The sequence below is a fragment of the Phyllobates terribilis genome, unplaced genomic scaffold, assembly GCF_046119375.1.
Source record: "Phyllobates terribilis strain yellow unplaced genomic scaffold, ASM4611937v1 Scaffold_4__5_contigs__length_816908805, whole genome shotgun sequence".
Lineage (NCBI taxonomy): Eukaryota > Metazoa > Chordata > Amphibia > Anura > Dendrobatidae > Phyllobates > Phyllobates terribilis.
In genome coordinates, this window is record NW_027362764.1 from 383,197,545 (window position 1) to 383,341,723 (window position 144,179).

General features: G+C 46.9%; 1 long non-coding RNA gene across 1 annotated transcript; it reads right to left on the minus strand.

Moving 5' to 3' along the window:
- Window positions 1–12,526: 12,526 nt before the first annotated feature.
- On the minus strand, window positions 12,527–12,941 carry LOC141264342 (uncharacterized). Its single transcript, XR_012319894.1, has 3 exons — window positions 12,835–12,941; window positions 12,660–12,748; window positions 12,527–12,586 (listed from the first exon to the last, which is right to left on the minus strand). It is a non-coding gene; the product is annotated as an uncharacterized lncRNA (long non-coding RNA).
- Window positions 12,942–144,179: the final 131,238 nt, after the last annotated feature.

Below are 144,179 nucleotides of genomic sequence, written 5' to 3' on the forward strand. Positions count from 1 at the left end.
CACTAAAGGAAATTTTTAATGGAGGCCAGAAATGGCAGTATATGTGATCCGTGTGACGGAGAAAATACAGTTTTAAATAGCTGGATTTCTAGCGCTGTAATATGGAAAGGACCTGGCTGTATTCTGCAGTGCCAACAAGCAAATGGTGCAGAAAAACAGTGTACTTTGGATTTCTTTTTAAGCAAATAATGAGGATTAAGATCCAAAGAAAAGTATTCCTGGCCCCTGAGACCTGGGCCTTTGTATAGAAATATCTAACAGCAGCAGAAGGCAGAATTGGAATGGAGCCTCTTGTGCTATATGCACTGCAGTCTGCTATATACCCTGCCTGACTATATACACTGCCTGCCTGATATCTCTGCAGATGGATTAGTTAGTCCTCAAAAGGACTGTTTGTTAAGATGGATATGTGTAATGTACGGTTTTTCTCCCTACACTACCTAATACACAAGCAAATCTCTCCCTGACACAGCAGCACCTCTCCCTACACTGTCTAATTCCGGAGTGACTGTGACGAACATGGCTGCGCCAGGTCTGATATAGACCTAATAACGCTATGCGGCCAGCCAATCACTGTAATGCCACAACCAACATGGCTATGGCATTACAGTGAGTGGCAGGCAATCCCTGCATGCTGATTGGCGCTCTTTAGAGCGCCAAACATGCAGGGAGGAGACCCGAGCTTCCACTGAACAACCCCGGAAATACTCGGCGAGCGCCGAGCATCTCGAGCAGTGAGATGCTTGGGCAAGCACCGAGCTGTAGCGAGCATGCTCGCTCATCACTACTAATAATCCATTAGCCTTAGCTATAAAAGTAAAATGGGGGAGTTTTTTAAGGCTTCAGAAAGGGAGCCTAAACTAGCTTACTATCAAGATAAGATATGTTACCTGCTCTACAAAGCTTTGGCTAAATTGATGCTTGCTACCTGTGCAATTGATCAGCAAATTCCTCTATGATCCCTCCAGGTGTAATGTTCCCTCACCTATGCTCATGCAATTACCCGAGGCAGCAGCTGCAGCATATTTGACATGATGTACAACCTTTTGGGATCTTCATTTAGAAAAGATCAAAGCTCTTGAAACAGGGATAATTTTTGCACTCCACTTCTTAAAAAGCCAAGCCTTTTTCTGTTTGCTCTTCCTGTGTATAAACACTAACAAGGCAGTCATCTGCCCGTAAAACGGGATAATTTTTGGGCTATTTATATGTGGTTAAATAGGCTGCTGGTGACCACCATTTATTGTTTACACTAAGCCAGATAGGTTTCTTGGATATTAATAAGGTTGGTTTAACATTACAGAATGCAAAACGGAAAAATTTCCCCAAATTGAAATCTTGGAAAAAAAATTAAAAAGCCAGCAAATTTGAATTTCAAACGATCCACTCATCCTTATTGACAATACACTGATTGTAGTGATTAAGTTGTACCAATTTAGCACAGGAAATAAAATACTTGATTTGCTAAATCAAAAGATGGTTAAATGGTATGTTACATCAGAATATTACTTATTGTTTAACCAGTTCAAAGAGCAGATCTAATTTGTCCTCAATGTCTATACATCTTTGCGTTTTTCATTATCATGTTCTACAAGCCATAACTTTATTATTTTTTTTATAGACATAGCCGTATTAGGGATCTTTTTTTGCAGTAAAAGTTGTAATTGTCAGTGACATCATTTTGGTGTATACAAATTTTAATTACTAACTTTTATTAACTCTTTATGGGGAAAAATGAAATAAAAACCCTCAATTCTTCTGGTGTTTTTTGACATTTTTTATTTGACACTTCTCATTTACTGCACAAAAAGTATTTATTTTTTTAGTAGTTTAGCACAATTAAGGCAATACTAAATTTATTTTGTTTTACTTATGTTTATCACTTTTATACAATAAATACTATTTGAAAATAAAATATTTCTTTTTATATCACTATATTCTGAGAGTCTTAACTTTAAGACTTTTTTTGTGTACCCACTCTCCCCTATTTATAAGACCCTGTATTGCATTATTTTCCCTCCCTAATTCATTATAAGTCCCTCTATTGTGTCCTCTCCCCCTCTCCTTTCCCCAATTCATTGAGTACCTGTATTGTACCCTCTCCCCCTTCTCTCTCCTCGATTTATTATAAATTACTGTATTGTGTCTTCTCTGCCACCTCTCACAAAGTCCCTTTATCCTGCTATTTCCCAAATGTGTTAAAAAAAATAGTAATTTTCCTATCCATCCTCTTTTGGCTGGGTATGTGCTAAATGATGCAGGCGGACTCTATTATAAGTCACAGTATAGTGTCTTCTCTCAAACCCCCAATTCATTATAATTTCCTGTATTGTGTTGTTTCCTCCTTCCCAATTCATTAGAAGTTTCCTTGTTGCGACCTCTCCCACCCGAATTCATTAAAAGTCCCTGTATTGTATCTTCTCTCCCTTCCCTCTCCCCAATTTACTGAGCTACTGTATTGTAACCTCTCTCCCACCTGTCCCCTCCTTTATTGTACATTCCCCACTGTTTTTAAAAAATCAAATAAAGAATGATCTCTCCAGACAATCTCCTGTGGCATCGCATCCATCCTCTTCTGGTCAGGTACATGCTAGATGATGCCGTCAGGGCGATAACGTCATCACTGAGCCTGATTTATAAAGGAAGCACAAGGCAGGCAGCTGAGGATAGCTTTTTTGCAGCTGCACTGCTACTTTCTATAGCTGGTTGAAGAAGCTACAGGAACACTTCCTGCTAGACATACCACTAAATGATGAAAAAGTGTATAATGAGGCAATTAGGTCATGGGATCTTTTGAGTTTTGGGACCCAGTCTGTAGGCCAGATTTCTCTCATTATAATGTGTCCCTGCACAGCCGGCATATGCCCTCCTCAACCTTTTTGCCTCTGTGCAACTGGATTTTCTACAGCAGCAGAATAATTAGAGACATTGATTTAGGCTATGTGCCCACGATGCAGAAATGCTCCGGATTTTTCCTGAGCGTTTCTGCATCTCCCCTGGCAGAAAAAACGCATGCAGATTGTACATGCGTTTTTCCTGCCAAGGACATGCGGATTTGAAGCGTTCTTCACATGCATTTCCGCATGCGGGTTGACAAGCACTTTCCAAGCGATTTTAGCATCACTTGGAAAGTGCTTGTCAACTTGGTCACACTATATAAATCCATGCAAAAGGCATGGATTTATATAGTGTGACCCCAAAGAATGGTTAAAAATAAAAAAATAAATCTATACTTACCTTCCAATGGCCCTGGAGTCTTGCTTCGCTCCGTCCTGGCTGCCGGCAGATCACGGTACACTGAAGGACCTGCCGACGTCAGCATCACGTGACCCGTCACATGACTATGACGTCAGCGCAGGTCCTTCAGTCCACCGCGATCTGCCGGCATGGGAGGAGGAGCGCAGCGGGGGCGTCAGAAGGTAAATATAACATTTATTTTTTATTTTATTCTTTTTTTTACAGGTATTACGGTACCCGGGTCTGGAGGAGAGTCTCCTGTCCTCCACACCCGGGTACTATCTGCACATTGGAACGCATGGAATGCGCATCTACATATACAGTGATGTGGATTCCATGCGTTCCAATGCAAGTCAATGGCGGCGAAAACGCAGCGCTTCCACAAAATAATTGGTAGTGCTGCATTTTTTTCCGCAATGACAATCCGCAGCAGAAATTTCCGCAGCATGTGCACAGCACATGTGGATTATTGGGGAACATGGCAAGCCTTCTACCATGCATTTTTTAAGTGTTTCTGCAGCGTTTTTGCCGCTGTGGAAACGCTTAAAAAATGCATCGTGGGCACACAGCCTAAGCAGAGAATAAATTTGCTGTGAATCAAATCTCCAGGTATATCTGTGCGATTTGGCGAATTCAAATCTAGTCAGATCCGCTCATCTCTAGTCACTACGTCACTAAATTTATCAAAGAGGAGGACAGTTCCAAATTATTTTTTTACTTAAAAAGGAAAAAATAAACACCATATTAATTTTAATCATGTGTCATAAAAAAGAAGATTTTATTTCATATTATGCCAACCGCATCAAAGTTTCTCTAGTTGTTCCAGGGTTCTTAGGCAAATTTGTGCATCCTTTTGGGCTCACTTCCTACTGTACTTGTTGACATAATGTTACATATTGATTGTAGGTGCAATACATTATCAATTAGTTTAATTTCTGCTTCAACCTTCTGTATTGACATAGAAACATAGAAACATAGAAAGGTAGAGTTGGAAGGGACCTCCAGGGTCATCCGGTCCAACCCCCTGCTCAATGCAGGATTCACTTAATCATCTCAGGCAGATGTCTGTCGAGCCTCTATTTGAAGACTTCCATTGAAGGAGAACTAACCACCTCTCATGGCCGCCTGTTCCACTCATTGGTCACCCTCACTGTCAAAAAGTTTTTTCTAATATCTAATCTGTATCTTCTCCCTTTCAGTTTTATTCCATTGCTTCTCGTGTTTCCATGTGTAAATGAGAACAAAGCTGTTCCCTCTACAGTGTGACATACCTTCAAATATTTGTAGACAGCTATTAAGTCTCTGTTTAGTCTTCTCTTTTGCAAGCTAAACATACCCAAATCCTCTTACTGTTCCACATAGGACATTGTTTGCAGACCGGTCATCATCTTGGTCGCTCTTCTCTAAACTTGCTCCAGTTTCTTCATGTCTTTTTTAAAATGTGGAGCCCACAACTAGACATAGTATTCCAGATGAGGTCTAACCAAGAGGAGTTGAGGGGGATAATTACTACACGTGAGCTAGACTCTGTGCTTCTCTTAATACATCCCAGAATTGTGTTTGCCTTTTTTGCTGCTGCATCACACTGTTGACTCATGTTCAGTCTGTGATCTATTAGTATACCCAAGTCTTTTTCTCATGTGCTGTTGCTTAGCCCTATTCCTCCCATTCTGTATATGCTTTTTTTCATTTTTCGTGCCCAGACGTAGGACTTTGCATTTCTTCCTGTTAAAAAAACATTCTGTTAGTTGCTGCCCACAGTTCCAATTTGTTTAGATATTTTTGAATCCTCTCTCTCTTCTCTAGTATTAGCTATCCCTCCTAGCTTTGTGTCATTAGCAAATTTAATCAGTTTACCCTTAATTCCTTCATGTAAATCATTGATAAAGTTGTTGAACAACACCGGGCCCAGGACAGAGCCTTGTGGTACCCCACTTGAGACATTCTTCCAACTGGATGTGCAATCATTTGTTACCACTCTTTGGGTCCGATCACTCAGCCAGTTATGAATCCACCTAACAGTTGCCTTCCATTCCAAAGTTGATCATTTTTTCAATAAGGATGGTATAAGATACTCTGTCAAATGCTTTGCTGAAGTCAAGATATACTATATCTACTGCATTTCCCTGATCCACCCAGTCAGTGATTCTTTCATAGAAGGAACGTATGTTCACATGGGAGGTATTTGTTGCAAACATTACAGTGCTTTCTGCTGCGCAATTGCTACGTACAGTATATATCACTGACTTCATAATTGAAGTCACTGCAGTGTTTCAGAGTAAAACGTACCTCGCTGAAATTATACAGTTAGCATTTGATATATGCTGACCATAGTTCCCTGCCGCCATTAACAATAAGGCAACAATTTGCACTTAATTTCTAGCTATATAGTGGAAAGATACTGCTGTTTTAAATGGCCATTGACTGCTCACAATCACCCCCTTGTATCAATAATCCCAGCGTAGTACAATAAGATATAATTTCCCCACATCATTTTAAACCTTCTCACAGTGATCACCCCTACAGTATAATTATTAATCCCCTAATGACCTCAGATTGTCACATATTCCCAGCAGTATTCAGCCCCCATGATTCCCTCAGATTATATCCCTTTCTTCTTCTAAGTGCCATAACTTTTTTATTCCATTGATATAGCTGTATGAAGGCTTGTTTATTTCGGGATGAGTTATAGTTTTGAATTATTCCATTCACTTTACCATTCAAAGTACTGAAATATCCCAATGAGGTAAACTGGTGAAAACATTCGATTTCAATGTCTCATATTTCCAGCACTATCTTCATCTCTTTCCAACCTGCACAAACTCCTCATCATACTGTCATCCCAATGCTGAGCTTGTTGCTGTCATATTTGTCATTATTACAGCATGATGTCTGGCATAGTAACAGTGCTCCTCTTAGTGCCCACATAATAATGTTCACTACTGTGTGCCTTACAAATTAGAATGCTGCCTTTGTGCCTTCTATATGGCAAAATTGCATATTAAAAATAATTAATTCTCTTTTTTAGGTGCCCTAGAAAGTAATAATGTCATATTTGTGCCATTTTGATGGTTACAATATATGTCCTTTAATGTAAAAATGGCTCTTAAGTGTCCACTTAACAGTTAATGTCCCTTGATTCCTCCCACAGTAATAATGGCTCTGGAGTTCCTAGACAAAAAATGTAATAATGCGGCAGAAAAAAAACATCATTAAGAAAATACATATTCACACAGTAACTTACACAATATGATGAGCCACAAAGCCACATACACATAGTATGATCCCAAACCCACAACTACCAAACACAGTGTGATCCCCCACACACAATATGATTCTAACAGCTGCCCACACAGTATTATTCCCCTACAGCCCCCAATACACAATATTATTCCCCACAGCCTCCGACACAGCATGATCCCTTGCACGCAATATGATTTGCCACAGTAGTGCCCACACACAGTATGATCCCTCACTTATACTATGATTCCCCACTACCCCCAATTAAAAAATCAAAACTTTATTATTACCTTAAATAAAAGGAAACTATTAATGTTCTTGGTCAAACACCAATAATCAAAGAATAGTGGCATCCACTTCTAAATAATCCTGTATACAATCAATATGCAACATAAAAACACAGGGATAAAAACAAGTTGGAGAGAAAGTGGAAAAATAAGCCTCAGTACTTTTCTTATGCTTCTTTCCCACCTCTACCTTACCGTCGAGGTTGGCACCCTAATAATTCAAGTAAGTTAGGCTAGGCATATGTGACATATTTTCATTGCAAATTGGAGTCCATTTCTTATGTGATAAATACAGTTAGGTCCATATATATTTGGACAGAGACAACATTTTTCTAATTTTGGTTCTAGACATTACCACAATGAATTTTAAACAAAACAATTCAGATGCAGTTGAAGTTCAGACTTTCAGATTTCATTTGAGGGTATCCACATTAAAATTGGATGAAGGGTTTAGGAGTTTCAGCTCCTTAACATGTGCCACCCTGTTTTTAAAGGGACCAAAAGTAATTGGGCAAGTTCCGGGGCCCTGGACCATCAGGGGGGGGGCACTCGCTGTCGGAGCCCGGGCCGCTTCCCTGGCATCTGTGCAGGACCGCTGGTGCTGTTTGAATGCTGTCACTTCTCAGACATGGCCACGTGCAGTGCGCTGTTCGGCTGTGTCTGCTAGTAATGACACGGCAGAGGTGACACTGTACCTTTAATTGTGCTTGTGTGTCGCCCCTGCCTCATCATTACTAGCAGACTGCCCGCGGCCATGTCTGGAAAGGGACACTCAAGCGCTCAATCAGTGCCGGCGGTCCTGCACATATGCCGAGGAAGCTGCGTGGACCCCCCTGATGGTCCAGGGCCATGTCTGTGACACGCCGGCGGCCCTGCACAGCTACGTGCCTGAGGAGCTGGACGGGACACAGGCCGGGGCAGGTGAGCGAGCTTCCCCAATCCCCTTATTAAAAATATTTCTAATGTGTGCGTGCATGTATAATGTGAATATTTATGTATGTCAGTGTGTATATATATATTTATGTCTGTTTTATGTGTTTTTAAGAATTTGTGTTCAAATATGTACATACAGTACAGACCAAAAGTTTGGACACACCTTCTCATTTAAAGATTTTTCTGTATTTTCATGTCTATGAAAATTGTACATTCACAGTGAAGGCATCAAAACTATGAATTAACACATGTGGAATTATATACTTAACAAAAAAGTGTGAAACAACTGAAAATATGTCTTATTTTCTAGGTTCTTCCAAGTAGCCACATTTTGCTTTGATGACTGCTTTGCACACTCTTGGCATTCTCTTGATGAGCTTCAAGAGGTAGTCACCGGAAATGGTTTTCACTTCACAGGTGTGCCCTGTCAGGTTTAATAAGTGGGATTACTTGCCTTATAAATGGGGTTGGGGTCATCAGTTGTATTGTGCAGAAGTCAGGTGGATATACAGCTGATAGTCCTACTAAATAGACTGTTAGAATTTGTATTATGGCAAAAAAAAGCAGCTATGTAAAGAAAAATGAGTGGCCATCATTACTTTATGAAATGAAGGTCAGTCAGTCCGAAAAATTGGGCAAACTTTGAAAGTGTCCCCAAGTGCAGTTGCAAAAACCATCAAGCACTACAAAGAAACTGGCTCACATGAGGACCATCCCAGGAAAGGAAGACCAAGAGTCACATCTGCTTCTGAGGATAAGTTTATCTGAGTCACCAGCCTCAGAAATCGCAGGTTAACAGCAGCTCAGATTAGAGACCAGGTCAATGCCACACAGAGTTCTAGCAGCAGACACATCTCTATAATAACTGTTAAGAGGAGACTTTGTGAAGCAGGCCTTCATGGTAAAATAGCTGCTAGAAAACCACTGCTAAGGACAGGCAACAAGCAGAAGAGTCTTGCTTGGGCTAAAGAACACAAGGAATATACATTAGACCAGTGGAAATCTGTGCTTTGGTCTGATGAGTCCAAATTTGAGATCTTTGGTTCCAACCACCGTGTCTTTGTGCGACGCAGAAAAGGTGAACGGATGGACTCTACATGCCTGGTTCCCACCGTGAAGCATGGAGGAGGAGGTCTGATGGTGTGGGTGTGCTTTGCTGGTGACACTGTTGGGGTTTATTCAAAATTGAAGGCATACTGAACCAGCATGGCTACCACAGCATCTTGCAGCGGCATGCTATTCCATCCGGTTTGCGTTTAGTTGGACCATCATTTATTTTTCAACAGGACAATGACCCCAAACACACCTCCAGGCTGTGTAAGGGCTATTTGACCAAGAAGGGGAGTGATGGGGTGCTACGTCAGATGACCTGGCCTCCACAGTCACCAGACCTGAACCCAATCGAGATGGTTTGGGGTGAGCTGGACCGCAGAGTGAAGGCAAAAGGGCCAACAAGTGCTAAGCATCTCTGGGAACTCCTTAAAGATTGTTGGAAGACCATTTCCGGTGACTACCTCTTGAAGCTCATCAAGAGAATGCCAAGAGTGTGCAAAGCAGTCATCAAAGCAAAAGGTGGCTACTTTGAAGAACCTAGAATATAAGACATATTTTCAGTTGTTTCACACTTTTTTGTTAAGTATATAATTCCACATGTGTTAATTCATAGTTTTGATGCCTTCAGTATGTACAATTTTCAAAGTCATGAAAATACAGAAAAATCTTTAAATGAGAAGGTGTGTCCAAACTTTTGGTCTGCACTGTATGTCTGTGTCTATGTGTGTATATGTTTGTGTATGTGCGTGTCGGCATATTGTATGTCTGCATATCTGTGTACAATGTGCATGTGTGTATGTGTGTGCATGCCTGCATGTGTGCGCATGTCTGCATACTCTGTGTGTGTGCGTGCATGTCTGCATACTGTGTGTGCGCGCATTTCTGTGTATCGTGTGTGTACATGTCTGCGTACTGTGTGTGTGTGACGCGCCCCCTGGGCCATGTTGTGAAGCGTTGCGCACGCGGGGAATACCCGGAGCCGGATCCGATAGGGGTAGTAGTCCTCGTGGCGGTGACCCGGTCCGTGCCCAGGGTGTCAAACTAAGTGGCGTTATTGGTATGATGGTATTAGTGTCCGACTACGCCACCCGTTGATTGCGGCTATGAAGCCGCCGCTGCAGGGCAGACCGCTGAGGCCGGTGGTACGGTGGTGCAGCGTGGATGGTATAACCCCCAACGGGAGGGGTATAGCCTCAGGGCAGCTAATGAGGCAGGGAGGAATGATAGTGGTAGTGGTGGTGTGACAAGGAATCACTGAGACGTGCGGTTGCAGTTTTCACAGCTTTACTCACAGTTCTTTATCAGGTCACTTGTGCGCAGTAAGGACCACCCGAGCCGTGCTGCGCCCACCAGGTGAGGGACTCGGTTAACTCCCAGGCAATTGCGGAGCGTGGTCCAGAGCTCCCTTCTCTTCCTTCCTACTGGCCGTCCCCACCAGGGACCCACCTTTGTCCGGCTCCCTCGGGCCTTCTGGTGGCGAAACCTTTCCCGGCTTCCCTGACCCTATACGTGGTATGCCTTCCTGGTGGATATGGTGAGGGGTCGCGCCAAGACTTGACCACGACCTCCGGTTCCTGGCTGAGGATAATTGGCCTCCACCAGTCTGGGATCCGGTACCCTGTTCTGCCAACCCTTCACCCGTTAACTCGTGGGATCTCAGGGTTCCCTCTCTTCTTGCGTCTCTGGGCCTTTCCTGGTGTTTCTGTTCCTCCTTCTTCTTCTTTCTCTCTCTCTCTCTCTGCCTCAGGCCTCCTCTCCAGGCCTGGCTCTGGAGCTGGGCCCGGACTGAGCCACAGCTCCCTGTCAGCCCTCTCTGACTGAGCTCCTCTCTGCTTCTCCTCCAGACTGCACTAACTCCCTACTAAGATGGTGCCCACCTCTTTATACTCCCTTCTGACACCCGAGCCCAGGTGACCAGCACCCAATGGGCTCCTACCTATGCCCAGAGTCCCTCCCCTCTCTGCTCCTACACCACTGGGATGTTCCTCCCCCCTCCCCACTCCAGCCAGGGACAGAAGCTGTCGTACCTGCACATCTATCTGGTGGGAGTACCGTTGGTCTGTCCCCCGGAAATGGGGTGAGTGTAGTGCATGCAGCTAACTGAGCTATGTTCCACACTCCATCCTTGGAATACCACACCTCTGGTTCGAGGTGCAATACCCCTGTAGCAACCGAGTCCTCAGGGTGCTACATGTGCGCATGTCTCCATACTGTGTGCGTTTGCATGGCTGCGCACTGTGTGTTTGTGTGTGTGCACATGTCTGCGTACTGTGTACGTGTGCATGTTTGCTTACTGTGTGTATGTGTGTGTACATGTGCATGTCTGCGTACTGTGTGTATGTGTGTGTGCGCATGTCTGCGTACTGTGTGTATGTATGAATGTGCATGTCTGTGTACTGTGTGTATGTGCATGTCTGCATATTGTGCGTTAGTGCATGTCTGCATATGCGAAGGATGAGGGGGCAGCCTGGGCCCTGTGTTGTATATCTATATTTCTCTGCCGTATCTGTGCATCATGAATCATGGTATGTGTTAAAGGGGCCCATTGAGACTCTTTCGCCCGGGGCCCACAAAAACCTGGAGCCGGTCTTGGTGTCCATCCTCCAGTGTTATGTCAAAGAGGGTATTAAATGCAGCCGATGGATTAGATCAAGTTATCTGCCACAAGCGTGGAAAACCTAACATTTGTCAAAATTAATCAGGCATAAATCAGTGCCAATCTGAAGGCCCAGGTTTAGCATCTATTTCCAGTCAATCATTTCATCTATTTTAGAGATGAGTGGATCTTTTGAAATTCGAATTTGCAAAATACATTTTCAAGCACCTTAATATTAGAAAACTTGTATGTGCTTGTAAAAGACATATGGGGGAAAGGAGAGAGAGAGAGAGAGAAGACCCTTGTTGACCATAAGAGATTACACTTTACTGGTGAAAGAGAGAACCCTGCTGACCATAAAAGCTTATGTAGCATCGGCGTCTCTGCCTCCAGCCGGGCAGAGACGCCGTTCCCCTCACCTCCGCGGTCCAGGTCGGGTGTCCTCCCGCTTCCCTGCTGCTGCACGCTCTGCATGCAGCTTGCCGGGCTCAGTGTTTAGGGCGTGCGCGTGCGCCCTCCCTCTTAAAGGGGCTGCTCGCGCCACCCTATAGAGTCCCCGGCCAATGGCCAGAGGACTTCGCCTGTATTAGGCACCTCCTCAAATATGGAGGTGCCTGTGCAAAGTTGTTGTTCCGTGTGCTAATACTTGCTTCAGCCCTCAGGTCCTGCTGCCTGTCTACAGTCCTGCCCACCAGTCTGTCTACAGTCCTGCTCGCCAGTCTGTCTACAGTCCTGCCCGCCAGTCTGTCTACAGTCCTGTCTGCTAGTCTATGGGGGTTATTAAGGGCGCTGGTGGGTATAGTTTAGTTTACCTGCAGCAAGTAGTAAGGGGCACCATATACCACATAAGAATAAAACCTAAATGTAAAAAAGATCTACTGCGCTGGTAAACTTACTCTAAAATGACACGAGAGGGTTAATGATAAAACGAAGAATTTATTTATACAAAGAATTGTTTAAAATATATAGTTAAAATTCAGGGTTAAAATTCACAGAAGAAGTAGGGGTTCCTTGGAGAAATATGATCGGGATACCAGGTTTTCCTAGTTGGTTATTCTCGGTGAATCCGGGACGTACGAGTACCTGTGAGGGGTATATATATACTATGGTAAGCTTAGGATAAGTTGGCGGATTACCTTTTTAGTATATGGAGGTTCTAATTACCTGGAGGGAAGTTAGGTGGTGGAAGAGTAATCACAGGAGTATGGACGCCTCTGGCTAGCGCTGTTGAAACGGTCAGCTGTGAGTAAAGAAGGGACTAATTATTAAAAGACAGGATGTTACCACGTTTAGAGATTAAGTTGGGTATTTACCTGTTATAGTTCGGATCTTAGATAGGTGGTAAAGCCTGTTTACATCTGTTTTGGACTGGAGAGTCCCTGTCCTGGGTTTGCTTGAAGGACTATAGGGTATTATAGAGTGGGAACTCAAGAAGATAAAACGTGTATAGATTTATAGTACACACTTTTACACAGTTGAGTATCTTACCCGTAAGGAGGTAGTTGTTTGGTAGTTGTATCCAATGGTGGTGGATGTAGTCACAATTTAGTCATCCAGGTCATCAAGATAATTTTTTCAACCTAGGGAAGCTATGTGTCAATAATAGTTAGTATAAAAAATCGGTACACATAGGGTTAAAAAGGAGGGTAAGATTTTCTATTATTATATGGTAAAGTTTCGTAGTACTACAGTAGGGTGAGAGGTCTTACCACTGCTGGCTCTGTATGATGGATAAAGTTCTGCTGTAGAGAAGGTCAGGTTATTGGTAAATATCCTTATCTGTAACAGGAGTTAAAAGCGCTTATAGCGCTTTGTGGCTGTTTCTTTAGGCAGTGGTGGTAGCAAGCATATGTTGCTGTAAGTAGCCCAGCTTCTTTGGGAAGAGAGAGTAGATTGTGCCTTTGGGAAGAGAGAGTAGTTCTTAAAGGGGCTGCTCGCGCCACCCTATAGAGTCCCTGGCCAATGGCCAGAGGACTTCCCCTGTACTAGGCACCTCCTCAAATATGGAGGTGCCTGTGCAAAGTTGTTGTTCTGTGTGCTAATACTTGCTTCAGCCCTCAGGTCCTGCTGCCTGTCTGCAGTCCTGCCCACCAGTCTGTCTACAGTCCTGCTCGCCAGTCTGTCTACAGTACTGCCCGCCAGTCTGTCTACAGTCCTGTCTGCTAGTCTGCCTACAGTCCTGCCCGCCAGCCTGCTTACCTGGAAGCACCTGCCAGTTACCTGCTGTGTCCGTCAGCTTGCTTACCTGGAGCACCTGTCTGTTACCTGTTGTGCCCACCAGCCTACCTGGAGCACCTGCCTGTAACCTGCCATGCCCGCCTGCCTGCCTGCCGGAGCACCCATCTGGCTATCTGCCAAACCAGCCTGCTTATCTACCCGGACCATCCGTCTGCCTTCCTACCGTGCTGTCAGTTCCTGCCATCTGACCCGTGGGAGTCACCTGCTCTCACACAAGGTAGGTTCCAGAGTGGCACCTGGTCCACCTGCCCGGTCCCTCCCTGGTTCATGGAGTCGATTGAGCCGCCGTGCGATCTTGGTCAGGCCGAGTAGGCACTTAGTCACGCCCCTCTGGTCCCTCCTTGCACAGAGGTTCCACCACCCGGACCCGTAACAGCTTACACTTTATAGGCAAGAGAGATAGTTTGGACACTGTTGACCATAATAACTTACACACAACAGAAGATAAAAAGAGTGAGGGGACCATACTGACCATAAGAGAATACCCTCTACAGAAGAAAGAGATTTACCGAATGACTCTGGAGATGGAAAACGACTCTATCATATAAACTGTGTTCCACTGGGAACTACTAATCTCAGATGTCCCAGATACTGAACACCACTGTACAAGGAATGATAATCAGCTAGATGTCATAGCTGCAGTGCATTATGGAGAAGGCCATGTGACAATGCAAAATAATGTTTGCCTGCTGTGGTTGAGGGCAAGTTTTTCAAATCAAATTTCAAAGTATTTAAGTTTGTAAATCCCTTTGTTAAAAACACTACAATCCGTTTGTACAGCCTGTGTATAAACATCAGCAAGGCAAGCATCTGCTCTCAAATAGGGATAATTTTTGGACTGTGTATACAGTTAAGTAGCCTAAAAAGTTTGATACTGGATTGTGTTGTTACAGTAAATGGCTGTTGGTTACCACCATTTACAATCCGGTTGCCTCTATCCAGATTAGTTGACATCACTTGAATATTACTAAGGCTGTGTTTGTACCCTAGCCAGATAAATCTATGTTAATTGGGCATTAATAAGGCTGTGTTTGTATTCGAGAGTTCAAAACAGCTTCAATGCAGTCCTAGGAGACCTCCAGATTTTATACATGTATTTTCTTGACAAATAGAAGCTTTACAGTATTTGCAGTGAACTTATATAAAGTGAATTACATTTTGGTGGAAAATTCTGCAAAGCTGGTGCTTTCAAATTTCACAAAATCTGCCTTACCTTTACAATTTTTGATCTGTCATCTTTCCCCTGCTGCCACTGTTCTTGTCCTCCTGCATCTCTCCTCACATGTCTAACATTGTATGTTGTTTATAGGAATGATATGCTACATGAATAGGCTGGTCAGTCATTGCTCATTGTAATGTCACTATATTTGACACATCATTGTTTCAGCTCATTAACAAGTGTGTAATGTAAAGATGTCCCACCAGCAGCAGAAAGGAATGGTGTAGAATTCTAAATGTAGGGTTTTTATTAGTGTTGAGTGTACATGCTCGACGCTGCTCGGTACTCGCCCGGGCATCACGCTACTCGGGATGTTCGGCGAGCACCGAGCATTTTCGGGTTACTCGGGCGGGAGCTCGGGTCTCCGCCCTGCATGTTTGGCGCTCTTTACAGAGCCAATGAACATGCAGGGATTGCCAGCCAGTCACTGTAATGCCGCAGCCATGTTGTTTGTGGGCATTACAGTGATTGGCTGGCCGCACAGCGTCACCTCAAGTATTTAAAACCGGGCGCCGCCATCTTGGACACAGTCGCTCCGGATCAGACAGTGTAGGGACAGCGCTGCTGATTTAGGGAGAGATATATCCTGCAAAATAGTTAGTGTAGGGTCTGTAAAGGCTGCCAGATCAAACAAACAGTCCTTTTCAGGACTAATATCCATCCCAGGTATATCAGGCAGGCAGGCAGGCTGTATAGGAGACGCAGTGGTTATACCAGCAAACGCTGCATTACAGTCCTGTGTGCTGCTCCTGTTGTTGAAATTGCTGGACTTAGCTCCAGGTTCCGGGGGCCAGGAAAAATCCTTTTTTTTATCTAAATCCTCTTTTTTTTTTCCTCCTTCACAATGTACAAATACCCATCTTATTAACCTTTTGGTGCCCCCACCCCCCCAAAAAAAAAAAAGTGTGCCTCTGATTTTTCAGACACAAATGTATCTGTTGAAAATAGTCTGGTGTAGGCCAGAGAAATAGAAGTGTGGTTTTGCAGTTCTATGGGCCATTTGTATCTAAAAAAAACAGTTTGAGTGTGTCGCTCACTGTTCAGCCGCAAATATATATATATTTTAAAAAGCCTGGTATACACCAGTAAATTATTACTGTGGTTTTGATGTTCCACGGTAAAACATCTCTATTATCCTGTTTTTGGCATTTTTTGCTGTATAAAAATAATAATAGTGTCTCCCTGATTTTTCAGACACAAATATATCTGTTGAAAATAGTCTGGTGTAGGCCAGAGAGACAGAAGTGTGCTTTTGCTGTTCCACGGTAAAAAATCTCTATTATCCTGCTTTTTGCATTTTTTTGCTGTAAAAAAAAAATAGTGTCTCCCTGATTTTTCAGACACCAATATATCTGTTGAAAATAGTCTGGTGTAGGCCCGAGAAATACAAGTGTGGTTTTGCAGTTCCACGGTACAAACCTCTGTATTATCCACTTTTGGGCCATTTGTATCTAAAAAAAACAGTTTGAGTGTGTCGCTCACTGTTCAGCCGCAAATATATATATATTTTAAAAAGCCTGGTATACACCAGTAAATTATTACTGTGGTTTTGATGTTCCACGGTAAAACATCTCTATTATCCTGTTTTTGGCATTTTTTGCTGTATAAAAATAATAATAGTGTCTCCCTGATTTTTCAGACACAAATATATCTGTTGAAAATAGTCTGGTGTAGGCCAGAGAGACAGAAGTGTGCTTTTGCTGTTCCACGGTAAAAAATCTCTATTATCCTGCTTTTTGCATTTTTTGCTGTAAAAAAAAAAAAAATAGTGTCTCCCTGATTTTTCAGACACAAATATATCTGTTGAAAATAGTCTGGTGTAGGCCAGAGAGACAGAAGTGTGCATTTGCTGTTCCACGGTAAAAAATTTCTATTATCCTGCTTTTTGCATTTTTTGCTGTAAAAAAAAAAAAATAGTGTCTCCCTGATTTTTCAGACACAAATATATCTGTTGAAAATAGTCTGGTGTAGGCCCGAGAAATACAAGTGTGGTTTTGCAGTTCCACGGTACAAAGCTCTGTATTATCCACTTTTGGGCCATTTGTATCTAAAAAAAACAGTTTGAGTGTGTCGCTCACTGTTCAGCCGCAAATATATATAAATTTTAAAAAGCCTGGCAAACACCAGTAAATTATAACTGTGGTTTTGCTGTTCCACGGTAAAAAATCTCTATTATTCAGGTTTTGGTAGTTTTTTCCGTAAAGAAAAACAGTAGTGTCTCCTGACTGTTGTGACACAAAAATATATCTGTTGAAAATAGTCTTGTGTAGGCCCGACATCCCAGTGTGGTTTCGCAGTTCCATGGGTCAAATCGCTGTACTATCCAGTTTTGGGCCTTTGGTATCTAAAAAAAAAGCAGTTTGAGTGTGTCGATCACTGTTCAGCCGCAAAAATATCTCTATTTAAAAAAGTGTGGTATACCCCAGTAAACAATAACTGTGGTTTTCCTCTTCCACGGTTCTAATCAACTCTTTATTACCCTTTTTCCATTGATAGTGCAAGTGTAAGCTATTTTACTTCATTTACAATGGGCAAGGCGCGTGGCAAGGGACGTGGAAGTGGACGTTCTGGTGATGGTTCGTGCAGAGGACGGGGCCGTGGCCAAGGTGAAAATGTGCCACAACCAACAGCCACATCTTCTCGCTCCCACTTCTTGACCGAATTACTAGGGAAGCACAGAACAACACCAGTATTGAGAACTGATCAGTGTGAACAGGATATTAATTGGATAGCAGACAATACTTCCAGTTACCTGGGCACCACCACCTCCGGTCTGTCTTGCACACAGTCAACTCTTAGTAGCCGTGAGTCTCGACCGCATATTCCTCCTCACCCTGATGCTCCTTCCTCCCACCATGCAGAGTGTCGTCAGACAGCAAGTGATCCCACACTTGGACACTCTGAAGAGCTGTTCACTGGTCCATTTCCATATTTGGGTCCCTTGCCTGATACGCTTGAAGTGGTGGAAGAGGAGATCCCATGTTGCGATGCCCAAATATTTGAACAGCCACGGCCACAGGAAGTCGACGTTGGCAATCTGTCACAAGAGGTTGACGATGACGAGACACAATTGCCAGGAAGTGAGGAGGAGGATCGTGGTGCGCAAGTGGAAGAGGAGGAGGTGGTGGATGATCTAGTTACTGACCCAACGTGGAAGGAGGACATGCAGAGTGAGACCAGCAGCACACAGGGGGAGGGAGGCAGAGTACCCCAACAGGCAGGAAGAAGCAGTGTGGTGGCCGCAGACAGAAGGCAGGCAACCGTTCCCTGTAACACCAACACGAGGGACGTTGCCAGTACAAGCGGTAGGTCTTCCAGAGTCTGGAATTTTTTTAAAGACTCTGCTGATAACCCCAAAAAGGCCATATGTTCCACCTGCCATGCCAGCATCAGCAGGGGTGACAAAACTACCAGCCTGACCACCACCAGCATGATCAGGCACATGTCAGCAAAGCACCCGACTTTGTGGGGCGAAACCCAGGGTCCACGACCAGTGTCAGCGGGTGTCACCACTGCTTCTTCCACTGTTGTGCGTGCAATAGAACCCCCTGTTGTGTGTGCAAGGCAATCCCCTGTCCATACTGCATGTAAAGATGCCCCCTCCTCTCAGTCTTCACTTGTTATGGCAGTTTCTCAAGAAACAGCATCAACGTCCACGTCCACATCCCACCGCAGCGTTCAATTGTCCATATCCCAGACCTTTGAACGAAAGCGGAAATTCGCAGCTAACGCCCCACAGGCCACAGTCCTAAATTCGCACATTTCACGACTGCTTGCATTGGAAATGCTACCTTTTAGGCTGGTGAAGACGGAATCCTTCCGCAATCTTATGGCGGTGGCCGTCCCTCGGTACTCGGTCCCCAACCGACACTATTTTGCCCAGTGTGCCATCCCCGCACTACACAAGCACGTGTCCCAAAGCATCTGCCGTGCCCTCAACAATGCAGTTACTGGGAGAGTCCACCTGACAAAGGACACGTGGACAAGTGCTTGTGGCCAGGGACGGTACATCTCTCTGACGGCACACTGGGTAAACATAGTGGAAGCCGGGACCCAGTCGGACCTTGGGACGGAACACATCCTCCCCACACCAAGGATTGCGGGCCCTATGTCAGTCAGAGTTGCCCCCACAGTGTACAGATCCTGCGCATCCTCCTCCTCCTCATGTTCAGCCTCCATCTCAGATATCACCACATCAGTTGCAAGCTGGAAGCATTGCAGTACTGCCTCCGCCAAGCGGCAACAGGCTGTGCTGAAACTCATAAGCCTTGGTGATAAACCACACACTGCTTGTGAGTTGTGGACAGCTGTGAAAGAGCAGGCAGATCTGTGGCTGAGACCGCTGAACCTACATCCCGGCAAGGTCGCGTGTGACAATGGCCGTAACCTGGTGGCGGCTCTGAGGCGAGGTGAGATCACACACGTACCATGCCTGGCTCATGTGCTTAACCTCGTGGTTCAGTGGTTTCTTAAATCGTACCCCGAGTTGCCAGATCTGCTCGTGAAAGTACGCCGCTTGTCAGCTCATTTTCGGAAGTCGGCTACAGCTTCCGCCGCCCTTGCTGTGTTGCAGCAGCGTTTGCAGCTTCCGGCACACCGACTGGTGTGTGATGTCCCCACACGTTGGAACTCTACCCTCCACATGTTGCAAAGGATTTGTGAGCAGAAGAGAGCAGTTGTGGAGTACCAGCTGCAACAAGGCCATCGATATTCAGGTCAGACTCCACACATAAGACCTCAGGAGTGGACCTGGATGTCTGACATATGTACCATCCAGCCAAACTTTGAGGAGGCCAACCAGATGGTGAGTGGCGATGACGCCATCATTAGTGTCAGCATCCCACTTGTCTGTCTTTTGCAACGCTCTCTGCAGAGAATTAAAGAGGAGGCATTGCAGCCAGAGTATGATGAGATGGATCAAGAAGCCGTAGCGGGCGATTACACACAGCCCAGCCTCATCTCATCCCAACGTGCATTGGGGGACAATGAGGGAGAGGAGGAGGAAGAACAGGAGCTGCTATCATGCGTTGTAGACGGTAGTACCTGTACAAGTGTCATACCGTCGATTCAGCGTGGGTGGCCTGAGGACAGGGGGGAGGAGGAAGAGGAGGAGGAGGAGGAGAGCATGGTCAGTCGTCATCTTAGTGAGGACACGGAAATCTTGCCCGTTACCAGTCTGGCACGCATGGCTGACTTTATGTTACGCTGCCTTAACCGTGACCCTCGCGTTGTCAAAATGTTGGGTGACAGTCATTACTGGTTGGTGACACTTGTAGACCCCCACTACAAGGAGAACTTTCACTCTCTTATTCCTGAGGTGGAGAGGTCTACAAAAATGGGGCAATACCAGAAGGCCCTTGCTGCAGAACTCTTAAAAAAATTCCCATCTGAACACGCTAGCGGCAGAGGTCACAGTTCGTTGCCCAACCAAGGCGTACAGGCGAGAGAGATGCAACTCCAATCCAGCAGAGGCAGGGGAACACTGTCAACGTTCTGGGACAGTTTTCTGACACCCGCCCAGCTTACAGGCCCTGAGGCGCGGGGTACTCTCACAAGGAGTGGAAAGTTTCAAAAGATGGTGAGGGAGTACCTTGCCGATCGTACCAGCGTCCTCCGTGATTCCTCTTTGCCTTTTAATTATTGGGTATCCAAGCTGGACACTTGGAATGAACTCGCTCTGTACGCCTTGGAGGTCCTGGCCTGCCCTGCCGCTAGCGTGCTATCGGAGCGTGTTTTTAGTGCCGCTGGAGGAATTATAACTGATAATCGCACTCGCCTGTCAACTGACAATGCTGACATGCTGACCCTTAATAAAATGAACAAGGGCTGGATTGGGCCAGACTTCTCATCACCACCAAATGACAGCAGAGTCACATAAAGTCAAATCCACTGTGTTATTTCGGGAGGTGTATTCCCATGCATCGCTTCACACCCACACATGGGTATACGCTTCCTCATTTCGGCTGTTTTTTGCTCTTCTCCTTATCCTCAGCCTCCACGACCACTATACCACCAGGGTGACCGTGGTCCATGTTGCCAGCATTGCAAGTTCCTCTGTCCTAATTTTTGGCAGCTTTTGCTTGGAAGGCATAGGCAAAGACTATAGGAGACCCACTCCCCAATAATGGGAATAATGTTTTTAATATGCTGTACTGCATGGCTCTTGTAAGGGACAGGAGACCCAGTTGCTATAAATGGAAAAAACGGTTTAGTTAAGGCCCTCTAACCTCCATGTCACTTCCAAGGGGCATTGGAGTGCCTCGAAATTTTTGGTAGGCATTGCATTCACTGTATGCCTTATAACTGTGTAGCTGAACCGCTCCTTTTGGTACAGAAACATATCCTACAAGACATGTGTGGTTGGCTGGCCTGATATTGATGTGAATGGTCCCTGTTCCTCCTGCTCTTTCTCCTTTGCCACCACCTCATCCATCATTCATCACCTGAAGCTTTGTTTTAACGGGAGTCATAGAACTGGGATAGTAGCAGGAAAACATCCAGCAATCCTCGGAGGAGGTAGAATATGCGCCAAAACGCTGACCACCTCAGGCCTAGCTGCTACTACATACATGCGCTTGCATTCCAAGGAACAGAAAGCTAAGGAGGTGGATGGCCTCATGATCATGAATAATTTACTCGTTGTGTAGGAGGCCGACCACTGCTGCTGTCTACCTTCTGAACTTTGTGTTGAAGCCTGATTGACCCAGGACCCGCAATCCTCTATGTCTGGAGGACGTGTTGCATCCCAGTGTCCAACTGTGTCCCGGCTTCCACAATATTAACCCAGTGTGAAGGCGTCAGTGAGATGGACCATTCCTGGCCACATTCACTTGTCCACGTGTTTGTGGTTAGGCTGTCCTTCCCACTAAATGCACTGGGGAGGGCACAGGTAATGTTTTGGTATGCGCGCTTGTGTATAAGGCGCACCGGGACAAATAGGGGCGGCTGGGGACCGTTTATGGACACCCGCCAACCCCACGCGGCTGGGGACTGTGTGTGGGCACCCGGCCGCGGGGCGGCTGGGGACTGAGTATGGACACCCGGCCGCCCCCTGGCGGCTGGGGACCAAGCGTGGACACCCGGCCTGCGGGCGGCTGGGGACTGAGTATGAATACCAGGCTACCGACGCAGCCATGACGTGGTGGCCAGATTCCACCTCCACATGCCTAAAAGGCCCAATTTCAAGTGCAAGCAAGCTAGCAGTATGGTATTGCAGCCTGGGGGGTGGGTGGGTGGCAGGCTGCATACTTGCGCTTGTATTGCAAGTTATGGGGGAGGTACAATTGAACACTGCCCTGGGACAAGGACTTGCACGGGGATAGTTGCAAGTCTGCATCTTCTGATGCGGCAAGGATCACTTCTGATGGGCACACTTTTAGGCAGTGACCTGGGTGTCAGAGATGCTTCCAGGGGTCTTCCCCATGCTGTTCCCATGTCTTTTTAGCACTGTATGCATGTGTCACACAGCACATGGCCAGATAAGGTTGTAAAATGTTAAAATGACATTTCCCGGTGAATGCATTTGTCACGGTTGAAAGCAATACAAACGTGCAAAAACGCATAAAAAATGCTACTTGTGAACATAGCCCAAGGTGTGGAGGAGTATTTTTGTTTTTGGTTATTTATTTTACCTTATACACAAGTCTTTACCCTGGAAAGGATGTTCCTTAACCCCTTTCCGACCTGGTCAGTAATAGTACGCACCAGGTCGGGAAGGCCGGTTCAACGGGGGCTCCGGCGGTGAGCCCGCACTGAAGCGAGCACATGTCAGCTGATTATTGGAATCGCAATCCACCCGCGGCTGTTAATATGTTAAATCTCTGACAGTGGCATTTAACTCGCGCTTCCGGGAGTCCTAAGCCCCGCCCATCAGTGACCCCGTCACGTGATCGCGGGTCACCAGTGGGTGGGCATGACAACTCAGGGTCTGCAGCAGACGCCTGTGGTTGTCATGTCTCAATTGCTATGAGCGCCACCTAGTGGTCAGCGCTCATAGCAAGTGAGCATTTCTCCTGCATACAAGCGATCTGCTCATCGCTTGTATGCAGTAGAAGCAATCAGACAACTGCTGCTTCTAGTCTCCTCTGGAGACTATAGAAGCAAGCAGAAAGTGTAAAAAAAAGTTTTTAAAAAAATAAAAAAAATAAAAAATATATAAAAGTTTAAGTCACCCCCCTTTCGCCCCATTCAAAATAAAATATATATATATCAAAAAAAAAACCACATACACATATTAGGTATCGCCGCGTTCAGAATCGCCCGATCTATCAATATAAAAGAAGAATTAATACAATCAGTAAACGGCGTAACGAGAAAAAAAATTTAAACGCCAGAATTAAGTTTTTTTGGTCGCTACAACTTTGCAATAAAATGCAATAACGATATTAATTAAATAATGATGGCAGGTCAGTTTTAGCAATCTGTGAACGTGGTAAAAAAAGGACCCAAAAAACAACTGTGGAATTGCATTTTTTTTGCAGTTTCACTGCACTTGGAATTTTTTTCCCATTTTCCAGCACACGATATGGTAAAACCAGTGATGGTGTTTAAAAGTACAACTCGTCCCGCAAAAAATAAGCCCTCACATGGCCATATTGAATGAAAATTAAAAAAGTTCTGGCTCTGGGAAGAAGGGGAGCAAAAAAGGAAAACACAAAAACAGAAAGACCCTTGGTCGTTAAGGGGTTAACATATTTCACAGGAAAGCACTTTCACTTTCGTTTTTGAACGTTTTATTGTGAGCCTGTAAAAGTGGCTTAATACCTCTGACCACGTTGTTGACAGCAGTGACCTGGGGGTCAGAAATGCTTCCAGAGGCGATCCCCATGCTGTCCCCATGTCATTTGAGCACTGTCACTATCGTTTTGGGCACTTTTTAGGCTGTCTACAGACTGCCGGGGGAGCCGCCGCAAAAATGTTCGGGTCTCCCATAGACTAACATTGGGCTCGTTGCTCGGGTCGAGCACCCGAGTATCACAGTGAGCTTGGCCCGAGCTTCGAGCACCCGAGCATTTTAGTGCTCGCTCAACACTAGTTTTTATTTTATAATTTATATCCTTATTTTTTATGTTTTATTTATTTTCTTTTAGTCTGTAGAAGATTTGCTACTCTTTGCCGTTGTTTGACCTACCTGCTACTTTGTTTTGGAGTTTTGTCTCTTCTTTTCATTCTTACGTGGTCAGCAGCTAAACAGGACTTTGCTGCTGATTTAGCTCATCAATCCATAAGGTCACTCAAGTTCTGCAGATTTTAAGATGTTGACGGCATGTTCAACAGACCCATTTATTTTATTGGCTTTTGAAAACAGCTCCTGTCTTTTTATTGTTTCTCGAAAGTTCTGGATCTTCCCTTTATGAAAACCTAACGCAATATTGATTTATTTCCGATGCTGTCAGCAATGGTGCCAACAGCAGCATCTAATTTAGCAGTGTGAAACTGTACAGGATGTTTTGCTGTTTGACTTGCTGAAGCCATATCTGGTTTAGATGTATTATTTAGATAGGAAGGTGCAGACACTGCAGATGATGGTCATTTTAAATATAGTCTTTTTCACTTTTCTTGCATTGGTTTTAATTTTTTTCTATGGTTTGTCAGTTTTCTTTAAATTTGTGATAGAATTGTGTAATTATGTTTAACTTGAATTGAAGGTTGAATTCTGGAAAGTAATAAGAGGACATTTTTTTTTGCTTTTTTTTCTGAAACTGCAGCTCAACTGGGTTCAGGCAGTGTCTGGTACTGCACTTCAGTTCCACTGACCTTAAAGGGGTTGTACGGGAAATTTTACATTTTATTAGTAGCTTGATATATTAAAAGATAGCAAACTAAGGGATATTCACCTACTGCCACCCACTTGGATCTAGCAAAGGCTGCTCCTTGGTCATGTATGTGTGATTGTAGCCTTAGTCTTACTGAGGCAAAAAGACTGCATCACAAACCATGCAGGTTATGTCGTTATGTTAAATTTGTCACTAACCTTGTGTTTCTGTTTATGTGATTATTTTCCCCATTCTATGTTATGCAATCGTCTTCAGAATTATTAGGCAAGTTGTATTTTAAAGGATTATTTTTATTATTGATCAACAACTATGTTCTCAATCAACCCAAAAGACTCATAAATATCCAAGCTTAATTTTTTTGGAAGTTGGAATGGTTTTTTTTTAGATTTGGCTATCTTAGGAGTATATCTGTTTGTGCAGGTAACTATTACTGTGCAGAATTATTAGGCAACTTAATAAAAACCAAATATAATCCCATCTCACTTGTTTATTTTCACCAGGTAAGCCAATATCAGTGCACAAAATTTAGAAATAAACATTTCTGACATGCAAAAACAAAAACCGAAAAAAGTAGTGATCAATATAGCCACCTTTCTTTATGATGACACTCAACAGCCTTCCATTCATAGATTCTGTCAGTTGCTTGATCTGTTTTCGTTCAACCACAGCCTTCCAGACACTATTCCAAGAGGTGTACTGTTTTCCCTCCTGTAGATCTCACATTTTATGATGGACCACAGGTTCTCTATGGGGTTCATATCAGGTGAACAAGGGGGTCATGTCATTATGTTTTCTTCTTTTAGACCTTTACTGGCCAGCCACGCTGTGGAGTAGTTGGATGCATGTGATGGAGCATTGTCCTGCATGAAAATCATGTTTTTCTTGAACGATACCGACTCCTTCCTGTACCACTGCTTGAAGAAATTGCCTTCCAGAAACTGGCAGTAGGTCTGGGAGTTGAGCTTCACTCCATCCTCAACCCGAAAAGGTCCCACAAGTTCATCTTTGACGATACCAGCCCATACCAGTACCCCACCTCCACCTTGCTGGCGTCTGAATCAGAGTGGAGCTCTTTGCCCTTTACTGAACCAGCCTCTGGTCCATCCATGTGGCCCATCAAGAGTCACTCTCATTTCATCAGTCCATAAAACCTTTGAAAAATTAGTCTTAAGATATTTCTTGGCTCATTCTTGACGTTTTATGTTATGTTTCTTGTTCAAAGGTGGTCGTTTTTCAGCCTTCCTTTCCTTGGCCATGTCCCTGAGTATCGCACACCTTGTGCTTTTTGATACTCCAGTAACGTTGCAGCTCTGAAATATGGCAAAACTGGTGGCGAATGGCATCTTGGCAGCTTCACGCTTGATTTTCCTCAATTCATGGGCAGTTATTTTGCGCCTTTTTTGGCCAACATGCTTCTTGCGACCCTGTTGGCTATTTGCCATGAAACGCTTGATTGTTCGGTGATCACGCTTCAAAAGTTTGGAAATTTCAAGACTGCTGCATCCCTCTGCAAGACATCTCACAATATTGGACTTTTCAGAGCCTATCAAAACTCTCTTCTGACCCATTTTGCCAAAGGAAAGGAAGTTGCCTAATAATTAAGCACACCTTATATAGGGTGTTGATGTCATTACTCAACACCCCTCCTCATTACAGAGATGCACATCACCAGATTTACTTAATTGGTAGTTGGCTCTGAAGCCTATGCAGCTTGGAGTAGGACAACATGTATAAAAAGTATCATGCGATCAAAATACTCATTTGCCTAATAATTCTGTACACAGTGTAGAACATGATAAATAGAAACTACTTACCATCCAAGCCTTTTAATAACACATCTACAAGCTGGGATTACAACTGTCAGAATTTACTCTGGTGCAGTGGGCTATGGGTCTCCCATGATGCAAGAGATCATGTAGCTAGACCAGAATGCCAGGCATTTCCTGGATTGCAAAAACATTGATTCCATTTTCTGGCCTTCACTTTCCCCAGAACTTAATCCAATTGAGAGCCTCAAAGATATTATGTATCAGTGCATCCACCATCACCAAGTAGCCCCAAAGGCTGACGATGAGTTGACTAATGCCCTTATCCAGGTCTGGTAGGTCAGGGAAGATATCCCCTGGACACCATCTGCTGTCTTATTAGAAATGTTACCAGCTATTGCTAAGGGTGTGAACAGGCATGTGGAGACCATATGCACTATTGAGTCACATTATGAGTTGCCTTGATGAAATTCACACAAATTGTATCAACCTGTGATTTCAATAACGCACTTTGGTATTCGGGATGATTTGAAATCCAGCCTTCAATTGAATGATGATTTTGGTGTCTATTTATCATACATTTTGTTTTCAACAAGTTACATGATTGATATTAGTAAAGATTAGCAGCATTAATTTTTTATCATGATCCAATGTGTCATGTAAGTGTTCCTTTAAAACATACCTGTATTTTTATTGAGTCCATACACCACTCTGTGCTTTCATGCAGGAGCAGAGCTACTCACATGTGACAAGAGACTATGAATGATCAGTAATAGTCTCAGGAACCCTGACCTCAAATAATCTGGAGGCATTTCAGCTTCTATCACATATTAAAAAAATAAAATGTAAGTGCACTTTAATTTTTTTGAGTGGTGTAGTATAAATGTTGTAAAATATTAGAGTTTTTTGAAATCTTGTAAGAAGTAGATTAAAGAAAATGAAGGGGACTAGTCTGATTAATTTCTGTTAATCACACTGTATTATGAAAAAAGAATTCTGTCAAGTATAATTATCTCATGTTCCAATCTTTATTGTAAAATGGGAGCTATGAAGGAAGATCACAAATTGCCTCATTATATAAGAGGCTCATTCCAAAAAAACATTAAAAAGAGGCTGAATAGGTATTTAAAAGCATCAACTGGACTCTGTAATATACTGACAATGAAAAGTAAGCCTTGTGAATTGAAAAGCTATGACAAAGAGATGCAATCAGAAAGTAGAAGCAAGAGATACTTCAATGAATGTCCCTGAGAAAAGGTCACAAATCAGAGGAGATGCACAAGCTTTTCTATTCATTTGCTTCCAGATTCCATTTATGTTTTTGGTTATAATCACTGATTTATTGCAATACTTTTTCTTATTTAGATCTTTAGCTATTTAGGTTATTTTGACATTTTAAACCTACAGTTTATACAGAACATTCTGCGTTCAACTAAAGCACCATTTATCCATAAAGCATGTATCTGTGTACAGGAATGGTAGACCTCTCTTATTACCTAAATAAAAAAAGCAAGTTCAATTAAATTTTTCTAAATTATTAGGAAGGACATTTTGCTGACTTGAAATCAGGCACGTATTGAAACGATACATGGCACAGAGGTAGTAGCTGTGTACTGGAGGTCCAATGGTTCTTCTGCTCTATATGAGGTCAGTCCTATAAACAAAACACTTGTATTTTTTTAAATTGCTATAAAAGTATTGCTATAGTTTTGTCACAAGGTAGCAGCTCTTCTACAATGAAAAAATTGGAATTGTAGTGGTTAGCAGAGTGGACCTATTAGTTGGCTGTACTGGAATAGTGGCAATAACAGCAGTCTCAGATGCCATTCTACATATAGGTTATCTTGGTACTCTGGGTTCACGTGGGGGAAACCAGAAGGCAAGTAGCTGTTCCCTCTGTGTGACAATGAAAAATGGAATGAGTCAGCTGGGAAAAGAGAGTGCCTGACTGAGCAGAATTAAGTGAACTCACAAGTGCAGTAAGCGGAGACATTGTGCAAGTAGAATTAACAGGGTATGAGTGTGCTGTGCGCGCCTGGACCCCAGACCCATGCGAGATAAAGAACTATCTCTCTTGATACTGACTAGGCCACCAGTGTTCACTGATGCCTTATTATCACAGTATTGTTAGAAGAAATGGTTTCCTTCGGCTATGTGCCCACGTAGCAGATTTGATGCAGAGCGTTTTTGCCTCTCTCTGGCAGAAAAAAACGCTGCACATTTACATGGGTATTTTCTGCCAGAGAGAAGCGTTTTTTCAAGCAGTTTTCCAAGCGATTTTGAGCATCACTTAGAAAAGTGCTTGACAAGTTGGTCACGCAATATAAATCCATGCAACCGGCATGGATTTATAATGTGTGAGCAACTGATGCTTTAAATGCAGCATCTATAGTAAAAAAAAGAGAATTAAAATGTTAAAAATAAAAAAAAGCCTGTATAGTCACCTCTCCGGTCTCCTCCAGTCTGCTCCTGGCCGCGTCTTCTCTCTTTAGCGTCCCGCAGTGTACTGTCAGGACCTGCGGTGACGTCATTTAGTCAGCTGATGGTCACGCGACCATCACCTGACCGCCGACGTCAGCAGTCGCGTGACCATCAGGTGACTAAATGACGTCAATGCAGGTCCTGACCGTACACTGCGGGACGCCAAGGAGGTAGGACGTGGCCGGGAGCAGACCAGGGGCCGCTGGAGAGGTGAATATACAGGTTTTGTTTATTTTTAACTTTTTTATTTCTTTTTTTCACCGCATGGTAGCCGGGATGAAGAGGAGAAGTAGTCTCCTCTTCATCCCGGGTACCACACGCACTGCGATTACGCTGAAAATTCGCGGCCATTGAATGTAATTGAAACGCAGCAAATCCACATACAGTGCCTACAAGTAGTATTCAACCCCCTGCAGATTTAGCTGGTTGACACATGCGGAATTAACTTGGCATTGTGACATTTGTACTGTAGATCAGCCTGGAAGTGGGAAATGCACTGCAGCAAATATTGTTTTTTTTTTTTTTTTTTAAAACGTTAAAAGTTAATTCAGAGTGTCATTTATTATTCAACCCCTCAAACCACAAGAATTCTGTTTGGTCCCCCTAAAGTTTTAAGAAGTAGTTCAGGCACCAAGAATAATGAGCTTCACATGTGTGTTAAAGATCTCTTTTGCCAACCTTTTCTGACTATTTAAGACCCTCCCCAAACTTGTGAACAGCACTCAGACATGGTCAACATGGGAAAGACAAAGGAGCATTCCAAGGCCATCAGAGACAAGATCGTGGAGGGTCACAAGGCTGGCAAGGGGTACAAAACCCTTTCCAAGGAGTTGGGCCTACCTGTCTCCACTGTTGGGAGCATCATCCGTAAGTGGAAGGCTTAGGGAACTACTGTTAGCCTTCCACGGCCTGGACAGCCTTTGAAAGTGTCCTCCCGTGCCGAGGCCAGGCTTGTCCGAAGAGTCAAGGCTAACCCAAGGACAACAAGGAAGGAGCTCCGGGAAGATCTCATGGCAGTGGGGACATTGGTTTCAGTCAATACCATAAGTAACGTACTCCACCGCAATGGTCTCCGTTCCAGACGAGCCCGTAAGGTACCTTTACTTTCCAAGCGTCATGTCAAGGCTCGTCTACAGTTTGCTCATGATCACTTGGAGGACTCTGAGACAGACTGGTTCAAGGTTCTATGGTCTGATGAGACCAAGATCGAGATCTTTGGTGCCAACCACACACGTGACGTTTGGAGACTGGATGGCACTGCATACGACCCCAAGAATACCATCCCTACAGTCAAGCATGGTGGTGGCAGCATCATGCTGTGGGGCTGTTTCTCAGCCAAGGGGCCTGGCCATCTGGTCCGCATCCATGGGAAGATGGAGAGCACGGCCTACCTGGAGATTTTGGCCAAGAACCTCCGCTCCTCCATCAAGGATCTTAAGGTGGGTCGTAATTTCATCTTCCAACAAGACAACGACCCAAAGCACACAGCCAAGAAAACCAAGGCCTGGTTCAAGAGGGAAAAAGTCAAGGTGTTGGAGTGGCCTAGTCAGTCTCCTGACCTTAACCCAATTGAAAATTTGTGGAAGGAGCTCAAGAATAAAGTCCACATGAGACACCCAAAGAACCTAGATAACTTGGAGAAGATCTGCATGGAGGAGTGGGCCAAGATAACTCCACAGACCTGTGCCGGCCTGATCAGGTCTTATAAAAGACGATTATTAGCTGTAATTGCAAACAAGGGTTATTCTACAAAATATTAAACATAGGGGTTGTATAATAATTGACCCACACTTTTATGTTTAAAATTTAATAAAATTCAACTGAGCAACATAACTTTTTGGTTTGTAAGATTTATGCTTCTGTTCATAAATCCTACTCTCGTTTGCAGTTTGAAGGCTCTAACTTATTTGCATCTTATCAAACCAGCTAAATCTGCAGGGGGTTGAATACTACTTGTAGGCACTGTATACCTGCGGGTTTGCTGTGTTTCAATGTTCCTCAATGGCGGCAAATTGGCAGCCTAATCGCGGTAGAAATGATCATGCTGCGTTTTGCAACGCAATGCAAATTCGGCGCACAAATTAGCACATCATGTGAACAGCACATCCGAATTCACATTGCTTTGCATGGCAGACTGTTTTACAAGCGTTTTCGCGGCATTTTCGCAGCCGTAAAAATGCCGCAAAAACGCTGCTTGGGCACTTAACTAGAGATGAGCGTTGTTCTACTCGAACTGATCGCCAATCTCAAATTCGAGCTGTTTTGGGCGGTGTTCGAGCCGGTCGGCGAACACGAACAATTTGAGAAAAATTCGGCTGTTCGAGGTTATGTTCGATAACTGTTCGTGCACCAAAATCATAACTGGATTTTTTCTCAGTAATGATGAAAATTAATGTTAATACGCAGTTTGAGTGTACAGCGGGGCGGGGGGAGGGGCAGGGGATGGATCTCTGCAGGAACAATGAAGATCTCCATTTTTTTTTCTCTTTCCCGCATTTGCAGTGGGGAGGTGCAATCTGTCAGCCTATCAGCAGCGCACACACGGAGCGAAGTGCTTTTTTTCACACAAGCAAGGGCATGTGTGATTGGCAGTGTATGTCACATGTCCTTGCCCTATAAGACCAAGCCATTTTCCCCGTCGCCACCATTTTCTCACTGCTGCAGCTGCGTGTTAGACGGCACCGCTGTTGCTGTGTGCGCTATACCTTGTTAATTTCAAGCCAATTTTCGCACAAATATACAGATAGCTTGGGAGTAGGGAATAGTTGTGATTGCAGTCCTTTTAAGGACTAGGTTACAGCATTTCCTACGACTTTTATCAAGCAGGTCTGTGCTCTTAAATAGGTAGATTGTGGGAGTAAAGACTAATTGTAATTGGAGTCCTTTTCAGGACTAGGTTACATCAGTTCCTATCAGTTTTTGCCAGGCAGGTCTGTGCCAGTGCTGTGCAAGTTTTTTTCACAGCATTTGGCTGAATCTAGCAAAGCTAATCCTTTTTGGCCTATTGCAGAGTGTGTTAGTCAGTGGAGTAGCCTATCTGTGTTGCAAGATATACCACCTGTGTATAGAATACCAATTTTTTTACTGCACCTAGTGAAGTAAAATCTTTTGGGCATAGCATCATTCTATTAGTCCATCTATACTGACCTCCATCAGGTTGCAAATTAAAAATAATTTTTTTCTTCATCTAGCTCTGAAAAAATATTTGGGCTTCTAGCAGTGTGTGGGACTTGGTCTATTAGTCCATCTATACTGACCTCCATCAGGTTGCAAATTAAAAATAATTTTTTTCTGCATCTAGCTCTGAAAAAATATTTGGGCTTCTAGCAGTGTGTGGGACTTGGTCTATTAGTCCATCTATACTGACCTCCATCAGGTTGCAAATTAAAAATAATTTTTTTCTTCATTTAGCTCTGAAAAAATATTTGGGCTTCTAGCAGTGTGTGGGACTTGTTCTATTAGTCCTTCTACACTGACCTCCAGCAGGTTGCAAATTGAATATAATTTTTTTCTGCATCTAGCTCTGAAAAAATATTTGGGCTTCTAGCGGTGTGTGGGACTTGGTCTATTAGTCCATCTATACTGACCTCCATCAGGTTGCAAATTAAAAATAATTTTTTTCTGCATCTAGCTCTGAAAAAATATTTGGGCTTCTAGCAGTGTGTGGGACTTGGTCTATTAGTCCATCTATACTGACCTCCATCAGGTTGCAAATTAAAAATAATTTTTTTCTTCATTTAGCTCTGAAAAAATATTTGGGCTTCTAGCAGTGTGTGGGACTTGTTCTATTAGTCCTTCTACACTGACCTCCAGCAGGTTGCAAATTGAATATAATTTTTTTCTGCATCTAGCTCTGAAAAAATATTTGGGCTTCTAGCGGTGTGTGGGACTTGGTCTATTAGTCCATCTATACTGACCTCCATCAGGTTGCAAATTAAAAATAATTTTTTTCTTCATTTAGCTCTGAAAAAATATTTGGGCTTCTAGCAGTGTGTGGGACTTGTTCTATTAGTCCTTCTATACTGACCTCCAGCAGGTTGCAAATTGAATATAATTTTTTTCTGCATCTAGCTCTGAAAAAATATTTGGGCTTCTAGCGGTGTGTGGGACTTGGTCTATTAGTCCATCTATACTGACCTCCATCAGGTTGCAAATTAAAAATAATTTTTTTCTGCATCTAGCTCTGAAAAAATATTTGGGCTTCTAGCAGTGTGTGGGACTTGGTCTATTAGTCCATCTATACTGACCTCCATCAGGTTGCAAATTAAAAATAATTTTTTTCTTCATTTAGCTCTGAAAAAATATTTGGGCTTCTAGCAGTGTGTGGGACTTGTTCTATTAGTCCTTCTATACTGACCTCCAGCAGGTTGCAAATTGAATATAATTTTTTTCTGCATCTAGCTCTGAAAAAATATTTGGGCTTCTAGCGGTGTGTGGGACTTGGTCTATTAGTCCATCTATACTGACCTCCATCAGGTTGCAAATTAAAAATATTTTTTTTCTGCATCTAGCTCTGAAAAAATATTTGGGCTTCTAGCAGTGTGTGGGACTTGGTCTATTAGTCCATCTATACTGACCTCCATCAGGTTGCAAATTGAATAAAAAAATTTTCTGCATCTAGCTCTGAAAAAATATTTGGGCTTCTAGCGGTGTGTGGGACTTGGTCTATTAGTCCATCTATACTGACCTCCATCAGGTTGCAAATTAAAAATAATTTTTTTCTGCATCTAACCCAGCCAATAGTTTTGGCCTAATACCACAGTTTGGCCACTCAGCTCTGCTCGGTTACCATCCATTGTTTTTTTGTGCAAACAACTCCAGAGTTGTGAATTAGTTAACCACCAAAATGAGTGGAAAAAGGCCTGCTGCTGGTGGAAAGGGGAATAGGCGTGTTGGGAAGGGGAAAAAAGGTTGTGTCCGTGGGGTAGGTGCAGAAGAAAGACCATCTTCCAGCCAAACTAAAATGTCTACTTCTTTTAGCGGACAATGTGATAAGATCCCTTTCTTACGGCCACGCCAATCGCTACAAATTCCAGATGAGGCACAAAAACAGCAGGTGCTTCAACGGATATCAAGTGCTCCTTTAAGTGGGCTCTCCTCCACATCAACTTCAACATCACAAATACTCCAGTCCTCAAAGGTGTCACCCAAATCGCACTTGCTTCCTCACAGCTCCCAAATCTCCAGCTGCCCGTCTGAGTATGAGGTAGAACAGATGGTTGAGTCTGCAGAGCTGTTTACTCATACTATAGCCTGGGAATCAGAGGTCGACTCCAGCGCTTCTGTGAATCCAGACGAGGAAATGATCTGCACTGATGCCCAGAATCTTTATGAGTCGGATCCAGGACCAGACGCAGAAGGTTCTGACCATAATGTAGACCCTCATTCCCAAACTGTAACTCCTGTTGGTGGAGACAATGAGGAAGACGATGATAAGACTCAAATACCTGATTGGAGCGACAACTTTAGTTTTTTGTCAGGGCAGGAACAGGTTGGCTCTGAGGACGACGGGTGTGATAACGCACAGGGTGATGATGATGAGGTCGGAGATCCCACTTACTGTCAACCCACAGTCAGCCAAGAGATGAGGTCAGCAGAGGAGGTGGAGGAAGATGCTAGTGACGACGAGGTCAGGTTGCGCCTTCCTGGACAGAGACGTAGTACTGGAAGCACGTCAACAACTGCATCCTCAAACACAACTCTGCCTCTCACCACAAGTCGTGGTGGCTCTTCAGGTCGCATGGGTGCTAAGCCTTGCATAGCCTGGGCATTTTTTCAGATCGATAAAGATGACCCAACTCGTGTTATCTGTAACATTTGTCAGCAAAAGCTAAGTAGAGGCCAAAAAATACATAGTTTGAGTACTTCATGCATGAACCGGCACATGGACATGAAGCATAAGTTGCAGTGGGAAGCTCAGTGTGCTACAATGCGGCCTAGCCGGCCGGGCCAACCACCGTCTGCCATATCTTGTGCATCCGCGGCCTCTTCATCCTCTGTGACTGGGGGGACAGCAGTCACACCTGTTTTGGGGCGCAGACCTGCCACCTCTTTACCCGCAACAGCCAGCGTGATTGGCAGGTCATCATTTTCTTTGGAGGTGGTAACACCAGCTGGTCTTGAGCGCTGTCCGACATCGATAGCACCACCTTTGGATCAAGGCAACCTAACATGTCCGCCTGCATCTTCCTCACAGACCGGCAGTTTGCCGGGGACACCCTTATCAACCCCGTCTAAGCACAATAGCCAGCCCTCGGTCCCTCAGATGTGGACAAGTAAAAGACCATTTCCTCCTAGCCATGAGAAAGCTAAGAGGTTGAATTTCACCATCTGCAAGCTCTTGGCTACAGAAATGCTGCCTTTCCGCCTGGTGGACACAGAGGATTTTCGAGACCTTATGTCCGTCGCAGTGCCCCAGTACCAGATGCCCAGTCGGCACTACTTCTCAAAGAAAGGTGTGCCTGCGCTCCACCAGCATGTCGCACACAACATCACCGCTTCTTTGAGAAACTCTGTGTGTGACAGGGTGCATTTCACCACAGACACTTGGACGAGTAGGCATGGACAGGGGCGTTACATGTCGCTGACTGGGCACTGGGTAACTATGGTGACAGCAGGACAAGGGGCTGCTGTCCAAGTCTTGCCGTCCCCACGAGTTGTGCGTCAGTCCTCTTTATGTCAAAGTTCCTCCACTGCTTCTGCCTCCTCAACCTCCTCTCGGTCTTCCACCTGCACCCAAAGCCTGTCTGGTCATGCCACAAGCTTTCTAACTGCGCAGAAGGGATCCTGCACACCTCCTTACTATGCTGGCAGAAGGGCTCAACGTCATCAGGCGGTTTTTACATTGAAATGTCTGGGAAATGTGAGTCACACAGCTGAGGAGTTGTGGTCAGCTCTGGAGAACCAATTTCATGAATGGTTGTCTCCACTGGACCTGAAACCAGGGAAGGCCGTGTGCGACAATGCTGCAAACCTGGGTGCGGCCCTTCGCCGGGGCAATGTCACACACGTGCCTTGTATGGCTCACGTGTTGAACCTGGTTGTCCAGCAATTTTTAGCCCACTATCCCAGACTAGATGGCCTTCTGCAGAGGGCACGGTCGCTGTGTGCTCACTTCCGCCGTTCGCATCCCGCAGCTCAGCGACTTACATCTCTACAGAAGTCGTTGGGCCTGCCACTTCACCGGCTAAAATGCGATGTGCCTACCAGGTGGAATTCAACTCTGCACATGTTGCAGCGACTGTGGCAGCACCGACAAGCCCTGGTGCAATACGTTCTGACGCATAGCCTGGGCCAACGAGATTCAGAGGTGGGGAAAATCACGCTGGAGGAGTGGTCTCAGATCAGGGACCTATGCACCCTTCTGCACAGTTTTGAAATGGCGACGAAGATGTTTAGTGCTGACGATGCCATTATCAGCATGACTATTCCGGTGATTTACATGCTGGAGCACATGTTAAACAGAATTCGGAGTCAGGTGGTGGCACAAGAGGAGGTGGAGGAAGTAGAGGAGGAGGAGTTGTATGCGGAAGGGCTAACATCTGCAAGGTCCAGACGGTCAGCAGCACCAAGGCGGCAGGCATGTGAGGGTGGGGGAGATGATTTTACCAGGGCGCATGGTAGCAGCCAAACTAGTGAGGAAGGTGCAGGAGCCCAGGAAGAAGTGGAGGACGAACTGATGGAAGACTCATCAGATGAGGGAGACCTTGATCACATTTCTGTTGTGCGAGGTTGGGGGGAGAGGACAGAGGAAGGAAGCATGATTGTTACTAGAGATGAGCGTTGTTCTACTCGAACTGTTCGCCAATCTCAAATTCGAGCTGTTTTGGGCGGTGTTCGAGCCGGTCGGCGAACACGAACAATTTGAGAAAAATTCGGCTGTTCGAGGTTATGTTCGATAACTGTTCGTGCACCAAAATCATAACTGGATTTTTTCTCAGTAATGATGAAAATTAATGTTAATACGCAGTTTGAGTGTACAGCGGGGCGGGGGGAGGGGCAGGGGATGGATCTCTGCAGGAACAATGAAGATCTCCATTTTTTTTTCTCTTTCCCGCATTTGCAGTGGGGAGGTGCAATCTGTCAGCCTATCAGCAGCGCACACACGGAGCGAAGTGCTTTTTTTCACACAAGCAAGGGCATGTGTGATTGGCAGTGTATGTCACATGTCCTTGCCCTATAAGACCAAGCCATTTTCCCCGTCGCCACCATTTTCTCACTGCTGCAGCTGCGTGTTAGACGGCACCGCTGTTGCTGTGTGTGCTATACCTTGTTAATTTCAAGCCAATTTTCGCACAAATATACAGATAGCTTGGGAGTAGGGAATAGTTGTGATTGCAGTCCTTTTAAGGACTAGGTTACAGCATTTCCTACGACTTTTATCAGGCAGGTCTGTGCTCTTAAATAGATAGATTGTGGGAGTAAAGACTAATTGTAATTGGAGTCCTTTTCAGGACTAGGTTACATGAGTTCCTATCAGTTTTTGCCAGGCAGGTCTGTGCCAGTGCTGTGCAAGTTTTTTTCACAGCATTTGGCTGAATCTAGCAAAGCTAATCCTTTTTGGCCTATTGCAGAGTGTGTTAGTCAGTGGAGTAGCCTATCTGTGTTGCAAGATATACCACCTGTGTATAGAATACCAATTTTTTTACTGCACCTAGTGAAGTAAAATCTTTTGGGCATAGCATCATTCTATTAGTCCATCTATACTGACCTCCATCAGGTTGCAAACTGAATATAATTTTTTTCTGCATCTAGCTCTGAAAAAATATTTGGGCTTCTAGCAGTGTGTGGGACTTGGTCTATTAGTCCATCTATACTGACCTCCATCAGGTTGCAAATTAAAAATAATTTTTTTCTTCATTTAGCTCTGAAAAAATATTTGGGCTTCTAGCAGTGTGTGGGACTTGTTCTATTAGTCCTTCTATACTGACCTCCAGCAGGTTGCAAATTGAATATAATTTTTTTCTGCATCTAGCTCTGAAAAAATATTTGGGCTTCTAGCGGTGTGTGGGACTTGGTCTATTAGTCCATCTATACTGACCTCCATCAGGTTGCAAATTAAAAATAATTTTTTTCTGCATCTAGCTCTGAAAAAATATTTGGGCTTCTAGCAGTGTGTGGGACTTGTTCTATTAGTCCTTCTATACTGACCTCCAGCAGGTTGCAAATTGAATATAATTTTTTTCTGCATCTAGCTCTGAAAAAATATTTGGGCTTCTAGCGGTGTGTGGGACTTGGTCTATTAGTCCATCTATACTGACCTCCATCAGGTTGCAAATTAAAAATAATTTTTTTTCTGCATCTAGCTCTGAAAAAATATTTGGGCTTCTAGCAGTGTGTGGGACTTGGTCTATTAGTCCATCTATACTGACCTCCATCAGGTTGCAAATTAAAAATAATTTTTTTCTTCATTTATCTCTGAAAAAATATTTGGGCTTCTAGCAGCGTGTGGGACTTGTTCTATTAGTCCATCTATACTGACCTCCATCAGGTTGCAAATTAAAAATAATTTTTTTCTGCATCTAGCTCTGAAAAAATATTTGGGCTTCTAGCAGTGTGTGGGACTTGGTCTATTAGTCCATCTATACTGACCTACATCAGGTTGCAAATTAAAAATAATTTTTTTCTTCATTTATCTCTGAAAAAATATTTGGGCTTCTAGCAGCGTGTGGGACTTGTTCTATTAGTCCATCTATACTGACCTCCATCAGGTTGCAAATTAAAAATAATTTTTTTCTGCATCTAGCTCTGAAAAAATATTTGGGCTTCTAGCAGTGTGTGGGACTTGGTCTATTAGTCCATCTATACTGACCTCCATCAGGTTGCAAATTAAAAATAATTTTTTTCTGCATCTAGCTCTGAAAAAATATTTGGGCTTCTAGCAGTGTGTGGGACTTGGTCTATTAGTCCATCTATACTGACCTCCATCAGGTTGCAAATTGAATAAAAAAAATTTCTGCATCTAGCTCTGAAAAAATATTTGGGCTTCTAGCGGTGTGTGGGACTTGGTCTATTAGTCCATCTATACTGACCTCCATCAGGTTGTAAATTAAAAATAATTTTTTTCTTCATTTAGCTCTGAAAAAATATTTGGGCTTCTAGCAGTGTGTGGGACTTGTTCTATTAGTCCTTCTATACTGACCTCCAGCAGGTTGCAAATTGAATATAATTTTTTTCTGCATCTAGCTCTGAAAAAATATTTGGGCTTCTAGCGGTGTGTGGGACTTGGTCTATTAGTCCATCTATACTGACCTCCATCAGGTTGCAAATTAAAAATAATTTTTTTCTGCATCTAGCTCTGAAAAAATATTTGGGCTTCTAGCAGTGTGTGGGACTTGGTCTATTAGTCCATCTATACTGACCTCCATCAGGTTGCAAATTAAAAATAATTTTTTTCTTCATTTATCTCTGAAAAAATATTTGGGCTTCTAGCAGCGTGTGGGACTTGTTCTATTAGTCCATCTATACTGACCTCCATCAGGTTGCAAATTAAAAATAATTTTTTTCTGCATCTAGCTCTGAAAAAATATTTGGGCTTCTAGCAGTGTGTGGGACTTGGTCTATTAGTCCATCTATACTGACCTCCATCAGGTTGCAAATTAAAAATAATTTTTTTCTGCATCTAGCTCTGAAAAAATATTTGGGCTTCTAGCAGTGTGTGGGACTTGGTCTATTAGTCCATCTATACTGACCTCCATCAGGTTGCAAATTGAATAAAAAAATTTTCTGCATCTAGCTCTGAAAAAATATTTGGGCTTCTAGCGGTGTGTGGGACTTGGTCTATTAGTCCATCTATACTGACCTCCATCAGGTTGCAAATTAAAAATAATTTTTTTCTGCATCTAACCCAGCCAATAGTTTTGGCCTAATACCACAGTTTGGCCACTCAGCTCTGCTCGGTTACCATCCATTGTTTTTTTGTGCAAACAACTCCAGAGTTGTGAATTAGTTAACCACCAAAATGAGTGGAAAAAGGCCTGCTGCTGGTGGAAAGGGGAATAGGCATGTTGGGAAGGGGAAAAAAGGTTGTGTCCGTGGGGTAGGTGCAGAAGAAAGACCATCTTCCAGCCAAACTAAAATGTCTACTTCTTTTAGCGGACAATGTGATAAGATCCCTTTCTTACGGCCACGCCAATCGCTACAAATTCCAGATGAGGCACAAAAACAGCAGGTGCTTCAACGGATATCAAGTGCTCCTTTAAGTGGGCTCTCCTCCACATCAACTTCAACATCACAAATACTCCAGTCCTCAAAGGTGTCACCCAAATCGCACTTGCTTCCTCACAGCTCCCAAATCTCCAGCTGCCCGTCTGAGTATGAGGTAGAACAGATGGTTGAGTCTGCAGAGCTGTTTACTCATACTATAGCCTGGGAATCAGAGGTCGACTCCAGCGCTTCTGTGAATCCAGACGAGGAAATGATCTGCACTGATGCCCAGAATCTTTATGAGTCGGATCCAGGACCAGACGCAGAAGGTTCTGACCATAATGTAGACCCTCATTCCCAAACTGTAACTCCTGTTGGTGGAGACAATGAGGAAGACGATGATAAGACTCAAATACCTGATTGGAGCGACAACTTTAGTTTTTTGTCAGGGCAGGAACAGGTTGGCTCTGAGGACGACGGGTGTGATAACGCACAGGGTGATGATGATGAGGTCGGAGATCCCACTTACTGTCAACCCACAGTCAGCCAAGAGATGAGGTCAGCAGAGGAGGTGGAGGAAGATGCTAGTGACGACGAGGTCAGGTTGCGCCTTCCTGGACAGAGACGTAGTACTGGAAGCACGTCAACAACTGCATCCTCAAACACAACTCTGCCTCTCACCACAAGTCGTGGTGGCTCTTCAGGTCGCATGGGTGCTAAGCCTTGCATAGCCTGGGCATTTTTTCAGATCGATAAAGATGACCCAACTCGTGTTATCTGTAACATTTGTCAGCAAAAGCTAAGTAGAGTCCAAAAAATACATAGTTTGAGAACTTCATGCATGAACCGGCACATGGACATGAAGCATAAGTTGCAGTGGGAAGCTCAGTGTGCTACAATGCGGTCTAGCCGGCCGGGCCAACCACCGTCTGCCATATCTTGTGCATCCGCGGCCTCTTCATCCTCTGTGACTGGGGGGACAGCAGTCACACCTGTTTTGGGGCGCAGACCTGCCACCTCTTTACCCGCAACAGCCAGCGTGATTGGCAGGTCATCATTTTCTTTGGAGGTGGTAACACCAGCTGGTCTTGAGCGCTGTCCGACATCGATAGCACCACCTTTGGATCAAGGCAACCTAACATGTCCGCCTGCATCTTCCTCACAGACCGGCAGTTTGCCGGGGACACCCTTATCAACCCCGTCTAAGCACAATAGCCAGCCCTCGGTCCCTCAGATGTGGACAAGTAAAAGACCATTTCCTCCTAGCCATGAGAAAGCTAAGAGGTTGAATTTCACCATCTGCAAGCTCTTGGCTACAGAAATGCTGCCTTTCCGCCTGGTGGACACAGAGGATTTTCGAGACCTTATGTCCGTCGCAGTGCCCCAGTACCAGATGCCCAGTCGGCACTACTTCTCAAAGAAAGGTGTGCCTGCGCTCCACCAGCATGTCGCACACAACATCACCGCTTCTTTGAGAAACTCTGTGTGTGACAGGGTGCATTTCACCACAGACACTTGGACGAGTAGGCATGGACAGGGGCGTTACATGTCGCTGACTGGGCACTGGGTAACTATGGTGACAGCAGGACAAGGGGCTGCTGTCCAAGTCTTGCCGTCCCCACGAGTTGTGCGTCAATCCTCTTTATGTCAAAGTTCCACCACTGCTTCTGCCTCCTCAACCTCCTCTCGGTCTTCCACCTGCACCCAAAGCCTGTCTGGTCATGCCACAAGCTTTCTAACTGCGCAGAAGGGATCCTGCACACCTCCTTACTATGCTGGCAGTAGGGCTCAACGTCATCAGGCGGTTTTTACATTGAAATGTCTGGGAAATGTGAGTCACACAGCTGAGGAGTTGTGGTCAGCTCTGGAGAACCAATTTCATGAATGGTTGTCTCCACTGGACCTGAAACCAGGGAAGGCCGTGTGCGACAATGCTGCAAACCTGGGTGCGGCCCTTCGCCGGGGCAATGTCACACACGTGCCTTGTATGGCTCACGTGTTGAACCTGGTTGTCCAGCAATTTTTAGCCCACTATCCCAGACTAGATGGCCTTCTGCAGAGGGCACGGTCGCTGTGTGCTCACTTCCGCCGTTCGCATCCCGCAGCTCAGCGACTTACATCTCTACAGAAGTCGTTGGGCCTGCCACTTCACCGGCTAAAATGCGATGTGCCTACCAGGTGGAATTCAACTCTGCACATGTTGCAGCGACTGTGGCAGCACCGACAAGCCCTGGTGCAATACGTTCTGACGTATAGCCTGGGCCAACGAGATTCAGAGGTGGGGAAAATCACGCTGGAGGAGTGGTCTCAGATCAGGGACCTATGCACCCTTCTGCACAGTTTTGAAATGGCGACGAAGATGTTTAGTGCTGACGATGCCATTATCAGCATGACTATTCCGGTGATTTACATGCTGGAGCACATGTTAAACAGAATTCGGAGTCAGGTGGTGGCACAAGAGGAGGTGGAGGAAGTAGAGGAGGAGGAGTTGTATGCGGAAGGGCTAACATCTGCAAGGTCCAGACGGTCGGCAGCACCAAGGCGGCAGGCATGTGAGGGTGGGGGAGATGGTTTTACCAGGGCGCATGGTAGCAGCCAAACTAGTGAGGAAGGTGCAGGAGCCCAGGAAGAAGTGGAGGACGAACTGATGGAAGACTCATCAGATGAGGGAGACCTTGATCACATTTCTGTTGTGCGAGGTTGGGGGGAGAGGACAGAGGAAGGAAGCATGATTGTTACCTCGCCACCAACACAACAGGGACTTGGTGCTCCTGGATGCGCAACACACATGAGTGCCTTCTTGCTGCACTACCTGCAACATGACCCTCGAATTGTGAGAATTAGAAATAATCCTGACTACTGGGTTGCCACACTGTTAGATCCCCGGTACAAAAGTAAATTTGCAGAAATTATTCCTGCCATAGAAAGGGATGCACGCATGCAGGAGTATCAGCAGAGACTGTTGCAGAATCTTACATGTGCTTTTCCACAAAATACCAGTGGTGCACGTAGTGAATCTCACAGTTCCAACTTGCCAACCGTGGGACCGTCAAGTGTTCAGCACTCAAACCGTGACAGAACCACAGTATCTGCTGGTAACATCAATTTTGCGGAATCATTTCACCACTTTTTTAGCCCATCCTTTGCAAGGCCACAGGAGACAAGAAGTCTGACACATAGTCAACGCCTAGAGACGATGGTACAGGAGTATCTCCAAGTAAACATTGAAGCCACGACTGTGTCACTGGACCCTTGCTCTTTTTGGGCTTCCAATCTGGATAAATGGCCGGAGCTAGCCACTTACGCCTTGGAGATCTTGTCATGCCCCGCAGCCAGCGTTCTGTCTGAACGTGTGTTCAGCGCTGCTGGTGGTGTGCTGACAGATAAGCGCACGCGGCTCTCCACTGATAATGTAGACAGACTCACGTTCATAAAGATGAACAAATCATGGATCCGAAACGACTTTTCTACCCCTGTGTCATCCTGGGGAGAGTAAAAGCTTGATGATTGGTTAAAATCACCCTACCAACCGTTTTAAGCTTTCAAATTACTAATCATGTTTATCTGTATCTTGACTGGAAAATAATTTGGGCTTTGTAGCAGTGTGCAGCACTGATCCTATTAGGCCATCTATACTAAAGCTTCACCAGATTTAAAATTAAAAATAATTTTTAGCTGCATCTAGCCCGGAAAATAATTTTGGGGCTCCGAGATGCGCAAGGCACATAAGTGCCTTCTTGCTGCACTACCTGCAGCATGACCCTCATATTGTCAGAATTCGAAGTAATCATGACTACTGGGTTGCCACACTCTTAGATCCCCCAAACTTTTCGATCAACCTTTTCATTTTAATAAAGACCAAAAAAATGGTCATTTTTGAAATTATAAGCATTAGCAGGTTGTTAGAAACTGAAATCAAACAGTTTTCAACTCAAAACTTTATTCTAGGTGATGTTACATTTTCACATAGGACCCCTTGTTCGAAAGGAGCTTCTGAACTCTCTCGTCCATTGAATTTGTCAGGTTTTGGATGGTTTCTGCTTCAATTGTTTTGCATGAGGACAGAATACCCTCCCAGAGCTGTTGCTTAGATGTGAACTGCCTCCCGCCATCATAGACACTCCTTTTAATGATGCTCCAAAGGTTCTGAATGGGGTAGAGGTCAGGGGAGCATGGGGGTCACACCATAAGTTTGTCCCCTTTTATGCCCATATCAGCCAGAGATGCAGATGTTTTATGTGCAGCATGAGATGGTGCATTATCATGCAGAAAAATGATCTTGCTGTGAAATACACGGTTCTTCTTCTTGAACCATGGCAGGAAGTGCTGTTTGAGAAAATCCACATACATTATGGAGTTCATCTTTAGCGCCTTCAGGGATCCTAAAGGGGCCGACAATCTCTCTCCCCATGATTCCAGCCCAAAACATTACTCCACCTCCTCCTTGTTGGCGCTGTAGCCGTGTTTGCGTGGGGTGTCCATCAACCAGCCATCCTCCACTCCATCCATCTGGACCATCGAGCGCTGCACGGCACTCATCCGTGAACAAAACAGTTTTGAAATCAGTCTTCATGTAATGTTTGGCCCACTGGAGCCGTTTCTGCTTGTGTGAAGTGGATAGAGGAGGTCGACAGGATGGCGCATGCACAGCTGCAAACCTCTGAAGGACCCTGCATCTTGTTGTTCGGGGGACATTGGAGGCACAAGCAGCTTCAAAAAATTGTCTGCTGCTATGACAAGGCTTTTTTGCCGCTGCTCTTTCAACCTGACGTAATTGCCTGTAGGAAAGAGTCCTCAATTTGCCCTTATCAGCACGCACACGTGTGTACTGTGAATCAGCTACATACTTCTTGATTGCCAAGACACTTCATCCTGATCATCGCACAATGTTGATTGTAGTCATGCCTTGACCTAAACACTCCACAATTTGTTGCTTCTCAGCAGCCGACACATCCTTTTTCTTTCCCATTTTGGCAGAAAATGTAGGCTGCTTAATAATGTGAGAGAGCCTTCTTAAGTAGTCTTGCCTTTCATTGGACACACCTGCCAAACTAATTAGCACAGGTGTCTGCAATTGCTTACAGTGATATAAAGAGCCCTGACACACATCACCATCAATGAGTTTAACTGACAAACAAACAAATTCTTCCCTTATCACTCCTAAACACTTTTTGTATAATAATTTGGAACGCAGTGTACATGTGCTTTTCCACAAAACACCAGTGGTTCACGTAGTGAATCTTACAGTTCTAACTTGCCAACCGTGGTCTGTATGGAGTTGTTCAATAAAGGGCCCAAAATTAAGATAACATAGATGGGAGAGGTCTCTATGAATAGGAATTCCTAAGTATTTGATACCCTGTGAGGGCCAGGCAAAGGGAAAGTTGGACTGGATGGAATCCTATATGGATTTGGGGAGGGAGACATCGAGGGCCTCAGACTTCGCTGCATTGATTTTAAAATTTTACCATGTAACAAAGTGATCTATTTCAGCCATAACAGCATGGATGGATATATGTGATTGAGTGATATATACTAGGACATCATCAGCAAATAGAGAGCACTTGTACTCGGTGCCTCCCACCTCAATCCACCTAATATTGGGGTTATGGCGAATTGATGAGAGCAGGTGCTCCGTCACTAGGATGTATAAGAGAGGGGACAGAGGACATCACTGCCTTGTCCCATTGGTGATTGTGAAAGGTGATGAAAATGTTCTGACGCACACCCTGGGCCTTGGGACACCCGGAGCCGGACCTTTTTTGGTGGATGCTGGTGGTTGTAGTCTTCGTGGCGGCGACTCAGTTCCGTGGCTCAGGGCGGTCAAACCAGTGGCGGAACTATTTATGTGGTTTTCATGTTTAAATGTCCGACTACGCCACCCGTGGATTGCGGTCAGAGTGAACCGCCGCTACAGGGCAGACCACTGAGGCTGGTGTTGTGGGTGCAGCAGAGCGTAGCATAACTCCCCACGGGAGGAGTATAGCCTCAGGGCAGTGTATGCGGAGGATGGGGGTGATGGTGCAGGGCAGCAGCAGTAACGACACGGAGTCAGTGATGCAGTTCAGGGCCTTTACTCACAGTTCTTATTATCCAGACCACGTCTGCAGGTAACGGCTGCCCACGTCGTACTGTGCTCACCAGGTGAGGGGCTCAGACAACTCCCAGATAACTTTGGAGCACTTCACAGGACCCCCTTTGTGTGTCCTTTGTCTGGCCTTTCTAACCAGCACTTCTGTCCGGCTGCCTCGGGCCTCCTCTTGGTAAACTTGGCGCCAGTTTCCCTGACCCTATGTGGTGCCTTCCTAGCGGGTGTAGCGAGGGGCTGCGCCACATAAAATGTCAGAGCCTCCGGTTTCTAGCTGAGGGTCGTTTCCTGCCTCCACTAGTTCGGGGACCGGTCTCCCCCTTTGGCCTGACCCCTCCACGCAGGTGGATTCGGGCGTGCGGTGGCGACTCGCCCGTCCGCACCCCTGGGATCCCTTCATTCCTCGTTCCTGGAGCCTTCTCCGCTCCTCTTCCTTCCTTCTCCCTCTTCCAGGCCTGGGCCTCTGTTACTAGGCCCGCCTCCGGAGCAGAGCTCATGCAGAGCCCCTGCTCCCTGCCACTTCTGCTCAGACTTCTCTGCACTGAACTAAGATGGTGCCCACCTTTTATACTCCCTTCTCAATGCACCCAGGAACTGCTTCCTCCCTGCTCCTGCACTACAGGGTTCCCCTTCCTCAGTGTTCCCTCCCCCCACTCCAGCCAGGGACAGGGACTGTCGTGCCCATCTCAGGGGCATATTGGTCGCCCTGCCCCACGGCAATGTGGTGTAATGCATGCAGGTGTCGGGTCCTGATCCACACTCCATCCTTACCTGAGAGTGAGATATCACACCTCTGGGTGAGGTGCAATACGTCTTTAGCAACCGAGCCCTCAGGGTGCTACAGTTCCATTTATCTTCAGCCTAGGTGACGTATTGCGATACAGGGCCGTGATTTTGGCTATAAAAGGGTCCCCTAGACCCCTACCCCAAGCTTTTTAAGAGAATCATATATGGCGTGCCAGGAGACTCTATGGAATGCTTTCTCAGCATCCAACGAGAGTATCTAATTACAAACTTTTAACTGCATCTAGCCCAGGAAATACTTTGTGCCTAGTAGCAGTGTCTGCTAGTAAGCGGATTATCCCGGCTGTTAAGCAAGCTGCACCACCTGTAGTTTAGACACTTAATTTTTTCAAAGGAAATGCTTCGGGACCATGGGATACTTAGTGAAGAGCATCAGGAGGCACCCCAAGGCATAGGGGCTGGGACTGGCAGTAGGATGCCTTGCGGTGGACAGCCGAGCTCGATCCTTATAAAAGCTTTTTAACTGCAGCAGCTTTAGTGGACGCTACTGGAGCTGGAATTACCGCGGCTGCTGGCATGAGACTTGCCCTCCAATAGATCCTTGTAAATGGATTTAAAGTGTATTCATTCAAATTAGAGAGACAATTTAAATTAAAAAGCTTAGAGCTGCCTCCACCACAGGGGGGCTCGCTCGACCCACCAGCGGACAGGCACCAGTATTGGGAGAGGGGGGCTGGCCGTCAGGGTTCACCGCGGCTCTGGCACAAACCCGGCGACACGGAGGTGGCACGGGCAGGAGCGGACTGGCCGTGTCGGCTTCTCACTTTTTGGATTTTAGAAGGGCATGACATGCCTATATCTGTGTCTCCCCCTCCTTTTACTCCTCCACCTCTTTTATTTTCGCATGACTATATGTACTTGTCACTTTTCCATGTGTTAGTTATGTCTTCTGAGCAGTTTGTCAGCTTTTGGACACCTTTGAAGGTGTTTTCTATGTGTTTCTATGTGTTTTTGTTTGCCTGCCATTGGTTTTAACGGTGTTCGAAGGTGTTCGACGAACAGTTCGATGAACAGTTCGGCGAACACACGGGTGTTCGACGAACCGAACCGAACTCGAACACTACGGGGGTGGCTCAACACTAATTGTTACCTCGCCACCAACACAACAGGGACTTGGTGCTCCTGGATGCGCAACACACATGAGTGCCTTCTTGCTGCACTACCTGCAACATGACCCTCGAATTGTGAGAATTAGAAATAATCCTGACTACTGGGTTGCCACACTGTTAGATCCCCGGTACAAAAGTAAATTTGCAGAAATTATTCCTGCCATAGAAAGGGATGCACGCATGCAGGAGTATCAGCAGAGACTGTTGCAGAATCTTACATGTGCTTTTCCACAAAATACCAGTGGTGCACGTAGTGAATCTCACAGTTCCAACTTGCCAACCGTGGGACCGTCAAGTGTTCAGCACTCAAACCGTAACAGAACCACAGTATCTGCTGGTAACATCAATTTTGCGGAATCATTTCACCACTTTTTTAGCCCATCCTTTGCAAGGCCACAGGAGACAAGAAGTCTGACACATAGTCAACGCCTAGAGACGATGGTACAGGAGTATCTCCAAGTAAACATTGAAGCCACGACTGTGTCACTGGACCCTTGCTCTTTTTGGGCTTCCAATCTGGATAAATGGCCGGAGCTAGCCACTTACGCCTTGGAGATCTTGTCATGCCCCGCAGCCAGCGTTCTGTCTGAACGTGTGTTCAGCGCTGCTGGTGGTGTGCTGACAGATAAGCGCACGCGGCTCTCCACTGATAATGTAGACAGACTCACGTTCATAAAGATGAACAAATCATGGATCCGAAACGACTTTTCTACCCCTGTGTCATCCTGGGGAGAGTAAAAGCTTGATGATTGGTTAAAATCACCCTACCAACCGTTTTAAGCTTTCAAATTACTAATCATGTTTATCTGTATCTTGACTGGAAAATAATTTGGGCTTTGTAGCAGTGTGCAGCACTGATCCTATTAGGCCATCTATAATAAGCTTCACCAGATTTAAAATTAAAAATAATTTTTAGCTGCATCTAGCCCGGAAAATAATTTTGGGGCTCCGAGATGCGCAAGACACATAAGTGCCTTCTTGCTGCACTGCCTGCAGCATGACCCTCATATTGTCAGAATTCGAAGTAATCATGACTACTGGGTTGCCACACTCTTAGATCCCCCAAACTTTTCGATCAACCTTTTCATTTTAATAAAGACCAAAAAAATGGTCATTTTTGAAATTATAAGCATTAGCAGGTTGTTAGAAACTGAAATCAAACAGTTTTCAACTCAAAACTTTATTCTAGGTGATGTTACATTTTCACATAGGACCCCTTGTTCGAAAGGAGCTTCTGAACTCTCTCGTCCATTGAATTTGTCAGGTTTTGGATGGTTTCTGCTTCAATTGTTTTGCATGAGGACAGAATACCCTCCCAGAGCTGTTGCTTAGATGTGAACTGCCTCCCGCCATCATAGACACTCCTTTTAATGATGCTCCAAAGGTTCTGAATGGGGTAGAGGTCAGGGGAGCATGGGGGTCACACCATAAGTTTGTCCCCTTTTATGCCCATATCAGCCAGAGATGCAGATGTTTTATGTGCAGCATGAGATGGTGCATTATCATGCAGAAAAATGATCTTGCTGTGAAATACACGGTTCTTCTTCTTGAACCATGGCAGGAAGTGCTGTTTGAGAAAATCCACATACATTATGGAGTTCATCTTTAGCGCCTTCAGGGATCCTAAAGGGGCCGACAATCTCTCTCCCCATGATTCCAGCCCAAAACATTACTCCACCTCCTCCTTGTTGGCGCTGTAGCCGTGTTTGCGTGGGGTGTCCATCAACCAGCCATCCTCCACTCCATTCATCTGGACCATCGAGCGCTGCACGGCACTCATCCGTGAACAAAACAGTTTTGAAATCAGTCTTCATGTAATGTTTGGCCCACTGGAGCCGTTTCTGCTTGTGTGAAGTGGATAGAGGAGGTCGACAGGATGGCGTATGCACAGCTGCAAACCTCTGAAGGACCCTGCATCTTGTTGTTCGGGGGACGTTGGAGGCACAAGCAGCTTCAAAAACTTGTCTGCTGCTATGACAAGGCTTTTTTGCCGCTGCTCTTTCAACCTGACGTAATTGCCTGTAGGAAAGAGTCCTCAATTTGCCCTTATCAGCACGCACACGTGTGTACTGTGAATCAGCTACATACTTCTTGATTGCCAAGACACTTCATCCTGATCATCGCACAATGTTGATTGTAGTCATGCCTTGACCTAAACACTCCACAATTTGTTGCTTCTCAGCAGCCGACACATCCTTTTTCTTTCCCATTTTGGCAGAAAATGTAGGCTGCTTAATAATGTGAGAGAGCCTTCTTAAGTAGTCTTGCCTTTCATTGGACACACCTGCCAAACTAATTAGCACAGGTGTCTGCAATTGCTTACAGTGATATAAAGAGCCCTGACACACATCACCATCAATGAGTTTAACTGACAAACAAACAAATTCTTCCCTTATCACTCCTAAACACTTTTTGCATAATAATTTGGAACGCGGTGTACATGTGCTTTTCCACAAAACACCAGTGGTTCACGTAGTGAATCTTACAGTTCTAACTTGCCAACCGTGGTCTGTATGGAATTGTTCAATAAAGGGTCCAAAATTAAGATAACATAGATGGGAGAGGTCTCTATGAATAGGAATTCCTAAGTATTTGATACCCTGTGAGGGCCAGGCAAAGGGAAAGTTGGACTGGATGGAATCCTATATGGATTTAGGGAGGGAGACATCGAGGGCCTCAGACTTCGCTGCATTGATTTTAAAATTTTACCATGTAACAAAGTGATCTATTTCAGCCATAACAGCAGGGATGGATATATGTGATTGAGTGATATATACTAGGACATCATCAGCAAATAGAGAGCACTTGTACTCGGTGCCTCCCACCTCAATCCACCTAATATTGGGGTTATGGCGAATTGATGAGAGCAGGTGCTCCGTCACTAGGATGTATAAGAGAGGGGACAGAGGACATCCCTGCCTTATCCCATTGGTGATTGTGAAAGGTGATGAAAATGTTCTGACGCACCCCCTGGGCCTTGGGACACCCGGAGCCGGACCCTTTTTGGTGGATGCTGGTGGTTGTAGTCTTCGTGACGGCGATCCGGTTCCGTGGCTCAGGGCGGTCAAACCAGTGGCGGAACTATTTATGTGGTTTTGATGTTTAAATGTCCGACTACGCCACCCGTGGATTGCGGTCAGAGTGAACTGCCGCTACAGGGCAGACCGCTAAGGCTGGTGTTGTGGGTGCAGCAGTGCGTAGCATAACTCCCCACGGGAGGAGTATAGCCTCAGGGCAGTGTATGCGGAGGATGGGGGTGATGGTGCAGGGCAGCAGCAGTAACGACACGGAGTCAGTGATGCAGTTCAGGGCCTTTACTCACAGTTCTTATTATCCAGACCACGTCTGCAGGTAACGGCTGCCCACGTCGTACTGTGCTCACCAGGTGAGGGGCTCAGACAACTCCCAGATAACTTTGGAGCGCTTCACAGGACCCCCTTTGTGTGTCCTTTGTCTGGCCTTTCTTACCAACACTTCTGTCCGGCTGCCTCGTGCCTCCTCTTGGTAAACTTGGCGCCAGTTTCCCTGACCCTATGTGGTGCCTTCCTAGCGGGTGGAGCAAGGGGCTGCGCCACATAAAATGTCAGAGCCTCCGGTTTCTAGCTGAGGGTCGTTTCCTGCCTCCACTAGTTCGGGGACCGGTCTCCCCCTTTGGCCTGACCCCTCCACGCAGGTGGATTCGGGCGTGCGGTGGCGACTCGCCCGTCCGCACCCCTGGGATCCCTTCATTCCTCGTTCCTGGAGCCTTCTCCGCTCCTCTTCCTTCCTTCTCCCTCTTGCAGGCCTGGGCCTCTGTTACTAGGCCCGCCTCCGGAGCAGAGCTCATGCAGAGCCCCTGCTCCCTGCCACTTCTGCTCAGACTTCTCTGCACTGAACTAAGATGGTGCCCACCTTTTATACTCCCTTCTCAATGCACCCAGGAACTGCTTCCTCCCTGCTCCTGCACTGCAGGGTTCCCCTTCCTCAGTGTTCCCTCCCCCCACTCCAGCCAGGGACAGGGACTGTCGTGCCCATCTCAGGGGCATATTGGTCGCCCTGCCCCACGGCAATGTGGTGTAATGCATGCAGGTGTCGGGTCCTGATCCACACTCCATCCTTATCTGAGAGTGAGATATCACACCTCTGGGTGAGGTGCAATACGTCTGTAGCAACCGAGCCCTCGGTGCTACAGTTCCATTTATCTTCAGCCTAGGTGACGTATTGTGATACAGGGCCGTGATTTTGGCTATAAAAGGGTCCCCTAGACCCCTACCCCAAGCTTTTTAAGAGAATCATATATGGCGTGCCAGGAGACTCTATGGAATGCTTTCTCAGCATCCAACGAGAGTATCTACTTACAAATTTTTAACTGCATCTAGCCCAGGAAATACTTTGTGCCTAGTAGCAGTGTCTGCTAGTCAGCGGATTATCCCGGCTGTTAAGCAAGCTACACCACCTGTAGTTTGGACACTTAATTTTTTCAAAGGAAATGCTTCGGGACCACGGGATACTTAGTGAAGAGCATCAGGAGGCACCCCAAGGCATAGGGGCTGGGACTGGCACTAGGATGCCTTGCGGTGGACAGCCGAGCTCGATCCTTATAAAAGCTTTTTAACTGCAGCAGCTTTAGTGGACGCTACTGGAGCTGGAATTACGCGGCTGCTGGCATGAGACTTGCCCTTCAATAGATCCTTGTAAATGGATTTAAAGTGTATTCATTCAAATTAGAGGGACAATTTAAATTAAAAAGCTTAGAGCTGCCTCCACCACAGGGGGGCTCTCTCGACCCACCAGCGGACAGGCACCAGTATTGGGAGAGGGGGGCTGGCCGTCAGGGTTCACCGCGGCTCTGGCACAAACCCGGCGACACGGAGGTGGCACGGGCAGGAGCGGACTGGCCGTCTCGGCTTCTCACTTTTTGGATTTTAGAAGGGCATGACATGCCTATATCTGTGTCTCCCCCTCCTTTTACTCCTCCACCTCTTTTCTTTTCGCATGACTATATGTACTTGTCACTTTTCCATGTGTTAGTTGTGTCTTCTGAGCAGTTTGTCAGCTTTTGGACACCTTTGAAGGTGTTTTCTATGTGTTTCTATGTGTATTTGTTTGCCTGCCATTGGTTTTAACGGTGTTCGAAGGTGTTCGACGAACAGTTCGGCGAACACACGGGTGTTCGACGAACCGAACCGAACTCGAACACTACGGGGGTGGCTCAACACTACACTTAACCTTACAATGGACTGAGGTTGTGGCTATGACTTGTCCTGGCAGCTGATCTAGATAGTCCTGACGAAGATAACAGATATAGCGACAGCAATAAATTATTACCAGTGGAACTTCTTAGGTAGATTAAATTCCCTCAACATAGACCCTAAAAGAGCCTTTAGACATTTTATTGTCAATGCACTAGAGAGATTTTGGTGAGCTGGGCTAAATATAAGGTTACTGTGACTGTAACCATTAAACTTTGTGTCTCTCTGAAGTAGTGAAATAGTAAAGTCTTAGAATTGCAATGTGCATTTGACCATTCCCATTGGGGTTCATCATCACCTGCCATTATAATTAATCTTTTTCTGAAATTTCCATTTGAAATTTCATTGCTGTGCACAAAAACTGGTGTTTTAAGCTGTGCTTGTTTTATTTGCATTTTATTCAGCATCTCTTTCCAGCCATCCATTTAAGCAGTCTAAAAACAAGAAGATGATGTAAGACATTTTTCTAATAAATTTACTTTTCAACTATGTATTAAATCAGAGGTGGGCAATTAATTTTCCCAAAGGGCCACATAAGAGACTGTGACTGTTCTGGAGGGTCAAACCAATAGGCTGAAATTAATTCTGCTCATTATTAATATTAACATACTAATTATTATTATTTTAAATTAATATTAACTGTATTGCTTAATATTAAGCAGAATTAAGTATGCTGACATTCCCATATATGTATGAGCTTGCATACAGTCCCCCTACATATCGAAAGACCCCATACACAGCCCCCTACATACAGTATAAACCCCCAATATATGCTCCTATATACAGTATGAGCCTCCATATAGCCTCCTATATACCGTAATTTCCTACACAGAGCCCCTATATACAGTATGAGCCTCCACATAGCTTCCCATATACAGTATGAGCCCCCTCATAGCCCCTATATACAGTATGAGCCCACACATAGCCTCCTATATACAGTATGAGTTCCCAAATAGTCTCCAATATACAGTATGAGCTCCACATAGCCTCTCTATATACAATATGAGCCCCCACATATCCCCTAAATACAGAATGAACCCCCACATGAACTTCCTTTTTGTATGCAAACATCCCATACTCATATGATAAAAAAAACAACTTATTCTCACCTCACTCCCTTTTCCCCGGCGATCTGCTTCTGCCCAAGGTGCACTGGCTCTCTGTACAGACGGAATGTAATGATGTCATTGTGTCTGCTGTCTCAGTCACACATACTTATTGGTGGGAGAAGATGCCAGTGGCTCCGTCCTCCACCAATGTATTCACCGCTGTCTGCATCCTCAGGATATGGATAGCAGTGGCAGCAGATGGTGGTGGACTGGTGGCAGGCGAGGGTATGGTGTGGCCCGTGGCCAGTGTTTCAGCCCTTTGGCTATTTCGGTCTGCGGACTGAACTGGAACAGCCAGACTGCCAGATGTGGCCTGCGAGCCACACATTGCCCAGCTCTGTAATAAATTATTTATTATTTTTTTGAGAAATGAAAGTCATTTTCAAATAACTTATGGCATACACAAGAATTTAGAGAGACCATTTTGATGGTGAGGTGCTAGGGTCTGATGAAGTAAATAAGCCCCAAGCTGATACATTTCCATCACTATGCTTTACAATTGTTATCAGATTTTTCTGTTTTATGACTTCTTGGTTTTCCCCCAAATACTGTATGCCCTTCAATATGTGGCAAAATGTTCCAGAAGTTCTTTTGGTCTCGATATTCACGGGTAAACTGGATTTGTCCTAAAGTTTTAATTAGAGAGCAAATATTTCCTCTTGACATATGCCAAAAATAAGTTTTTCAGGCACCAAAATTTCCCGCGCTTATAGAGATCCTATGCCTCCATATTAAAACACTTTGTTATGCACACGCCCGGGCTAGAGCGGCGTGTGCATGTGATTGGTAGTGATTCCACTGGACCGTGCCGGAGAGTGAATGCCTGGAGGGGCGTAACTAAGTATCGACCCGATCCGACCAAGGTGGCACGACGGCATACGACGCCAGAGCACCAAGGAGGAACCGAGCAGAGGGACCAGGTGCTACTCCAGGACAGACCCCGGACACGGCTGTTGACCCACACAGGGGAATACAGGAACTGACTGGTAGACTGGCAGGCAGGCGGGTATGCAGGCAGGCGGGTATGCAGGCAGGCGGGTATGCAGGCAGGCGGGTATGCAGGCAGGCGGGTAAAGGTAAGCACAGCTAGAGTGCAGACAGAAAGGCACTAGCAAGTAGGAACACAGGCGGGATAGGACCCAGTACACACCGGGATTCAGGAACAATACAGGCAGAGGGGTACAGGCAAGCACAACTAGAGTGCAGAAGACTGAGCAGGGAGGACAGGGCTCTGTTCACACTGAACAGACAGGAAGGGAAAGGCAGAGCCAGACACCCACAGGGTACTTGCAGTGAAGTAGCGAGTGGACCACAAACTCACAAACGGGAGTACAGAGACAACAGGCAGGAGTTAGGTACGAGTTCAGACTCTGCAGAAAAAGGAAGGGAACGGACTTAGAGGCAAAACAGGTAAAGGATAGGAGAGAGTTCAGACTGGAACTGAGTGTACGGAGGAGACCGACACTGCAGCGGAATACAGGAGCGGGTCTGGGAATACTGCCCCCAGAGAGGCGGAACGAACAGGCAAGGAGCGTGTTCAGACAGGACAGACTAGAGAACACAGAAAGGACTCAGTTCAGACTCGGGAACTAATACCGAAAAGCAGGAGACATACAGGACACAGTTCAGACACGGGAGCTGATACCGCAAAGCAGGAAACATACAGGACTTAGTTCAGACACGGGAACTAATACCGTAAAGCAGGAGACATACAGGACACAGTTCAGACACGGGAGCTGACACCGCAAGGCAGGAGAAATACAGGACTAGTTCAGACAGGCCTGGAAATACAGCCTCCAGGAAAGGCGGACAGGGAAACAGGAACGGACCTGGCACCTTCAGAGTGCAAGCACACACTGAAAGAAACACATATGCACAGGCCGGGATAGAAGGGAGCTGCTGACCTATATACCAAGAGACAGACAGCGATAGGCTGAGGACGCACAAGGGGTGTGACCCACAGCAGGTACAAAAGGCAGGAAGTGATCGGGCGCCGCCCTTAAGCAGCAGAAACAGACAAACACAAACAGACAGCATGGAGGGAAGCCAGAGAGACATTCTGGACAGGAGATCAAGTGCGCCCTCTTGCACAGTGGGAAATGGACCACCATGCAAGGACGCCGCCAGGTATGTTACAGTACCTCCCCCCTTACGCCCCCTCTTCTTCAGGCCTGCCAGAATCTTCCGCAGGGAATTCGAGGACCAGTCGTTCACTGGGTTGGAGGGGAACAGAGACTTGAGGGTAATCTCTGCTTCGAGGTACATCTTGTCAGGCTCACAGGAAGAAATAAACGGGTTATCAGGTACAGGAAATAGGAAAGTCTCTGTCCATTCACCACCAGGTGGCACCCCGAAGGGTTCTAAACACAACTGGAGGTCCTCCGCCTGGTCGGAGGGGTGTAGAGACTCGGGAGTAACTTCTGCTTCGGAGAACACTAGGTCGGACTCACTGGAGGAAGCAGGCGAGGTATCAGGTACAGGAAATAGGAAAGTCTCTGTCCATTCACCACCAGGTGGCACCCCGAAGGGTTCTAAACACAACTGGAGGTCCTCCGCCTGGTCGGAGGGGTGTAGAGACTCGGGAGTAACTTCTGCTTCGGAGAACACTAGGTCGGACTCACTGGAGGAAGCAGGCGAGGTATCGGGTACAGGAAATAGGAAAGTCTCTGTCCATTCACCACCAGGTGGCACCCCGAAGGGTTCTAAACACAACTGGAGGTCCTCCGCCTGGTCGGAGGGGTGTAGAGACTCGGGAGTAACTTCTGCTTCGGAGAACACTAGGTCGGACTCACTGGAGGAAGCAGGCGAGGTATCAGGTACAGGAAATAGGAAAGTCTCTGTCCATTCACCACCAGGTGGCACCCCGAAGGGTTCTAAACACAACTGGAGGTCCTCCGCCTGGTCGGAGGGGTGTAGAGACTCGGGAGAAACTTCTGCTTCGGAGAACACTAGGTCGGACTCACTGGAGGAAGCAGGCGAGGTATCGGGTACAGGAAATAGGAAAGTCTCTGTCCATTCACCACCAGGTGGCACCCCGAAGGGTTCTAAACACAACTGGAGGTCCTCCGCCTGGTCGGAGGGGTGTAGAGACTCGGGAGTAACTTCTGCTTCGGAGAACACAAGGTCGGACTCACTGGAGGAAGCAGGCGAGGTATCAGGTCCAGGATATAGGAAAGTCTCTGTCCATTCACCACCAGGTGGCACCCCGAAGGGTTCTAAACACAACTGGAGGTCCTCCGCCTGGTCGGAGGGGTGTAGAGACTCGGGAGTAACCTCTGCTTCGGAGTACACTAGGTTGGACTCACTGGACGAAGCGAGCGAGGTATCAGGTACAGAGTATAGGAGAGTCTCTGTCCTTTCGCTACCAGGTAGCACCCCGAAGGGTTTAGGAGGTCTCAGGGAGGACAGACCCAGGCGTGACTGCTTGCCTCTAAGTCTAGCACGTCTGGACTGCCTCTTGAGGTTGGGAGAAGTATTCCGGAAAGCATAGTCACCCTGTGAGGATTCTGGGTGGGCAGTAGTCTCATTGGGCTGGAGAACTATTACGCTACCCACACCCATTACCCATTGGGGCTGCTCCGGGATATTGGGAAGTGAAGCTTCAGCAGGAGCCTCCGGGTTAGGATCATCGAAGACCATTAGAAAGGCCACCAGGAAGGCCATTAGGTCCCGGAGGATCGGATCCTGTGTCTCATATAGGGGGTTGATCCATTCCAAGGCATCCCCCGCCAGGTAAGACATAATAAAGGCCACTTTAGCCCAATCGGAAGGAAAATAGAGAGGGTAGGCCTTAAAGTGTAGCATGCATTGCTCCACAAATGCACGACACTGTCTTGGATCCCCATAGTAACGTGGCGGATCCGCAGGAACGAGAGCTGATAGATCCATCTGGACGAGTGCGCAATTCGCCTGGAACTCAGCTAAAGGAAAAAAAATATATATTTATTTATTTTAATGCATGTATTCGCTGGAAAAAACTTCTCAGAGAGCGAAGGCCGTGGGGCTCAACGGGAACCATGGCCTGAGCATGCTGTTATGCACACGCCCGGGCTAGAGCGGCGTGTGCGTGTGATTGGTAGTGATTCCACTGGACCGTGCCGGAGAGTGAATGCCTGGAGGGGCGTAACTAAGTATCGACCCGATCCGACCAAGGTGGCACGACGGCATACGACGCCAGAGCACCAAGGAGGAACCGAGCAGAGGGACCAGGTGCTACTCCAGGACAGACCCCGGACACGGCTGTTGACCCACACAGGGGAATACAGGAACTGACTGGTAGACTGGCAGGCAGGCGGGTATGCAGGCAGGCGGGTATGCAGGCAGGCGGGTATGCAGGCAGGCGGGTATGCAGGCAGGCGGGTAAAGGTAAGCACAGCTAGAGTGCAGACAGAAAGGCACTAGCAAGTAGGAACACAGGCGGGATAGGACCCAGTACACACCGGGATTCAGGAACAATACAGGCAGAGGGGTACAGGCAAGCACAACTAGAGTGCAGAAGACTGAGCAGGGAGGACAGGGCTCTGTTCACACTGAACAGACAGGAAGGGAAAGGCAGAGCCAGACACCCACAGGGTACTTGCAGTGAAGTAGCGAGTGGACCACAAACTCACAAACGGGAGTACAGAGACAACAGGCAGGAGTTAGGTACGAGTTCAGACTCTGCAGAAAAAGGAAGGGAACGGACTTAGAGGCAAAACAGGTAAAGGATAGGAGAGAGTTCAGACTGGAACTGAGTGTACGGAGGAGACCGACACTGCAGCGGAATACAGGAGCGGGTCTGGGAATACTGCCCCCAGAGAGGCGGAACGAACAGGCAAGGAGCGTGTTCAGACAGGACAGACTAGAGAACACAGAAAGGACTCAGTTCAGACTCGGGAACTAATACCGAAAAGCAGGAGACATACAGGACACAGTTCAGACACGGGAGCTGATACCGCAAAGCAGGAAACATACAGGACTTAGTTCAGACACGGGAACTAATACCGTAAAGCAGGAGACATACAGGACACAGTTCAGACACGGGAGCTGACACCGCAAGGCAGGAGAAATACAGGACTAGTTCAGACAGGCCTGGAAATACAGCCTCCAGGAAAGGCGGACAGGGAAACAGGAACGGACCTGGCACCTTCAGAGTGCAAGCACACACTGAAAGAAACACATATGCACAGGCCGGGATAGAAGGGAGCTGCTGACCTATATACCAAGAGACAGACAGCGATAGGCTGAGGACGCACAAGGGGTGTGACCCACAGCAGGTACAAAAGGCAGGAAGTGATCGGGCGCCGCCCTTAAGCAGCAGAAACAGACAAACACAAACAGACAGCATGGAGGGAAGCCAGAGAGACATTCTGGACAGGAGATCAAGTGCGCCCTCTTGCACAGTGGGAAATGGACCACCATGCAAGGACGCCGCCAGGTATGTTACACACTTCAGCATTGTAAGGCTACCAGTGGTGCTCTGCTTAGATCCAGAAAAGTCAATGTGAAGCAATGAGAAGAAAAGCAGCACTCACCAAATCCTTTTTACAAAAGACCTTTAATCCATCAGATGGGACGTAGTTGTGGTACGCAGGGGGTGTGTCTCCCGCATGGGGTGTGTATCCCATCTGATAGATTAAAGGACTTTTATTAAAAGGATTTGGTGAGTGCTGCTTTTTCTTCTCATTGCTTCACATTGAATTTCTTCCTGGCCCTCTTCCCATAGATAATTCATTTATGCTACCACTTTCTATTTGAAGACTTAAGCACTTTGATATCAGAAGAGGTAAGAACTACATTCTAGGACCTCTGATGATATTCTGGACTCATTAGTGATTTAAAATTCTACTCTTTAATAGAACATGCTAGGACAACTTGAACTGGAATCAGTGTCCCTGCCCCTATATTATGCTCCTCTCAGACTAGGTTAGCACAATCCTATTGAGAGAATAAGGCCATATTCACACATTGAGTATTTGGCTAGTATTTTACATCAGTATTTGCAAGCCAAAATCATGAGTGGAAGAATAATACGAGGGTCAGTCAATAAGTAATGCCTCTTATTTTTTTCTCCTTTTAATTGGCAAGAAATTCAAATGCAATTACATAAGTTGAAAACCACAACCTTAACGATTAATTTGTCACTTTTCAATATAATCTCCATCCATTTCTACAGTCTTGGTCCACCGTTTAACAAGGGCATTCCAGCATGGAAAAAGCATTCTTGGGACCCACCGTGCACAAACTTTTCTGTATCCCAGTTGTCCAATAATTTTCATCACACTGCCTTTACTGAGGCAGATAATGCCACACAATTCATCTGCAGTCACCCGGCGGTCACCACAAATGATGTCATCGACTCGCTGAATGTTGCTTGGAGTCACTACGGTTACTGGCCTGCCACTCCGCATTTTGTCAGCCAACGGTGATGGCCCTTCAGCTGTGTTACAGCGACGAACCCATCGTCTAACAGTACTGACATCCATTGTTGCATCACCGTACATATTTTTCAGTCTCTCATGAATTCAAATGGGCGTTTCACCTTCTGCATGCAAGAATTCAATCACAGAACGTTGTCTAATACGAACATCGATGTCAGCCATTTTGCGAACGGATACAGTCCTGCCACCTGTTGGTGCAGGAAGTTGCAATTGCTGTGGATTGGAGAAGAAGGTTTAAGGAATTGTGCCAAATTCGAATATTTAACATAACTACCCTATTTAAGGAGAAAAAAAATAGGAGGCATTACTTATTGACTGACCCTCATAGAAACACGTCACCACTTCTGTATTTATCAAGCACTTCTGGTCATGGCTTACAAATACTGATGTAAAATACTAACCAAAATTCTGAACATGTGAACGTGACCTAAGGACGAGTATCAACCCTGATCGTTGGGCAAAATATCAAATATTTTTTGATGATGTAACATGGCTCTGAAAGTCGCAACAATATTCAACTTCATGACTAATGAATGAACATATCTATAATATAAGGCGGGATGCGTATCTCTGTCTGATGCCTCGATAGACTGCGCATGCGTGATGCGCAGTCTGGCATCCAGCCGTTACAGGTAAGAGGAGTATATGGTGCCGGAGATCGAGGTATGCGTAGACACTGAACGCATACCGCGATCTCCGGCGCCATACTTACATACTTACCTGACCGGGAGGAGCGTTGCCGCGGCGCCTCTCTTCGCTGGAGACCAGGGGCGGAGTGAAGGCGTCGGACCGACGCGTGCGCATTGCGCTATCCGGCGCCATTTTACTGAAGACACATTTACAGTGTGTCTTCAGCAAAATGGCGTCTGACAGCGCAGTGCTCCTTCACCGCACTCCTCCCCCGACCTCCGGCAGAAGAGGACGTAGAAGCGCTGGAGTACAGAGAAGAAAGGTGAGTATAACTGTTTATTTTTTTTGTATGTGTGTACAGTGTGAAAAGGATGAGGGGGCCACACATAACAGGATTGTGGGGTGAGGGGACCATGCATATATCAGGATTGGGGGGTGAGGGGTACCACACATACCAGGATTGGGGGTGAGGTGTACCACGCATACCAGGATTGGGGGGGGTGAGGGGTACCACACATACCAGGATTGGGGGTTAGGGGTACCACACTTACCAGGATTGGGGGTGAGGGGTACCCCACATACCAGGATTGGGTGGTGAGGGGTGCCACACATACCAGGATTGGGGGGTGAGGGGTACCACACATACCAGGATTGGGGGGTGAGGGGTACCGCGCATACCAGGATAGGGGGGTGAGGGGTACCACACATACCAGGATTGGGGGTGCCACGCATACCAGGATTGGGGGTGAGGGGTGCCACGCATACCAGGATTGGGGGGTGAGGGGTAACACGCATACCAGGATTGGGGGGGTGAGGGGACCATGCATACCAGGATTGAGGGTGAGGGGTGCCACGCATACCGGGATTGGGGATGAGGGGTGCCACGCATACCAGGATTGGGGATGAGGGGTGCCACACATACCGGGATTGGGGATGAGGGGTGCCACGCATACCGGGATTGGGGATGAGGGGTGCCACACATACCGGGATTGGGGATGAGGGGTGCCACGCATACCGGGATTGGGGATGAGGGGTGCCACGCATACCGGGATTGGGGATGAGGGGTGCCACGCATACCGGGATTGGGGATGAGGGGTGCCAGACATACAAGGATTGGGGATGAGGGGTGCCACGCATGTCGGGATTGGGGATGAGGGGTGCCACACATGCCGGGATTGGGGATGAGGGGTGCCATGCATGCCGGGATTGGGGATGAGGGGTGCCACGCATGCCGGGATTGGAGATGAGGGATGGAGTGCCATGCATACCGGGATGAGGGATGGGGTACCATGCATACCAGGATGAGGGATACCATACACACCAGGATAGTGATGAGGGGTGCCATACATACCAGGATAGGGATGAGGGGTGCCACGCATACCGGGATGAGGGGTGCCAAGCATAACGGGATTGGGGGTGAGGGGTGCCACGCATACCGGGATGAGGGGTGCCAAGCATACTGGGATTGGGGGTGAGGGGTGCCACGCTTACCGGGATTGGGGGTGAGGGGTGCCACGCATACCGGGATTGGGGGTGAGGGGTGCCAAGCATACCGGGATTGGGGATGAGGGGTGCCAGGCATACCAGGATTGGGGATGAGGGGTGCCACGCATACCGGGATTGGGAATGAGGGATGGGGTGCCATGCATACCAGGATGAGGGATACCATACACACCAGGATAGGGATGAGGGATGGGGTACCATGCATACCAGGATGAGGGATACCATACACACCAGGATAAGGATGAGGGGTGCCACGCATACCTGGATTGGGGGTGAGGGGTGCCACGCATACCGGGATTGGGGGTGAGGGGTGCCACGCATACCGGGATGAGGGGTGCCACGCATACCGGAATTGGGGGTGAGGGGTACCACGCATACCTGGATTGGATGGTGGGGACAGGATGGGGGCAGCACAAATACAAGGAGGGAGGCAGCACATACCCGCATGGGAGACCATATACCAATAAAAATGCTCGCCACCAGGGCGTAGAACGGGTTCAATAGCTAGTAGACTCTAAAGAGTTAGAGAAATGTCCCAGCCACATTACTAAGAGAGAAGGCAGTGCCTCTAATTCCTCGTGAATCAACAGATGGAATTTACTAATATTTGTTCAGACTACCAGATGGTTGGCACATTAAGGCAATTAAAAACAATGTTAAAATTGCTATATACTTTTCAAAATAATAATGTAAATGCTAATATTTTAGGAAGATATCAGGAGACCGAATGCACCACAAATTCTCATGTATCTAAAATTTCTATTTTTTTGAATGATTGACTTATTTTTTATAAATTATGTTTTCAGCCTGAATAAGTTACACGTCAGTTAATTATCGACTTTATGTATTTCTACCCAATGAAGTTGGCAGAAAGACAGATTATATGATTACACGTTACTGGAATTCAAACAAATTTGTACAACTTTTCATCAAGCTGACTATAAATTACTACCAATTGCTCATACATCTTCTAACTTCATAAGTGAGGTAAATGGCAAGATGTCAATGACACAAAACTAAATAATCGAACATATGTAAGAATTCTTCATTTGGAATATTTTGTTTAAAATACTTAAAACAAGCTAACACTAAATTGTCATTACAGCAGCTATAGATGGTAAGTCTGCTACTGGAAACGGGGACATGCTGGTGGTGGATCCACATACCTTAGGGAATGAGAGTTGCTAAGTTTGACTACTGAATATAATGCAAAATTAGGATAAATATAAACATTTTATGTAAAACTTCCACTGCACAATATATTGAAAATGTATTGAATTCTCAGTTTATATTTTTCGCACACTATAGGTACATATAAAAAATCTAAATAGTTTTCAATTAATTCTTTAAAAGTAGTTGTGATATTTTTTATTTGGTTCGTGTTTTTGCAGTGGTTCATGGTTTACTTAGTTGCCACTTAAGAATTTTTTGCAATCAGACTGTCTTTGTCTCTTTTAACATTGCTGTCTTTTGTCTGGATATTCTATAGTAAGGGCCCCGTCACACTAAGCGATGCAGCAGCGATCCCGACAACGATACGACCTGTCAGGGATCGTTGCTGCATCGCTAATACATCGCTGGTGAGCTGTCAAACAGGCAGGCTCACCAGCGATCAGGGGAGCAGCGATATCGTGGAAAGAATCGTTCCACGATGTCCTGCTCCCGTTACCAGCCTGCTGCAAGCAGGAGCAGGCTGGTAACTATGGTAAACATCAGGTTACTAAGTGCGCGTGTGCCCCTAGTAACCCGCTGTTTACCATGGATACCACTCTGCTACGGTGCGCGGGAGCCTCCGTGCACCGTAGCAGAGTGGTATCCATGGTAAACAGCGGGTTACTAAGTGCGCGCGTGCCCCTAGTAACCCGATATTTACCATAGTTACCAGCCAGATCGTTGGTCCCGCTGGTCACACACAGCGATGTGTGCTGGCCAGCGGGAGGCCAACGACCAAAAAATGGTCCAGGACACTTTGCAACGATCAGCGACCTCACAGCAGGGGCCTGATCGTTGCAAAGTGTCACACACAGCGACATCGCTGGTGAGGTCGCTGGTGAGTCACCAAAACCGTGACTCAGCAGCGATATCGCTAGCGATATCGCTATGTGAGACGGGGGCTTAAGACGATATTGGTATTCTCTACAATTACTTACTTTGCAACCTGTTGGGATAGATTTTCCAAGGTATCTTGAGTACATCTATGTCAGCTCTGTGAACATTTTGTAAACAGGATTTTAACCCTTATGAAATTCATATATTTGATTATAATGTGCATTATTATAATCACATTTGTTTGTAACTTTCATGCAGAGACAAAAATAATGTTATATTTTGCTCCTCTTAATGACCATTAATGGTCTATCTTCAGGATACGTCATTATTATTAGATAGGAGTGGATCAGAAACCGAGTACCTCCACCATTTAGATGAGTCCTGCTGTCTTGGACACTGTAAAGACAGTGAACGAAGACACAATGTCTGAGCTGCATTACCAGAAAATAGCCTTTATACAGTGTATGGAGTAGCGATAGTCAAGCACTAAAATGCTCGAGTGCTTGGTACTCGAATCAAGCAGGTCGGGCGCTCGGACGGGCTCAACTCAGGTAACAAGTACATTGGAAGTCAATGGGAGACTAGAGCATTTTTCTGGAAAACTCTAACGGGAAAGCTGGGGAGTCAGGAAAATCACTGAAGTGGATGGAAACAGCACTCCGATGTAATGGGAACAGCATGGGGAAGACACGCTAATGCATCTCTGACACCCAGGTCGCTGCTGGGAACAATGTTGTTAGAGTATTATGCTACTTTTATGCACTGACAATAAAACATACAATACTGAACATAAAATGGATTTCACAGAAAAAAATGTAAGGGGACATTCTTTCCTGTATAATGACTAATATATACGGCAAAATAAATAAGAGAAAAAAAAAAAGCACCTCCTCCACCCCTTAATAGCTGGACCATCTCTCACCATATTTCCCCGACGGCTATGGCTACAGTAGATTACATAGCAGAGTGGGAGATAAACCTACACCCACTGGTAGTCACCAGTAAATGTAATTTTAATATTTTACTACCGTATCTGGGCCTGTAGTGTGTGTGACATGGTCAGACACATCCTGTTTAATTTATGAAGGAGGGACTCTGAAACTCACAAAGCCTATGTGGATGATACAAGAACTGCCAAAAATTAGAAGGAAGAGGGACTCCAATACACTATGTATTAGACATAAAGGAGGGCCTCATACACATTCTGTTAAAATTGTTAATAAGTGGGCCTCCTAGACTCATAAAGCCTATGTGCAAGGGCTACCAAAAATTAGAAGGAAGGACTGCAGTACCGCCTGGAAGAGACGTAGAGGAGGGCCTCAGGAAACATTTTTTTCCCATTTGGAAGGAGTGGGACTCCTAGACTTGCAAAGCCAATGCACTAAGTGCAAGTGCTGAAAAACATTTACTCCTGGGGGGGTATACACCCTTACATATATATGTAAGAGATTTTTAGAGGTAGGCCTCTAAAAATGATGAAGAAGAGTATCATACACACCCTGTAAAAATAAAGAGCAAGGGTCTCATGATCAGCCTGTTGACCCTACATTTGAATTGATTTGTGTTCCGTATCTGTCATCCGTTGGGGTTAAGAAGTCTGAGCCAATCCAGGCCTTGTTCATTTTGAGTGAGGGCACCCTGATGATGACCCCATGAAGATTTTGAGAGAGGACCGTCTGATGACCCTACATTTGAATGGCTTTATGTTTCACTGCTGTCATCCGGCAGGGTTGAGAAGTCTGAGCTAGGGATGAGCGGACCTGTGGATGTTCGAGTTAGTCGGGTTCGCCTGAACTAGAGTTAAAAGTTTGGTTCGGTATCCAAACTTGACCCCGAATCCAATGGAAATCAATGGCAACCCGAACCTAGGTGCTTTAAAATGTCTTTAAAATGGTCATAGGAAGGGCTAGGGGGCTGCAAAAGGAAGCAAATTGGGGGTATGAGCATGATGAGTGCCCTGCAAACAAATTTGGATAGGTAAATGACTTAATAGAACATAGAATCTCCAAAAAAGGACAAATTTTGGGACAAATCTAAAAAGTTGTGAAGTGGATTGGATGAAAATAATTTTTTGAAGATGAGGCCCTGTACCACAACTGAAGCATACAAACGGATAGAACAGTGAACCTGCAAATACTTATTAATAGTGTTGAGTGAGCACTAAAACGCTCGGGTGCTCGAAGCTCAGGCCGAGCTCACTGTGATACTCGGGTGCTCGACCCGAGCAACGAGCCCAATGTTAGTCTATGGGAGACCCGAGCATTTTTGCGGCGGCACCCCCGGCAGTGTGTAGAAAGCCTAAAAAGTGCCCATAACGATAGTGACAGTGCTCAAATGACATGGGGACAGCATGAGGACCGCCCCAGGAAGCATTTCTGACCCCCAGGTCACTGCTGTCAACAACTTGGTCAGAGGTATTAAGCCACTTTTACGGGCTCACAATAAAACGTTCAAAAATGAAACTGAAACTGCTTTCCTGTGAAATATGTTAAGGAACATCCTTTCCAGGGTAAAGACTTGTGCATAAGGTAAAATAAATAACCAAAAGCAAAAATACTCCTCCACACCTTGGGCTATATTCACAAGTAGGTTTTTTTATGAGTTTTTGTATTGCTTTCAACCATGACAAATGCATTCACTGTGAAATGTCATTTTAACATTTTACAACCTTATCTGGCCATGTGTTGTGTGACACATGCATACAGTGCTGAAAATACATGGGAACAGCATGGGGAAGACCCCTGGAAGCATCTCTGACACCCAGGTCACTGCCTAAAAGTGTGCCCATCAGAAGTGATTCTTTCCACATCAGAAGATGCAGATGTGCAACTATCCCCGTGCAAGTACTTGTCCCAGGGCAGTGTTCAATTGTACCTCCCCCATTCCTTGCAATGCAAGCGCAAATATGCAGCCTGCCAAACCCCCAGGCTGCAATACCATACTGCTTGCTTGCTTGCACTTGAAATTGGGCCTTTTAGGCATGTGGAGGCGGAATCTGGCCAACACGTCATGGCTGCGTCGGCAGCCTGGAATCCATACTCAGTCCCCAGCCGCCCGGCAGCCGGGTGTCCACGCTTGGTCCCCAGCCGCCAGGGGGCGGCCGGGTGTCCATACTCGGTCCCCAGCCGCCCCGCGGCCGGGAGCCCACACACGGTCCCCAGCCGCTTGGGGGCGGACGAGTGTCCATAAACGGTCCCCAGCCACCACGATTTGTCCCAGTGCGCCTTATACACAAGTGCGCATACCAAAACATTACCTGTGCCCTCCCCAGTGCATTTAGTGGGAAGGACAGCCTAACCACAAACACGTGGACAAGTGAATGTGGCCAGGGATGGTCCATCTCACTGACGCCTTCACACTTGGTTAATATTGTGGAAGCCGGGACACAGTTGGACACTGGGATGCAACACTTCCTCCAGACATAGAGGATTGCGGGTCCTGGGTCAATCAGGCTGCAACACAAAGTTCTGAAGGTAGACAGCAGCAGTGGTCGGCCTCCTACACCACGAGTAAATTATTCATGGTCATGAGACCATCCATCTCCTTAGCTTTCTGTTCCTTGGAATGCAAGCGCATGTATGTAGTAGTGGCTAGGCCTGAGGTGGTCAGCGTTTTGGCGCATATCCTACCTCCTCCGAGGATTGCTGGATGTTTTCCTGCTACTATCTCAGTTCTATGACTCCTGTTAAAACAAAGCTTCAGGTGATGAATGATGGATGAGGTGGTGGCAAAGGAGAAAGAGCAGGAGGAACAGGGACCATTCACATCAATATCAGGCCAGTCAACCACACATGTCTTGTAGGATATGTTTCTGTATCAAAAGGAGCGGTTCAGCTACACAATTATAGGGCATACAGTGAGTGCAATGCCTAACAAAAATTTCGAGGCACTCCAATGCCCCTTGGAAGTGACATGGAGGTCAGAGGGCCTTAACTAAACTGTTTTTTCCATTTATAGCAACTGCGACTCCTGTACACTGTTGGCCTAAGCAGTGAATGGAAGGCTTTCCAAAAATTATGAGGAACCGCAATGCCCCTTGAAACAGACGTGTATTACAGCTTACTAAAAACCTTCTACCCATTATTGGGGAGTGAGTCTCCCTTAGTGTTCGCCTATGCATTGAAAAGCAAAAGCTGACTAAAATTAGGAGAAATTGCAATGCCCATTGGAGGAGTCGTGGAGGTTAGAGGTAATTAAAAACAACATTTCAATGCTCCTTGGAAGAGCTGTGGAGGTCACAGTAGCTTAACAAGACGGTTTTAATGCCCCTTGGAAGAGACGTGGAGTTCAGAGTGGTTTAACAAGATGGTTTTAATGCCCCTTGGAAGAGACGTGGAGGTCACAGTAGCTTAACAAGACTGTTTTAATGCTGCTTGGAAGAGACGTGGAGTTCAGAGTGGTTTAACAAGATGGTTTTAATGCCCCTTGGAAGAGACGTGGAGGTCACAGTAGCTTAACAAGATGGTTTTAATGCCCCTTGGAAGAGAGGTGCAGGTCACAGTAGCTTAACAAGACAGTTTTAATGCCCCTTGGAAGAGACGTGGAGTTCAGAGTGGTTTAACAAGATGGTTATAATGCCCCTTGGAAGAGACGTGGAGGTCACAGTGGAATGAAAATACAATATCCAATGCCCCTTGGAAGAGTGGTGGAGGTTACAGTGGAATAAAAAGACAATATCAATGGCCCTTGGAAGAGTGGTGGAGGTCGCAGTGGAATAAAAAGACAATATCAATGCCCCTTGGAAGAGACGTGGAGGTCACAGTAGCTTAACAAGACTGTTTTAATGCGCCTTGGAAGAGACGTGGAGGTCACAGTAGCTTAACAAGACGGTTTTAATGCCCCTTGGAAGAGACGTGGAGGTCACAGTGGAATAAAAAGACAATATCAGTGCCCCTTGGAAGTGTGGTGGAGGTCGCAGTCGAATAAAAAGACAGTATCAATGCCCCTTGGAAGAGTGGTGGAGGTCGCAGTGGAATAAAAAGACAATATCAATGGCCCTTGGAAGAGACGTGGAGGTCATGGTAGTTTAACAAGACTGTTTTAATGCCCCTTGGAAGAGACGTGGAGGTCACAGTAGCTTAACAAGACGGTTTTAATGCCCCTTGGAAGAGACGTGGAGGTCACAGTGGAATAAAAATACAATATCAATGCCCCTTGGAAGTGTGGTGGAGGTCGCAGTGGAATAAAAAGACAGTATCAATGACCCTTGGAAGAGTGGTGGAGGTCGCATTGGAATGAAAAGACAATATCAATGGCCCTTGGAAGAGACATGGAGGTCACAGTAGTTTAACAAGATGGTTTTAATGCCCCTTGGAAGAGACGTGGAGGTCACAGTAGCTTAACAAGACGGTTTTAATGCCCCTTGGAAGAGACGTGGAGGTCACAGTAGCTTAACAAGATGGTTTTAATGCCCCTTGGAAGAGACGTGGAGGTCACAGTAGCTTAACAAGACGGTTTTAATGCCTCTTGGAAGAGACGTGGAGGTCAGAGTTGTTTAACAAGACGGTTTTAATGCTCCTTGGAAGAGACGTGGAGGTCACAGTATCTTAACAAGATGGTTTTAATGCCCCTTGGAAGAGACGTGGAGGTCACAGTAGCTTAACAAGATGGTTTTAATGCCCCTTGGAAGAGACGTGGAGGTCAGAGTGGTTTGACAAGACCGTTTTAATGCCCCTTGGAAGAGACGTGGAGGTCACAGTAGCTTAACAAGACAGTTTCAATGCCCCTTACAAGAGCCATGCAGTACAGCATATTAAAAACATTATTCCCATTATTGGGCAGTGGGTCTCCCATAGTCTATGCCTATGCCTTCCAAGCAAAAGCTGCCAAATATTAGGATGGAGGAACTTGCAATGCTGGCAACACGGACCACGGTCACCCTGGTGGTATAGTGGTGGTGGAGGCTGAGGATAAGGAGAAGAGCAAAAAACAGCCGAAATAAGGAAGCATATACCCATGTGTTGGTGTGAAGCGGTGCATGGGAATACACCTCCAAAAATAACACAGTGGATTTGACTTTATGTGACTCTGCTGTCATTTGGTGGTGATGAGAAGTCTGGCCCAATCCAGCCCTTGTTCATTTTGATAAGGGTCAGCCTGTCAGCATTGACAGGCGAGTGCGCTTATCAGTTATAATTCCCCCAGCGACACTAAAAACAAGCTCCGATAACACTCTAGCGGCAGGGCAACCAGGACCTCCAAGGCGTACAGAGCGAGTTCATTCCAAGTGTCCAGCTTGGATACCCAATAATTAAAAGGCACAGAGGAATCACGGAGGACGCTGGTATGGTCGGCAAGGTATTCCCTCACCATCTTTTGAAACTTTCCACTCCGTGTGAGAGTACCCTGCGCCTCAGGGCCTGTAAGCTGGGTGGGTCACAGAAAACTGTCCCAGAATGTTGACAGTGTTCCCCTGCCTCTACTGGATTGGAGTTGCGTCTCTCTCGCCTGTACGCCTTGGTTGGGCAACGAACTGTGACCTTTGCCGCTAGCGTGTTCAGATGGGAATTTTTTTAACAGTTCTGCAGCAAGGGCCTTCTGGTAATGCCCCATTTTTGTAGACCTCTCCACCTCAGGAATAAGAGAGTGAAAGTTCTCCTTGTAGCGGGGGTCTAAAAGTGTCACCAACCAATAATGACTGTCACCCAACATTTTGACAATGCGAGGGTCACGGTTAAGGCAGCATAATATAAAGTCAGCCATGCGTGCCAGACTGGTAACGGGCAAGACTTTGGTGTCCTCACCAAGATGACGACTGACCATGCTCTCCTCCTCCTCCTCCTCCCCCCTGTTCTCAGGCCACCCACGCTGAACCGACGGTATGACAGTTGTACAGGTACTACCGTCTACAGCGCATAATACCAGCTACTGTTCTTCCTCCTCCTCCTCCTCCTCTCCCTCATTGTCCCCCAATGCACGTTGGGATCAGATGAGGCTGGGCTGTGTGTAATCGCCCACTACAGCTTCTTGATCCATCTCATCATACTCTGACTGCAATGCCTCCTCTTTAATTCTCTGCAGAGAGCGTTGCAAAAGACAGACAAGTGGGATGCTGACGCTAATGATGGCGTCATCGCCACTCACCATCTTGGTGGAATCCTCAAAGTTTGTCAGGATGGTACATATGTCAGACATCCAGGTCCACTCCAGAGGTCTAATGTGTGGAGTCTGACCTGAATATCAACGGCCTTGTTGCAGCTGGTACTCCACAACTGCTCTCTTCTGCTCACAAATCCTTTGCAACATGTGGAGAGTTCCAACGTGTGGGGACATCACACACCAGTCGGTGTGCCGGAAGCTGCAAACGCTGCTGCAACACAGCAAGGGCGGCGGAAGCTGTAGCCGACATCCGAAAATGAGCTGACAGGCGGCGCACTTTGACGAGCAGATCTGGCAACTCGGGGTACGATTTAAGAAACCGCTGAACCACAAGGTTCAGCACATGAGCCAGGCATGGTACGTGTGTGATCTTGCCTCGCCTCAGAGCCGCCACCAGGTTACGGCCATTGTCAAACACGACCATGCCTGGATGTAAGTTCAGCGGTCTCAGCCACAGATCTGCCTGCTCTTTCACAGCTGTCCACAACTCACAAGCAGTGTGAGATTTATCACCTAAGATTATGAGTTTCAGCACAGCCTGTTGCCGCTTGGCTGAGGCAGTACTGCAGTGCTTCCAGCTTGTAACTGATGTGGTGATATCAGAGATGGAGGCTTGATCATGAGGAGGAGGAGGAGGTTGATGCGCAGGAGCTGTACACTGTAGGGGCAACTCTGACTGACATAGGGCCTGCAATCCTCGGTGTGGGGAGGATGTGTTCCGTCCCAAGGTCCGACTGGGTCCCGGCTTCCACTATGTTTACCCAGTGTGCCGTCAGGGAGATGTACCGTCCCTGGCCACAAGCACTTGTCCACGTGTCCGTTGTCAGGTGGACTCTCCCAGTAACTGCGTTGTTGAGGGCACGGCAGATGTTTTGGGACACGTGCTTGTGTAGTGCGGGGATGGCACACCGGGCAAAATATTGTCGGCTGGGGACTGAGTACCAAGGGACGGCCACCACCATAAGGTTTCGGAAGGATTCCGTCTCCACCAGTCTAAAAGGCAGCATTTCCAAAGCAAGCAGTCGTGAAATGTGAGAATTTAGGACTGTGGCCTGTGGGGCGTTGGCTGCGAATTTGCACTTTCGTTCAAAGGTCTGGGATATGGATAATTGAACGCTGCGGTTGGACGTGGACGTGGACGTTGATGCTGTTTCTTGAGAAACTGCCATAACAAGTGAAGACTGAGAGGAGGGGGCATCTTTGCATGCAGTATGGACAGTGGATTGCCTTGCACGCACAACAGGGGGTTCTCTTACATGCACAACAGCGGAAGAAGCAGTGGTGACACCCGCTGACACTGGTCGTGGACCCTGGGGATCGCCCCACAAAGTCGGGTGCTTTGCTGACATGTGCCTGATCATGCTGGTGGTGGTCAGGCTGGTAATTTTGTCACCCCTGTTGATGCTTGCCTGGCAGGTGGTACAAATGGCCTTTTTGGGGTTATCAGCAGAGTCTTTAACAAAATTCCAGACTCAGGAAGACCTACCGGTTTTACTGGCAACTTCCCTCGTGTTGATGTTACGGGGAACGTTTGCCCGCCTTCTATCTGCGGCCATCATACTGCTTCTTCCTGCCTGTTGGGGTACTCTGTCTCCCTCCCCCTGTGTGCTGCTGGCCTCGCTCTGCGTGTCCTCCTGCCACGTTGGGTCAGTTACTAGATCATCCACCACCTCCTCCTCTTCCACTTCCGCACCACGATCCTCCTCCTCACTTTGTGGCAATTGTGTCTCGTCATCGTCCACCTCTTGTGACAAATTGCCAGCGTCGCCTTCCTGTGGCCGTGGTTGTTCAAATATTTGGCCATCACTACATGGGATCTCCTCTTCCACCACTTCAAGCGGAGCAGGCGAGGGGTTTAAATATGGAAATGGACCCGTGAACAGCTCTTCAGAGTGTCCAACTGTGGGATCAGTTGCTGTCTGACGACACTCGGCATGGTGGGAGGAAGGAGCATCAGGGTGAGGAGGAGTATGCAGTCGAGACTCACGGCTACTGACACTTGACCGTGTGGAAGACAGACCGGAGGTGGTGGTACCCAGGTGAGTGGAAGTATTATATGCTATCCAATTAATAACCTGTTCACACTGATCAGTTCGCAATAGTGGTGTTGTTGTGTGCTTCCCTAGTAATTCAATCAAGAACTGGGAGCGAGAAGATGTTGCTGTTGGTTGTGGCACATTTTCACCTTGGCCACGGCCCCGTCCTCTGCACGCACCATCACCAGAACGTCCAGTTCCACGTCCCTTGCCAAGCGCCTTGCCCATTGTAAATGAAGTAAAATAGCTTACACTCGCACTATCAATGGCAAAAGGGTAATAAAAAGGAGATTAGAACCGTGGAAGAGGAAAACCACAGTTCTATTTCTCGGGCCTACACCAGAATCTTTAAAACAGATATATTTTTGTCTGAACAGTCAGCGAGACACTCAAAATATTTTTTTTTATAGAAAAAATGCAAAAAAGTGGATAAAACAGAGATTTGAACCGTGGAAGAGGAAAACCACAGTTCTAGTTATCTGGTCTACACTAGAATCTTTTAAACAGATATATTTGTGTCTGAACAGTCAGCGAGACACTCAAAATGTTTTTTTTTATGCAAAAAGATGGATTACACCCAGATTTGAACCATGGAAGAGGAAAACCACAGTTCTAGTTATCTGGCCTACACCAGAATCTTTTAATGAGATATATTTGTGTCTGAACAGTCAGTGAGACACTCAAAATGATTTTTTGCATTGAAAAAAGGCAAAAAAGTGGATAATACAGAGATTTGAACCGTGGAACTGCAAAACCACAGTTCTAGTTATCTGGCCTACACCAGACTCTTTTAAACAGATATATTTGTGTCTGAACAGTCAGTGAAACACTCAAAATGATTTTTTTTATGCAAAAAGGTGGATTACACAGAGATTTGAACCATGGAAGAGGAAAACCACAGTTCTAGTTATCTGGCCTACACCAGAATCTTTTAAACAGATATATTTGTGTCTGAACAGTCAGCGAGACACTCAAAATGTTTTTTTTTTATTGAAAAAAGGCAAAAAAGTGGATAATACAGAGATTTGAACTGTGGAAGAGGAAAATCACAGTTCTAGTTATTTGGCCTACACCAGACTCTTTTAATCAGATATATTTGTGTCTGAACACTCGGACACACTTTTTTTTTTGGGGGGGGGGATACCAAAAGGTTAATAAGACAGGTATTTGTACAGTCTGACTGAGGGAAAAAAAAAAAAGAGGATTTAGATGAATAAAAGGGATTTTTCCTGGCCTCTGAGACCTGGGGCTAAGTCTAGCAATTTGAAAAGCAGCACACAGGACTGTAATGCAGTGTTTGTTGGTATAACCACTGCGTCTCCTACACAGCCTGCCTGCCTGCCTGCCTGATATCTGGGATGGATATTAGTCCTGAGAATGACTGCTTGTTTGATTTTGCAGGCTTTAGAGACCCTACACTACCTATTTCGCAGTATAAATCTCTCCCTAACTCAGCAGCACTCTCCCTACACCGTCTGATCCGGAGCAACTGTGTCCAAGATGGCTCGAGGTGACGCTGTGCGGCCAGCCAATCACTGTAATGCCCACAACCAACACGGCTGCGGCATTACAGTGACTGGCTGGCAATCCTTGCATGTTCATTGGCTCTGTAAAGAGCCCCAAACATGCAGGGCGGAGACCCGAGCTCCCGCCCGAGTAACCCGGAAATGCTCGGTGCTCGCCGAACATCCTGAGCAGTGAGATGCTCGGGCGAGTACCGAGCGGTGTCGAGCATGCTCGCTCAACACTAGTTATTAAATCAGTCAATTTGGAGAAAAAAATAAATAATTTCTGGCTACAAATTGCTGTAAAATTATGAGTCGAAAATGGAATGCATGGAAAGCCTCACAGAGGTGCCATATAGACCCCCACGACCTCACCTCTCTCCCAAGAGAACCTGTACATTGCCTTGGGTATGTTAGTTGATGAGGCAGGGTGGCCATGGTGTCCTCTGGAGGCCATTCACCTTACTCTCGACGTGTAAGGGCTGTTTTCTCTCTGCTTGCCGCTTCTGGACCTGCCCGCACAGTGAGCCGCTTTCCCTTTCGTCCACCCCCCCCATGCCATACGGACTCCGTTACATGCTGGTGTGCTTGGAGTACAGTGAATCACCGTTTAAATCTGGAGAGGCAGCCTGATAAACGGGCACCACATCCAAGGAAGGCAGCAGTCAATCAAATTAACCACTCCTCAACTGAGACAGCAGTTGATGTTGCAAGACACAATAGCCATCCATGACAATTTAGATGCTCGGTAATTGAAATGAGTAGTTAAATCCTTTAATGAGCATCTATTGGAGGGCAAATCTGGTGCCTGCATCCACGGTAATTACTGCTCCAGTAGCGCACAGTAAAGTCTCCCACCACTACCGCGCACAAACAGATGGTACAGTGAAACTGCAAATGGTCATTAAATGAGTTAATTTTGCCTGCACAGTGGCTCAGTGGTTAGCACTGCAGTCTTGCAGCACTGCGGTCCTGAGTTCAAAACCCATCAAGGACAACATCTGCAAGGAGTTTGTATGTTCTCCCCGTGTTTGCGTGGGTTTCCCCAGGATATTCCAGTTTCCTCCCATACTCCAAAGACATACTGATAGGTAATCTAGATTGTGAACCCCAATGGGGACAGTGATGATAATGTTTGTAAAGTGCTGTGGAAGTAATGGTACCATATAAGTGAGTAAAATCAATCAATAAATCCATTTTTTACTAGAGATCACTGATCACTGTAAAAACATGAATCTGTCAAAGATTGTATGGAAGAAAGCTATCCAGTTAAAGACTGTGGAAGAGATATACAAGTGCAAGTACAAATAAGCCAACAAGCATATATACCAGTGCTTAGACCAGAAAAGGTACTACTATCAACATATATGAATATGGAACTCTGGGTCTCCTGTATGTAACTGGAGAGAGGAGGATAAGGGCTGATATTCATGGTAGAGTCCTTCAGCCCCACTTAAGTCTCCTCTGAAGAATCTAAATGGGAGGAAACGCGTTGGGAGCATCATTCTGCCATATAATTCCTGGTGGTGAAACATAGAAGGACGATATTACACCAGGACGATCTAAGCCATGGTACACTGTAGGACTGGGTGAGACTGTTTCATTATGTTTTCTACAGCTATAGCCCTATAAATGTCACAGTGAGGCTTTTACAAATTTCCCCTATGTTGATATTAGTACCTTTTCTGGTCAAAGCACTGGTATATATGCTTGTTGGATTATTTGTCTCCTAGAATAGAGTGCTCAGTTTGAAGTATTTATGAAAACATGGGCATGTGGGATTTCAATATGCACTGATTTTCAAATTCTGGTATCTCCTGCATATGCATTGATTAACGGATTATAAGTATGTGAAATTTATGGCATACACCTTTGGAGATTATCCACAGGAATCATATATGCTCAGGTGTTGAGTGAAACCACTTGTTACGGGTCAGGGTGGTGGAACCTCTGTGCCACGGTGCAAGGAGGGACCCAGAGGGGCGTGACTAAGTATCAACTCAAACCAACCCTGGTCGTACGGTGGCTAACGACTCCGTGACCAGGGAGGGACCGAGCAGAGGGACCAGGTGCTACTCTGGGGACGACCTTGTAAGAGAGCAGGTGGCTCCCACGGGTCAGCAGATTGGGACTGACCGGTATAGCGGATGGACACAACAGGCAGGCAGAAGTCTCTGGATAGTTGATGGGTGGTCCCGGCACGTGACGGCAGAGCAGGACGAAGTCTCTAGGTTAGCAGGCGGGTGGTCATGGCAAGTGACCGCAGGAGCCTTCAGGTAGGCTGTCAGGTAACAGGCAGGCAACAGGCGAGTGCTCCCAGGTGAGCGGGCTAGTAGGCACGGCAGGTAGCAGGCAGGTAACGGGCAGGAACAGGCAGGTAACAGGCGAGTGCTCCCAGGTGAGCGGGCTAGCAGGCACGGCAGGTAGCTGGCAGGTAACTGGCAGGTGCTTCCTGGTAAGCAGGCTGACTTGCCCATTGACAGACTGGCGGGTAGGACGGAAGGCAGACTGTTGGGCTGGAGAGTAGTCAGACTGGCGGACTGGAACAGTAGTCAGGCTGGCAACTGGATCTGAGGGCTGAAGCAGAGGTAAGTAAACTGTGCAACAACTTTTGCTCGGGCACCTCCATTTTGGAGGAGGTGCCTTAAATATGGGAGGTCCCCTGGCTATTGGCCGGGGACTCCTTAGGACGGCGCACGCAGCCCCTTTAAGAGAGAGGAAGCGCGCGCCCTAAGCACAGTGCCCGGGAAGCTGCGCGCGCCGGCAACGGCAGGAAGAGGAGCGCAGGAGGATGATGCGCGGGGAGCGGGGAGGTGAGAGGGAGGGCATCTCTGCCTGGCAGGGGGCAGAGACGCCGATGCTACAGTACCCCCCCCTTTACGTCCCCTCTTTTTTAGGCCAGAAAGAAATTTTTCAAGGAGAAGCAGGGCATGGATGTTCTCCCTGGGTTCCCAAGTTCTCTCCTCTGGGCCAAACCCCTTCCAATCCACCAGAAAAAAAGGTTTTTCCTCTTACCCTTTTGATGGCCAAAATATTCTCTACCTCAAAAATGTCCTCAATGGAAACCGAAGCAGGGGAAGAACCTGGATTGTTGGAAAAAGAATTAAAGACAACTGGTTTGAGGAGAGATACGTGGAAGGAGTTGGGAATCCGCAAGGTGGCTGGGAGTTTCAACTTGTGGGCCACTGGATTGATTTGTTTAAGGCCTTCGAATGGACCGATCAACCGAGGACCCAACTTGTAGGAGGGTATTTTGAGCCGAACGTGTTTGGAGGAGAGCCAAACCTTGTCTCCCGGACGGAATTGAGGCGGATCTAGACGTCTCTTGTCAGCATGTCTCTTCATCCGCTCGGTGGACTGAAGAAGTGCGGACCTAGTATTCTCCCAAATGGTGGAAAACTCGCTGACCAGAGACTCCGCGGCAGGGTTGTCCATAGAAGCGGAGACGAAAAACGGAATACGGGGATGTCGACCATAGACTATAAAGAACGGAGACTTGGAAGACGATTCGCTCTCATGGTTGTTGTAAGAGAATTCGGCCCATGGCAGGAGATCCACCCAATCAGAATGGTGAGCGTTAACAAAGTGCCGGAGGTAGCTGGAAAGGATCTGGTTGATCCGCTCTACTTGACCATTGGACTGTGGATGGTAAGCGGAGGAGAAATCCAGGGTTACATCCAGCAGCTTACACGTAGCTCTCCAGAAATGTGAAGTGAACTGAACCCCTCGATCCGACACGAGGTGGAGGGGTAGGCCATGGAGATGGAAGATGTGAAGGATGAAGTCCTTAGCTAGCTCTGATGCAGACGGGAGACCAGGCAGAGGGATGAAGTGGGCCATTTTAGAGAAGCGGTCGGCGACCACCCAAATGACTGTACAACCGGCAGAGACAGGGAGGTCTGTGATAAAGTCCATAGCAATGTGTTGCCACGGGGCATCAGGTACGGGAAGAGGCAGGAGATGACCAGCTGGTAGATGTCTGGGAACTTTGTTGCGAGCACAGGATGAACAGGCTGAGACGAAGTCTACCACATCCTTGCGCAGGGTAGGCCACCAGTAATGCCGGGTGATGAGCAGGAAGGTCTTCTTTTGGCCAGCATGGCCGGCTAGTTTAGATGAGTGACCTCAGCGAAGAACCTTCTCACGATCAGGTACTGCTACAAACGTCTTACCGGGTGGAAGACGAGTCAGATCCAAGGGGGCCACCTTCATCACCTTGGAGGGGTCGATGATGTGCATAGGCTCCTCCTCTTGATTGGAGGACAGGAAGGATCGGGACAAGGCGTTGGCTTTGACATTCTTGTCCGCCAGGCGGAAATGTAGAACGAATTCGAAGCGGGCGAAGAACAAGGACCACCGGGCCTGACGCGGATTGAGTCTTTGGGCATTTTGGAGATATGCCAGATTTTTGTGATCCGTATAGATGATCACCGGGTATAGAGCCCCTTTCAAGCAGGTAACGCCACTCCTCCAGTGCCAATTTAACGGCTAACAATTCTCGGTCTCCAATGGAGTAGTTGCGCTCAGACGAGGAGAAGAGTTTGGAGAAGAAGCCGCAGGTTACCATTCTCCCAGAAGAGGATTTTTGGGTGAGCACCGCTCCGGCTCCGGAGGAGGAAGCATCAACCTCCAGGTAGAATTGTTTGTTGCAGTCCGGACGGTGCAGTACCGGACAGAGGAGAAGGCTTGCTTTAAGGAGAGGAAGGCCATACCTTAGAATTTGCTCCCTTACGGGTGAGCGCAGATATGGGAGCAGTCCGGGAAGAGAAGTGCGGAATGAAGAGATGATAGTAGTTGGCGAAGCCCAGGAATCGCTGAATCGCCTTCAACCCCTCTGGACGGGGCCACTTTAGGACAGCAGAGAGCTTCTTGGGATCCATTCGTAAGCCTGTCTGGGAGATAACATAGCCCAGGAATTGAAGAGAGATCTGCTCGAAGAGGCACTTCTCGTATTTTGCATAGAGGTGGTTCTGCCTGAGCCTAAGCAGGACCTGATGAACATCCCTCCGGTGTGTAGGAAGATCCGGAGAGAAGACCAAGATATCGTCCAGGTATACCACCACGCAGGAGTAAAAAGATCACGGAAGATGACGTTGACCAATTCTTGGAAGACAGCGGGAGCATTGCAGAGACCGAAGGGCATCACACGGTATTCATAGTGACCATCCCGGGTATTGAATGCCGTCTTCCACTCATATCCTTGACGGATTCGGACCAGGTTATACGCTCCACGTAGATCCAACTTGGAGAAGATCCTGGCACCCTTAAGGCGATCAAACAACTCGGAGATGAGTGGCAGGGGATATTTGTTTTTTACCGTGATCTGATTGAGTCCTCTATAATCAATACAGGGGCGTAGCGAGCCATCCTTCTTCTTGACAAAGAAGAATCCAGCTCCAGCCGGGGAGGTAGATTTCCGGATGAATCCCCTAGCCAGATTCTCCTCTATGTACTCGGACATGGCCAGGGTTTCGGCCGCCGACAACGGGTAAATACGCCCATGGGGTGGAGTGGCGCCAGGTACCAGGTCGATCGGGCAATCATACGGCCGATGAGGTGGCAGTGTCTCTGCTTCCTTTTTACCGAAGACATCCGCATAGGACCAGTAAGGAGCCGGTAGACCGGGTAAATTAGCTGGAGTAGGTGGTGGACGAGTCCGGCGAACCGGAACCAGGCAGGTCCTATGGCAGTCCTGCCCCCACTGGACTACTTCACCGGATTGCCAGTTCAGCACGGGTTCATGTATCTGGAGCCAGGGTAGACCTAGCAATAGGGAGTGAGAGAGTCCGGACAGCACATGGAAGGAGATTTTCTCCGAGTGCAGCATTCCCACCTGCAGGTTAAGGGGTTCAGTGACGAGCAGGATGGTCACCGGAAGGAGTCTTCCATCCACGGAGTCGACGGACAATGGTTCAGCGAGAGGTTTGGTGGGAATACGGTATCTCTCTACCAGGGACTGGGAAATGAGGTTTCCAGCAGCTCCAGAATCCAGATGAGCAATTTCAAAGAGATGGTTTTCTCCCCAGGAGATAGAGACAGACAAAGTCAGGGATGGAGAGGGCTTACTTTTGCCTAGGACGACCTCTCCAAGCGGTCCTAGACACTTGAAGTTTCCCGGCCCTTCCGGGCAGGAACGGATCACGTACTCTTTACTGCCACAATAGAAATAGCTCCACTCGGCTCGACGTGACTCTTGGCGAGATTTGACCATCTTGGTCTGGTCGATCTGCATGGGTTCAGGCGAGTGCGCCCGGGGAGTGACTGGTTGAGAGGCAGGTCTCTGGAAAGTGGACGCAAGGCGGGGGAGCTTTCTCTCCCGGGTGGTCTCTTTGGTGCGTTCTTGGAACCGGATGTCAATCCGGGTAGCGAGTGACACCAGGTCATCCAGAGTGGTAGGAATGTCCCGACCGGCTAGCTCATCCTTAATCCGACCGGAAAGACCCTCCCAGAAGACGGACACTAGAGCCTCATTATCCCAGGCAAGCTCAGAAGCGAGGATACGGAACCGTATGGTATATTGGCCCACGGTGAGACTCCCTTGGCGGAGACGTAGCAGAGAGGAGGCTGAAGAGGTTTTTCACCCTGGTTCATCGAAGACTTTCCGGAAAGCAGCGAGGAAAGATGACAGGTCGGACACCAGGGGATCCCCTCTCTCCCACAGGGGATTTAGCCATGCCAGTGCTTCCCCAGTGAGATGGGACATGATGAATGCCACTTTGGCCCGGTCAGAGATGAACTGATGTGCCAAGAGTTCAAAGTGCAGGGTGCACTGGTTTATGAAACCTCGAGCTAAGGCGGGGTTGCCGGCAAAACGTGGAGGTGCCGAGAGCCGGGGTCCATAGCCAAATGCCATTATAGGACTAAGTTGTGGTGCCGCGGAAGCAGGTGCTGCCTGACCAGAGATGGACACAGACGGATCGGACAATGCCCCTAGGCGAGAGTTTAACAGACCACAGGAAGGACAGGACCGACTCCTGTTGAGTCCTCTGACGTAAGACCTCCTGGTGCAGGTCGAAGATTGCAGGGGTCTGGGGGCCACCGGGTTCCATGGCCCGAGCAAACTGTTATGGGTCAGGGTGGTGGAACCTCTGTGCTGCGGTGCAAGGAGGGACCCAGAGGGGCGTGACTAAGTATCAACTCAGACCGACCGTGGTCGTACGGCGGCTAACAACTCCATGACCAGGGAGGGACCGAGCAGAGGGACCAGGTGCTACTCTGGGGACGACCTTGTAAGAGAGAAGGTAGCTCCCATGGGTCAGCAGACTGGAACTGACCGGTATAGCGGATGGACACAACAGGCAGGCAGAAGTCTCTGGATAGTTGACGGGTGGTCACGGCACGTGACGGCAGAGCAGGCCGAAGTTTCTAGGTTAGCAGGCGGGTGGTCACGGCAAGTGACCGCAGGAGCCTCCAGGTAGGCTATCAGGTAACAGGCAGGTAACAGACGAATGCTCCCAGGTGAGCGGGCTAGTAGGCACGGCAGGTAGCAGGCAGGTAAAAGGCAAGAACAGGCAGGTAACAGGCGAGTGCTCCCAGGTGAGCGGGCTAGCAGGCACGGCAGGTAGCAGGCAGGTAACTGGCAGGTGCTTCCTGGTAAGCAGGCTGACTTGCCCATAGACAGACTGGCAGGTAGAACGGAAGGCAGACTGTCGGGCTGGAGAGTAGTCAGACTGGCGGACTGGAACAGTAGTCAGGCTGGCAACTGGACCTGAGGGCTGAAGCAGAGGTAAGTAAACTGTGCAACAACTTTTGCTCGGGCACCTCCATTTTGGAGGAGGTGCCTTAAATATGGGAGGTCCTCCGGCTATTGGCCGGGGACTCCTTAGGACTGCGCGCGCGGCCCCTTTAAGAGAGGGAGCGCGCGCGCCCAAAGCACAGTGCCCGGGAAGCTGCGCACGCCGGCAGCGGCAGGAAGAGGAGCGCAGGAGGACGACGTGCGGGGAGGTGAGAGGGACGGCGTCTCTGCCTGGCAGGGGGCAGAGATGCCGATGCTACACCACTACACTGTATATGTCCCTTTGAGCACAATTATGTTATCCCTTGATGAATTTGAACTTTAAATGCCAATAGGACTTAATATTTAAAACTGTATACACTTGTGTTTTACACAACTGAGGTTGATTATTGAACCCTATATATTTGTGATTTGGCATTTCAGTATATACGTTATGCATGTATGCACGGCTATTAGCTGTTGATGGTTGAATCAGAAGACCCTAAGTTTGTGAACGGCTTCTGGTTTTGTCTATTTTTGAGATTATTAAATATTGATTTTAATGTATATCTATTAAATGCTATATTTTAATACTACTTTGCTCCCCCATTTTTGACTATTGATAGTGGTTATCCCCGATAGCTGTTTTTTTATTTCTGTTATTGTTGATGATCCATAACTCTTCAGCAGTGCCACAGGCTGGTCGCCTGCATGCCACGCCGCATTGATGCAGTAATTGATGCAAAGGAGCCGCGACCAAGTATTGAGTGCATTTACTGAACATACATTTCAGCGGGCCAACATTTCAGATTTTAAAAACATTTTTCAAGATGTTATTCTAAAGTATTCTAATTTACTGAGATAATGACTTTTGTGTATTCATTGGCTGTAAGCCATAATCATCAACATTAACAGAAATAAACGCTTGAAATAGATCACTCTGTTTGTAATGACTCTATATAATATATGAGTTTCACTTTTTGTATTGAAAACTGAAATAAATTAACTTTTTGCTGATATTCTAATTTAATGAGAAGAACTTGTATGTGACCAGAATGTGACCAGTATGTGACACAACAATAAACATAACAAGATGGCAAAAAACAAGAACTTGACGGTCACGTCCATGTCCATTATTTGATGCTCTCCTCTAATTTTGTGTTTTTTAGGCAAAGTACTCCCACAAACACAGTTGCAAATTAGAAAAATGTGTATTTACACACAGTACTATCAGAGACATGGCTGCATAAGAGTCGAACATTTTTTTTAAACGCACAGTACTATCAGACATAGGTTCATAAGCGTAGAAATTTTGTTTGTACGCACAGTACTATCAGACATACAGTGGCTTTCAAAAGTATTCACCCTCCTTGTCATTTTTGGTGTTTTTCTACCTTACAACCTGGAATTTCATTTTTTTTAAGGGTTTGCATCAGTTTATGTAAAGAACATGCCTACAACTGTGAACATTTTTTTTTTGTGAAACAAACAACAAATAGGACAAACTAACTGAAAACTTCAGTGTGCAATAATATTCACACTCCTAAAGTCAGTATTTTGTAGAGCCTCCTTTTGCAACAATTACAGCTACAAGGTCTAAGTGGTAACGTTTCTCCATGTGGAGAGTGACATACCGGCTCTGGCATGTCAAGGTAAGAAGGCTTATTCACCATGTAATGCTCCTCTGGGAAATTTAGTATGCAAATTGCCTCTTCAGAGAAAAAGAGGCCTTGAACTCTATAGCGCCACGTATTCGAAGCATCAATCCTACAAGTCACAATCAACCCTTTAATGAGTCGTCAATATGACTTAGGATAAAAGCCAAATCAGAATCTCAATTTGCAGACACGATGTTTTGCGCTGTTGGTCCTCATCAATGCAAAGCATGAGAACTGATTTGGCTAGATAAGAGGCTCTGGACTGAGGTCTAAGGGGTAACGTTTCTCTTTGTGGAGAGTGACATACCAGCTCTGGTATGTCAAGGTAAGGAGGCTTATTCGTCATGCAATGCTCCTCTGGGAAATTTAATATGCAAATTGCCTCTTCAGAAAAAAAGAGGACTTGTCTAAATGCGACATGGTGTCCGCTCTCAATTCCAGCCAATTTTGCGTTCAAAAAGTTTAATGCTGCTCCTTCCCTTCCAAACTCTTCCGTGCGCTCAAATAGTGGTTTTCCCCCACATATGGGGTATCAGTGAACTAAGGAGAATTTGCACATCAACTTTTGGGGTCCATTTTCTCTTGTTATCCTTGTGAAAATAAAAAAATTGGGGCTAAAAGTTCATTTTTGTGGAAAAAATGAGATTTTTTTATTTTCACTGCTCTACGTTATAAACTTGTGTGAAGCACCTGGGGGTTCAAAGTGCTCATCACACATCTAGATAAGCTTATTGAGGGGTCAAGTTTCCAAAATGGGGTCACTTGTGGGGGTTTTCCACTGTTTAGGCACATCAAGGGCTCTCCAAATGCGACATGGTGTCCACTAATTATTCCAGCAAATTTTGAATTCAAAAAGTCAAATGGTGCTTTGTCCCTTCTGAGCCCTGCCATGTGCCCAAACAGTGGTTTTCCGCCACATATTGGGTATCGCCATGCTCAAGAGGAATTGCACAATACATTTTGGGGTCCATTTTTATCTGTTACCCTTTTGAAAATAACAAAAATTGGGTCTAAATTAACTTTTTTAATGAAAAAAGTTAAATGTTAATTTTTTTCTTCCTCACTGCTACAATTCCTGTGAAGCCCCTGAAGGGTTAATAAACTTCTTGAATGTGGTTTTGAGCTCCTTGAGGGGTGAAATTTTTAGAATGCTGTTAACTTTGGGTATTTTCTGTCATAAAGGCCCCTCAAAGTCACTTCAAATGTGATGTGGTCTCTAAAAAAATGTTTTTGCATATTTTGTTGGAAAAATGAGAAATCGCTGGTCAACTTTTTTAACCCTTATAACTTCCTAACAGAAAAAAAATTTTGGTTCCAAAATTGTGCTGATGTAAAGTAGACATGTGGGAAATATTTTTTATTAACTATTTTGTGTGACATATCTCTCTGATTGAAGGGCACAACAATTCTTTTCAAAATTTTTGCCAAGTTTCCGTTTTTTTCACAAAAAAACGCAAGTCTTATTGAAGAAATTTTGCCACTATCATGAAGTGCAATATGCCACGAAAAAACAATCTCAGAATCAGCGGGATCTGTTGAAGCGTTCTAGAGTTATTACCTGATACAGTGACAGTGGTCAGATTTAAAAAATAAGGCCTGATCATTAACCTACAAAGTGGCTCAGTCCTTAAGAGGTTAAACCACTTGAATGTTGCTTTAGCAGTATGATTTGGTTCATTGTCATGTTGGAAGGTGAACCTCTGTCCCAGTCTCAATCACTGACAGATTGAAACAGGTTTTGCTCAAGAATATCCCTGTATTTCACTCCATCCATTTTCCCCTCGACTCGAACAATTTTCCCTGTCCCTGCTGCCGAAAAACATCCCCACAGTGTGAATCTGCCACCTCCCTGTTTTACTGTGGGTATGTTGTTCTTGGGGTGATGAGCTGTGTTGGTTTGGCACCAGATATAGCATTTACCTTGGTGGCCAAAAAGTACAATTTTGGTCTCATCTGACAACAGCACCTTCCTCCATACATTTGGGGACTCTCCCACATATCTTTTGGAAACTGAAAATATCCTTACAATTTTTGTGTGTGAGTAAAGGCTTTTTTTCTGCCCACTCTTATATAAAGGCCACCTCTATGGAGTGTGCTGCTTATTTTGGTCATATGGACAGATACACCAGTCTCTGGTTGGAAACTCTGCGGCTCCTCCAGGGTTACCTGTGATCTCTGTGCTGCCTCTCTGATTAATGCCCTCCTTGCCCGGGCTAAGAGTTTTGGTGTGCGGCCCTCTCATGGCAGGTCTGTTGTGGTATCATGTTCTTACCATTTGATGATAATGGATTTGATGATGCTCTTGGGGGGGATCATCAGAGATTTGGATATTTTTTTATAACTCAACCCTGACTTGTACTTCTCAACAACTTTTTCCCTGACTGGTTTGGAGATCTTTTTGGTCTTCATAGTGTTTGGTTAGTGGTGCCTTTTACTTAATGGTGTTGCAGTGGCCTTTCAGAAAAGGTGTGTATATACTGAGAGATCATGTGATGCTTAGATTGCACACAGGTGGACTTCATTTCCCTAAGCATGTGAATTATGGAGGTAATTGCTCGCACCAGAATTTTTTTGGGGCTTCATCGCAAAAGGGGCAAGTACATATGCACATGCCAATTTTTAATTATTTGATAGCATAAATTTAATTTATGCCTATATTTTTCTCACTTCACTTCACCACTTAAACTATTTAGTGCTGATGCATCACACACAAACCGGATTACAAAAATATTTAAACACAGATTGTAATGTAACAAAATGGGTAAAAAGCCGAGGGGGTGAATACTTTTGCAATCCATTGTAGGTGCATAAGGGTAGAAAAATGTGTTTTTACCCACGGTGCTATCAGAGACATGGCTGCATAACAGTAGAAGTCTTTTTTTTGTACGTACAGTAATAATACTAATAATAATTTTTTTATTTACCAATGTGAAGAAATGAAACCATAGAGACCAGGCAGAATCCCACCACTGCCACCACTTGTGATGGATCCATACCCCGCCACCCGCCTGACATCACAATTATATCAGACGGAGCATGTGAAACAGATCTGCCCTTTACACCAACATGACATTCCGCACCCCCTTGAGGACGCGTAAGGTCAGATAGGTACAGTTCTACACAGACATCCCCTGTCCACACGGGTACAGGAAGGCAACAGTGAGTGAGTCGAGGTGGCCCACTCAGTCACTGACATGGTACCACACTTGTTCACACCCCTGATAGGCTGAGAGGCTCCTTCACTAGCTACAGTGAAGCAGAGCACGATCAGCCTTGGAGAGCTGCCACCAGTTTCTATTAGATATAGCAGACTTGTATCGGACTAGAAACCCGCCCGGTAGCGTGTTCTTTGGATCGAACAACAGACGTGAGAATTCATGGATCGAGATCAAAGAGCAGCCCAATGTTAAATTATATATTTAATCTCTGTAAGGGCACACTAGACATTAGACTATTTACATAAAAGTTATACATACACAAGGGTTAGAGTTGCAAACACAATAGTAGGGGTACAAAAGATATAAAGTAGTTATTATGAGTCAGTTACCAGTCAGATGGACATTCTGCCTTTCGGGGGAAGGGCAACACTATCAGAGACATGGGTGTATAAGAGTATAATAATTTTTTGGAGCGCACAGTACTATGTACTGGCTAGGGGCCGCCCGCTGTGCCTTTTCACCCTGCTCCCTCTTTTGCTTTGATGCTTGGGCAGCGTGGCCACCTCCTCTTCCTCCGAACTGCACGTCACTGGGATGACTTCCACTCCAAGTGAGGTTTAGGACCTCATCATCCCCTACATCATCTTTCACCAACCCCTCACCCCTGCCCTCCTGGCCGGTCTTCACACTATAGAAAGATGGCTTAAAGGCACAGTACTCCCACAGGCGAGGGTGCAGAGTACACTCAGAGTATTAAAGACACAGTACTCCCACAGGCGGGGGTGCAAAGTACACACAGAGGCTTAAAGGCATAGTACTCCTACAGGCAGGGTTGCAGAGTGCACATGTGGCACCCCAGGGGTCTGGTTACCACAGTAATATAAATATTACGGTCAGGAGCCCTAAGCATGCAACACCGCCCGCCCAGACCTGGGAGGGGAGGAATCTGCCCTTAGAAACTGGGTCTGGGGCGGGATTAGGGAAGTCAGAGCCTGGAGAGGGAAAGCAAGAACTAGGAGCTCTGTAGGAGCAGGAGCGAGTGCCAGGGGCTGGAAGCCAGATAGCTCACCCTGGCTGAAGACACTAAGACCGGGTACGGAGTCCGAGGCTGTGGGGACATCCAGGTCCAGCAGCAGAATCCAACTGGCAGGGGATTCCAGGTCCTCTGGCCATAGAAGCCCGGAGGCACGGTCACAAGCAAGGGACCAGCACCGCCATCGTGGAGCAGAGGCTAACAGAAGGCCCCAAGTCACCGGCCATACTGGTGAGCACCACACGGTACACTCAGGGACGTGGGCTACTTCTACCCGCATACAGCAAGGTAGCCAGGAAGAGTACAGATAGACGGGGAGGCCTACAACTCCACCTGGCCAGGGGAGATCCTGCTTGCTCACAGACTGACCGGGCCTCTACTGCTAACCAGTACTCCCGGGAGGGTCTGCTTTATAACACCAGTAAAGACCCTGAACTGCACTGCACAGACTCTGAGTTGTTCCTGCTGCGCTCGTGCACCATCACTCCCATCATCCACACCAACTGCCCTGAGGCTATACTTCTCCCGTGGGGAGTCATCCCATTCTTAGCTGCACACACAACACCGGCCTCAGCGGTCTGCCTTGCAGCGGCGGTCCCCACTGACCGCTATCCACGGGTGGCGTAGTCGGACCATTATCATACCAATAACCCTGCCACTGATTTGACCACCCTGGGCACGGACCGGGTCATCGCCACGGAGACTACAACCCCCAGCGATCCGGCTCCGGGTATTCCCCGCACACACGTGCACGCACAACACAGGCCCAGGGGGCGAGTCAACTTTGGCGTAGTCGGCAGGATTCAAACCAACCCGCCACCAACGGGTATTGCGTGCCTGAAAAAGACTTTTGCACTTACCTGAGAGAAGCTTCCCGCCATCCGCAGCCGTTTCCCGCCGTCTGCAGCTGTCTTCCCGCCATCCGGAGCCGTTTCCCGCCATCTTCAGTTGGTTCTCGCCATCCGGAGTCGGTTCCCGCCATCGGACGCCATCTTCAGGACGCCACGCGGGAAGAAGAGGGGCGTGGACGCCGAAAGCGTGCGAGGTCCGAAGCTCCGCCCCACGCGCTGACGCTGCGTAAGGTCCTGGAAGGGAGAGGGAGCGACGCTGACGTCACAGGAGCGCGACGCAAGGTCCTCAACCCCGACGATCGACTGCGGAGCCGCGGCCTATGGAAGAGGATCATCGCAAGGTAGGCCACGGTCCACTAGGGGGGAAGGAGGATGTCGGATACAGAGGGAAGCTCCACCGCCACAGCAGCCGCCAGCCCAACCGCTGCTGCGGTCATGCCATTCACCATGCCCTATATCCTGGGGGCAACCTGGCTACCCCAGTACTCAGGGGAGTCACATACCCTAAGTGACTTTAGGGAAAGACTGGACAGCCTCTTCCAGGTATACCCCCTCACGGAAGAGCAAAAAGTAAGCATCTTGGTGGCCCAGTTAATTGGGGCAGCCCAAAGGGAGGTAAAGTCCTGGCCATCTGGGAAGAAGAGGACTGTCAGAGAAATACTAGCCCGGCTGAAAGACACATTTGATACCCGAACCTCAGCCGAAATAAAACTCAGATTTTACGGGTGCAAACAACGGGCACACGAAAGTATAAGAGACTATGCTCTAAACCTACAAGAGGCCCTGAGAGCCATTAAGCAGGCAGATCCTGACAGCGTGGGGAATGAAGACAAGCTGTTGACCGAACAATTTATTGAGGGTCTACTGTGCAATGCCCACCGAAGCCAGTTGCGGGCAATGTCCTTACAGGACCCTGACCTGGACTTTGCACAGTTCAAGGACAGAGCCATCCGGGTGCTCCGAGAACCAGCACCAGGTGGCGTTGTGACCCACAGGCGCCCTGCTATCACTTATCACCAGGACGCGGCGCCCTTGTCTGCAGGGCCTGTGGGAGCTGATGCGCAGGCTCTGAACAATTACCCGGCTACAGACCTGCACCACCAGGTCCAAGAGCAGACTAAGAGCATTGCCGCGCTAACCAGAACTGTGCAGTCTTTGCAGGTCTCTTCTCCAGGAAAGATCCAGCTGGCATCCGGACCGGAGGACGTCCCGTGGCGCCGACTGAGGAGGACCCCACCGGCCAGAGGAAGACCCAGCGACCGATACAACGAGGACGGACAACCCATCTGCCGCCACTGCAATCAACCCAGACATATGGCAAGGTACTGTCATTTAAACGGGCACAACCTGGGGTAGAGGGCCAACCCCCAGGCATAAGATCATCAGGCCCATCGAACTGGCGTGAAAAATACGTAGGTGGACGTCCGGTCTTGCCTATGGTACTGGATGGCATTCCTATGAGTGCCCTACTAGACACTGTGTCACAGGTGACTACCATCCCGTACGTGCTCTTCAAGCGGTACTGGAATGACTTGGACATAACCCGCTACCCAGATGACGACCTGAGCATTATCGCCAGCAATGGTCAGCCCGTGCCACAGATAGGATTTAAAGAGGTGACCATCAAGGTCGGTAAAGTTGAACTGCCGGCACAAGGACTGATCATTGTGGACATTGACCGTCGCGAGAGTCACCCAAAAATAACCCTAGGTACTAACGTAATTGAAAACTGTCTTGCAGAGGTGATTCTTATTTTGCAACAGTTTGCCAAGAACGCCAGTTCCAGCCAGCAGCGTGTGCTCCAAAAGGAGATCCGGGCACTGATGAAGCGGCAACAAGTGGAATTATCTGGTGGTGAGATAGGTAGCATGAGAATGTGTGACCCGTTCCCTATTGCCATGCCCCCGAAGAGTGAGATGATGATTTGGTGCCGGGCAGCTATTGGTCTGAGAGGTAGAGACTACCAAGCAATGGTGGAACCCATCTACTCAGAAAGTAGGCCCACCATTTTGACAGCGCGGGGGGTGGTCGATGTACGCCATGGGAGGGTACCAGTCCCCATCATAAACATCGGGGAGAGAGAAGTACACCTGCCCCGGTATGCCGCGCTAGCCAAATTGTTCACCATAAACCAGAACTCCGTACAGGCCGTGGAACCCTTGCCTCCATCTCAACCAGAGGAAGGTAACGGCTCTAAGAAACAAATGGGGGACTGGTGTCAGCAACTACATTTGGGTACTGACTCCACTCCCTCACACCAAAAACAGGGAGTCTACCGGGTGGTTCAGGAGTACAAGAGAGTGTTTAGTAAACACCCGCTAGACTTCGGGCGAGTAAAGGGGGTAGAACATCACATCCCCACGGGAGACCATCCTCCCATAAAGGAGAGATACCGACCCGTACCCCCTGCACACTATCAGCACGCCAAGGGGATGTTAAAGGACATGAAGGAGGCTGGGGTAATCAGAGACAGCTGTAGCCCCTGGGCAGCTCCACTTGTCTTAGTGAAAAAGAATGACATCACCATGAGAATGTGTGTAGACTACAGGAAGGTCAACCGTATCACACACAAAGATGCGTACCCGTTACCAAGGATAGAAGAGTCCTTAGCTGCATTAAAATCTGCTAACTTCTTCTCTACTTTGGATCTCACTAGCGGGTACTGGCAGGTTCCTGTAGCAGAGGCGGACCGGGAGAAGACCGCATTCACCACCCCGATGGGACTCAGCGAATTTAACTGTATGCCGTTCGGGCTCTGCAACGCACCAGGAACCTTCCAACGGTTGATGGAATGCTGTCTGGGACACCGGAACTTCGAGACGGTCCTATTATACCTGGACGATGTCATCGTCTATTCCAAGACCTATGAGGACCATCTGGAACACCTGGCAGAAGTGTTTGAAGCCCTGGCAAACTATGGCCTAAAAGTAAAACCCTCAAAGTGTCATCTACTGAAGCCAAAGGTACAGTACCTGGGACACGTGGTGAGTGCTGACGGAGTGGCTCCCGACCCTGACAAGATCACCGTGATTAAGGACTGGCCAAGACCATCCAGCATAAAGGAAGTGCGGCAGTTCCTCGGGTTGGTAGGCTACTACCGAAGATTCATTCCCGGTTTTACCAAGAAGGCAGCTCCTATGCAGGACCTCCTGATAGGCCAGTCCAGGAAGGCCAAAAACCAGAAGCCACCCTTCAGATGGGAAAAGCTGGAAGAGGAGTCATTCTGCCAGCTGAAGATGGCCCTCCACGGGGGATGAAATCCTGGCATACCCTGATTACAGCCAGTCCTTTATCCTCCACACGGACGCAAGCAACATCGGGCTAGGAGCCATACTGTCCCAGATCCAGCAGGGGAGAGAACGGGTAATTGCTTACGCCAGCCGAAAACTGCGACCCACGGAAAGAAACCCTGAGAATTACAGCTCTTTCAAGCTACAGTTCCTGGCAGTGGTGTGGGCGGTAACCGAACGTTTTAAGCATTACCTTGCCTCTTCCAGGTTCACCGTGTACACGGACAACAACCCGTTGACACACCTGAACACTGCAAGACTGGGTGCCCTGGAGCAGAGATGGATGGCCCGCCTGTCCAATTATGAGTTCACGATCAAATACCGGGCAGGATGCTCCAATACCAACGCGGACGCCCTGTCCAGGATGCCAAACCTACCGGACGGAGGGGAAGATCCAGAAGAACTGGAAGAGGTCGAACTCCCTGCGTTCCACCGTCATGGGATTACCCAGTATTCCCACCGTGTGAGGGGCCAGCGATCCGCTACGTTCAACCCCTTACCCCACTACAACTGGGCGGAGACGCAAGACAGTGACCCCGCAGTCCGTCTGGTGAAGGAGATGCTGACCCAGGCTGACGCCCGCCTGGACCCAGACGCTCCGGAAGAGACCAAGCAACTGTGGACGGAAAAAAGCAGACTGTTTCTCTACAAGGAGAAGTTGTGCCGCAGAATGGTCAATTCTCGGACACATGAACTGATCTGGCAGGTTGTGGTACCGAGACGGGATGCAGCTATGGTGCTGGAGGCCTACCACAATGGGGCAGGGCACTTCGGATGGAAGAAGTTGGAGTTCCTGCTGCGTGAATGGTTCTACTGGATAGGCATGAGAGGAGCCATTGAGAGATGGTGTAGAGACAGTGGCCCATTCAATCTAAGAAGAAGGGACCGTGCCAGCCAGAGGACTCCCCTGCAGCCCATCATCACCAGGCAGCCGCTGGAACAGGTTGCTCTGGACCATGTTAAACTGGCTCCAAGCAGAAGCGGGTATGTCTACGCCCTAACCATGGTGGATCACTACTCCCGGTTCCTAGTGGTGGTCCCCGTCAAAAACTTAACAGCTCAAACAGCAGCTAGGGCCTTCCAGCTGCATTTCTGCTGCCCACACGGGTATCCGGAACAGGTGTTGACAGACCAAGGACCAGCCTTCGAAGCGGAGGTCTTCCAGGAGTTCTGCAACCTGTACGGCTGCTGGAAGATAAGAACAACGCCCTATCACCCCCAAACCAATGGACTCTGCGAGAAGATGAACCAGGTGGTGATAGATCTGCTAAAAACATTGCCCCTGGAAGAACGCAGCCTGTGGCCTGAGAAACTGCCTGATCTGGTGGACCTGTATAACATCATCTCGGTAGGTTCCACCAACTGTACCCCGGCTTACCTAATGCGAGCAAGACCTGGTAAGCTGCCTATTGACCTGGATATGGGAGTCCTGACACCCGAGGACACCTCGCCAGAGGCAGACTGGGATACAGAATGGCAGCAGCGGTACCGGAAAGTACTGGAGAGCGTCGAGCGAAGTCTCTGTCAATCAAGAGAAAGGCAGGAGAGGACTTATAACCAACATGCTCCCGCTGTTCCCCTGGTACCTGGAGAGCAGGTCTTGAAAAAAAAAAGGCGGCTCCATAAGTTGGACGACCAATGGGAAAAGGACCCGTAAACCGTACTGCCCTCAAGCCACAATAATCCAAAGGTGTACGTCATCAGCAGGGATGGAGGAGAGACCACAGCCACTGTCTCCAGAGACCACCTGAAAAAGTGCCCCGAGAAGTTGCAAAGCACGGATGAAGATCAGGAAAACCCTCAACCCGTAGAGGAAAAGGAGGAAATGATCAGCACCGTACTCGGAGACTTTCCCCGGTCCTGCACACAAGTAAACAACGCTATCGTGGTGCCCATCCTCACCTTTCTCCAGCCAGCCCCTCAAGTGCCTACAGAAGACCAGGTAGAGCTGGAAGAGCAGCCGGCCCAGGAGGCAGAAGAGTCCACACCAGCAGCGCAGGAGGATCAACCCTCTGCTAGTAGTGAGCCTGCCGTGCCCCCATTGAGCCAAAGAGTATGCAGACAGCTGCCCAGCTTACCCATAACACCTCCTACCCCCTGTAGTGCAGGACCAGTTAGTGAGCTCCGTAGGTCCACTAGAGTCACTAGAGGTCAGATGCCCGCTCGCTGGAGAATATAAAGTAGTGCACTGTAAATTTACCTGTTTCTTGAAAATGTTTATGGTTTTTGTTGTTGCCTGTTATTAATTATGTTTCTCAGTTACCCTGCAGATTTCTATGGACTAACAGGTTATGGACGCTGGATAACCGGAACAATTCTTGTAGATAGTTGCACATAGTGCCTCTTGCGAAGATGGCTGCAGAAGAGAAAACCTGTCTGGCGTGGCCTCCATGTGGCCCAAAGTAGTTAGCTCGCTTTGCAGCCACGCCCAAGGCCAATGCAAGGGGTTTTCTTTGGACAGGTCCCCTACTTATTCTCAAAAACTTCACCTTGGGTGATATGGACACCCGGTTAAGGAAACGCCGTGACCACAAAATGTACTTTTTCATGTTGTCTTGTTATTGTTATACCCTGCATTCATGTTTAGTCCCGGAGTACTAAATTTTACTAGGGGGGAATGTGGCACCCCAGGGGTCTGGTTACCACAGTAATAGAAATCATAGAATTATAGAATGGTAGAGTTGGAAGGGACCTCCTGGGTCATCTGGTCCAACCCCCTGCTCAAAGCAGGATTCATTAAATCATCTCAGACAGATGTCTGTCCAGCCTCTGTTTGAAGACGTCCATTGAAGGGGAACTCACCACCTCTCGAGGCAGCCTGTTCCACTCATTAATCACCCTAACTGTCAAAAAGTTTTTTCTAATATCTAGTCTGTGTCTCCTCCCATTTAGTTTCATCCCATTGCTTCTAGTCTTTCCTTGTGCAAATGAGAATAAAGATGATCCTTCTACAATGTGACAGCCCTTGACATATTTGTAGACAGCTATTAAGTCTCCTCTCAGTCTTCTTTTTTGCAAGCTAAACATTCCCAAATCCTGCAACCGTTCCTCATAGGACATGGTTTGCAGACCAGTCACCATTCTGGTCGTTCTTCTCTGAACTTGCTCCAGTTTGTCTATGTATTTTTTAAAATGTGGTGCCCAAAACTGTACACAGTATTCCAGATGAGGTCTGACCAAAGAGGAGTAAAGACCGATAATGACTTCACGTGATCTAGACTGTATGCTTCTGTTAATACATCCCAGAATTGTATTTGCCTTTTTTGCTGCTGCATCACACTGTTGACTCATGTTCAGTCTATGATCTATTAGTATACCTAAGTCTTTTTCACATGTACTGTTGCTTAGCTCTATTCCTCCCATTCTGTATATGCTTTTTTCATTTTTATTGCCCAGATGTAGTACTTTGCATTTTTCCTTGTTAAAAACCATTCTGTTGGTTGCTACCCACTGCTCCAGTTTATTTAGGTCTTTTTGAATCCTCTCTCTCTCTTCTCTAGTATTAGCTATCCCTCCTAGCTTTGTGTCATCAGCAAATTTAATCAGTTTACCCTCAATTCCTTCATCTAAATCATTGATAAAGATGTTGAACAATACAGGTCCCAGGACGGAGCCCTGTGGTACCCCACTTGAGACATTCATCCAGCTGGATGTGAAGCCATTTACAACCACTCTTTGAGTCCGATCACTAAGCCAGTTATGAATCCACCTAACAGTTGCCTGGTCCATTGCATACTTGGTCATTTTTTCAATAAGGATGGTGTGAGATACTTTGTCAAATGCTTTGCTGAAGTCAAGATATACTATATCTACAGCATTTCCCTGATCCACCCAGTCAGTGATTCTGTAATAGAAGGAAATTAAGTTAGTCTGACATGACTTGTTAGTTACAAACCCATGCTGACTCTGGTTAATCACTTCATTCTTATCCAGGTACTTCCATAAATGTTGTTTAATAATTTGTTCAAAGATCTTTCCTGGTATAGAAGTCAGATTCACCGGCCTATAGTTCCCTGGGTCCACCTTCTTCCCCTTTTTGAAGATAGGAACAACATTTGCTCTTCTCCAGTCTTCTGGGACTTCTCCTGTTCTCCAAGAATTTTCAAAGATTATGGAGAGTGGTTCTAAAATTTTTTCTACGATCTCCTTCAGTACTCTGGGGTATAATTCATCTGGACCTGGAGACTTGAACTCATTTATGTTAGCTAAATATTCCCTCACAATCTTTCTGTTTACAGATAACTTGGATTCTTCTATTCCTTTCAATAGAATACGTCTATTTAAATATTCCTTTAATTATTACGTCTGAGAGCAAGTGGGAGGTTTCTCTGGTCAGGAGCCCTAAGCATGCAACACCCCCCGCCCAGACCTGGGAGGGGAGGAATCTGCCCTTATAAACTGGGTCTGGGGCGGGATTAGGGAAGTCAGAGCCTGGAGAGGGAAAGCAAGAACTAGGAGCTCTGTAGTAGCAGGAGCGAGTGCCAGGGGCTGGAAGCCAGATAGCTCGCCCTGGCTGAAGACACTAAGACCGGACACGGAGTCCGAGGCTGTGGGGACATCCAGGTCCAGCAGCAGAATACAACTGGCAGGGGATTCCAGGTCCTCTGGCCATAGAAGCCCGGAGGCTCGGTCACAAGCAAGGGACCAGCACCGCCATCGTGGAGCGGAGGCTAACAGAAGGCCCCAAGTCACCGGCCATACGGGTGAGCACCACACAGTACACTCAGGGACGTGGGCTACTTCTACCCGCATACAGCAAGGTAGCCAGGAAGAGTACAGAGAGACGGGGAGGCCTACAACTCCACCTGGCCAGGGGAGATCCTGCTTGCTCACAGACTGACCAGGCCTCTACTGCTAACCAGTACTCCCGGGAGGGTCTGCTTTATAACACCAGTAAAGACCCTGAACTGCACTGCACAGACGCTGAGTTGTTCCTGCTGCGCTCATGCACCATCACTCCCATCATCCACACCAACTACCCTGAGGCTATACTTCTCCCGTGGGGAGTCATCCTATTCTTAGCTGCACAGACAACACCGGCCTCAGCGGTCTGCCTTGCAGCGGCGTTCCCCACTGACCGCAATCCACGGGTGGCGTAGTCGGACCATTATCATACCAATAACCCTGCCACTGATTTGACCACCCTGGGCACGGACCGGGTCATCACCACGGAGACTACAACCCCCAGCGATCCGGCTCCGGGTATTCCCCGCACACACGTGCACGCACAACACAGGCCCAGGGGGCGAGTCACACACAGAGGCTTAAAGGCACAGTACTCCCACAGGTGGGGGTGAAAAGTGCACACAGATGCTTAAAGGTACAGTATTCCCACAGGCAAGGTTATAGAGTATGCACAGAGGCTTAAATGCACAGCACTCCCACAGGTGGGATTTCAGAGTACACACAGCATTTTTTTGGCACAGTGCTGCCATAGATATGGGTGCAGAGTACACACAGCGGCTTTTTGGCACAATACTCCCATTGAGATACAAGCAAAGTATACATAGCGGCTTTTTTGCAGAGTGCAAAGTTTAATTCTGTCTCTCACTCCAGCTGCGGACAGTTCCTACACTAATCAGAGCAGAATGGCGGTAGCACTTATGATCCGGAATTTACACTGTGTTCCAAATTATTATGCAAATAATATTTTCTCAGATTTTCCCAAATTACCTATATGAATTGCAGTCATTGTAATTTTCCAGTCAAATAACTATTAGTGTACAATTGAAAGGTTTTTGTACAAACTGCCTATGATAACAGTATATTTTTAAAAAAATAAAAAACTCAAACTGCACTCAAAATGCATGTTACAAATTATTATGCACAGCAGAGTTTTCAACCTTTTCATTTTAATAAAGAACAAAAAAATGGTCATTTTTGAAATTATAAGCATTAGCAGGTTATTACAAACTGAAATCAAACAGTTTTCAACTCAAAACTTTATTCTAGGAGATGTGACATTTTCACATAGGACCGCTTGTTCGAAAGGAGCTTCTGAACTCTCTCGTCCATTGAATTTGTCAGGTTTTGGATGGTTTCTGCTTCAATTGTTTTGCATAAGGACAGAATACCCTCCGAGAGCTGTTGCTTAGATGTGAACTGCCTCCCGCCATCATAGACACGCCTGAGGTATTATGTGTGGAGTCTGAACTGAATACCGACGGCCTTGTTGATGCTGGTACTCAACAACTGCCTTCTTCTGCTCACAAATCCTTCCAAACATCTGCAGTGTAGAGTTCCAACGCGTGGGGACATCACACACCAGTCTGTGAGCCGAAAGCTGCAAATGCTGCTGAAACATGGCAAGGGCGGCAGAAGCAGTAGGTGACTTTCTAAAATGGGCACACAAGCGGCGTACTTTAACAAGCAGATCCGGCAGCTCCGGGTAGGATTTGAGAAACCGCTGAACCATGAGGTTAAGCACATGGGCCAGGCATGGTACGTGTGTGAGCTCGCCTCGCCTCAGAGCCGCCACCAGGTTCCGGCCATTCTCGCACACGATCATTCCTGGCTGTAGGTTCAGCGGTGTGAGCCACAGATCTACCTGCTCTTTCAGAACTGTCCACAACTCTTCAGCATTGTGTGATTTGTCACCTAAGCATATTAACTTCAGCACAGCCTGTTGCCGCTTGGCCGAGGTAGTGCTACAGTGCTTCCAGCTTGTGACTGATGTGGTCATTTTGGAGATGGAGGCTGAAGAGGAGGAGGAGGCTGAGGAGGATCAAGTGCAGGAGCTGTAGACTGTGGGGGCAATCCTGATTTACCTAGGGCCTGCAATTCTTGGCATCAGGGGGACATGTTCCGTCTCCAGGTCCGACAGGGTCCCGGCTTCCACTATGTTAACCCAGTGTGTCGTCAGCGAGATGTACCGTCCCTGCCCACAAGCACTTGTCCACGTGTCCGTGGTTAGGTGGACTTTCCCGGTAACTGCGTTGCTGAGGGACACGTGCTTGCGTAATGCGGGGACGGCACACCGGGAGAAATAGTGGTGGCTGGGGACCGAGTACCGAGGGACGGCCGCCGCCATCAGGTTGCGGAATGCTTCTGTCTCCATGAGCCTAAAAGTCAACATTTCGAGCGCAAGCAGTCTTGATATACGAGAATTTAGTAATGTGGTCTGTGGGGCGTTGGCAGCGCATTTGCGCTTGCATTCCAAGGACTGGGGTATCGACAACTGAACACTGCGCTGGCACAAGGACGTGCTTCCTGATGCAGCTACTTGAGAGTGTGCAACGACAGGTGCAGGGCAGGAGGCATCTTCGCATGCACCATAGACAGGGGATTGGCTTGTATGCACAACAGCGGAAGAAGCAATGGTGCCACCTGCAGACACTGTTCCTGGACCCTGGGTTTCGGCCCACAAAGTCGGGTGCTTTGCTGCCATGTGCCTGATCATGCTGGTGGTGGTCAGGCTGGTCGTTTTGCCACTCCTGCTGATGCTGGCCTGGCAGGTGGTGCAAATGGCCTTTTTGGAGTTATCGGCAGAGTCTATAAAATACAACCGGACTCCGGAAGACCTAACAGTTGTACTGGCAATTTCCTTCGTGTTGGTGTTACGGGGAACGGTTGCCTGCCTTCTGTCTGCGGCCACCACACTGCTTCTTCCTGCCTGTTGGGGTGCTCTGCCTCCCTCCCCCCTGTGTGCTGCTGTCCTCCCTCTGCATGTCCTGCCAGGTTGGGTCAGTTACTATATCATCCACCACGTCGTCTTCCATTTCCGCACCCTGGTCCTCCTCCTGACTTTCTGGCAATTGTGTCTCATCATCGTCCACCTCTTGTGACACTTTCCCACCGTCGCCTTCGTGTGACCGTGGCTGCTCAAATATTTGAGTTTCGCTACATGCGATCTCCTCTTGCCCTGCTTCAAGTGGACCGGGCGAGAGGCCCGAATCTATAAATGGAAAAGTAAACAGCTCTTCAGAGTGTCCAAGTGTGGGATCATTTGTCTCCGCGCACTCGGCATGGTGGGAGGAAGGAGGATCAGGGTGAGGAATATGCGGTCCAGACTCACGGCTACTGAGACTTGACCGTGTGGAAGACAGGGTGGTGGTGGCTAAGTGACTGGAAGCATTATCCGTTATCCAATCAACAATCTTTTGACACTGCTCTGGGTTCTATAGTGGTGTGCTGTGATCCCCTAGAAATTGGGACAGGAAGGTCGGGCGAGAAGATGTGGGTGTTTGTTGTGGCACAATTTCAGCTTGCCCACGGCCTTGTCCTTGGCCTCTGCTTGCACCATCACCATCACGTCCAGTTCCCCGTCCCTTGCCACGTGCCTTGCCCATTTTAAATGGAGGAGAATATCTTCCACGCTTACTACAAATGACTGAATTTGGAGCAAACTTATATGTGATCCGTGTGACGGAGAAACCACAGTTTTAAATATCTGGCCTGTAGGTATCTATTTTGAACATCAAACTGCTGTGAATTGCTTCACTGACACACTGAAACAAATTTTTAATGGAGGTCCGAAATGGCAGTATTTTCTGAAATTGTATATGCGATCCGTGTGACGGAGAAAACACAGTTTTGAACACCTGGCCTGTAGGTAACTATTTTGAACAGCAAACTGTTGTCAATTGCTTCACTGACACACTGTAACAAATTTTTAATGGAGGTTAGAAATGGCAGTAAACGTATATGTGATCCGTGTGATGGAGAAAACACAGTTTTAAACACCTGGCCTGTAGGTAACTATTTTGAACAGCAAACTGGTGTCAAAAACTTTGCTGACACAGTGAAAAAAAAATTGAATGGAGGCCAAAAATGGCAGTATTTTCTGAAAACGTATATGTGATCTGTGTGAGGGAGAAAACACGGTTTTAAATAGCTGGATTTTTAGCGCTGTAATATGGAAAGGAAATGGCTGTATTCTGCAGTGCCAACAAGCAAATTGCGCAGAAAAACTGTGTTTTCTGGATTGCTTTTTAAGCAAATAATTAGGATTAAGATCCAAAAAAAAAGTATTCCTGGCCCCTGAGACCTGGGCCTTTGTCTAGAAATATCTAACAGCATCATAAGGCAGAACTGGAATGGAGCCTCTTGTGCTATGTGCACTGCAGTCTGCTATATACATTGGCTGCCTATATACACTGCCTGCCTGATATCTCTGCAGATGGATTAGTCCTCAGAAGGACTGTTTGTTAAGATGGATATGTGTAATGTACGGGTTTTCTTCCTACACTACCTAATACACAACCAAACCTCTCCCTAGCTCAGCAGCACCTCTCCCTACACTGTCTGATCCGGAGTGACTGTGAAGAGCACAGCGGCGCCCGGTCTGATATAGACCTCATGACGCTGTGCGGCCAGCCAATCACTGTAATGCTACAACCACAATGGCTGCGGCATTACAGTGAGTGGCAGGCAATCCATGCATGTTGATTGGCGCTCTAAAGAGCACCAAACATGCAGGGAGGGGACCCGAGCATCCGCCCGAGCATCTCACAAGTACTCGGCGAGCTCCAAGCATCTCGAGTACTGATATGCTCGGGCGAGTACTGAGTACTTGTGAGTATGCTCGCTCATCACTAGTAACAAAATATTGTGAATTTAAATAACAGCCAAACAGCTGGAACAATTTTTTCTCTGATGCTCATTTGTTACAGAAACTTAGCAAATTTAAAATTTTGTTAGCAAAAAGTATAGAAAAGTATATTTTCTTCATGTAATGAGCTTAAAATGCTCATTTTATATACTCATTTGTTTGCATTTCCAAGAATGACTATTTCTGTAATTGTCACGTCACATACTCACAGCAGATCAAAGAGAAATAATGTTATAATTTAAAAAAATTACACTACAATCCACAGCTAAAGCCATTTGTTGAGGCAATGATCCAACATTTAGATCATTTTATAATTATACTTTTCATGAAATATTCATCCGCTGAATAAATAGTGAGGTCATTATGTCTGTGTGGGCAAGCATCCTTTTCTTCATTAAAGTTTCTGAGTGCTAAGAATCTAATAGGGAGGTTAATGAACCATGGGGTTACATATTTCCAGGATGTAAAAAAAAGAATATATATATATATATATATATATATATATATATATATATATATATACACTGCTCAAAAAAATAAAGGGAACACTTAAACAACAGAATATAACCCCAAGTATATCAAACTTTTGTGAAATCAAACTGTCCACTTAGGAAGCAACACTGATTGACAATCAATTTCACATGCTGTTGTGCAAATGGAATAGACAATAGATGGAAATTATTGGCAATTATCAAGACACCCTCAATAAAGGAGTGGTTCTGCAGGTGGGGGCCACAGGCCACATCTCAGTACCAATGCTTTCTGGCTGATGTTTTGGTCACTTTTGAATGTTGATTGTGCTTTCACACTCGTGGTAGCATGAGACGGACTGTACAACCCACAGAAGTTGCTCAGGTAGTGCAGCTCATCCAGGATGGCACATCAATGTGAGCTGTGGCAAGAAGGTTTGCTGTGTCTGTCAGCGTAGTGTCCAGAGGCTGGAGGCTCTACCAGGAGACAGGCCAGTACACCAGGAGACGTGGAGGGGGCCATAGGAGGGCAACAACCCAGCAGCAGGACCGCTACCTCCGCCTTTGTGCAAAGATGAACAGAAGGAGCACTGCCAGAGCCCTGCAAAATGACCTCCAGCAGGCCACAAATGTGCATGTGTCTGCACAAACAGTTAGAAACCGCCCATGAGGGTGGTTTGAGGGCCTGACGTCCACAGATGGGGGTTGTGCTCACAGCCCAACACAGTGCAGGAGCTTGGCATTTGCCACAGAACACCAGGATTGGCAAAGTCGCCACTGGCACCCTGTGCTCTTCACAGATGAGCACATGTGACAGACGTGACAGAGTCTGGAGACGCCATGGAGAGTGATCTGCTGCCTGCAACATCCTTCAGCATGACCGGTTTGGCAGTGGGTCAGTAATGTTGTGAGGTGGCATTTCTTTGGAGGGCCGCAAAGCCCTCCATGTGCTCGCCGGAGGTAGCCTGACTGCCATTAGGTACCGAGATGAAATCCTCAGACCCCTTGTGTGACCATAAGCTGGTGCGGTTGGCCCTGAGTTCCTCCTAATGCAGGACAATGCAAGACCTCATGTGGCTGGAGTGTGTCAGAAGTTCCTAGAAGATGAAGGCAAGACTACTTAAAAAGGCTGCCTCACATTATTAAGCAGCCTACATTTTCTGCCAAAATGGGAAAGAAAAAGGATGTGTCGGCTGCTGAGAAGCAACAAATTGTGGAGTGTTTAGGTCAAGGCATGACTACAATCAACATTGTGCGATGATCAGGATGAAGTGTCTTGGCAATCAAGAAGTATGTAGCTGATTCACAGTACACACGTGTGCGTGCTGATAAGGGCAAATTGAGGACTCTTTCCTACAGGCAATTACGTCAGGTTGAAAGAGCAGCGGCAAAAAAGCCTTGTCATAGCAGCAGACAAGTTTTTGAAGCTGCTTGTGCCTCCAACGTCCCCCGAACAACAAGATGCAGGGTCCTTCAGAGGTTTGCAGCTGTGCATACGCCATCCTGTCGACCTCCTCTATCCACTTCACACAAGCAGAAACGGCTCCAGTGGGCCAAACATTACATGAAGACTGATTTCAAAACTGTTTTGTTCACGGATGAGTGCCGTGCAGCGCTCGATGGTCCAGATGGATGGAGTGGAGGATGGCTGGTTGATGGACACCCCACGCAAACACGGCTACAGCACCAACAAGGAGGAGGTGGAGTAATGTTTTGGGCTGGAATCATGGGGAGAGAGATTGTCGGCCCCTTTAGGATCCCTGAAGGCGCTAAAGATGAACTCCATAATGTATGTGGATTTTCTCAAACAGCACTTCCTGCCATGGTTCAAGAAGAAGAACCGTGTATTTCACAGCAAGATCATTTTTCTGCATGATAATGCACCATCTCATGCTGCACATAAAACATCTGCATCTCTGGCTGATATGGGCATAAAAGGGGACAAACTTATGGTGTGACCCCCATGCTCCCCTGACCTCTACCCCATTCAGAACCTTTGGAGCATCATTAAAAGGAGTGTCTATGATGGCGGGAGGCAGTTCACATCTAAGCAACAGCTCTGGGAGGGTATTCTTTCCTCATGCAAAACAATTGAAGCAGAAACCATCCAAAACCTGACAAATTCAATGGACGAGAGAGTTCAGAAGCTCCTTTCGAACAAGGGGTCCTATGTGAAAATGTAACATCACCTAGAATAAAGTTTTGAGTTGAAAACTGTTTGATTTCAGTTTCTAACAACCTGCTAATGCTTATAATTTCAAAAATGACCATTTTTTTGGTCTTTATTAAAATGAAAAGGTTGATCGAAAAGTTTGGGGGATCTAAGAGTGTGGCAACCCAGTAGTCATGATTACTTCGAATTCTGACAATATGAGGGTCATGCTGCAGGTAGTGCAGCAAGAAGGCACTTATGTGTCTTGCGCATCTCGGAGCCCCAAAATTATTTTCCGGGCTAGATGCAGCTAAAAATTATTATTAATTTTAAATCTGGTGAAGCTTTAGTATAGATGGCCTAATAAGATCAGTGCTGCACACTGCTACAAAGCCCAAATTATTTTCCAGCCAAGATACAGATAAACATGATTAGTAATTTGAAAGCTTAAAACGGTTGGTAGGGTGATTTTAACCAATCATCAAGCTTTTACTCTCCCCAGGATGACACAGGGGTAGAAAAGTCGTTTCGGATCCATGATTTGTTCATCTTTATGAACGTGAGTCTGTCTACATTATCAGTGGAGAGCCGCGTGCGCTTATCTGTCAGCACACCACCAGCAGCGCTGAACACACGTTCAGACAGAACGCTGGCTGCGGGGCATGACAAGATCTCCAAGGCGTAAGTGGCTAGCTCCGGCCATTTATCCAGATTGGAAGCCCAAAAAGAGCAAGGGTCCAGTGACACAGTCGTGGCTTCAATGTTTACTTGGAGATACTCCTGTACCATCGTCTCTAGGCGTTGACTATGTGTCAGACTTCTTGTCTCCTGTGGCCTTGCAAAGGATGGGCTAAAAAAGTGGTGAAATGATTCCGCAAAATTGATGTTACCAGCAGATACTGTGGTTCTGTTACGGTTTGAGTGCTGAACACTTGACGGTCCCACGGTTGGCAAGTTGGAACTGTGAGATTCACTACGTGCACCACTGGTATTTTGTGGAAAAGCACATGTAAGATTCTGCAACAGTCTCTGCTGATACTCCTGCATGCGTGCATCCCTTTCTATGGCAGGAATAATTTCTGCAAATTTACTTTTGTACCGGGGATCTAACAGTGTGGCAACCCAGTAGTCAGGATTATTTCTAATTCTCACAATTCGAGGGTCATGTTGCAGGTAGTGCAGCAAGAAGGCACTCATGTGTGTTGCGCATCCAGGAGCACCAAGTCCCTGTTGTGTTGGTGGCGAGGTAACAATCATGCTTCCTTCCTCTGTCCTCTCCCCCCAACCTCGCACAACAGAAATGGGATCAAGGTCTCCCTCATCTGATGAGTCTTCCATCAGTTCGTCCTCCACTTCTTCCTGGGCTCCTGCACCTTCCTCACTAGTTTGGCTGCTACCATGCGCCCTGGTAAAACCATCTCCCCCACCCTCACATGCCTGCCGCCTTGGTGCTGCCGACCGTCTGGACCTTGCAGATGTTAGCCCTTCCGCATACAACTCCTCCTCCTCTACTTCCTCCACCTCCTCTTGTGCCACCACCTGACTCCGAATTCTGTTTAACATGTGCTCCAGCATGTAAATCACCGGAATAGTCATGCTGATAATGGCATCGTCAGCACTAAACATCTTCGTCGCCATTTCAAAACTGTGCAGAAGGGTGCATAGGTCCCTGATCTGAGACCACTCCTCCAGCATGATTTGCCCCACCTCTGAATCTCGTTGGCCCAGGCTATACGTCAGAACGTATTGCATCAGGGCTTGTCGGTGCTGCCACAGTCGCTGCAACATGTGCAGAGTTGAATTCCACCGGGTAGGCACATCGCATTTTAGCCGGTGAAGTGGCAGGCCCAACGACTTCTGTAGAGATGTAAGTCGCTGAGCTGCGGGATGCGAACGGCGGAAGTGAGCACACAGCGACCGTGCCCTCTGCAGAAGGCCATCTAGTCTGGGATAGTGGGCTAAAAATTGCTGGACAACCAGGTTCAACACGTGAGCCATACAAGGCACGTGTGTGACATTGCCCCGGCGAAGGGCCGCACCCAGGTTTGCAGCATTGTCGCACACGGCCTTCCCTGGTTTCAGGTCCAGTGGAGACAACCATTCATGAAATTGGTTCTCCAGAGCTGACCACAACTCCTCAGCTGTGTGACTCACATTTCCCAGACATTTCAATGTAAAAACCGCCTGATGACGTTGAGCCCTACTGCCAGCATAGTAAGGAGGTGTGCAGGATCCCTTCTGCGCAGTTAGAAAGCTTGTGGCATGACCAGACAGGCTTTGGGTGCAGGTGGAAGACCGAGAGGAGGTTGAGGAGGCAGAAGCAGTGGAGGAACTTTGACATAAAGAGGATTGACGCACAACTCGTGGGGACGGCAAGACTTGGACAGCAGCCCCTTGTCCTGCTGTCACCATAGTTACCCAGTGCCCAGTCAGCGACATGTAACGCCCCTGTCCATGCCTACTCGTCCAAGTGTCTGTGGTGAAATGCACCCTGTCACACACAGAGTTTCTCAAAGAAGCGGTGATGTTGTGTGCGACATGCTGGTGGAGCGCAGGCACACCTTTCTTTGAGAAGTAGTGCCGACTGGGCATCTGGTACTGGGGCACTGCGACGGACATAAGGTCTCGAAAATCCTCTGTGTCCACCAGGCAGAAAGGCAGCATTTCTGTAGCCAAGAGCTTGCAGATGGTGAAATTCAACCTCTTAGCTTTCTCATGGCTAGGAGGAAATGGTCTTTTACTTGTCCACATCTGAGGGACCGAGGACTGGCTATTGTGCTTAGACGGGGTTGATAAGGGTGTCCCCGGCAAACTGCCGGTCTGTGAGGAAGATGCAGGCGGACATGTTAGGTTGCCTTGATCCAAAGGTGGTGCTATCGATGTCGGACAGCGCTCAACACCAGCTGGTGTTACCACCTCCAAAGAAAATGATGACCTGCCAATCACGCTGGCTGTTGCGGGTAAAGAGGTGGCAGGTCTGCGCCCCAAAACAGGTGTGACTGCTGTCCCCCCAGTCACAGAGGATGAAGAGGCCGCGGATGCACAAGATATGGCAGACGGTGGTTGGCCCGGCCGGCTAGGCCGCATTGTAGCACACTGAGCTTCCCACTGCAACTTATGCTTCATGTCCATGTGCCGGTTCATGCATGAAGTACTCAAACTATGTATTTTTTGGCCTCTACTTAACTTTTGCTGACAAATGTTACAGATAACACGAGTTGGGTCATCTTTATCGATCTGAAAAAATGCCCAGGCTATGCAAGGCTTAGCACCCATGCGACCTGAAGAGCCACCACGACTTGTGGTGAGAGGCAGAGTTGTGTTTGAGGATGCAGTTGTTGACGTGCTTCCAGTACTACGTCTCTGTCCAGGAAGGCGCAACCTGACCTCGTCGTCACTAGCATCTTCCTCCACCTCCTCTGCTGACCTCATCTCTTGGCTGACTGTGGGTTGACAGTAAGTGGGATCTCCAACCTCATCATCATCACCCTGTGCGTTATCACACCCGTCGTCCTCAGAGCCAACCTGTTCCTGCCCTGACAAAAAACTAAAGTTGTCGCTCCAATCAGGTATTTGAGTCGTATCATCGTCTTCCTCATTGTCTCCACCAACAGGAGTTACAGTTTGGAAATGAGGGTCTACATTATGGTCAGAACCTTCTGCGTCTGGTCCTGGATCCGACTCATAAAGATTCTGGGCATCAGTGCAGATCATTTCCTCGTCTGGATTCACAGAAGCGCTGGAGTCGACCTCTGATTCCCAGGCTATAGTATGAGTAAACAGCTCTGCAGACTCAACCATCTGTTCTACCTCATACTCAGAAAGGCAGCTGGAGATTTGGGAGCTGTGAGGAAGCAAGTGCGATTGGGGTGACACCTCTGAGGACTGGAGTATTTGTGATGTTGAAGTTGATGTGGAGGAGAGCCCACTTAAAGGAGCACTTGATATCCGTTGAAGCACCTGCTGTTTTTGTGCCTCATCTGGAATTTGTAGCGATTGGCGTGGCCGTAAGAAAGGGATCTTATCACATTGTCCGCTAAAAGAAGTAGACATTTTAGTTTGGCTGGAAGATGGTCTTTCTTCTGCAGATGTTACTGTTGCTTTAACACCTACCCCACGGACACAACCTTTTTTCCCCTTCCCAACACGCCTATTCCCCTTTCCACCAGCAGCAGGCCTTTTTCCACTTATTTTGGTGGTTAACTAATTCACAACTCTGGAGTTGTTTGCACAAAAAAACAATGGATGGCAACCGAGCAGAGCTGAGTGGCCAAACTGTGGTATTAGGACAAAACTATTGGCTGGGTTAGATAAAGAAAAAAATTATATTCAATTTGCAACCTGATGGAGGTCTGTATAGATGGATTAATAGAACAAGTCCCACACACAGCTAGAAGCCCAATATTTTTTCAGAGGTAGATGCAGAAAAAAATATATTCAGTTTGCAACCTGATGGAGGTCTGTATAGATGGACTAATAGAACAAGTCCCACACACAGCTAGAAGCCCAATATTTTTTCAGAGGTAGATGCAGAAAAAAATATATTCAGTTTGCAACCTGATGGAGGTCAGTATAGATGGACTAATACAACAAGTCCCACACACAGCTAGAAGCCCAATATTTTTTCAGAGGTAGATGCAGAAAAAAATATATTCAGTTTGCAACCTGATGGAGGTCTGTATAGATGGATTAATAGAACAAGTCCCAAACACAGCTAGAAGCCCAATATTTTTTCAGAGGTAGATGCAGAAAAAAATATATTCAGTTTGCAACCTGATGGAGGTCTGTATAGATGGATTAATAGAACAAGTCCCACACACAGCTAGAAGCCCAATATTTTTTCAGAGGTAGATGCAGAAAAAAATATATTCAGTTTGCAACCTGATGGAGGTCTGTATAGATGGATTAATAGAACAAGTCCCACACACAGCTAGAAGCCCAATATTTTTTCAGAGGTAGATGCATAAAAAAATATATTCAGTTTGCAACCTGATGGAGGTCTGTATAGATGGATTAATAGAACAAGTCCCACACACAGCTAGAAGCCCAATATTTTTTCAGAGGTAGATGCAGAAAAAAATATATTCAGTTTGCAACCTGATGGAGGTCTGTATAGATGGATAAATAGAACAAGTCCCACACACAGCTAGAAGCCCAATATTTTTTCAGAGGTAGATGCAGAAAAAAATATATTCAGTTTGCAACCTGATGGAGGTCTGTATAGATGGATTAATAGAACAAGTCCCACACACAGCTAGAAGCCCAATATTTTTTCAGAGCTAGATGCAGAAAAAAATATATTCAATTTGCAACCTGATGGAGGTCAGTATAGATGGACTAATAGAATGATGCTATGCCCAAAAGATTTTACTTCACTAGGTGCAGTAAAAAAATTGGTATTCTATACACAGGTGGTATATCTTGCAACACAGATAGGCTACTCCACTGACTAACACACTCTGCAATAGGCCAAAAAGGATTAGCTTTGCTAGATTCAGCCAAATGCTGTGAAAAAAACTTGCACAGCACTGGCACAGACCTGCCTGGCAAAAACTGATAGGAACTGATGTAACCTAGTCCTGAAAAGGACTCCAATTACAATTAGTCTTTACTCCCACAATCTATCTATTTAAGAGCACAGACCTGCCTGATAAAAGTCGTAGGAAATGCTGTAACCTAGTCCTTAAAAGGACTGCAATCACAACTATTCCCTACTCCCAAGCTATCTGTAGATTTGTGTGAAAATTGGCTTGAAATTAACAAGGTATAGCGCACACAGCAAGAGCGGTGCCGTCTAACACGCAGCTGCAGCAGTGAGAAAATGGTGGCGACGGGGAAAATGGCTTGGTCTTATAGGGCAAGGACATGTGACATACACTGCCAATGACACATGCCCTTGCTTGTGTGAAAAAAAGCACTTCGCTCCGTGTGTGAGCTGCTGATAGGCTGACAGATTGCACCTCCCCACTGCAAATGCGGGAAAGAGAAAAAAAAATGGAGATCTTCATTGTTCCTGCAGAGATCCATCCCCTGCCCCTCCCCCCACCCCGCTGTACACTCAAACTGCGTATTAACATTAATTTTCATCATTACTGAGAAAAAATCCAGTTATGATTTTGGTGCACGAACAGTTATCGAACATAACCTCGAACAGCCGAATTTTTCTCAAATTGTTCGTGTTCGCCGAACGGCTCGAACACCGCCCAAAACAGCTCGAATTTGAGATTGGCGAACAGTTCGAGTAGAACAACGCTCATCTCTATTTGTAACTAACAAGTCATGTCAGACTAACTTAATTTCCTTCTATGACAGAATCACTGACTGGGTGGATCAGGGAAATGCTGTAGATATAGTATATCTTGACTTCAGCAAAGCATTTGACAAAGTATCTCACATCATCCTTATTGAAAAAATGACCAAGTATGGAATGGACAAGGCAACTGTTAGGTGGATTCATAACTGGCTTAGTGATCTGACCCAAAGAGTGGTCGTAAATGGCTTCACATCCAGTTGGATGAATGTCTCAAGTGGGGTGCCACAGGGCTCTGTCCTGGGACCTGTATTTTTCAACATCTTTATCAATGATTTAGATGAAGGAATTGAGGGTAAACTGATTAAATTTGCTGATGACACAAAGCTGGGATGGATAGCTAACACTAGAGAAGTGAGAGAGAGGCTTCAAAAAGACCTAAATAAACTGGAGCAGTGGGCAGCAACTAACAGAATGTTTTTTTAACAGGAAGAAATGCAATGCCCTACGTCTGGGCACGAAAAATGAAAAAAGCATATACAGAATGGGAGGAATAGCACTAAGCAACAGCACATGTGAAAAAGACTTGGGTATACTAATTGATCACAGACTGAACGTGGGTCAACAGTGCAATTATATAAAGTCTGTATATAGATATACTCAGACGTTTATGTGTCTGTGACTGAAAGAACCAACATATGTGACACACAAACTAAGTTATTATAAAATATAACATTTATTAGTCAATAAAGCTGATAAAAAATATATATATATATATATATATATATATAAAAGGGTAAAATAGGGAAAGGTAACACAACAGAAAGGTCACCGGGTACAACAGTAGCTATAATATAATTTACATATAGATAATCAATTCATTATACACCAAAAAAGACATAGGTATACCGCATGTATTTAAGTAGAATCTGCGATAAAGTGCATAGTGCTAGTTATACATTCCATAAGTATGGATGTAAAGTGCTGCAGCATAGATAAGTATGGCATATAGCAATAGAAAATGTAATAATAGTAGAGCTTGTACTCACCCGAGTGACCAAATCCAATGCGCGTTTCGCCAGGGGCTTTGAAGAGGACAGTGTGATGCAGCAGCAAAAAAGGCAAACACAATTCTGGGATGTATTAAGAGAAGCATAGAGTCTAGATCATGTGAAGTAATTATCAACTCCTCTTGGTCAGACCTCATCTGGAATACTGTGTCCAGTTTTGGGCACCACATTTTAAAAAAGACATTGACAAACTGGAGCAATTTCAGAGAAGGGCGACCAGAATGGTGACCGGTCTGCAAACCATGTCCTAGGAGGAACGGTTACAGGATTTGGGAATGTTTAGCTTGCAAAAAAAAAGACTGAGAGGAGACTTAATAGCTGTCTACAATTATCTCAAGGGCTGTCGCATTGTAGAAGAATCATCTTTATTCTCATTTGCACAAGGAAAGACTAGAAGCAATGGGATGAAACTGAATGGGAGGAGACACAGATTAGATATTAGAAAAAACTTTTTGACAGTTAGGGTGATCAATGATTGGAACAGGCTGCCACGAGAGGTGGTGAGTTCCCCTTCAATGGACGTCTTCAAACAGAGGCTGGACAGACATCTGTTTGAGATGATTTATTGAATCCTGCTTTGAGCAGGGGGTTGGACCAGATGACCCAGGAGGTCCCTTCCAACTCTAACATTCTATGATTCTAGGATTCTATGATTCGAAATAAAATGAATTGTTTGGGGCAACTTTTACTATAGTGTGAAGCATATTGCAACAACATTTGTGATATACTCCTATGATTTCTTTCAGTCAGCGCCTTTTGTTTCTTTTTTCTGTTACTAACTAAAACATTTGCTGGCTCTGGCTTTGACAGATACAGATCCCATCACTCTGGATGCCTTGTGCTGTGTGAATTAATAAATAGCAAAGAACAGACATGCTGGATAGATTAGAAAACTGCCATGGACCTTTGAAAAATACTGAGTACATGGTGGTCATAAAACCCAGTTTGAGTTGGCCGTAACTTGACCATATCTTACCATCTCACTAGGTTTGCCAACTGTCCAGAAATTTCCAATCTGTAAAAATTGGGCATTTATTTCAACTGTCTGTAAAAATAATTTGATGCGTGTGATTTTTTTTTAAGCTGAAGAAGCTGGTACAGATTATCATGACTATTATAGGTTACTGTAAATGATTCCAACATGCTCATCACTATAGACACTGTAGATATTTATCATTTATAATCTTTATGATTCACTACAGTTTTTCAATGTGTCTGTAATAATTGTTGTCTGTCTGTGAATTTTGGATAAGTTATCTCCCCCAAAAAAGAAAGAAAAGAAATTAACAACGCAAATATACACTTGATTAGATACCATTGTTACAGAACCACTAAAATATAGCAGCTTATTCTGGCCTTGAAATTGATTTACAAAATAAGAATTAAAAGTTGATTATCAAAAAAGAAACAAATGGAGTAGATAGATAAGTACCCTTCTAATAAAGGAACTATATAAATACAACTATTTGTCTAAACATAATGTCTGAACATAAATGCCAATAGCTGTGTATACATGTTGCGACAGATTACATATTGAAAAATTACATATAAAAATATTATATAAAATAAGTAGGACTTCTATAGTTGAAATATAGAAATATATTAGAAATCATGGCCCTTATAGAGTATAATGCCCTAAAAAATCCCCCCGTATTGCATGATAACCCCACAGTGAACTACCCTCACAGTCCCCGACACATACATTATGATGACATCACAATAATTTCTTCTGCAACATGATGCCTTTAAAGTGCCCCCACACAGTATGATGGCCCCTCAGCTCCCCTATATATACACTACCATTCAAAAGTTTGGGGTCATTTAGAAATGTCATTATTTTTGAAAGAAAAGCACATTTTTTTTCAATGAAGCTAACATTAAATGAATCAGAAATACACTCTATACATTGTTAATGTGGTAAATGACTAATCTAGCTGCAAGCATCTTGTTTTTATTGCAATATCTACATAGGTGTATAGAGGCCCATTTCTAACAACCACCACTCCAGTGTTTTAATGGTACATTGTGTTTGATAATTGTGTAAGAAGCCTAATGGATGTTTAGAAAACCCTAGAAAACCCTTGCACAAGTATGTTAGCCCAGTTGAAAATGGTTTGGCTGATTTGAGAAACTATAAAATTGACCTTCCTTTGAGCTAGTTGAGAATCTGGAGCATTACATTTGTTTGTTCTATAAAACTCTCAAAATGGCCAGAAAAAGAGAACTTTCATGTGAAACTCGACAGTCTATTCTTGTTCTTAGAAATGAAAGCTATTCCATGCGAGAAATTGCTAAGAAACTGAAGATTTCCTACAACGGTGTGTGCTACTCCCTTCAGAGGAGAGCGCAAACAGGCTCTAACCAGAGTAGAAAGAGAAGTGAGAGGCCCCGCTGCACAACTGAGCAACAAGACAAGTACATTAGAGTCTCTAGTTTGAGAAATCGACACCTCACAGCTCCTCAACCGGCAGCTTCATTAAATAGTAAACGCAAAACGCCAGTGTCAACGTCTACAGTGAAGAGGCGACTTCGGGATGCTGGCCTTCAGGGCAAAGTGGCAAAGAAAAAGCCATATCTGAGACTGGCTAATAAAAGGAAAAGATTAATATGGCAAAAGAACACAAACATTGGACAGAGCAAGATTGGAAAAAAGTTTTTTGGACAGACTAATCAAAGTTTGAGGTGTTTGGCTCACACAGAAGAACATTTGTGAGATGCAGAACAACTGAAAAGATGCTGGAAGAGAGCCTGACATCATCTGTCAAGCATGGCAAGCATGGTGGAGGTAATGTGATGGTCTGGAGTTGCTTTGGTGCTGGTAAAGTGGGAGATTTGTACAAGGTAAATGGGATTTTGAATAAGGAAGGCTATGACTTCATTTTGCAACGCCATGCCATACCCTGTAGACAGCGCTTGATTGGAGCCAATTTCATCCTACAACAGGACAATGACCCAAAGCTCCCCTCCAAATTATGCATGAACTATTTAGGGAAGAAGTAGGCAGCTGGTATTCTATCTGTAATGCAGTGGCCAGCGCAGTCACAAGATCTCAACCCCATTGAGCTGTTGTGGGAGCAACTTGACCGTATGGTACGCAAAAAGTGCCCATCAAGCCAATCCAACTTTTGGGAGGGGCTTCAGGAAGCATGGGGTGAAATTTCTCAAGATTACCTCAGCAAATTAATAGCTAGAATGCCAAAGGTCTGCAATGCTGTAATTGCTGCAAAGGGAGCATTCTGTGACTAAAGCAAAGTTTGTAGGAGAAAATTATTCTTTACAATAAAAATCATTTCTAACCTTGTCAATGTCTGGACAATATTTTCTAATCATTTTGCAACTCATTTGATAAATAAAAGTATGAGTTTTCATGGAAAACACAAAATTGTTTGGGTGACCCCAAACTTTTGAACGGTAATGTGGCTAGAGGCCTCATAGTCCCCACACGCAGAATGAGGACCCACACACACACAATACAATGTTTCAGATCCTACAGTCTATGTGAGGGACCCCACACACAGTATAATGTCACCCACAATCCCCCACAAAGTATGAGGGCCCCTATACACAATATGATATCCCCTATAGATCCCACAGGCAGTGTGAGGGCCCCTACACACTTTATAATGTCTTCCCACAGCCCCCCTCAAATTATGAGGACCCCCACAGTCCTACACATAATATAATGTCCCCTACAGCCCCAACATGCAGTTTGAGGGCTTCCACATACAATATGATGGCCCACAGCCCTGTACTTGATATAAGGGCCTCCACAGACACTAAAGCAGTATGGGGACCCCCATACACTATAATGCCCCCACTAGACATCATGTCCCCCATAAGTACTGGTAATAAAAAAATATAAACTATTCACCGTCTGCTGTTCCCCCGATGTTTTCCCCCTCCTGCAATATTGAAATTACTATGACAGCTCATGGGCCTCATAGCAGACGGTGGTCTTTCTGTATGGAAAGTATGGCCATGTATACAGTGCATTCTTGTGTAAATTTTTCACTTTTGGTACATTTCTTTGGATCCATGTTGTTTTCCAATATACAGACATGGCTAATTTATTCAGCCTTTTCTTAGGCAAAAAACACATGAAAAAATGCATGTGTGAATAAAAATTTAGCCACAAAAATGGCTACAATACATACATTTTTTCAAGCTGTTGAAAAACGCAGCAAAAATTTTGAATGAAGCATAAAGGGGTTACACTATAATACAGGATCAAAGCATGGTAAGAGAGCGTTATATCATTATTCTGTTAAACTAATTAAAATTTACTCAAAGCTTGTTAGTTGTGTTAAAGGAAGCTCTCTTATATCCACTGAGAAACAACAGAGGCTTAGCCTTATATGCCTTCAGTAACTATAAGGTCATGAAGAATAATCCAACATAGAACAATAGCTTAGCCTCACATGCTTACAGAAACTATAAAGCCATACAAAATTATCCACTGAGATACTGCAGAATATAGTAGCTTAACTTTATACTCCTTCAGGAACTATAAGCTATACACTGTAGAATAATCCACAGTAATATATCAACTAGCTTATATATGCTTATATATGCTTACAGTAGCTATAAGTAGAAATGAGCGAACCTTTATATGTTCGATTCGTTTCAGATCGGCAAATTTCCCGTTGTTCGCCGAACAGTTTGCCGAACAGTTTGTCGAACATATCCAAATCCCATTGCATTCAATGGGAGGCAAAACCAAATGCATATGTGACACCCCAGGGGTCTGGTTGCCACAGTGATAGAGATATTATGTCTGAGAGCAGGTGGGAGGTCCTTTGGTCAGGGATCCTGTGCATGCCACACCTCCTGCCCAGTCTTGGGAGGGGAAGAACTTCCCCTGTATAAACCCGGGGCTGAGGCAGGGAGAGTCAGACAAGGAGAGTGGAGAAGAGAAGCAGCATAGGAAACAGCAGAGTTACAAGGAGTCAGGGGCTGGCAGCTACAGAGCTCGCCCTGACTAAGAAGATTCTTTACCGGACCCGGAGTCCGAGGCTGTGGGGACTAACTCCTACCCAGCAGCAGAATCCGTCGGGCAGGGGATTTCAGGTCCTCTGGCCCAGAAGCCCGAAGGCACGGTCACACGCGCGGGACCAGCACCGCCATCGTGGAGCGGAAGCCATTAGAAGGCCCCGAGTCACCGGCCATACGGGTGAGCACCACACGGTACACTCAGGGACGTGGGCTACTTACATCAGCTTCTAGCAAGGTAGCCAGAAGAGTACAGTCAGTTTGGGAGGCCTACAACTACGCCTGGCCAGGGGAGATCCCATCTGCTCAAAGACTGACCAGGCCCCGTTTGCTAGCAAGTACTCCGGGAGGGTCTGTCGTTGTTACCAGTAAAGACCCTGAACTACACCGTACCGTCTCTGAGTGGTTCCTGCTACCCCCATCATCCACGTCGGCTGCCCTGAGGCCATACCCCTCCCGTTGGGGGTTATACTATCACGCTGCACAATCCTACCACCGGCCTCAGCGGTCTGCCCTGCAGCAGCAGCTTCCTGGCTGCACTCAACGGGTGGCGTAGTCATCAACTATTTACTACTAATAGACTGCCGTCTAGTTTGACTCCCTGGGCACGGACCGGGTCACCGCCACGAGATTACAACCCTCCACGGATCCGGCTCCGGGTAAGCTCCCGCGTGCGCACCGCAGCGCGACACAGGCCCAGGGGCGCGTCAACTTTGGCGTAGTCGGCAGGATTTCGTGCCCGCAACCACCGGGTACTGCGTGCCTGAAAAGCAAAGACTGTTCAAACTTACCAGTGGTGAAGGTTTCCCGCCATCCGGCGCCATCTTCTACCTTCTTCCCGCCATCCGCGAAGTTTTCCCGCCATCCGGCGCCATCTTCGACCTTCTTCCCGCCATCCGTGGAGTTTTCCCGCCATTGGACGCCATCTTGAGGACGCCGCGCGGGAAGAAGAGGGGCGTGGACTCCGAAAGCGCGCGAGAACTGAAGCCCCGCCTCACGTCCGGACGTTGCGTAAGGTCCTGGAAGGAGCCCAGCAGACGCCGACGTCACAGGAGCGCGACGGAAGGTCCTCAACCCTGACGATCCACTGCGGAGCCGCGGCCTACGGAAGAGGATCATCGCAAGGTAGGCCACGGTCCACTAGGGGGGAGGAAGATGTCGGATACGGAGGAGAGCTTCACTGCCTCAACCCCCGCCAGCGCTACCGCTGCTGCAGTTATGCCCTTCACCATTCCCTATATCCCGGGAGCAGCTTGGCTACCCCAGTACTCAGGGGAGTCACATACCCTGCATGACTTTAGAGAAAAGCTGGATAGCCTCTTCCAGGTGTACCCCCTCACAGAAGAGCAAAAAGTGAGCATCCTGGTGGCCCAACTAACCGGGGCAGCCAAAAGGGAAGTAAAATCCTGGCCACCTGGGAGGAAGACTGTCGCAGGGATACTAACCCGGCTGAAGGACACCTTTGATACCCGCACCTCAGCCGAGATTAAGCTTAGATTCTACGGGTGCAAGCAGCGAGCGCATGAGAGTATAAGGGACTATGCACTAAACCTACAAGAGGCCCTGAGGGCCATAAAGCAGACCGACCCTGATGGGGTGGGAAACGAGGACAGGCTGTTGACTGAACAATTTATAGAGGGTTTATATTGCAATGCCCACCGAACCCAGTTGCGGGCAATGGCCTTACAGGATCCCCATCTGGACTTTGCACAGTTCAAGGACAGAGCCATCCGGGTGCTCCGAGAACCGGCACCAGGTGGCGTTGTGACCCACAGACGCCCCACTACCACTTACTACCAGGAGGCGGCGCCCTTGTCAGCAGGGCCTGTGGGAGCTGATGCGCAGGCTTTGGACAATGACCCGGCTCCAGACCTACACCATCAGGTCCAAGAGCTAGCTAAGAGCGTTGCTGCGCTAACCCGAACTGTGCAGTCTTTACAGGTTTCCACCCCAGGGAAGATCCAGCTGGCATCAGGACCGGAGGACATCCCGTGGCGTCGACCAAGGAGGACCCCACCGGCCAGAGGAAGACCCAGTGACCGATACAGTGAGGACGGACGACCCATCTGCCGCCGCTGCAATCAACCCGCTGACACACCTGGACACGGCAAGACTCGGTGCCCTGGAGCAGAGGTGGATGGCCCGTCTGTCCAACTACGAGTTCACAATTAAATACCGGGCAGGACGCTCCAATACCAACGCGGACGCCCTGTCCAGGATGCCCAACCTGCCGGACGGAGGAGAAGATCCGGAGGGACTGGAAGAAGTTGAACTCCCTGCGTTCCACCGTCATGGGACTATTCAGTATTCCCACCGGGTAAGGAGTAAGCAGGCTGCTACGTTGAACCCCTTACCCCACTACAACTGGGCGGAAACGCAAGACAGCGACCCTGCCGTCCGACTGGTGAAGGAGATGCTGACTCGGCCGGAGGCTCGCCTTGAACCAGACGCTCCGGAGGAAGCCAAACAACTATGGGCAGAGAAGAGTCGACTGTTCCTTTACAAAGGGAAGTTGTGCCGCAGAATGGTTAACTCCCGGACGCATGAATTACTCTGGCAAGTAGTGGTGCCACGAAGAGACGCAGCCATGGTGATGGAGGCATACCACGACGGAGCTGGACACTTTGGGTGGAAAAAGCTGGAGTTCCTGCTGCGCGAGCGGTTCCACTGGGTAGGCATGAGGGGAACCATCGAGAAGTGGTGCAGAGATTGTGGCCCGTGCAACCTGAGAAGGAAGGACCGAGCCAGCCAGAAGACTCCCCTGCAGTCCATCGTCACCCGGCAACCGTTGGAACTGGTAGCCTTGGATCATGTAAAACTGACCCCAAGCAGAAGTGGCTACGTCTACGCGTTAACCATCGTGGATCATTACTCCCGGTTCTTGGTTGTCGTCCCCGTAAAGGACTTAACGGCTCAAACAGCAGCTAGAGCCTTCCAGCAGCACTTCTGCCGTCCACACGGGTACCCGGACCAAGTGCTGACGGACCAGGGACCTGCCTTTGAAGCGGAGGTCTTTCAGGAATTCTGCAATCTGTATGGCTGCCGGAAGATAAGGACGACACCCTACCATCCGCAGACTAATGGACTTTGTGAAAAAATGAACCAGGTGGTAATGGATCTTCTAAAAACGTTGCCCCTGGAAGAACGCAGTCTGTGGCCTGAAAAGTTGCCCGATCTGGTGGACCTATACAACCACATCCCGGTAGGTTCCACCAACTGTACCCCGGCTTACCTAATGAGGGCAAGACCTGGTAAGTTACCTGTTGACCTGGAAATGGGAGTCCTGACCCCCGAGGACACTTCACCAGAAACAGACTGGGACACAGAGAGGCAGCAGCAGTACCGGAGAGTACAGGAGAGCGTGGAGCGAAGTCTCTGTCAGGCTAGGGAAAGACAAGAGAAAACTTACAACCAGTATGCTCCCGCTGTTCCCCTGGTACCCGGAGAGCAGGTCTTGAAGAGGAAGAGACGGCTCCACAAGTTGGACGACCAGTGGGAGAAGGACCCGTACACCGTACTGCCCTCAAGCCACGAGAACCCGAAGGTCTGTACCATCAGTAAAGACGGAGGGGAAACCACAGCCATTGTATCCCGGGACCACCTGAAGAAGTGTCCCGAACAACTGAGGAACCCTGAAGAGGAACAAGAAGACCATCGACCCGTGGAAGAAAGGGAAGATATGGTTAGTACCGTGCTCGGGGACTTTCCTCAGTCTTGGACTCAAGTCAATGGTGCAGTTGTGGTACCCGTACTCACCTTCCTCCAACCATCATCCCAAGAACCTACGGAGCAACGGGTAGAGCTGGAAGAACAGCCGGTCCAGGAGGCAGAAGACTCCACACAAGCAGAACAGGAGAATCAACCCTCTGCTTATAGTGAGCCTGCCGTACCCCTAGTGAGACAAAGAGCCGGTAGACAGCTGCCCAGTTTACCCTTGACAGCTCCTACACCCTGTAGTTCAGGGCCAGACAGTCAGCTCCGTAGGTCCACTCGGGCCACTAGAGGCCAGTTACCCGCACGCTGGAGAATTTAAAGTGTATAAATTGTTTTATCTATGTTTTTCTGTGTCTTGTTGCTTGTGTATAATTTTGTGTTTCTAGTTATTTTTAGGAAACCTTGGTGGATTTACCGGGAATCCTTGTATATAGTTGGAGCGTAACCCAGGATGGACTAGAGACTGTTAAGGACTCGGGGTAGGACAGACCCCTACCTGGTTACGTCTCCCTGTGTTGGTGAAATGGACACCTTTGCTTTTCTTCAAAGACTGCATCCGGTTGCGGACACGCCGTAACCATCTTATGTGTTTTTCTTATAGTATTGTTATTGTTATACTTTGTTATGTTTTTCTAAATGTGTTTAGTCCCGGAGTACTAAATTTCACTAGGGGGGAATGTGACACCCCAGGGGTCTGGTTGCCACAGTGATAGAGACATTATGTCTGAGAGCAGGTGGGAGGTCCTTTGGTCAGGGATCCTGTGCATGCCACACCTCCTGCCCAGTCTTGGGAGGGGAAGAACTTCCCCTGTATAAACCCGGGGCTGAGGCAGGGAGAGTCAGACAAGGAGAGTGGAGAAGAGAAGCAGCATAGGAAACAGCAGAGTTACAAGGAGTCAGGGGCTGGCAGCTACAGAGCTCGCCCTGACTAAGAAGATTCTTTACCGGACCCGGAGTCCGAGGCTGTGGGGACTAACTCCTACCCAGCAGCAGAATCCGTCGGGCAGGGGATTTCAGGTCCTCTGGCCCAGAAGCCCGAAGGCACGGTCACACGCGTGGGACCAGCACCGCCATCGTGGAGCGGAAGCCATTAGAAGGCCCCGAGTCACCGGCCATACGGGTGAGCACCACACGGTACACTCAGGGACGTGGGCTACTTACATCAGCTTCTAGCAAGGTAGCCAGAAGAGTACAGTCAGTTTGGGAGGCCTACAACTACGCCTGGCCAGGGGAGATCCCATCTGCTCAAAGACTGACCAGGCCCCGTTTGCTAGCAAGTACTCCGGGAGGGTCTGTCGTTGTTACCAGTAAAGACCCTGAACTACACCGTACCGTCTCTGAGTGGTTCCTGCTACCCCCATCATCCACGTCGGCTGCCCTGAGGCCATACCCCTCCCGTTGGGGGTTATACTATCACGCTGCACAATCCTACCACCGGCCTCAGCGGTCTGCCCTGCAGCAGCAGCTTCCTGGCTGCACTCAACGGGTGGCGTAGTCATCAACTATTTACTACTAATAGACTGCCGTCTAGTTTGACTCCCTGGGCACGGACCGGGTCACCGCCACGAGATTACAACCCTCCACGGATCCGGCTCCGGGTAAGCTCCCGCGTGCGCACCGCAGCGCGACACAGGCCCAGGGGCGCGTCACATACAAAGCACCTTCAAAGGGTCCCAAAAGCTGCCAAAACAGCTCAAATTAGGGTCAGACATCAGGAAAAGTGGCATCAATTGATGCACAGTACAAATAGTATAATTATTATTTATTATTGTAGCACCATTTATTCCATGGCGTTTTACATGTGAAAAAGGGTATACATAGCAAACAACAAGTACAATTTTGAACAAAAAAGAGTCACCAACTGGTACAGGAGGAGAGATGACCCTGCCTGCGAGGGCTCATAATCTACAATGGATGGATGAGAGGATACAGTAGGTGAGGGTAGGGCTGGTCATGCAGCGGTATGGTGGAGAGAGGGTTACTGCAGGTTGTACGCTTGTCCGAAGAGGTAACTCTTCAGGTTCCTTTTGAAAGTTTCCACGGTAGGTGAGAGTCTGATATGTTGGGATAGAGAGTTTCAGAGCAGGAGAGATGCAAGGGACAAGTCTTGTATGTGATTGTGGGAAGAGAAGATAAGAGGGGAGTAGAGAAAGATATCTTGTCTGGATCTGAGCTTGCGTGCAGGTAAGTACCGGGAGACTAGGTCACAGATGTATGGAGGAGACAGGTTTTGGATGGCTTTGTATGCCAAAGTTAGGGTTTCCAACTGGAGTCTCTGGTCAATGGGGAGCCAGTGCAAGGAATGACAGAGGGGAGAAGCCGGAGAATAGCAGGGTGACAGGTGAATTTGTCAGACAGCAGAGTTTAGGATAGATTGGTGGGGTGCAAGAGTGTTAGAAGGGAGGCCACAGAGCAGGAGCTTGCAATAGTCGAGGCGGGAGATGATGAGGGTGTGCACTAGTGTTTTTGCAGATTCATGGTTGAGGAATGTGCGGATGCGGGAGATATTTTGGAGTTGGAGTCGGCAGGAAGTGGACAGGGCTTGGATCTCAGGTTTGAAGGAGAGATCAGAGTCAAGCCTGTGGGACTGGGGAGAGTAGTGAAACCACTGACTTTGATGGCTAGGTCAATTGGGGGGATTGAATGAGATGGTGGAAAGGTGATGAATTTGGTTTTATCCATGTTATCTTTTAGAAATCTAGCGGAGAAGAAAGATGAAATAGCGGACAGACATTGTGAGACTCTGGTTAGTAAGGAGGTGATATCAGATCCAGAGATGTAGATCTGTGTGTCATCAGAGGTGATACTGATGAGACTCAGATACCTGAGGCGCAGAAGGACTGTACTGTGCTATCAGGGCAGGAAGAGGAGGAGGGTGACTCTCAGGGCGAGGAGTGGGAGAACAGATAGGACAACGATGAGTTGTAGATCCCACTTGTGTGAACTGTGAGGCACGCAGCTGAGTAGCTCAGACAGAGGAGGTGGAGGAGGAGGAAGACAATGAGGTTATGTTGTGGCTTCCCTCACAGACACTGAGTGACGTAACCACAACAAGCACTGTATCCACAGCCACAACTGTGACTGTGGCCAGCAGCAGTCACGGGTCTGCAGTTCGCAGGGATGGCAAGGGTTGCCTAGCCTGGGTCTTTTTGGAGACCGCAAAGGATGACAACTCATGTTATTTGCCAACTTCATTAAAAACGACTGCGTAGAGGCAAAAATTTCAATAATTTGACTACTACATGCATCAACTGGCACATGCACGATCAACATGTGTTAGACTGGAAATCTCCTGCGCTAGATGCAGACTAGCTGGCCTAGTCAACCACCGGTCTCCCCGTCAACTGCAACTGCTGCTTCTTCCTCCTCTTTCACTGTGGCAAGTGCTCTCACACAGGTCTCTGGTCACAGAACCTCCACTTGTATACCCACTACAGTCTTGGTGAGTGAGAGCCCGTCAGCTATTACAGAAGTGGACATGCCTGCTGTTTTTGACCAATCTCAGACACTGAGCACACCACATCTTTCTCAATCCACCATAACATCTCTACCTACACCTCTCTCACAGTCCAGCAGTTTTTCTCGTTCACCCTACTCCACCCTCTCTCAGCACATCAGCCAGCCCTTGGTTCCACATTTGTGATCACATAAAAGATTGTTTCCTCCTACACATGCCAAAGCAAAGAACTTGAACTTCACCATCTCCAATCTGTTGGGCATGGAAATGCAGCCTTTCTGCATGGTGGATACAGACATTTTCTGAAAGCTGATGGCCATTGCAGTCCCCAAGTACCAGTTGCCCAGTCACCATTACTTCTCTAAGAAAGATGTGCCTGTGCTACACCAGCATGTTGCAGACATCACCCATCCTTGAAAAAATCTATGTCTGCCAGGGTGCATTTCACCACTGACAGATCCCCTAGGCAGATCTAATATTACCTTGCCTACCCTACCATCCCTATATAGGTTCCACACCTATCATCAAGAAGGACCCTAAATAACCCCAGAGCTTGGTCCTAGATAGGGAGGGGGAAGGGTGAGCACTAGTCAGGCCCCACTACAAACTAAAGACAACAAGGTAGACAAACAAAGGGGATTAACTTAGCTTGAGCAGACACCAGAGGAGTAACACCAACTGTCTTCCAAGGGTACCAGCGAAGATGCTAGCTGACTGCCAGTGCTCCAAGCCTGTACATAGAAATATCACCGGCAATTGCCTGGAGCAAAGTGAGGGTTTTTAAATCCCATGCAAAGGTGTGTCAATCAGCAGCAGGAGGGAGTTCTCTGCTGGGTCTTAAAGGAAGAAGGATTAAGAAGGTGTCTGCAATGCCAAGCACAGTGACCTTCTACAGCTAGATCCAGAGCGACTGTCTATGACACCTGACACACCCATGACAGTACACCCCTTCTACAAGTGGCCTCCGGACACTCTCAGGACCAGGTTTCTCAGGATAAGAGGTGTGAAATGCACAAACCAAGCTGGGGGTATTCACCTCTGATGCTGAAACCCACATCCTCTCCTCTGGACCATAACCCTTCCAGTGTACCAAGTACTGTGGGGAGCGACGCTGGAGACGAGAATCTACAATTCTCAAAATCTGAAACTCCAAATTACCATAAACCATGATTGGGGGCGGCGGTAGGGGAGAAGACTCCAGAGGTTCTACATATTTCTTGAGCAGAGACCTGTGCAAAACATTGTGGATCTTAAGGGCCTGAGGTAGTTCAAGACGAAACGCTGCTGGGTTAATGACGGTGGTTATTTTATAGGGACCAATAAATCTAGATCCCAGCTTCCAGGAAGGAACCTTCAGCTTGATATCCCTGGTAGACAACCACAAAAAGTCATTCACACTCAGGTCCGGACCTGGCGAGCATTTCCTGTCAGCCATACATTTGTACCTGTCTCCCATGATCTTCAAATTACTCAGAACTCTCCGCCACAAAGAGGATAATGATGAAGCAAAACATTCCTCCTCAGGAAATCCCGAAGCCCCTCCGCCACTAAAAGTACCAAATTGTGTATGGAAACTGTATGCACCAAAGAACGGTGACCTGCCGGAATATTCTTGGCGATGATTATTAATAGCAAATTCTGCCAGCGGTAAGTAAGATGCCCAATCCTCCTAGTTTTCGGAGACAAATCACCTGAGGTAAGTCTCCAGATTCTGGTTAATATGTTCGGTGTGCCCATTTGACTGAGGATGGAAGGCAGAGGAAAAAGACAGTTGCACACCAGTCGAGAACAGAAAGTTTTCCAGAACTTGGAAACAAACTGGGTCCCTCGATCTGACACCACATTGGAGGGAACCCCGTGAAGCTTCACAATCTCACTTATGCCTGAGCAAAAGTTTTGGCATTCTGTGCCAGTAATGCTGGTAATGCGATGAATTAAACCATTTTACTGAAAGTATTTACAACCACCAAAACCACAATTTTGCCTGCAGAAACCAGTAGGTCAGTAATAAAATGAATGGACAAGTGTGTCCATGGCCTGCTAGGAATAGGTAGTGGAAGAAGAGTACCAGACAGACGGGTATGCTATACTTTAGAACACGCGCAAATACTACAAGCAGACACATGTTCAATCACATCCGGATGCAACCCTGACCAACAAAAACGATGAGAAAAGAGGTCCGCAGTTGCCTTACCACCTGGACAACCAGCAAGCACAGAGTTGTGATGTTCACTAATTACATTGCGGCGCAGATTAGATGGTACAAATAACCTTCCTGAATAGCAGGAGGCAGGGGCGGCCCACTGAGCCTCCAACATCTCACCCTCCAGTTCAGGGTACAATGCCAAAATGACTACCCCCTTCTAAAAAATTGGGGCAGGGTTCTCATGGTCACCACCACCAGGAAAGCTCAGAGACAAAGCATCAGCCTTGACGTTTTTGACCCGTGGACGGAAAGTGATAACAAAATTGAACCTAGTAAAAAACAGGGACCATCTAGCTTGCCTAGAGTTAAGACGCTTAGCCAATTGAAGATATGACAGGTTCTTATGGTCTGTTATAATAGTAATAGGATGGACAGCCCGCTCCAATCAATGTCACCATTCTTCCAATACCAATTTAATCGCCAAACATTCCCCATTACCCACGTCATAATTTCTCTCAGCCGAAGATAATTTCTTAGAAAAGAAAGCGCATGGATGCCATCTACCAAAGGATGGACCCTGAGAAAACACAGCCCCAACCCCCACCTCCAACGCATCAACTTCAACAATAAAGGATTAGGAAACATCAGGTTGATTGAGTGTAGGTGCAGTGGCAAAACAGCTCTTTAGGGAGGGAATAACATGCAGGGTGGCATCCGACCATTTAGAAAGATCAGACCCCTTCCTTATCATGTCAGTGAGGGGTTTCACAATTACTGAATAATTTTGGATACATTTCCAGTAAAAATAAGTAAAGCCCAGAAAACTCTGTAGAGCCTTCAGGTCCTCTGGACGGTCCCAATCGAGGACAGCACGGATCTTCTCCAGATCCATCCAAAAACTCAAAGATGAAAACAGAAACCCCAAAAACTGCATCTCCTGGGTGGCGAAAACATACTTTTCTAGTATGGCATATAGTTTGTTATCCCTTAATATCTGAAGCACCTGTTTAACATGCCCTCTATGTGTCTCATAATCAGGTGAGTAAACCAAAATATCATCCAGATAGACCACCACAAACTTGCCCACCAAATGATGGAAAATATCATTAATGAAATGTTGGAACACCGCAGGTGCATTGGTCAAATCGAAAGGCATAACCAGACTATCAAAATGCCCTTTAGAGGTATTGAATAGTGATGAGTAGTGTTGAGCATTCCGATACTGTAATATCGGGTATCGGCCGATATTCGCGGTATCGGAATTCCGATACTTAATTGCGATACTTTTACAATATCGGATACCGGAATCGGAAGTTCCCATAATGCCTGCGCTCTGCAGTGTCTGTGAAGGATGACAAGTTGGATGGCAGCGCTCAGCTGAGATCCAGCCTGTCATCAGAATGCCATCCCAGCGGGGGAGAATTCTCCTGATTGTTTAAAAGCCGGCGGGCGGTAAAAAGCCGCCGACTTTTAAACAATCACACAGCCCCATACTGCTTCCCCGCAGCCTCCCACCCCGATCCTCCGCTCCCCTCGCCACCTCCAATCCCAATCGTAAATTAGGACCGGGCGGGGAGCGCAGCACCAAGGAGCGAAGGACCCGGGCGGGGAAGCCGGCAGTGAAAAGACTTCACCGCCGGCTTTCCCGTTCTGTGCTGCGCTTTCCCGCCGGTTATTTCAAATGAACAGCTGAGGTATCAGCTGATGCCGATCAGCTGTTCATTTGAAGTCGCCGCGTTGCCCTCAGAGGGTTCATGTGAGTTCATGCTTGACTGCATGAACTCACATGAACTTTCCCACGGCCGCACAGATCAGCCTCACCTCCCAGACCCGTCATGATTAGTGTGTGTGCGGGGTGTGTGTGCGATGTTTGTGTGGGTGTGTGCGTGCAGGCAGACATAGGCCGATGTGACACTACTACTCCCATCGGCCTATGTCTGTCCCCCGTCCACTCGTGCCAGCAGGATCAGCTCGATGGGAGCAGTAGTTCCCATCAGCCTGATCCTGCTATTTAAATTGCCCTACTGTGTCCCCAATAAATGTTAAATACATGTCATTGGTGGCCAGTGGTTGCCTAAAAGAAATTAATTCATACATTACCTGTCCCCGCCGATCGCCACCTAAAATAAAGTAAAAAATAAAAAACTACACCTATACTCACCTAGACACCTAATTCCCCGAAGCCATCGATCTCCTGTAATAAAATATAATATAATAAACCACAACCTTATCCTTACCCCTCCGTAGCAGTCCACGAGTGTCCCACGAAGATCTCCAGTTCAGAGCAGCCACATAGAATGTGACCGCTCTGAACCGCTGCCGCCGCTAGAATGACGGGGCCGTAAGGGTTCACCGGAGTTCAGGCAGCGCTGCTCCGGTTAGCTCCTTTACGGCCCTGCTGTATCGTGAGAAATTCCCACGGTACAGCAGTGCCGTAAAGGAGGTCTCCGGAGCTGCGCTGCCTGAATGCACTCCAGTGACCTCAGTCAGTGGCTCCCGCTGCCGGGAGCGGACGTGTTCCCGGCAGCGTGAGCTTACAGCAGCCATGACAGCTGTCACCATCTCCAGATGTGACAGCTGTGCATGGGAGATCAGCGCAGGAACGTGGACAGGTAACTATTATTTTTAGTAAACTAAGAATTAAATAAAATTGTGTGTTTTATTTCAAATAAATTATTTTTTTCTGGGTGTAGTGTGTTTTTTCTTTTTAACACTTTGTAGGTTAGTAATGGGGGTGTCTTATAGACGCCCATCATTACTAACCTGGGCTTCATGGCAGCTGGCGCTGACATGAACCCCAGCCCCATTACCCCCTGCCACCGCACCAGGGCAGCGTGGAAGAGCGAGGCTAAGTGCCAGAATTGGCGCATCCTATGGATGCGCCATTTCTGGGGCAGCTGACGGCTGGTGTTTCTAGCCTGGGAGGGGGCCATTATTCATGGCACCCTTCCTGGGCTATTAATATCAGCCCCCAGCTGTCTACCTAGCCTTTGCTAGCTATTAAAATAGGGGGGACCCCACGTCATTTTTTTTGGGGGGGTCCCGCATTTTAATAGCTAGTAAAGGCTAGGTATTCAGCTGGGGGCTGATATTAGTAGCCTGGGAAGCTCCGTGGGTTTTACCCCCTTCCCAGGCTTCAAACATCTGCCCCAGCCGTCTGCTTAACCTCCGCTAGAGACTAAAATTATGGGGGATCCCACGCCATTTTTTTTTTAAATAAATCCTTTATTTTAACACTAAATGACATTTGAGGAGTTAATAAAGATGCAGTCCCTAAATTATTATTTATTTTTTAATTAATTTTTCCCAAAACTTTTGACGTGGGCTTCGCCATATTTTTGTATGCCAGCCAGGTACAGCATCCAGCTTCTATGAACGCGCCATTTTCCGGGGCGGCTGCAGACTGCAATTTTCAGCGGGGGGGCAGAAAGCTTGGGCCTCCCTGCGCTGCAGATTCCATCCCCCAGCTGTCTAGTTGTACCTGGCTGGACACAAAAATAGGGAGAAGCTCCACGTTTTGTTTTTTTTAATTATTTCATGAAATTCATGGAATAATTAAGAAAAAAAGGGCTTCCCTATATTGTTGTGTCCAACCAGGTACAAATAGGCAGCTGGTGGTTGGGGGCAGCCCGTTCCTGCCTGCTGTACCTGGCTGGACACAAATATAGTGCAAAGCCCCACGTCAATTTTTTTTTAATTATTTCAGGAAATTCATGAAATAATTAAAAAAAAATTATGTGGGGCTTCGCCCTATATTTGTGTCCAGTCAGGTACAGCAGGCAGGAACGGGCTGCCCCCAACCACCAGCTGCCTATTTGTACCTAGCCGGACACAACAATAAAGGGAAGCCCTTTTTTTCTTAATTATTCCATGAATTTCATGAAATAATTTAAAAAAAAAATACGTGGGGCTTCGCCCTATTTTTGTGTCCAGCCAGGTACAACAAGGCAGCTGGGGGCTGGAATCCGCAGCGCAGGGAGGCCCAAGCTTTCTGGGCCCCACCCGCTGCAAATTGCAGTCCGCAGCCGCCCCGGAAAATGGCGCGTTCATAGAAGCGCCATCTTCTGGCGCTGTACCCAACTCATCCAGGGCCCTGGTGCGGTGGCTCACTGGGTAATAAAGGGGTTAAGGCCAGCTTGGCATTATCAGCTGGCCCTAAGCCCGAAATTCATGGGGTCACGCCAATATTAGACATGACCACCATGAATTTCTAGTAAAGTATTTAAAAAAAACACAAACACCCAGAAAAAAGTCCTTTAATTGAAATAAAGACACAATTCTTTATTGTTCTAAATTAAACCATACTTACAGTCACGCCCATTCCAGCTGAAGCCAACGATCTCCTGCAACAAAAGAAAAATAATAAACCAACATCATCCTTACCTTTCCATGGTTCCCAGGACAGCTTCAGCTCTGCTACATCGAGATGACAGGCTGGACCGCAGCAGAAAGCTGCCATCCAGCCTGTCATCCCGCAGACACTGAGAAGCGCAGGCATGCTTGCGCTCCTCAGTGTCTCGCTGTGACGGCATCCAGATGAGCCGAGGTCATGTCCAATGAACTCAGCTCACCTCATGCACGTCACTGACAGCGTGGGAAAATTCTCCTGCACTCAGCGCTTCAGCGTGAGAATTCTCCCACGCTGTCAGTGACGTGCATGAGGTGCGCCGAGTTCATTGGACATGACCTCGGCTCATCTGGATGCCGTCACAGCCAGACACTGAGGAGCGCAAGTATGCCTGCGCTTCTCAGTGTCCGCGGGATGACAGGCTGGATGGCAGCGTTCTGCTGCGGTCCAGCCTGTCATCTCGATGTAGCAGAGCTGGAGCCATCGTGGGAGCCATGGAAAGGTAAGGATGATGTTGGTTTATTATTTTTCTTTTATTGCAGGAGATCGTTGGCTTCAGCTGGAATGGGCGTGATGGTAAGTATGGTTTAATTTAGAACAATAAAGAATTGTGTGTTTATTTCAATTAAAGGACTTTTTTCTGGGTGTTTGTGTTTTTTTTAAATACTTTACTAGAAATTCATGGTGGTCATGTCTAATATTGGCGTGACCCCATGAATTTCGGGCTTAGGGCCAGCTGATAATGCCAAGCTGGCCTTAACCCCTTTATTACCCAGTGAGCCACCGCACCAGGGCCCTGGATGAGTTGGGTACAGTGCCAGAAGATGGCGCTTCTATGAACGCGCCATTTTCCGGGGCGGCTGCGGACTGCAATTTGCAACGGGTGGGGCCCAGAAAGCTTGGGCCTCCCTGCGCTGCGGATTCCAGCCCCCAGCTGCCTTGTTGTACCTGGCTGGACACAAAAATAGGGCGAAGCCCCATGTATTTTTTTTTTTAATTATTTCATGAAATTCATGGAATAATTAAGAAAAAAAGGGCTTCCCTATATTGTTGTGTCCGGCTAGGTACAAATAGGCAGCTGGTGGTTGGGGGCAGCCCGTTCCTGCCTGCTGTACCTGACTGGACACAAATATAGGGCGAAGCCGCACATAATTTTTTTTTAATTATTTCATGAATTTCCTGAAATAATTAAAAAAAAATTGACGTGGGGCTTTGCACTATATTTGTGTCCAGCCAGGTATAGCAGGCAGGAACGGGCTGCCCCCAACCACCAGCTGCCTATTTGTACCTGGTTGGACACAACAATATAGGGAAGCCCTTTTTTTCTTAATTATTCCATGAATTTCATGAAATAATTAAAAAAAAAAAAAACGTGGAGCTTCTCCCTATTTTTGTGTCCAGCCAGGTACAACTAGACAGCTGGGGGATGGAATCTGCAGCGCAGGGAGGCCCAAGCTTTCTGCCCCTGCGCTGAAAATTGCAGTCTGCAGCCGCCCCGGAAAATGGCGCGTTCATAGAAGCTGGATGCTGTACCTGGCTGGCATACAAAAATATGGCGAAGCCCACGTCAAAAGTTTTGGGAAAAATTAATTAAAAAATAAATAATAATTTAGGGACTGCATCTTTATTAACTCCTCAAATGTCATTTAGTGTTAAAATAAAGGATTTATTTTAAAAAAAATTGATGTGGGGCTTCGCCCTATATTTGTGTCCAGCCAGGTACAGCAGGCAGGAACAGGCTGCCCCCAACCACCAGCTGCCTATTTGTACCTGGCCGGACACAACAATATAGGGAAGCCCTTTTTTAAAAAAATTATTTCATGAAATAATTAAAAAAAAATTGACGTGGGGCTTCGCACTATATTTGTGTCCAGCCAGGTACAGCAGGCAGGAATGGGCTGCCCCCAACCACCAGCTGCCTATTTGTACCTGGTTGGACACAACAATATAGGGAAGCCCTTTTTTTCTTAATTATTCCATGAATTTCATGAAATAATTAAAAAAAAAAATGCGTGGGGCTTCGCCCTATTTTTGTGCCCAGCCAGATACAACTAGGCAGCTGGGGGCTGGAATCCGCAGCGCAGGGAGGCCCAAGCTTTCTGGGCCACCCCCGCTGCAAATTGCAGTCAGCAGCCGCCCCAGAAAATGGTGCGTTCATAGAAGCGCCATCTTCTGGCGCTGTACCCAACTCATCCAGGGCCCTGGTGCGGTGGCTCACTGGGTAATAAAGGGGTTAAGGCCAGCTTGGCAATATCAGCTGGCCCTAAGCCCGAAATTCATGGGGTCACGCCAATATTAGACATGACCACCATGAATTTCTAGTAAAGTATTTAAAAAAACACAACACCCAGAATAAAGTCCTTTAATTGAAATAAACACACAATTCTTTATTGTTCTAAATTAAACCATACTTACCATCTCGCCCATTCCAGCTGAAGCCAACGATCTCCTGCAATAAAAGTAAAATAATAAAGCAACCTCATCCTTACCTTTCCATGGCTCCCACGACAGCTTCAGCTCTGCTACATCGAGATGACAGGCTGGACCGCAGCAGAACGCTGCCATCCATCCTGTCATCCCGCAGACACTGTGAAGCGCAGGCATACTTCCACTCCTCAGTGTCTGGCTGTGACGGCATCCAGATGAGCCGAGGTCATGTCCAATGAACTCAGCTCACCTCATGTACGTCACTGACAGCGTGGGAAAATTCTCCTGCACTCAGCACTTCAGCGTGAGAATTTTCCCACGCTGTCAGTGACGTACATGAGGTGAGCTGAGTTCATTGGACATGAACTCGGCTCATCTGGATGACGTCACAGAGAGACACTGAGGAGCGCAATCATGCCTGCGCTTCTCAGTGTCTGCGGGATGACAGGTTGGATGGCAGCGTTCTGCTGCGGTCCAGCCTGTCATCTCGATGTAGCAGAGCTGGAGCTGTCCTGGGAACCATTGAAAGGTAAGGATGATGTTGCTTTATTATTTTTCTTTTATTGCAGGAGATCGTTGGCTTTAGCTGGAATGGGCGTGATGGTAAGTATGGTTTAATTTAGAACAATAAAGAATTGTGTGTTTATTTCAATTAAAGGACTTTATTCTGGGTGTTGTGTTTTTCTTTAACTTTGACTATGGGGTTAGTAATGGGGGTGTCTTATAGACGCCTCTCCATTACTAACCTGGGCTTGATGTCATCTGGCATTATAAGCTGACATCAACCCCAACCCCATTACCCCACTGCCACCGCTACAGGGCAGTGGGAAGAGCGAGGCTAAGTGCCAGAATTGGCGCATCCTATGGATGCGCCATTTCTGGGGCGGCTGACGGCTGGTGTTTCTAGCCTGGGAGGGGGCCAATATTCATGGCACCCTTCCTGGGCTATTAATATCAGCCCCCAGCTGTCTGCCTAGCCTGTGCTAGCTATTAAATTAGGGGGGACCCCACGTTATTTTTTTTGGGGGGTTCCCCCATTTTAATAGCTAGTAAAGGCTAGGTATTCAGCTGGGGGCTGATATTAGTAGCCTGGGAAGCTCCGTGGGTATTACCCCCTTCCCAGGCTTCAAACATCTGCCCCAGATGTCTGCTTAACCTCCGCTAGAGCCTAAAATTAAGGGGAACCCCACGCCATTTTTTTTTTAAATAAATCCTTTATTTTAACACTAAATGACAAGTACAGTAATCAACACTGTCACTGTACTTCATATATATGTGACTGACATGTTTCTATCTATCTAATCTATGTGTGAAGCTCTATTCTGTCTGTTATAAATTGTCGGGTACAGATGCTGAATTGCCGGCCGGCTTTTTTAAAGAGACGGTGCACGAAAACACTAATATTTTTTTAAATAAATCCTTTACACTAAATGACAAGTACAGTAAGCAACACTGTCACAGTACTTCATATATATGTGACTGACATGTTTCTATCTATCTAATCTATGTGTGAAGCTCTATTCTGTCTATTATAAATTGTCGGGTACCGCTGCTGAATTGCCGGCCGGCTTTCTTAAAGAGACGGTGCACGAAAACACTAATATTTTTTTAAATAAATCCTTTACACTAAATGACAAGTACAGTAAGCAACACTGTCACAGTACTTCATATATATGTGACTGACATGTTTCTATCTATCTAATCTATGTGTGATGCTCTATTCTTTCTGTTGTAAATTGTCGGGTACCGCTGCTGAATTGCCGGCCGGCTTTCTTAAAGAGACGGTGCACGAAAACACTAATATTTTTTAAAATAAATCCTTTACACTAAATGACAAGTACAGTAAGCAACACTGTCACTGTACTTCATATATATGTGACTGACATGGTTCTATCTACCTAATCTATGTGTGAAGCTCTATTCTTTCTGTTGTAAATTGTCGGGTACCGGTGAATGCCGCTGATGAATTGCCGGCTTTTCATGTCATTTTACATTATTCTTAGTTGTTTTACTTCATGTAGAATTAACCTACAAGGAAAGAAAGGGTTTATTTTCATTCCGATATTTGTGTCCCATTGACTTGCATTGGTTTCCGGTATCGGAATCGGCGATATCCGATACTTTTTGGGTATCGGCCCGATCCAATCCGATACGATATTTCCTGATATCGGAAGGTATCGCTCAACACTAGTGATGAGCGAACAAGCTTGCCACTACTCGGTACTGTCCCGAGCATCACGGTGCTCGACAAGCTCGGCGCTTGCTGAGTATTTCAGCAAGCTCGGGTCACTGCCCTGAATGTTGGGCGCTAGAGAGCCAATGAATATGCAGGGATTGCTTGCCATGCACTGTAATGACGTAGCCATGTTGGTTGTGGGTATTACAGTTATTGGCTGGCCGCACAGCGTCATCAGGTCTATATAAGACCTGGTGGCGCTATGCTCCTCACAGTCTACCTCTGAAATAGGCAGACTAGGGAGAGCTGCTGCAGAGTCAGAGAGAGATTTGCTTGTTTATAGTTAGTACAGGTATTCCACGACATATATATATCCATCTGAACTGACAGTCCTTCTGAGGACTAATCCAGCTGCATATATTCAGTGGTGATAGCAGGAGTTAGGCAGGCAGTGTATGTGGCAGACTGCAGTGCATATAGTGCAAGAGGGTTCATTGCACTTTTTTTTATATTAATCTTGATTATTTGCTTAAAAAGCAATCCAGAGTACACAATTTTCTGCTCCATTTGTTTGTTAGCACTGCATAATACAGTCAGATCTTTTCCATATTACAGCGATAAAAATCCAGAAATTTGTAGTAAACGTGGAAAATATTGGCCTCCATTTCCATTTTGCTGCAGTGTGTTGGCGAAGCTATTCATGCGAGGTCACTGTGAAGAATAGTATTAGTAAACTACAGGCCTGCAATTTAAAACCGTGGTTCTCCGTCAGACGTTTCACATATAACTGCGTTCCAAATTCAGCCATTTCTGGCCTCCATTTCCATTTTGTTGCAGTGTGTCAGCGAAGCTATTCACACGAGGTCACTGTGAAGAATAGTGTTAGTAAACTACAGGCCTGCAATTTAAAACCGTGGTTCTCCGTCAGACAAATCACCTATAACTGCGTTACAAAATCAGTCATTTCTGGTTTCCATTTCCATTTTGTTGCAATGCGTCAGTGAAGCTATTCACATGTGGTCGCTGTGAAGAATAGTATTAATAAACTAAAGGCCTGCAATTTAAAACTGTGTTTTTTCGTCAGACGTATCACATATAACTGCATTCCAAAATCAGCCATTTCTGGCTTCCATTTCTATTTTGTTGCAGTGTGCCAGCGAAGCTATTCACAAGAGGTCGCTGTGAAGAATAGTAACCTACAGGCCCTCTATTTAAAACCATGGTTTTCCGGCAGACGTATCACATATAACTGCGTTTCAAATCCAGCCATTTGTACTGAATGTGGAAAATATTGTACTCCATTTAAAATGGGCAAGGTGTGTGGCAAGGGACAGGGATGTGGACGAGATGGTGCATGCAGAGGACGAGGCCGTGGGCAAGCTGAAATTGTGCCACAACAAACATCTTGTCGCTTGACCTTCCTGTCCCAGTTACTAGGGGACCGCAGAACACCACTATTGAACACAGAATAGTGTTAAAAGGTTGTTGGTTGGATAGTAGATAATGCTTACAGTCACTTTGCCACCACCAACACCACCCTGTCTTCCACACGGTCAAGTCTCAGTAGCCTTAAGTTTTGACTGCATATTCCTCACCCTGATCCTCCTTCCTCCCACCATGCCGAGTGTCCAGAGACAACTGGTCCCTCACTTTTCCATTTGCAGATTTGGGACTCTCGCCCGGCCAGCTTCATGTGAGTCAAGAGGAGAACGTGTGTAGCAATGCCCAAATATTTGAGCTGCCACAGTCACATGAAGGCAACGGTGAGAAAGTGCAATTACTGTCGCAAGAGGTGGATAATGATGAGACACAATTTCCAGAAAGTCAGGAGGAGGACCAGGGTGCCGAAGTGGAAGACGAGGTGGTGGATGATATAGTAACTGACACAACCTGGCAGGGGGACATACAGAGCAACTACAGCAGCACACAGGGGGGAGGGAGGCGTAACACCACAATAGGCAGGAAGAAGAAGTGTGGTGGCCACAGACACAAAATGGCAAAGTGTTTCCCGTAACTTCAACACGATGGAAGTTGCCAGTACAACTGTTAAGTCTTCCCGAGTCTGGTTGTTTTTTGAAGACTCTGCAGATAACCCCAAAAAGGTCATTTGCACCACCTGCTAGGCTAGCATCAGTAGGGGTAGCAAAACTAGCAGTCTGACCACCACCAGCATGATCAGGCTTATGGCAGCAAAGCACCAGACTAAGTGTGCCGAACCCTAGGGTCCAGAAACAGTGTTTGCAGATGGCACCACTGCTTCTTCCACTGTTGTGTGTGCACGCCAATCCCCTGTCCATGGCGCATGTGAAGATGCCTCCGGCCCTGAACGTGTCATTGCACACTCTCAACCTGCACCAACAGCAAGCACATCCACGTCCTTGTCCCTGCGCAGCATTCAGTTGTCCCTACCCCAGTTTTTGGAACGCAAGCGCAAATACGCAGTCAACGCCTCACAGGCCACACTACTAAATTCACACATTTTGCGAATGCTGGCGCTCAAAATGTTGCCTTTTAGGCTCACGGAGACGGAAGCTTTACGCAACCTGATGGCAGTGGCCGTCCCTCGGTACTCAGTCCCCAGCCGCTACTATTTCTCCCGTTTTCTGTCCCTGCATTACACGAGCACGTGTCCCACAACATTAGCCGTGCCCTCAAATATGCAGTTACTGGGAAAGTCCACCTAACCGCGGACATGTGGACAAGTGCTTGTGGGCAGGGACGATACATCTCGTTGATGGCACATTGGGTTAATAAAGTGGAAGCCGGGACCCAGTCGGACCTTGGAATGGAACACGTCCTCCCGACGCTGAGGATTGTAGGCCCTGGGTCAATCAGGGTTTCCCCCACATTCTACAGTTCCTGCACCTCCTCCTCCTATTCCTCTTCATCCTCCATCTCCAAAATGACCACATTAGTCACAAGCTGGAAGCACTGCCTCGGCCAAGTGGCAACAGGCTGTGGTGAATCTAATATGCTTATGTGACAAACCACACAACACACTGAAGAGTTGTGGACAGCTCTGAAAGAGCAGGCAGATCTGAGGCTGACACCGCTGAACCTGCAGCCAGGCATGGTCATGTGTGACAATGGCCGGAACCTGGTGGCAGCTCTGAGGGGAGGCGATGCGAGCTCACATATGTACCATGCCTGGCCCATGTGCTTGATGTCTTGGTTCAGCTGTTTCTCAAATCCTACCCAGATATGCTGGATCTGCTTGTCAAAGTATGCCGCTTGTGTGCCCATTTTAGAAAGACAGCTACAGCTTCCGCCACCCTTGCCATTCTTCAGTAGCGTTTGCAGCTTCTAGCTCACCGACTGGTGTGCGATGTCCCCACACGTTGGAACTCTACATTGCAGATGTTGGGAAGGATTTGTGAGCAGAAGAAGGCAGTTGTTAACTAGCAGCATCAACAAGGCCGTCGGTATTTAGGTCAGACTCCACAGGAGTGGACATGGATGTCAGACATTTGTACCATCCTCCAAACTTTGAGGACTCCACCAAGATGGTGAGCGGCGGTAACGCCATATTTCTTCTGAAACGTTCTCTGCTCACAATTAAAGAGGATGCATTGCAGGCGGAGCACGATAAGATAGAGCAAGGAACCATACAGGGTGATTCCACACAGCCAAGCCTCATCTCATCCTAATGTGGATTGTGTGACAATGAGGAAGAGGAGGCAGAGGAAGAACAGGAGCTTGTTTCCTGCGCTATAGACGGTACTACCTGCACAACTGTCATACTGTCTGTTCAGCGTGGATGGCCTGAGGACAGGGAGGAGGAGGATGAGGAGGAGAGCATGGTCAGTCGTCCTCTTGGTGAGGACACGGAAGTCTTGTCTGTTAGCATTCTGGCACACATGGCTGAGCTTGTTACGCTGCCTTTCTCGTGACCCTCACGTTGTCCAAATTTTGGGTGACAGTCATTACTGGTTGGTGACACTTCTAGACCCACGCTACAAGGAGAACTTTCTGCCTCTCATTCCCGTGCCGGATAGGCCTGATAAAATGGGGCAGTACGAGAAGGCTCTTGTTGCAAAATTATTTTAAAAAATCCTATCGGAAAACGCTGGTGGCAGAGGTCACAGTTCATTGGACAACCAAGGAATACAGGTGATAGAGACACAAAGGCAATCCAGCAGAGGCAGGTGAACACTGTCAAAGTTCTGGGACAGTTTTCTCAGACCCTTCAATCGCACAGGCCTGAGGCGCTGGGTGCTCTCACAAGGAGGGAAAAGTTTCGGAAGATGCTGAGGTAGTACCTTGCCAACCGTACCAACGTCCTCCAAGATTCCTCTGTGCCTTATAATTATTGGGTATCCAAGCTGGACACGTGGAATGAACTGGCTCTCTACACCTTGGAGGTCCTGGCCTGTCCTTCCACTAGCGTTTTGTCAGGCCTGGTTTTTAGTGCCGCTGGTGGAATTATAACCAATAGGTGCATCCGCCTGTCAACTGAAAATGCTGACAGGCTGACTCTTATAAAAATGAACAAGGGCTGGATTGGGCCCGACTTCTCAACACCACCGAATGATTGCAGCGTAACATAAACTCAAATAAAGTGTCTTTTTTTGGGAGGTCTAACTCTATTCCCATGCACATCTGTCTTCACACCCAGACATAGGTATACACTTCCTGATTGTGTCTATTTGCTCTTGTCCTCCTCCTTCTCCCCATCCTCATCCTCATCCTCCACCACCATATCACCACCGTATCACCATAACTACATCTCTTGCAAGGGGCATTGAAGTTCCTTCAAATTTTTGGCAGCCGTTGCACTCACTGCATAGGCAAAAATTATGGGAGATCCACTTCCTAATAATGGGAACATTTTTTTCATGAAGCCCTTCGACCTTTGTGTCTCTCGTAAGGGGCATTGGAGTTCCTCCAAATTTTTGGCAGCCGTTGCTTCACTGCATAGGCAAACAGTATGGGAGAACCACTTCTTAATAATGGGAACATTGTTTTCAGGAGGCCCTCCGACTTCTACGTCTCTTGCAAAGGGCATTGGAGTTCCTCCAAATTTTTGGCAGCCGTTGCTTCACTGCATAGGCAAACAGTATGGGAAACACACTTCCTAATAATGGGAACATTGTTTTCAGGAGGCCCTCCGACCTCTACGTCTCTTGCAAGAGGCATTGGAGTTCCTCCAAATTTTTGGCATCCGTTGCTTCACTGCATAGGCAAACTGTATGGGAGACACACTTCCTAATAATGGGAACATTTTTTTCAGCAGGCCCTCCTCTACGTCTGTTGCAAGGGGCATTGGAATGCCTCCAAATTTTTGGCAGCCGTTGCATTCACTGCCTACTCAAGAACAGTATGGGAGATCCGCTCCTTTCTAATGGAAACATGTCGTTACTGTGGCCCAGCTCTACGTGTCTTTAAATTGTTATTGGGGTTTTTCCTAAATTTTGGCAGCCATTGGACTCACTGCGTACCCTAAAACTGTACAGCAGACCCGCTCCTAAACAGGTCGTTACTGTGGCCCAGGTCTATGTGTCTTTTCTGGGGTTTTTCCCAAATTTTGGCAGCCCTTGCAGTCACTGCATGGGCATTACCACTATAGGAGACCCACTCCTTTATAATGGAAACATTTTTTTTACTGAGGCTCTTCTCTACGTCTCTTCAAAGTCGTATTGGGGAGCGTCCAAATTTTTGGCCGCCCTTGCAGTCACTGCTTACGCAATAACAAAAAACTATTCCATAGGCATACATAATACTTCTTGGCTGGAGATTATTGTAATCTTATCTCCACATTAGTGTAATAGACAATACTATGCAGTGGATCTACTACTATATAACCTAAACTTGGATAAAAAATTCAAAAACCACTTGCAAATATGTAAAACACCATTCTTTAATGAGATCATTTTTTAAAAAGTCAACAACACAACAAATATGTAAACATGGGAAAAAGGAGATTCAAGAGATTGTGGATGTGGCCCAAGGTATGACCCAAATATTATAAAGTGTAATTCACATAACTTAGTATGGAGTCATTGCACACCCCAGTAAAGGAAGGTCAAAGGGTATGTAAACCCCAGATCTCCACCCAGGAAGTGGCTGGAGACATCAACAGACAAGGTGGAGATCTGGGGTTTACATATTTGCAAGTGGTTTTTGGATTTTTTATCCAAGCTTAAGTTTCAATCAGGGCCGGACTGGCCATCTGGCAGTTCTGGCAAATGCCAGATGGGCCGGTCCAGCCGTGGGCCGCATTACCTGCTATTAGCAATTGTGACGGAGCACAGAGCCGAAGGCTCCGTTACTTACTTAGGTAGGCAGGGGGCATCCCTTCACATGCAGTGCATGTCACTTGCGCAGGCGAGTCGGGGGCATCCCTTCAGCCAGGGTCTTGCTGGAGGCCGTCGCATGTAGGTGACGTCAGTGGTCGATGACGTCACTGTATCTCACCACCAGCGTCCACTGACAGACGGGGCAGAAGAAGTGATGGACGCTGAGGAGGATAAAGAGACAGGATTAGGTGAGTATAAAGATTTTTTTTTATTATTGGGTGCTGTGGGGAACCATAATACTATATAGGGGCTGTTTGTGGGGGTGATTCTGCTATATGGGGGCTGTTTGTGGCAGACCATCATACTACATGGGGGATGTTTGTATGGAACCATCATACTACATGGGCGCTGTTTTGGAGGAACCATCATACTATTTGGGGGCTGTTTGTAGGGGATCATCTTGCTATATGGAGGCTGTTTGTGGGGGATTATCCTGCTATATGAGGTCTCGTTGTGGGGGATCATCCTGCTTTATGGGGGCTGTTTGTGGGGGACCATAATACTATATGGGGCTGTTTGTGGGGGACCATACTGCTATATGGGGGCTGTTTGTGGGGGACCATCATGCTTTATGGGGGCTGTTTGTGGGGGATCATCCTGCTATATGGGGAGCTGTTTGTGGGGGATCATCCTGCTATATAGGGGCTGTTTGTGGGGGACCATCATGCTACATAGAGGCTGTTTGTGGGGATAATCCTGCTATATGGGGGCTGTTTGTGGGGGACCATAATACTACATGGGGGCTGTTTGTGGGCGACCATAATACTATATGGGGCTGTTTCTGGGGGACCATCATACTACATGGGGGCTGTTTGTGGGGGATCATCCTGCTATATTGTGGGCTATTTGTGAGGGACCATCCTACTACATGGGGGCTGTTTGTGGGGAACCATCATACTATATGGGGGCTCTTTGTGGGCGAACATCATACTACATGGGGACTCTTTGTGGGGGAACATCAAACTACATGGGGACTGTTTGTGGGTGATCATCCTGCTATATGGAGGCTGTTTGTGGGGGACCATCTTACTATATGGAGGCTGTTTGTGGGGGACCATCATACTACATGGGGGCTGTTTGTGGGGGACCATCCTGCTATATGGGGGCTGTTTGTGGAGGACCATCATTCTATATAGAGGACTGTTTGCGGGGGACCATCATACTATATGAGGGCAGTTTGTGGGGGACCATCATAGTTTATGGGGGGCTGTTTGGGGCAACCATGATACTATATAGGGGTCTGTGGGGGATCTTCATCTTGTGTGGGGGCTGTGGTGGACGTTATACTGTGTGGAGGTCTATTGGGCACATTATACTATGTGGTGGGCTGTGGTGACCTTCATACTGAATGGGAAGATTAAGGGGGACATCAAATTTAATGGGGTGGTTATGAGAGGCATCATGCTTTATATAGGGGTCTGTTGTGCTCGCATACTGTATATTAGGGGCTGTGCTGAATACCATAATGTTTGGGTCGCTGTGGTGACCATCTTAATATGTGGGTGCTGTGCTGCATCATACTTTGTATAGTGTTTGTGGGGTCATCATATCATGTGGGGCATAATACTCTATGAGGATCACGAAAGGGGCATCATAGTGGGTGAGACCACTTAGTGGCTTTAGTAGAGAGTCAATAAATGTAAGTGCTGCAATACATATCCTCCGTTTCTTAGAAAGTTGGGAGATATGCCATTCTTTGACGTGATATGACTTTTTCTATGGGACCTGTTATTTCTATGTACTCCCCTTGGGAGGCCCAATGGGGGGTCGTTGCCATAATGGGGAAGCAAGAAGGCATTATAATTATTATAAGAAAGCACAGGGGCTGTTTGTATTATTATAACTATGTGCATGGTCACTATTATAACCAAAGGGAAT